The following is a 134,925-nucleotide window of genomic DNA, read 5'->3' on the forward strand; positions in this document are numbered from 1 at the left end:
TAAAATCCCATTCTTTCAGGTTGGATTTCTTTAACAGTCATGTCTTTGGCATCTCTACTAAACCAATCAGTCTGCCCCTCCCTCCCCCTGTCCTGGCCCCGGATTTAACAGCAATGATTGTAGGAGGCCCCTCTTCTCCTCTTGTCTGAAGCTGAACCACTCTCTTATCAGTTCCTGAGGGCCCCGGGGCCTCTAATCACAATCCTCACATCACTGACCACTTGCACACAGCTCAATGACAACCCTTCTCCCCCCCTCACATTGCAGCGGAGTTTGGGTGTCTACACACACACGTAACCAATTCAACTGAATGATGAGAACTGATCTACGATGTTGCAATCAAAAGCTGCATGTTATGCAAAAAAACACATTCTTCAGTATTATTCATGTGCAGCACGACACGTTTTAGGAGGATTGTTGTCTTTCGGCCAATTGGGGGAGAGAGAGAGAGCAGTAAGAAGACAGGAAGTGTTGTGTGACTCGGTGTCGGGCCTGACAGGAAGCAGTGTGTAGTTTGTGGCGTGGCGTCAGTTCACCATTCCCGCTGCGGATGGCATGGCCCAGAGCCTGATAACGTCACACACGGCAGGAGACAGACAGGGCTGTCATTCACTCTTTGTCTATTCTCAAAAAACAATTCCTGCAAAGCGGGAGGCCCACACTGGTCAGACGAGTTGGGCTTGACTCACCTTGGCAGCCCTGCAGATTCCAGGTATTGAGTAGCTTGCTCGGCTGGCTGGGGCGCAGCACAGTAATGACAGCCAGCAGTAGCTTTACAATCACTGGAACTGGCTGAGGAATCGACACACCATTAGGCACATGTCATTCTCTTGCTGCTGTAGACAGTACACCACCTCCTGGGCTTTACTGTAGTGTTAATACCTCTGGGCTTTACTGTAGTGTTAATACCTCTGGGCTTTACTGTAGTGTTAATACCTCTGGGCTTTACTGTAGTGTTAATACCTCTGGGCTTTACTGTAGTGTTAATACCCCTGGGCTTTACTGTAGTGTTAATACCCCTGGGCTTTACTGTAGTGTTAATACCTCTGGGCTTTACTGTAGTGTTAATACCCCTGGGCTTTACTGTAGTGTTAATACCCCTGGGCTTTACTGTAGTGTTAATACCCCTGGGCTTTACTGTTAATACCTCTGGGCTTTAGTGTTAATACTTCTGGGATTTGGTGTTAATACCTCTGGGATTTAGTGTTAATACCTCTGGGCTTTAGTGTTAATACCTCTGGGCTTTAGTGTTAATACCTCTGGGATTTAGTGTTAATACCTCTGGGATTTAGTGTTAATACCTCTGGGATTTAGTGTTAATACCTCTGGGCTTTAGTGTTAATACCTCTGGGATTTAGTGTTAATACCTCTGGGATTTAGTGTTAATACCTCTGGGATTTAGTGTTAATACCTCTGGGATTTCGTGTTAACACCTCTGGGATTTCGTGTTAACACCTCTGGGATTTCGTGTTAACACCTCTGGGATTTAGTGTTAACACCTCTGGGATTCAGTGTTAATACCTCTGGGCTTTAGTGTTAATACCTCTGGGCTTTAGTGTTAATACCTCTGGGCTTTAGTGTTAATACCTCTGGGCTTTAGTGTTAATACCTCTGGGCTTTAGTGTTAATACCTCTGGGCTTTAGTGTTAACACCTCTGGGATTTAGTGTTAATACCTCTGGGATTTAGTGTTAATACCTCTGGGATTTAGTGTTAGTACCTCTGGGATTTAGTGTTAATACCTCTGGGATTTAGTGTTAATACCTCTGTGTGTTGTCAATGTGCAGTGACATGATGCATTATATTAGAGCAGTGATGTAATAGTCACTGCTTACTCTTGCGACACAGGGTTTGATTCCTGAACGGCACCCCCAGAAAGCAGTAATGGTGAAGGGTTGGGCATGGGGATAGTAACCCCAATCGTAAAATCCTTGTGCTCATGAAACATCAACAAATAGAGGTGATGCTACTGATGTGGCTGTATAGTGGGGGTGCTGAGGTAATGAGTTGGAGCTCTTTAGTAGAACAAGTCTGTATGTTTCTGACTGACTGTCCCTTCCTCCCGGATCAATAGTGAGCTCTTAGGCGATCCACTGACTGTGCTCAGAGGGCTGTGCCTGCCTGCCTGTTTCTCAGCTCTGCCACAGAGAGAGAGAGAGGAAGAAAGAGAGAGACGGCTGCTATGGTGACGTCACCTCCAACGGGGAAGCGCACCGCCTCTCTCCTTATCCAAGCCTGGGCGCTCTGGGGTGTTGAGGAGGAGTCTTAACATCCTAATCTACTGTCTGGCACACACACACACACACACACACACACACACACACACACACACACACACACACACACACACACACACACACACACACACACACACACACACACACACACACACACACACACACACACACGATTGTATACGCGTGCACATGCACACATATCCATGCATGCACACACATACATTGTTGCATGCCTGTGCACATGCACGTATGCACACACAAACTTGTATGAATGTGCACTCACACAAGGGGCCACAGAGTGGACTCACTTTTCCTAAAAACCCAAACCCATTTTCCCTCATGTCCTCCCTGTAGACATATTTTCCCCTGGGCAGATAGCCTTCCACCAGCAGAGTAATCTTATTAAGAAATGCTCTTGGATCCGAACACCCCCTCCCCCTCCATCCCCAGTGGGAACAGAGTAGAGTGATCGCTCTGAGACTTTTCATCCCAATCCAGGGGAGTAACATGACAAGCCATGACCTGAATCCTGCCCTTGTTGCCCCAGAGGGAGGGCTGGGGGGGTGGAGGTAGAGGGCGGTGGAGCTCAGGAGGTTGGTGGCATCTTAATTGGGGAGGACGCGCTCATAGTAACATGGTTTCCATGCGTTTGATGCCATTCCATTCGCTCCGTTCCAGACGTTATACGAGCTGTCCTCCCCTCAGCAGCTTCCACTGGAGTGAGGGGGTGGGGGGGGGGGTGGAGGTAGAGTGGTGAGTGGTGAGTGGCGGTAGGGGAGATGGAGGTGGGGATGGAGGTAGTGGGGGTGGAGGTAGGGGGGTAGCTACTACCTCCTCAACCTCTGGTGCCATCTGCCAGTGACTTTGCAAAAATGCAAATCGGCTACCCACAGTGCACAGCAGACGCGAAGCGCGCTCCATCGGAATAGCCTACAAAAATAGGTCAGACGCACCATGAGCCTAGTGTCTTGGGCAGCATGCTTTACTGCTTTGTGTAACGGGGGGTGGGGGAACTTCACAGAGAGAGACAGAGACAGAGACAGAGAGACAGAGACAGACAGAGAGAGAGACAGAGAGAGAGAGAGAGAGAGAGAGAGAGAGAAGGGGTGGATAAAAGTGAAAAGGAGTCGGGGGAACATTTTAAATGAGTGCTGGCAGTGAAACAAAGGCTTCGCTTGACTTTGTCATTTACCAAGCGCTCTGCCAGCCAGCCAGTGAGAGTGGCACAGTGCCTGCAGCTCTTCTCACTGCTCCAAACGCAACGCTGCTCTGTTCTGTCTCTCGTCCCGCCGAACAATCACACAGCAGTAACCATCCAACCAGCCACACACAAGCCCACCAGCAGACCCAGGTTTACTCTAACAGCACCGTCCTCCACAACCCAAATCCCCAGCATTCTTCTCCCCTCCGCAGCCTAACTCTTCATCCAGAACCAATTCTTTCTTATCGGATGCTAAAAAAAGATCAAAGACCCCCAGCTGGGGATGGGTGTGTTAATGAGAGTCAGACAGGCAAGCAGGAAGAGAGGCAGGCAGGCAGAGGCAGGCAGGCAGACAGAGAGGCATGCAGAGGCAGGCAGACAGAGCCGAGGCAGGCAGAGCAGAGGCAGGCAGAGAGGCAGGCAGCTGATGCAACGTTGTGGCAAGGCTAGTGCAATCCAGGCAGCTGACTTCTTTTTCTTGCAGGATGACTCTGATGAATTATGCATCCCCTTGGAGCAAAAAGCTTCCCTTTCGCCCCCCCCCCCCCTCGCCTGCTGCAGTTCTGCTCTGTTCCACCTAGTCTCTGGATGAGCATTAGCATGTCATCTGAGCAGCTTCCATCTCTCTCCTCCTGCCCCTCATGTGAAGCTTGGTGTGGCATGAGGGGTACAGTGACTGATGTACTCTGTGTGCTTAGTCAATGTCTTGCGTTGTGCGACCTGCTGAGTGAAAATGTTACAGGAGATCACACACATACAGTTGAAGTCGGAAGTTTACATACACTTAGGTTGGAGTCATTAAAACTCGTTTTTCAACCACTCCACAAATTTCTTGTTAATTTCTAGTTTTGGGAAGTCAGTTAGGACATCTACTTTGTGCATGACACAAGTAATTTTCCAACAATTGTTTACAGATAATTTCACTTATAATTCACTGTATCACAATTCCAGTGGGTCAGAAGTTTACATACACGAAGTTGACTGTGCCTTTAAACAGCTTGGAAAATTCCAGAAAATGATGTCATGGCTTTAGAAGCTTCTGATAGGCCAATTGACATAATTGAGTCAATTGGAGGTATACCTGTGGATGTATTTCAAGGCATACCTTCAAACTCAGTGCCTCTTTGCTTGACATCATGGGGAAAAAAATAAATAAAATTGTAGACCTCCACAAGTCTGGTTCATCCTTGGGAGAAATTTCCAAACGCCTGAAGGTACCATGTTCATCTGTACAAAATACTATGCAAGTATAAACACCATGGGACCACACAGCCGTCATACCGCTCAGGAAGGAGAAGCGTTCTGTCTCCTAGAGATGAACGTACTTTGGTGAGAAAAGTGCAAATCAATCCCAGAACAACAGCAAAATGACCTTGTGAAGATGCTGGAGGAAACAGGTACAAAAGTATCTATATCCACAGTAAAACGAGTCCTATATCGACATAACCTGAATGGCCGCTCAGCAAAGAAGAAGCCACTGCTCCAAAACCGCCATAAAAAAAGCCAGACTACGGTTTGCAACTGCACATGGGGACAAATATCATACTTTTTGAAGATATGTCCTCTGGTCTGATGAAACAAAAATAGAACTGTTTGGCCATAATGACCATCGTTATGTTTGGAGGAAAAAGGGGAGGCTTGCAAGCCAAAGAACACCATCCCAACCATGAAGCACGGGGGTGACATCATCATGTTGTGGGGGTGCTTTGCTGCATGAGGGACTGGTGCACTTCACAAAATAGATGGCATCATGAGGCAGGAAAATGATATGGATATATTGAAGCAACATCTCAAGACCTCAGGAAGTTAAAGCTTGGTCGCAAATGGATCTTCCAAATGGACAATGACCCCAAGCATACTTCCAAAGTTGTGGCAAAATGGCTTAAGGACAACAAAGTCAAGGTATTGGAGTGGCCATCACAAAGACCTGACCTCAAATCTCTACTAAATGTGTGGGCAGAACTGAAAAAGCGTGTGTGAGCAAGGAGGCCTACAAACCTGACTCAGTTACACCAGCTCTGTCAGGAGGAATGGGCCAAAATTCACCTAATTTACTGTGGGAAGCTTGATGAAGTCTACCTGAAACGTTTGACCCAAGTTAAACAATTTAAAGGCAATGCTACCAAATACTAATTGAGTGTATGTAAACTTCTGAACCACTGGGAATGTGATGAAAGAAATAAAAACTGAAATAAATCATTCTCTCTACTATTATTCTAACATTTCACATTCTTAAAATAAAGTGGTGATCCTAACTGTGGTGATCCTAAATTTTTACTAGGATTAAATGTCAGGAATTGTGAAAAACTGAGTTTAAATGTATTTGGCTAAGGTGTATGTAAACTTCCGACTTCAACTGTAAATAGTATTGTGTGCACATTGCATGCATGCACACACACCTTAGGGCCTTACAATTACACACTGGTGCCAGTTGTGGTAGGTTGGCTTCATATCACACTCCTATTAGAAAGCAGACCGTCCACACCGCAGTAAAACTGCACTTACTGGAAAGGAAAAGCTTCAATTTGATTCTACCACTCTGTTTTTATAGTCACATATCAGTTAACCCTGAGAGAAATGTGCTTGTATCTGACTCTAAATCCCATTATCTGGTTTTAATGTCCATTCCAGAACGCCCTTCCAGCCAATCAGAACCGACTATTCAACAATGCTGTGGTATAATTAAGCAATAGGCCAGGGGGGGGGGGTATATGGCCAATATACCACGGCAAAGGGCTGTTCTTAAGCATGATGCAACGCAGAGTGCCTGAACACAGCCCTTAGCTGTGGTATATTGGCAATATACCACAAACCCCGAGGTGACTTATTGCTATTATAAACTGGTTACCAATGTAATTAGAGCAGTAAAAATAAATGTGTCATAACCGTGGTATACGGCTGTCTGCCAATCAGCATTCAGGGCTCGAACAACTGTTACGTATTGTTCAGTGACAAGTGTTAGATCAAGAAAAACCCTCCAAAAACAGGGCAAACCCTTTGAGAATAGCGAACCTCCCAAGCATGAAGAATACTACCCAAACTCCACAAATACAGCGCATGATGCTGCATCAGTACCCGAACCCCCCCTTCCCGTCTCTCATTTCTTTGGATAGTTTTGGCCTCTTCAAGCCAGTGTGTGAAATCTGTTCAGTGGGATGTTCATAATTCGGCATTCTGGGGTTTCTGTGGCACACTGCGTTGATAGTGGTAGCATGCGAGACGGCATAGCCTAATCACACACAGACCAGTGTGGAGGCAGAGCCTGGTGCCATAGCAGGTGTTACTGCATGGTGCGGGAGAGCGATGAGGGCCCGCCGCTGCACTTTTGCCCATAGACGTGGGAAGTATGGGTGCTGCAGCACCCCCTGATAAATGTTTTATAATAATAATTTAAAAAATAATACCACAAAATCAGTGAACTAGGCCTTTATTACTCCTTTACGAGAGGAGAAACATACTCATCAGCACCCCAACCCAAAACATCTTCCTGCGGCCATGCGCTGTGTGTGTACACACACACACTGTAAAAACACTAAGCACATATACATGTGTGTGCATGTGTATGTAGGCATGTGTGTGTGTGTGTGTTAACCCCGATCTGGGTGCTGCTTGGTGCTGCAGACTAAGTTGAGTGGAGAGGAGAGTGGAGGGCCTACTACTACCCCAGCTGCAGCAGCCCGGGGCCCCGGCCCAAAACGCTGTAATTATGTAGGATTAGTCGGGGGGGGGGGGGGGGCTCTCCCTCTCCAGACCGGCTGCCAAACATTTTGTCCCAGATTACTGCACTGCCACTAAGCAGCTGAACTCAGCCAGCGTCGGGCGGCTGCCCCGGGTGGAATTACACTGCCACGGACGGGGGGTGGCAGGGTCACAGGGCCCTTACCCCAGATCTGCCCTGTGCCCATGGAGGCTAAGTCATGTCAGACAGTCATACCCAGAGTCCTCCGGCTGTACTAATGCCAGGGGTCACACAATGGTGGGTGAGATCTGGTATTACTCAAGCACTACGTAGTGTGCCTACTTTGCCTAATGCATTTAGATGTCATTAAGGGATCTTGATTGCTTTCTAATTGCTTTTTGACTGCCACATCCATTTTGTACGACTTTTCTCTGAGCTCTGTGTGGATTGGTTGCCATACCACCTGCCATCTTCCTGTTTATCAGTGCGAAACGCAAGTGGAGTTAAAGACAAAGTGGGAGATAGTTAGATTTTTTTTTTATTCAAGCTTAATCAAAATGAGGTGTTTAGAGAGAAATCCTGAGTAACAACACAATTACTTACAAGTACAGTTTTTCATTTTGCCTGAACAAGGCAATAGAACAGAATCATTGTACACCTTTTTAAAAGAGCAGGTCAAGGGGTGTGTTAAAGACAACTGTTTTGCATCAAACTACACATGAACACAGCATAGCCTCCTGTTCATCCTCCAGCATATAAACACCAAATGTATTTGGACATTGAATTTTTTACATTTATACTCATTTTGGATTTGAGATTAAATGTTTCATATGAGGTGATACATAAAAAAGGTGACATTTTGTACTGAGGGTAATTTCATACCATGTAACCATTTAGAAATGAAAGCACTTTATGTATCGAGTCCCCCCCATATGAAGAAGTCATAAGGGAAAGGGGGATACCTAGTCAGTTGTACAACTGAATGCATTCAACTGAAATGTGTCTTCCGCATTTAACCCAACCCTTCTGAATCAGAGAGGTACGGGGGGCTGCCATAATCAACATCCACATCTTTGGGCCGCCGGTGGAACAGTGGGTTAACTGCCTTGCTCAGGGGCAGAACGACAGATTTTGACCTTGTCAGCTCGGGGATTCGATCCAGCAACCTTACTGTTACTGGGTTACCGGCCCAACGCTCTAACCACTAGGCTACCTGCTGCCCCTTTAATTCACTTAGTGTATTAAAGTAGTATTTGGTCCCATATTCCTAGCACACATCAAGCTTGTAACTACAAACTCCTTGGTTGCATTTGCAGTCTTATGTTTTGCCCAATAGTAACTGAATGGTGAATGATGACTGGAGTCATTTTCTAAGTGAGTAGATCACATGTTTCTGAACAGTTCTAAATGTATCCTGATATTGCCATGATTATTAAAAATCCTGAATGAATTTATTCATAATGATGAGTGAGAAAGTTACAAAGGCTACAACAAAACATGCAAACACCTCACCATTACCAACAACAGGTTAAGTTTGTTTTTTGGGGGGGGGGGGGGGGGGGGGGGGGGGGCGACCTTTGTGCCTCTAACTTTCTCACTCATCATTATTCACAATTATCCATTCATTATGGCATTCATCCACATTTATAATAAAAGTGACACAAAATTCAGTTCCTATTGGGCAAAACATTATCTGAAACAACCAAAACAAACTGCATATGCATCCAACAAGTTTGTAGTCACAAGCTTGATGTAGTCACTGTGTGCTATGAATATGGGACCAAATACTAAACTTTTGACCACTTTAATACACTGTTAGTGAATTTGTCCGAATACTTATGCCTTCTTCAAATGGGGGTACTAGATACATAAACCGTAAAAACAGATATATATATGAACATTTCCTCCAAAAAAAGGTGACATTTTGTACTGTCGCTCAAATCCAAAAATGCTGGAGTAAAGAGACATTTTAAATTGTAGCTTCACTGTCCAAATACATATGGTGTTGACTGTAGTGTCACACAACATATCAAGTACCTCAATGGATGAAACTGATCTGTTTTAACAGATTCCATCCATTCACAGAGATCGATCATTACTCCCCCCCCATCTCTGTGAATGGATGGAATCTGTAAAACAGATCAGTTTCATGCCACCCTCTCTGGGCTAACATGCTGTACACATAGAACCCCACCACACTATTCTCCCAACCCCAGAAGGCGGCATCAGAGAGAGTGCTTCAGAACGTCAAACACCTTCAGGGCAGACTCGATACAGCCGTCGAAATTGGAATGCGTGAAGCCATCGCCCCCACACACCAACAGAGGCTGGGACAGCAGCGTCATCTGCCCCGGGCAGTCGGCCACCGAGCTCCTCACCTAATTAGTCGAGAAAGAGGGGGGTAGAGAGTGAGGGGGGTGGGGGGGTCCTTCTGATTTTTGCGGTATTTCACGAGACTCTTTGGATAAATTTGAATTATTACCGATATTGACATTTTCAGGAAAATATGAATCTCTACACTACTTGCCACATATCTATTCACACAGATATAGTAGAACGAGAATTGAGAGAATTATTTGTTTGTACTACAATTATCCTGAAATCCCCAAAGTATTTTCTAACAGTCTGTGCTCAGGGTAGGTCTATACATGGTGGGATACAATGGAGGCTGCTGGAGGGGAGAACAATTCATAATAATGTCTGGAACGGCACCAAATACATGGAAACCATGCGCTTGATTTATTTGATACCATTCCACTCCAGTCATTACCACGAGCCCGTCCTCCCAAATTAAAGGTACCACCAACCACCTGTGGTGGGATAGTACAGATCAAGCCAGAAAAATGCACTGTCTTTGGCTAGACGAGCAGATATGAAATCAGCCTCGCAGCCAACGGTCTTCCTCATGTTTCAACCCTGAATGCCGAGAGTTCAGTGTGTTAATGATTTGGGAGTGTAAACACACAAGTCTGTGTACGTGTCATAGCAAGGGCCATTTTTAGAGGCTTCTGCTGGCCTGCACTGAGGTACAGTGCTAAGGGTAAGGAAATAGTATCCATTTCCTGCTGGGGCTTTTAATAGCCTACTACTGTGTGCTGATATCAACTCCCACTCTCCATCTCCCTCCATCCCCACTCCTCCCCAAAAACTAAATATTGTGTTTGCCCATGCATTTCTGAATGGTAATCACCATGTAAATCAATTGATAAGCATTCTTGTTGAAATCTAGCCATGGACAAATTGTTTGGTTTACTCTAGTGGTAAGTTGATACAGCAGGCCTGAGCTCTGCTGTCTCCATATACAGTGTGAGGCTGATTTTCCAGGGGAAAGAGCACGGAGAGTGAAGGAGGAGGGTGGTTTTGGACATTAAGATAAAATGCCCCAATATAAACACGTTTTATAGCAAGGAAAGCATGAGATTCTAGCAGCTGAGAATATGGCTGTTTCATGGCCAGGTCGCAGTTATAAATGAGAACTTGTTCTCAACTGGCCTACCTGGTTAAATAAAAGTGAAATAAATAACATAAGTATCTAAAGAGAGAGCAACCTATAACCTACATCTAAGCAACAGTTAACTACTATAACTTTTAGGATAAATAATTTCCTCAAGTTTAAATATATATTTTTTTACACTTGTCATTTAGCAGTCGCTCTTATCCATTTTTGTACTGGTCCCTTGTGGGAATTGAATCCACAACCCTGGTGTTGCAAGTGCCATGCTCTACCAACTGAGTCACACATGTTCCTCGCTCTCACAATGGTCTTTGCTAGAATGTCTGCTTGTGTATTTGACAGGGAGCTGATGTGTGTATGGTATGAGTGTGTGTGTGTATGAGTGCATGTGTATTACAGTATAAATGTGCATGTGTTCTATCATGGCCCGTCCAGTTCGTGGGCCTTGGCCCATGCTCTGGCACTCCCAGTGATGTGCCTCCCACACAAATGTTCTGTGGCCTCTGACCCCCAGCCCAGTCTCGCTTAGCAGAGTGTGTGTGAGTGTGTTGGAGAGGGAGAGAGAATGATAGAAAGAGCGAGAGAAAGAGCATGAGAGAGAGAGAGAGAAAGCAAGCGAGAGAGAGAAAGAGAATGATAGAGAGAGAGAAAGCGAGCGAGAAAGAGCGAGCGAGCGAAAGATCATGATGGAGAGAGCGAGAAAGAGCGAGAGAATGATAGAGCGAGAGAGAATGAAACCGAGAGAGAGAAAGAGCGAGAGATTGAGAGAAAGAGCGAGCGAGAGCGAAAGAGAAAGAGAGCACGAGAGAGAAAGAGCGAGCGAGAGAAAAAGTACACGAGAGAGAGAATGAAACCGAGAGAAAGAAAGAGGGAGAGAGAGAATGAGAGAGAAAGAGGGAGGGAGAGAGACATGTTCTTGTTCGACTTCAGTAATTAAAGCTATAGTGTCTGGTCCAAGAAGCTCAGAAATTCAGGGAAACATCACAGTAAGTAAACAGGACATTGGAGCTACTTGAAAAATGAACACCGTGTCCAACCAGTCTCCATTCACTATACTCATGTAGTTTATACACAAGCAGAGAAATGTAATGCACTGAAGTTTAATAGGGTTTGATCATGATAGATACAGCATGTCAATCCTCTACGTTGACCTTCTTTCCATGCATCGTGACAGGACTGTGAAGTAGAAACAGTTATTAATGAAGTAATGAAGACAAACCTCTTGACAGTCTACTTTATCTTCTCTCAAAGAAGGAATGCGGTAAAACTCCTGACCGAGTAACCCCACTCACCTGCGAGTATCTCCACTTCTGGCATTTGATGCTGTCGGGCTGTGGCAGGCCGGGCAGCAGCTTGTTCAGCTCCTCCAGGATGAGAGGCTCCACCTGCTCCTTTGCCTCCTCCAGGTGTTTGATACCAAAGGGAACACTGGTGTGAACCACCATGGAGGTACCGCACTCAGGGGATTCTGCACAGAAAGAAAGCACAGCACAGTTCAGAACCAATACCACCATGGATGGACTAACTCTGCTGACTTTGAACAGCACCACACAGGCATAGCTAAGAACACAGTGCAGTTACGTTTACAATGCAGGACAGTAGAAGTATCAATAAAAAATATATAAATATTTTAAGACATTTATGTTTAGGCCATACTGATCATTAGAAACAACTTCTAAGACAGTGAACTCTTAAATCTCACAGCTGAACAGTAAAAAAAAAGAAAGAAATACAAATCCAAAACCCCTACTGAATGTGTCCTCAATAGCGGGTCATGAGACGATTCGTTTTCAGAAAGAACTAAGACCTCAGATTTAAACAGCTGGAGATGGAAATAGCTAAGATGTTGAATAGAACCGAAAATCATCCTTGGCATCAAGATCGGTCCCCTAATCTAACAGCGGAATTCTTTGATAGGATTCTGACTCCAGGAAGAAAAAAAAGCACTTCCTTATCTCTGTCCTGATGTTTAATTAAGAGTTGCATGCCAATACCAAACGGGGGTCAAAACTGTGCACGCCGCCGACAACATACGTCATGGCTTTTTAATGAAACAGACTCCTGGCCCCAGAATCCCCTGTTTCTGCTCAACTAATATGACCAGCTTGATTTGTAATGCAAATGTCTCCCTCAGTCAGAGGTTGTTGTGTGTTGCATGTACAGGTACTGCCAAAAAGGTAACGTCAATGTAAAGTGTCTTGAAGCTGTTCTGGCCACCACGAGCCAGAATAGCTTCAATGCGTCTTTGCATAGATTCTACAAGTGTCTGGAACTCTATTGGAGGGATGCGACGCCATTTTTCCATGAGAAATTCTATCATTGTGTTTTGTTGATGGTGGTGGAAAACACAGTCTCAGGCACCGCTCCAGAATCTCCCATAAGTGTTCAATTGAGTTGAGATCTGGTGACTGAGGCCGCCATGGCGTGTGGTTTACATCGTTTTCATGCTCATCAACCACTCGTACCCTGTGGATGGGGACTTTGACATCCTATGGGAGCATAGCCATGGTATCCAAAATAATGGCCTGCCCAGCATTTTTACACATGACCCTAAGAATCATGGGATGTTAATTGCTTAATTACCTCAGGAATCACACCTTTGTGGAAGCACCTGGTTTCAATAGACTTTGTAATCCTCATTTCCTCAAGTGTTTCCTTTATTTTGGCAGTTACCTACATGTTGTGTTTTTGGTAACTGTACACACAACCGAAAGGCTTGTCTGCTGTGGGTCCGGCTGTGTGATGGTGACATCATGCAGGGAATGGACACAGTAAGGTCCTGTTTCTAATGACTGACAGACAACAGGCACAGACAGACAGGGCTCTGACCCATAAAGGATGCTTTGCGTTGATATATCGCGGCTGTACGTCGTGAAGTCATCTCTCTGATGAAAATGTCTTATAAACATATTTAAACTGATTGCGGAGAATAATAGTTTACCACAGCAAATAAACACGTCCCGCGATTGACTTGCCGGAGCGGGACACAGAGTTACCAGAAGGTCAATAATCTCTTCCTGCTCAGTTCATTTTTTCTTTAAAGCGGCAGACGAGACCATGTCGCGTGACTGAGCGTACACACAAACACAGCCAGCTGTTTTGTTTGGAGCTCAACTGGAGATGCTAAACTGACTTGTGGGAAACTTGGGAGCTGGGGATGCTCACTGTGGGGTCACAGAGACTCTACAGCACACATTCACTGGGGTCCAACTTTTGTCCAGTGGGCCATTCTGGGTTGGCTCATGGGTAAGAGAGACACTCTAACCAGTGTTTGGCATCACTGTGCCCAGGCAAAGGGCCAGCTAGAGAGAGAAAATGAGAGCGGGAGAGAAAGAGGAAGACAAACAAAGAGAAAGACAGAAAGAGGTGCGAAACCCAAACAGCGTATCCTGTGCGGAGGATATTTGTTGTCATGGTGACTGAACCCACAGATGACTGTTTCCCCCTGATCACTTGAGATGTGTCATTCCTGGAAGCATCTGCCGTTCTCCTCCAACAAAAAATTCAGTTCAGATGGATAGGGCAGAAATGGAGATGGAGACCATGTTAATATGACAGGGTTCTCCAACCCTGTTCCTGGAAAGCTACCCTCCTGTAGGTTTTCAATCCAACCCCAGTTATAACTATCAAATACATTTTTATGGTCACAAACATATATAGCAGATGTTATTGCGGGTGTAATGAAATGCTTGTGTTCTTAGCTCCAACAGTGCAGTAGTATTTAACAATACACACATCTAAAAAGTAAAAGAAACGAATTAAGAAATATTAGGACGAGCAATGTCGGAGTCCGGAATGTAATGGGATGTATAGACAATATGGACAGTATATAGAGTAAAAAATTTAGTATATCTGACGAATAGTATATGTACAGCGATTGTTAAATAGGATAGGCCTCGACTAGAATACAGTATAGAAGTATGATGTGGGTGAAACAGTACTGTATGTAAATATTATTAAAGTGACCAATGTTCCATGACTATGTACATAGGCCAGCAGCCTCTAAGGTGCAGGGTGGAATAACCGGGTGGTAGCCGGCTAGTAACAGTGACTAAGTTCAGGGCAGGGTACTGGGCGGAGCCTGGCTAGTGGTGACTATTTAAACAGTCAGATGGCCTGGAGATAGAAGCTGTTTTTCAGTCTCTGTCCCAGCTTTTATGCATCTGTACTGACCTTGCCTTCTAGATGGTAGAGGGGTTAACAGGCCGTGGCTCGGGTGGCTAAGATGCTTGACCTTCTTAGCCTTCCTGTGACACCAGGTGCTGTAGACGTCCTGGAGGGCAGGCAGTGTGCTCCCTGTGATGCGTTGGGCAGACTGCACCACCCTCTGGAGAGCCCTACAGTTGCGGACGTTGCAGTTGCCGTACCAGGCGGTGGTACAGCCCGACAAGATGCTCTCAATGGTGCATCTGTAGAAGTTTGTGAGGGTCTTAGGGGCCAAGCCGAATTCCTTCAGCCTCCTGGAGGTTGGAGGCTGTTGCGCCTTCTTCACCACACTGTCTGTGTGGGTGGACCGTCTCAGATTGGCAGTGATGTGTATGCAGAGGAACTTGAAGCTTTTACCTTCTCCACTGTGGCCCCATCAATGTGGATGGGGGCGTGCTCCCTATTACGGTCTCCTGAAGTCCACGGTCAGCTCCTTCCTACAGGACGGTATCTCTGTAGGAACCTACAGGACGGTATCTCTGTAGGAATGGTGTTAGGCGAGCCCTGTTATAATATGTAGGATATGACACAGAGGAGATGGACAGAGGGCTCTTTTGAAATTCATATCTCGGACTGTGCAAGGCCATGGTATAAAATATTAGATTTTTTTAATGGTATATGGCACCACTAAAAGGTGTTTGAGTAGCTGGTATTTAGAGCTCACAGAATCAGTTATTGGTTGTTTTATACGTAGGTAGGTAGAGGCTGGCACCAACTCTGCTTCCGAGGTAGAAGCAAGAGACTACAACGTTCACCAGGTAGAAAAACAAAGACAGGCTCCACTCAGAGCAAGTTGGCAACCAAGTTATGCAGTGTGCAATTTGCATTGGTTAACTTACTTTTATATGACACAGGGGCCCATTGTCCTGTCCTGTGGACTGACACTTGGTCACAGCAAGCGCCCCGTTTTAGACCACTGCAGAGAGTTGGAGAGACACTCCACAGCTATTCTTACAGCGCCTCTCCTGCTCTCTGCATTCACAAGCTATCAAAGGGCCATTCAGAAATAATCTGAGAGAAGTTTGCTTGCACACTACTACCCTGCTTAATCAGGCGGGAAGTGAGCTGGGAACTGGCGGGTTGATGGTATCAAATCCATTGCCTGCAGTAGTGACCTTGAGCAAGCTCCCCGGACACCCAGTGTGGCAGCCCCCCACAACTCTACAAAAACCCGGATACAGTGAGTTCGGAAAGTATTCAGAAAATTACTTTTTCCACATTTTGTTACGTTACAGCCTTATTCTAAAATAGATTAAATATTTTTTTCCCCTGATCAATCTACACCACACACACAATACCCCATAATGACAAAGCAAACTTTTTACTAATTTATAAAAAAAGAAATACTGAAATATCACATCTACGTAAGTATTCAGACCCTTTACTCAGTACTTTGTTGAAGCACCTTTGGCAGTGATTACAGCTTTGAGTGTCTTGGGCATGACGCTACAAACTTGGCACACCTGTATTTGGGGAGTTTCTCCCATTCTTCTCTGCAGATCCTCTCAAGCTCTGTCAGGTTGGTTGGGGAATGTCGCTGCACAGCTATTTTCTGGTCTCTCCAGAGATGTTCCATTGGGTTCAAGTCCGGGCTCTGGCTGGGCCACTCAAGGACATTCGGAGACTTGTTCCGAAGCCACTCCTACGTTGTCTTGGCTGTGTGCTATGGGTTGTTGTCCTGGTGGAAGGTGAACCTTTGGCCCAGTCTGATGTCCTGAGTGCTCTAGAGTAGGTTTTCATCACGGATCTCTTTTCTTTGCTCCGTTCATCTATCCCTCAATCCTGACTAGTCTCCCAGTCCCTGCTGCTGAAAGACATCCCCACAGCATGATACTGCCACCACCACGCTTCATGGTAGGGATGGTGCCAGGTTTCCTCCAGACGTGATGCTTAGCATTCAGGCCAAAGAGTTGAATCTTGGTTTCATCAGACCAGAGAATCTTGTTTCTCATGGTCAGTCCTTTAGGTGACTTTTGGAAAACTCCAAGCGGGCTGTCGTGTGCCTTTTACTGAGGAGTGGCTTCCGTCTGGCCATGCTACAGTACCATAAAAGCCTGATTGGTGGAGGGCTGCAGAGACGGTTGTCCTTGGGGAAGGTTCTCCCATCTCCACAGAGAAACTCTGGAGCTCTGTCAGAGTGACAATTGGGTTCTTGGTCCCCTACCTGACCAAGGCCCTTTTTCTCCGATTGCTCAGTTTGTCCGGGCGGCCAGCTCTAGGAAGAGTCTTGGTGGTTCCAAACTTCCATTTAAGAATGATGGAGGCCTTGGGGACCTTCAATGCTGCAGAAATGTTTTGGTACCCTTCCCCAGATCTGTGCCTCGACACAATCCTGTCTCGGAGCTCTATGGACAGTTCCTTCAACCTCATGGCTTGGTTTTTGCTCTGACATGCACTCAACTGTGGGACCTTATATAGACGGTTGTGTGCCTTTCCAAATAATGTCCAATCAATTTAATTTAGCACAGGTGGACTCCAATCAATTTGTAGAAACATCTCAAGGATGATCAATGGAAACAGGATGCACCTGAGCTCAATTTAAAGTCTCATAGCAAAGGCTCTGAATACTTATGTAAATAATGTACTTACATATATTTTTTAAATTATTATTATTATAAAAAAAAAAATGTAACCCCCTTTTTCTCCCCAATTTCGTGGTATCCAATTGTTAGTAATTACTATCTTGTCTCATCGCTACAACTCCCATACGGGCTCGGGAGAGACGAAGGTCGAAAGCCATGCATCCTCCGAAACACAACCCAACCAAGCCGCTTCTTAACACAGCGCGCATCCAACCCGGAAGCCAGCCGCACCAATGTGTCGGAGGAAACTCTGTGCACCTGGCAACCTTGGTTAGCGTGCACTGCGCCCGGCCCGCCACAGGAGTCGCTGGTGCGCGATGGGACAAGGATATCCCTACCGGCCAAACCTTCCCTAACCCGGACGACGCTGGGCCAATTGTGCATCGCCCCACGGACCTCCCGGTCGCGGCCGGCTGCGACAGAGCCTGGGCGCGAACCCAGAATCTCTGGTGGCACAGCTAGCGCTGCGATGCAGTGCCCTAGACCACTGTGCCACCCGGGAGGCCCCTGTATTTACATTTTTAATACATTTCTTAAAAATGCAAAAAACGTTTTTCGCTTTGGCATTATGGGGAATTTTGATGTCATTATGGGGTATTGTGTATAGATTGATTAAATACATTGATGAGGACAATTTTAGAATAAGGCTGTAACGTATCAAAAATGTGGAAAAAGTCAAGTATGTATATGTTTGTGTGTCTTTAGGAGGGGTTGTGATAAAAATCGAAATGTACATTTCGGTTGGACCTTGTGGAATTGACCGATGAAGTGATCTTTATCTTAATACCCCCCCCCCGTACTGTGAGACATCCATGTCTTCATCACTAGAAAAGACTAAAGGTTTGATATCATTTAAAAGCTTCAAAACATGGCTGTGAAACAAAGGAAACATTTCTGTAATTTTTTTTATAAAAAAACATTTAACCTTTAACTTCTCTAGGATAGGGGGCAGCATTTTCACTTTGGATGAATAGCGTGCCCAGAGTGAACTGCCTCCTACTCTGTCCCAGATGCTAATATATGCATATTATTATTACTATTGGATATAAAACACTCTGATGTTTCTAAAACTGTTTGAATGATGTCTGTGAGTATAACAGAACTCATATGGCAGGCAAAAACCTGAGAAAAAATCCAAACAGGAAGTGAGAATTCTGAGGCTGGTCGATTTTCAACTCATCGCCTATTGAAATCCCAGTGGGATATGGATATGTTTGCACTTCCTACGCCTTCCACTAGATATCAACAGTCTGTAGAACGTTGAATGAAGCTTCTACTGTGATGTGGGGCCGGATGGGAGCTGTTTGAGTCAGTGGTCTGGCAGAGAGCCAGTTCCTGGTCACGCGCATTCCACATGATATCGACTTGCGTTCCATTACTTCTATAGACACAAAGGAATTCTCCGGTTGGAACGTTATTGAATATTTATGATAACAACATCCTAAAGACTGATTCTCTACTTAGTTTGACAAGTTTATTCGACCTGTAATATAACTTTTTGAAGTTTTCGTCCGACGTTCGCCTGGATCTGCGCGAGCGTTTGGATATGTGTACTATACGTGCTAACAAAAGTAGCTACTTGGACATAAATAATGGACATTATCGAACAAAACAACAATTTATTGTGGAACTAGGATTCCTGGGAGTGCATTCTGATGAAGATCATCAAAGGTAAGGGAATATTTATGATGTCATTTCGTATTTCTGTTGACTCCAACATGGCGGAGAAATGTTGTTTCTATCTGCTTTTTCCATAATTTAAAAAAAAAATCTGACACAGCGGTTGCATTAAGAACAAGTGTATCTTTAATTCTATGTGAAACATATATCTTTCATCAAAGTTTATGTATTTCTGTTATTTGATATGGCTCTGCAATTTCTCCAGATATTTTGGAGGCATTTCTGAACATGGCGCCAATGTAAACTGATATTTTTGGATATAAATATGCACATTATCGAACAAAACATACATGTATTGTGTAACATGATGTCCTATGAGTGTCATCTGATGAAGATCAAAGGTTAGTGATTAATTCTCTCTCTTTCTGCTTTTTGTGACTCCTATCTTTGGCTGGGAAAATGGCTGTGTTTTTCTGTGGCTATGTACTGACCTAACATAATCGTTTGGTGTGCTTTCGCCGTAAATCCTTTTTGAAAGCAGACATGTTGGCTGGATTCACAACAAGTGTAGCTTTAATTTGGTGTCTTTCATGTGTGATTTCATGAAAGTAAGATTTTTATAGTAATTTATTTGAATATGGCGCTCTGCATTTTCTCTGGCTTTTGGCCAAGTGGGACGTTAGCGTCCCACATATCCCAGAGAAGTTAACATCAATTATCTAAAAACACGTAAAAAATGGATTCATTTTTACATAATCTGAGGTGTTTGTGTCGTGCCCACCATCGTTTGAGACACAGCATACTCTTGAATACATGGTGGGTGTCATGTTTTGGCTGATAAAAGAACTCAAATAGGGAATTTATATTTTCAAAATGGTAGCACGAAGATGGTTGGAGGTCCATACATCAGAGAATGTTGGCTTGAATGGGAATATCAGTTTTTTTTAATTATACTGTCAATCTTCCATAGGAAACCTATTGAAATCAAAGACACAGATAATGAAATATACATTCCTATTTAAGTTGGCATTCGCCAGTGGGTGGACCAGAAAGCCACCTTTGTGGTAGTAATTGTGAGATAAAACTTCAATTCAAATAACATTTCAATGATGTACCAACTAAATGATACTGGTCTGAAAGTAGATTTCAAATCTATTAATTCTATTTCTATGATTGAAATGACACCCACACTTTATTCAAGAGTATGCTGTGTCTTAACCGATGGCGGGCACCACAAACACCTCAGATTATGTAAAAAGGGTATAAAAAAATGTAAAAAGGGTATAAACTACATATGTATAATAAAAATAAAATAAATGATATATATATTTTAAATGGCTTATATATATATATATATATATATATAAAGCCATTTAAAATGTTTCTTTTTAAATTGATAAGGATTTAAAAAAAATAAAAAATTATACAAACTTTTTTTCAAGGAATTACAAAATACTTTGACAAAACTGTTTGTAAGGATTTCAATGATATAAAACTCAACCGTTTATATTTTCCAGTGATGAAGACATGGATGTCTCATGGTATGGTAGGGTATGCAACATGGGTCAACATTAAGCACCTTCATCCCCTGAATGTTTTGGCATTCAGGTCAAAAAAGTAACTTTATGAACACTTCTATGATGGGCAAATATGTACGGAAAATGGTAAAATTTGTCTACTATTCTTGTGGGGACTTCTGGTCCCCACAAGTATAGTTAAACATGTCCACACACACAAATACATATATTTCTCTCTCTGAAACACACACACACACAAACCCCTCCAGGTGTGATATAAGAGGATGTTGTTCCTTCTTATAGCAGCCGAGAGGCAGTGGTTTTGTAGCAGAGATCAGAGCTGTTAATGAAGGCTGGTGCATGTGCGTGTTCGCAGAAGCCTGACCTCAGGGTGCTGTGCTCCCCTGCTCAGCGTCTAATGAGTCTCCCTCCTGTGTTCAATCAGTAATGAAGCCTGACTACCAATGGACTGACTGGGCAAGCCCAGCACTCAGGGAGCCAATCGAAAACTTAGGACTATGGAGGGTCTCCCCAGCACCATCAAAAAAAGGTTGAGTTTGAATGAAAACATCACAACTTGTATATTGGGATTTTGAATGCACACAAAATGCAGCTTCATAAAGTCAAGGAAGAATTCGGTGGACTGAAGGCATAAGCTGGCATGGAAAGTTACATGCCTGCTGAACAGTGGTACTCAATTAGAGAGAAATTCTGACGCATGCCTTCCAGAGAGGGAGAAAGAGAAGCAGAAAATCAAACAGAAAGAGAGAGAGTGAGTCAGACAGAGAGAAAAAGAGAGTGAGTCAGACAGACAGGAGAAAGAGAGTGGGAGTCAGACAGACAGACAAAGAGAGACAGACAGAAAGAGAGTGGTAGCACTGACCTAAATTGGCTTATCGCCAATGGCGATGAAGCAAAAAAATATATTTTTTAATTGATTAGGTAAAAAAAAAAAAATAGATTAATGCATAGCGGGGTAGGGTGAGATGAGGCGGCGGAGGGGTGGGGAGAGAACGAGAGAGCGAGAGAGAGCGAGCAAGAGAGTGAGACAGAGAGAGACACAGGCAGAGAGAGAGAGAGAGACACAGGCAGAGAGAGAGAGAGAGACATGGCAGCAATAAAATGGTAGCACTGACCTAAATTGCGCTTTTTATCATCAATGGCGATGAAGCGAATGCAGGGATTATTGGAGATGTACTTGGCGGCCCAGGGGACGTCGATGTGAGCCTGGGCTTTGTAGAAGAGGCCCAGCGCATAGCGCGACGAATAGCTCACCGCCTCAAGCTGCTGCCGCTGACTCTTCTCTAGCACTGCAGCATAGAGAAACAGAGGGACAATGTCAGGGTCTATACGCCTGTTAACATGCCAGTATCAGGTAGCCTAACCTGGACACACACAACCTACACTTACAATGAATACCACTGAGGTGATGGGACTGTGTACCAAAGTCTAGGTCCCAGTCAAGCTAACATTTACCAGTATCAGGCTTCACTCATTCATTCCCACTGAGCCCTCAACAACGGGGCATTAATGGCTCTACACAGTAGTCTACGAAACGGATCCGACGGAGGTTCGTTTGCGTTGCTCTCTACAAAGTCAGATTGCGTAGACTGTGACACCACTGTGGAGAGCCCTTCAGATGACATAGATTACATTTTCTTAAAGGATTTGATCCAAGCAGGTTTACAGCAGCGACATTAATGCAATCTTGAAAAAATAATTAAAATACTCTGCATGTTAGGCTCCAGTTATGATATGAATTATATTGTAACTTGACCCATATAAAAGCATGTCTAATGAGGTGCTCAGAGTATGATCATTGAGCAAGCATTCAGTCTACTGAGGCAAGATAGCTACCGCCTATCAGACCACATGCATAAGATTGGGTGCAACTAAACGAACATCCATTATTGCAAAGACTGAGTGGAGGGCGAAAAGAGGTTCTCTCCTTAGTTTATTTATAAGTGTTTGGATTTTTTTTATTTTTAAAATGCTGTTTCGTCTGGAACATCTGTTGTTTATTGGCCTCTGAAGCATCAGCTTGGCCGTGCTTTAGTTATTTAGGGCCCCAGAGTGTAGAGCATATACAGGTCAAAGGTCAACGCTGTGGATTCTAATACATATTTCTACGAGACACGTTGGAAAGAAAATCTTCTCATTGAGGCCAACAGTGGGTCCTAAGAAAAAGCAGCAAGTAAACTAACCCTATGGTCGTCTCTGGACGGTCCTAAACAAATACATGACTGAGGCAATTCCAGGAGAGCAGAATCAATATGTGGGTAGAACGATGTCTCACTAAAGTTCACGTATGACCGGTTGTGCGACAACCATTTCTGAATCCGAACAACGACTTACAACAGGTCAATAGAAAATATATTTTTTTAACTGCAAACAAGATTTACCAAGAATGTAAAACAGGGCCAAAAGGGCCAAAGATATAAAAAATGAAGTGAGGCTTACAAAGCCCCCAAAAAAGTCCATGAGCACAAGTCATGTTAACATATTGCATAGTACAAATAACAAGCACCACATCTGTACGCTTAACATCCCAGCGACAAAAGCTATTAAATCAACAGAATGAAAAATGATCCGCCCAGTAGTCCCAATGCTGTAGTTTCACTACTGCACGGAACACTTGCAAATGGTCATCTAATTAGCGCCACACCGAGCTGACGATGGGGGAATATGACAGTGCCAGTCACAAGGTCACATGACTTTCCCAGGATATGGAGCCTTTTATCATTATCTGTGTCATCCAGGAACATCTGGCCCAGATTAGGCCCATGTAAATGTGGCTCTTGGTACGACCGGGCAATCTGCTGCAGCATCGCACAAACACCCGGCCAGCGCGCGCACGCACGCACGCACGCACACAAAAAGGGGATAATGCAAAACCACTATCTGATAGATATATAAAGATATATATCTATCTATGAGGCTTTCTGTTTCTCATGGAAATTAAGCAAGCCCATTGTTAGCTGCTGTTTAAAGATTTCAGACACAGGCAGGGTAGGAACCAATCTAGTCAAAATATACCATTTGAGACAGTAAAGTCCCACACCAACTGTGGATTCAGTACTCTATTCACAAACGCATTACGCTTAACTACAGTCAGACCCTGAGGTAACATTTGGTCATGGAACATACTTGAATGATCTGAATAGAGACAAACCTTTTGAAAGGCTTGTTCTACTGAGCGGTCAGCATTGGGGTCCACCTAAACCTCACTCACGGAGCTGTTTAAGATATAGCCCTAGTAGATCGGAGGGGAAAGAGAATTTCGGCTCAAAATGATCCTGAACAATGCTGCTTGTTCCAATGAGCTGTTCATGGAATCCTCAGACAGTCCTCCAGCCACGTGAAGGCTGCTCCATTCCATCTCATTAACCTTTTTCTACTAAGTCTGACCTGATAAAGGCTCATTGAAGGTTCACTCATCCCGCTTTCTTCAGTGGTGTGGACTCAAGTGTTTTGTTGTGGGTGGCTGTGAGAGATGCCGTCCAATGTGACGATCATCTGGGGGGAGTTATTGTGTCCAGTGCACCAATTCTAGCACAGACGTCCAACAGGTTGTGGTAGGAACACTTCTTGGTATGAACAAATATGGAACGGGTATATGTGTCAAATACCTTGTGTTCAGGCCTGTAAATATACAGTGCATTACAACATTCTGTAAATATCTATCAGTTAAAGTAATCAAAACACTAGGAACCATTCCTTTCCATATCTATTGCTTTACTGACTAGGACACTCAATATTCATTCTGCACAACAAGACGACGACAGATAAATGTGCAAAAGGCTGGGGCCTCTTTGGTCCTCCAAGCAGAAGGGAGGGCCTCTCCAACCCCCTTCATTCACCACGAGACAGCACTACAACACACTCACACGTGCTCACAAACACACACACACACACATGCTTGCACACACACGCCATCCTCACACACACACTTGTCACCACGGAGGCCTCTGGGGTGGGGGTGCCTGCACTCTGTTTGTTCATACATTCCCTCGGGTCCTCTCTGCAGAGACCTGGCCAGCTGCCGTGGCAGGCCTGAGAGAGTGGCTCCCTCCAACCCTGGCAGCTTTGAACAAATGCTTTACAGCTCCTATAAAAACACATTCAGAGCATACGGTTCATCACCAAAAGAATCCATATGAGCCGGCGGCTTTTCTATATGATCACCTGGATGTGTAGCAGCCAGGGATCTCTATGAAGGTCTTTGGTGTGTGTGTGTGTGAGATGAAGATAAAGAAAGAACAAGTATGTGTGTATGTGCACGCACGCGCCGACACAGTTGTGTGAGTGCAGATGAGAAGGTTCACATTTTCCAGCGTGGTTGTGGTGCATTCAGTGTGGCTGCCGCCGCTGTGTGTGTGTGCGCGTGCGCCAGTGGCCGCCCTGATCTTTGATGTAGGAGTGGGCTTGCGTGCACTGCACACACACCGCTGAGACACGTGTTGACAGGAGAACTCTGGAGGCCCATACGTAGTCCTCTGAGATACAGATATGACACGGACACCTGGCAGAGCAACAGCCCCTTCACTCCTAACGGAGGTCCTGGTGCCAGCGATGGGTGGGCAGAGCTACAGCCCCTTCACTCCTAACGGAGGTCCTGGTGCCAGCGATGGGTGGGCAGAGCTACAGCCCCTTCACTCCTAACGGAGGTCCTGGTGCCAGCGATGGGTGGGCAGAGCTACAGCCCCTTCACTCCTAACGGAGGTCCTGGTGCCAATGATGGGTGGGCAGAGCTACAGCCCCTTCACTCCTAACGGAGGTCCTGGTGCCAGCGACGGGTGGGCAGAGCTCTCAGCAGGAGCAGGGTTTCATCCAACCAGAGTCTCTCTGGGCCATAAGGCCCAAAGCTGTAGAGATGCATCTACTATAACACTGCCTTCTGTTCTATTTTCCTAAATGTGCAGATAGTGCATACTCATTGGCTGAATGCACAGCACATATAGTATAGTAGCAAAGGTAAAACGAACAATTCCTTTTAAAAATGCCCCTCAGGTATGCTTTATGGAGGTCTTTAAATCACAATTGGGACTGTCTATGGTCTATACCCCCCTACTTTAAGGATTCATGCCACCAGTCAATTACAATGGACCCTCAGGCTTATTGTCTGATGGCTATCAATGCCTTAATTACAATGCATTTCTTTATGAAAGAGGAAAAGGGAGGAGCTTTGTATAGTGAAGTGAAAGGTGGATGTGGAACTTACAGTATCTATTGTCATCACCACAGTAAGGGCGGGAGGGAGGGGAGGCATACTGGAAAGCGTGAAAGAAAAAAAAGCTTCCACTAACGCGTGCTCAATGTTAAGGTCATGGTCCATGGCAAACAAATAGCACACAGAGCTTCCTTATCTGGTTGTGTGTTATGATACCTAACAACGTCATCCATGGTTGACCACAGAAAGCCTTTAACCCCATTCAAATACATTTGAAAAACTTCTAACCTAATTTCAACATTCACCATGAGGTGTTCAGAAGACACGCAGCGGTTACAATTTGGAAGAAATACATTGCACTTACGTACATTGATGTATGGTCAACTGGGACATGCAGTGAATGATGTATGGTCAACTGGGACATGCAGTGAATGATATATGGTCAACTGGGACATGCAGTGAATGATGTATGGTCAACTGGGACATGCAGTGAATGATATATGGTCAACTGGGACATGCAGTGAATGATGTATGGTCAACTGGGACATGCAGTGAATGCACATCACAAAATTGCACTCGTGAAGGACATCCTATGAAGGATACAACGCATCCTTGGAAAAATGTCAAATTGCATTTCCTCGATTCCTCACATCCTCTCTCCTCGCCTCATCCTCCAAACCCATTGGATGAGAAGGTCAGAGGGGCGGGATCTCTAACCTTCTCATCCAATGGGTTTTGAGAAGGAGGCGAGAAGACGTGAGTAAATCAGGGAAATGCAATTCAGATTCTCCCCTGCTCCCCTCTCCTGTGTCCACCTGTCCTCTAGTCAGGAGACATGCTCCCCTCTCCTGTGTCCACCTGTCCTCTCGTCAGGAGACATGCTCCCCTCTCCTGTGTCCACCTGTCCTCTCGTCAGGAGACCTGCTCCCCTCTCCTCTAGTCAGGAGACATGCTCCCCTCACGTCGCCGTCCCTGGAGGAAACCGCTTCATCCCTCCACGCCGCAATCTCTTTTCACCTAATTGCATTTTTTGTCAAACCTTGTAAAGGATCTGTGCGGGCAGCAGAGCGGCAGCCATGCGGAGTCACGTGTCACTTGCAAGGCCCGGTTACACATCATAAACGGCAATGCCTCTTCCCCATCTGGCAGGGGCAAGGCTGTAAAAGAGAATGTTATTGTGAAACACGCTCGACAGCTCACATCCAATCAATGGGAAGTAAAAGGGAGAGAAAGAGAGCGGAGGAAGAGAAACGTGCAGGCCAGGCATTTTCATATAAAATCCCAAAGTTCAAAAGTTAGAGGCATAAATATCATACCCCCCCCCCCAAAAAACTCTAACCTCTCCTGTCATTGGTAATGGTGGTGTGCTCTTTACGCCTCTGTAAATTTCTCACTCATCATTCATGATTATCCGTAATTATGGTAGCATCCACATTGTGTTTAAAAACATATTCTATTCTTATTTACAATAAAAGTGACTCCAAAATGACAATACATTATTTACCATTAATTTGAGCGCAGCATGATCTGAAACAACCAAAATAAACTGCAAATACATCCATCATGTCTGTAGAGTCACACGCTTGATGTAGTCATTGCGTGCTAGGAATATGAGACCAAATACTAAACTGTTGACTACTTTAATACACAAGTGAATTTGTCCAAATACTTGTCACCTTCAAATGGGGGGACTAGATACATAACATGCTTTCATTTCTAAACGGTAAAACAGGTATGTATGAAAAAACCCTAAAAATTTAAAAAAAAGGGTGACATTCTGTACTTTCGCCTCATACGAAACATTATCTCAATTCCAAAATGCTGGAGAATAGAGACATATTAAAATATTTACGTTCACTGTCCAAATAAATACATAGGGGAGTGTATACAGCATTTTTAACTTACTGCGTCAGGGTGCTAGCCAGCCATGCTACATAAAGCCTGCTCTGGGCCAGATTTATAGGCCCTGCAGCCTGGGCCAAGGAACCAGAGAGAACTGCAGCCCTGCAGTGCTGTTGCTGGACTCCAAATGAATGTGTAGTGTGAGCAGGGTGTGTGTACAGGTAGGCACTGTTAATCACTACAGGTCTATTGAGGAGTCAGGAGGTCTAGTTCCCTAAACATACTACTTCCACACTCAAGGTGGATGTTTCCCCCCTAAAACCACAGGATCAGATGACCCTCCTAAATAGTCCTAACTTTACCAATTAAGGGAATGAAACAACACAGGCCTGGCTTGACTAGTGATTTGGGGGGAGGGATCTCCTCCCTCTCAATATGGTACTGCAGACAGAGCTACCGTCACGGTGCTCTGAGGATCCAAGCTATGTCCATTACTAAGGAGGAGAACCTGACATCCATTCTAGGTGGTGACAGTCACCATGAACATCATATTTGACCAGGTTAGACACCTACTGCTGGCTAATGGGCTGAGATGTGTCACTACACAAGGGGATAGAGAGAAGAGGGGACAGGGAAATGGAGTGTCCTTCATCTATGATGAACATATAGAGGAGAATCTGAGAAGATCCTTGTAAGTCCCTCTCACTATAACAAGGATGTTCTGTCCACCAACACCAACTCTATAATAAAGGGCTGGCAAGAACAAAAGGAAGGCTAACCCATACAGATGTAGGATCTTACATTTCAGACAGTTTGCTACAGCAGGACAATAATCCTGCAGCAACAGGAAATGTGAATTATTACGTGGATTATAATTATTGGAAATGTATAAATTTTTTGTATGGGAAAATCAAGTCTGAAATTTCAAAGTAGAAATTACAAACTTCAGAAGCCTTTTTAAACCTCAAATTCACTACACGTTTTAAATGTTCTGCAACAGGGTGATCAAATTAAGATCCTACATCTGTAGAACAGCATAGTGAGACGACAACACTACAAAAACACTGACCACATCCACCGGCCTGTTAACACATACCTAGGTGTCAAACCATGCAGACTCTTTCCTTCACAGTGTATTATAAAGTGTGACAACAGTTCAGTAACAAAGGTTTGATAGGATGTAAAAAGAAGCGCATCATCTCTGTGGTGTCCACACACTGTGCCATGCTTAATTTATAAAGCAAGATGTGATACGCAAAGAATTAACTGAGCCACAAAAACCAAGTACTCAATGAAAAGAGCTACATTGAGTACTGACACTCTCTCACCTGCAAGAGTGTTTATTTACCAAAGCATCAGAGTCTGCTGATTTGAAAAACAGGGGTGGTAGGAGATTTTTTTTTTCTTCACGTTAGTATAGTTTTTAAAAAATGACATTGCTGCGAGCGAACACAAAAGTTTGAATGGGTCGCAACACTACTCCCATCCATTCTCCATTGTTCCCAGCCAGGACCTGGTCTTTAACCATTTCCCTAGGGGGGCTCGGGTCCGGTACCATGGCAACGCATTGAAAAGTTATTCAGCTCTAGCTGCACCGTTCCCCCAAGTTATGATCTCAGCCCTTTAAAGGTTGATTTAATATTTGCCTGAGAGGTTTTGGACGGCATCCCGTTAGTTAGAAGGAAAGAAAAGGGAGGTTGTTTTGCTAACCTTTAATGCACTTGTACGTGAACTGTGTCCGACAATAAGTACAATATTTATTGGGTAGGGTGAGTCATTGGCGTGCGTAGGGAGGGGGGAGGAGACGGGGCGGTCAGCGGCTCGGCACTGAGTGTCTGTCAGTGGTCAGAAAGCCCCTACACAGGAGCGACCAGGCTCCGTCATTAGCCCCGTTTCCTAATGGATCCCATTTGAGCCCTAATTTGTTGGAATAACAATGTCGTAGAGGATATATTTTAGGAAGGGGGCCAAATTACGTTTCCAACTGCAGCACGCATCTAGACACGGGTCAGTTTAGTGAAGTTCTACAGAGAGAATGAGGTAGTGTGTTGGCCAGACAGAGGAGACATGTCTGTGCTGGATGAAGTAGCCCATTAGAATAGGTCAGAATCTCTCATTCAATCATTATTTATCATCTCGGACTGTTTGGCTTGCTTCTGTTTGTGTCTTTTTCATTATTAAAAAGACAATTCCCAGACAAAGGTCTCTGAGCCAAGCCAGTAATTGACTCTGCTGCTACTCACCACAACAAAGATCCACGTTCAGCGACCACCTTCTTTTCCCGAGCCACAGAGTCAGACTAGAGACCTGAGCGGCCAACATATCGACCGCTCTGGACATTCATACATCCGCTCTCTCTCGGTAGTGTGCATCTTGCTTCAGCAAATCTGTAAATTAAAACTTCAGGCCTCTTTACCTCTGGGGTGATGCATGGAGGACGGTGAGGAAAAGCAGATCAGATTTTCACTGACTCCACAGCTGCAGTCTACTTTTAAAGCACACGTTTTCAGGGATGTTTATTAATGCATTTGCTGGAGGGGCTTTTGTCTCTTGCTGCAAACAAGCAACCCCCTTTGTGAAGCCAGGCAAATGAAGATGGCTTGCTCGGATGTCACAGATTTTTTTTATTTTATGGGATGAATAGAGCAGTGCAGGGCAAAAGCGGCTGGGTTTATTTCAGAGATAGCGTGTGTTTAATTCTGTCCCAAACAGAAACATTTAGAGTGACAACCTGCAGGCTCCAGGACTGACGTCAAGCCAGAGTGGTTATTTTAAGCAGGGAGGGAGTAAAAATGTGCCAGTTCCACTGTATTTTTATAGGGGGAGCTTCACTTGTCCTGACCAGCCAAACCTATACATACTGCCCAAGCTACTCATATGGTTATTGCATCATCCAAACAGAAATAAAGCTACCTTTCTGTTTCAGACTTTGAACTGGGCTGATGGATAGCTACCAAGTACATTCATAACGGTTGCAGTAGTTCCTTTAGATGACTCATATTTAGTAGGCTATCTGTGGAACTCCCTCTCCCCTCTGTAGAAGCCACTGCTGCAGAGTCAGAGTGCTGCAGAACAGAATAACAACAGAACAGGAAATCAATATGCCCCATTTCAAAATACACAACAGTTCCTCTACGAATGAAAGCCGTTGGCACAACTGGGGGAGTAAAAAATAATCTACTTAGTCAAATTCAGCCAGTGAGTTGGGAAATGGAGAATTGCATACCACCCATTTAGTACAGAGCTTTGGCATCTATACAACCCCTAAAATGGATGTGTTTGGTGCTTTTCTATTGATGACATCTGTGCACACTGGCAGGCTTGTGAAACCACTAGCTGTCATATTACCAAGTCACCATGCTCTGCACAGCAGAGTCCTGTGAGATATCTGTGGCCATAGCTTCTATTTTGAATAAAAGCGCTGGTAGGTAGAAGTCAGTGGAGGCTGCTGAGGAGACAATGGCTCACATTTGATACCACTCCACTAATTCCACTCGTCATTACCACGAGCCCGTTCTCCCCAATTAAGGTGCCACCAACCTCCTGTGGTAGAAGGCTGTGGCCATATTTTGTGGGACTTACGGGTGAGCGAGAGTATGCAAGTTGGGTTGACACGTTGAGTGGGTGTGAAATGTTTCAACCCAGGTGATAACATTTACATTTAAGTCATTTAGCAGACGCTCTTATCGAGAGCGACTTACAAATTGGAGACGTGGAAACCTGTGGTGATGCACCTCCGCTACACCTGTAAAATGTCTTCATCAGTGAGAAACCACTAAACCATTCAATTCTACTCATTTCATTACCCTTAATAAGCAACAGCAAGTCCATTCTATATTTTCACATGCACTTGCAATGCAGCAAGACAAAGCTGTGAAAATAGGGTTGCTACTGGAAACAATCTGCGGGTGTGATTTAAAATTATGTGCATGCATGCACACACACACACACACACACACACACACACACACGCAAACGCAAACGTTCAAAAGTTTGGGGTCACTTAGAAATGTCCTTGTTTTCGAAAAGAAAACTTTTTTTGTCCATTAAAATAACATCAATTTGATCAGAAATACAGTATAGATTTGATTTCTTTCAAGGACATCTCTAAGTGACCCCAAACTTTTGAACGGTAGTGTACATGCATACAGAAAATATACTGTAGCCTACACCCTAGCACCATCAAGTCCTCACCATATATTCTGACACATATTGCACATCTGTCCCCTCTATGGTGTGCATTTGTAAGATGACATAGAGCAGGCAGGAAATAAGCAATGTGTCTCTGACAGTAATCAGAGAGAAAGATTGCATCATTTCGTACACGTCAGACTGTCGCGCTGCTGTAGCTGCCCAGGGCCGACCTACACTCGGGCTGTGTTTCAAACTCAAAGTAGACAACCATCGACCCTAAACCCTCAGCCCTTGAATGACGTTTTACATCGTCACATCCGAGTGTACCTTAAATGTCCCTTGCCCAAGCGAGGGAGTGTGATGGTCGGAGAGGCAACATCCTTGGAGGAAGTCTTGAAGTTGAGCTTAACAACAACCAACCTAAAGCTAATAATGTACCTAGTAAGCTAACATATCTAGCTAGCACTCCTGTCAGATAGCTGGCTAGCTATTTTTATAGTTTGGTCATTTATTCCAATACATTTCAGAATTGAAAAAAATATGTTAAAAAAATATATTATGAATCTAGCAACATTTTATAGGCTCCTCATACGAGACTAAGACAATTTGCCAACGCTTATATATATTTTTTTAGCAAGCTAGCTTCATACTTTTTTCTGACATGCTGGAAAAACAACATGGTTGATTAAATTTGACACTTCACGGCTACCAGAGTTTGACATGTGACTACAGTTCATTGAATTGTGTGTCATGTCAACCCCGCAAGTGACCATGGTTGTTTACTCGCTCCGTTGAGCTAAATCGAGGGCCGAGGGGGCAACGTTAGTAAATTGGACCTCCACTTAAGATGGCTATCAAACTGCATCCAGTTTCGACGGGGATCCCCCTGAGGGAAAGTGCCTAGCGCAATGGCTGAGGCGGTAATAATAATGTGTTTGGACTGCAACGTCGGCCTTAGGTCTACACAAGAGTACAGTCAAACTATAAAGACGTACCTGTTCAACGCATACAACTGTATAAATAACTAAGGGTATGATTGTTTCAACTTTGAATAAACTAAAATGTGCAATATGGCTGTTCACTAATGAATTTGATAAACAGTGTGGGGGGTCCATCAGTGTGAATACTATTAATCTCAAACTATCAAAGCCACAAATCAAACCCGGCTGCCAAAAAGACAAATTACCACACAAGCGAGGCGAGCCTGCCAAGAAGAGTTTGTAATTTCATAAGATCTTAACAAGAATGATGTTTGTCAATATCAGCCTGGTGTGGGAGCCAAATAAGAGAAGTGGACGTGAGGGTTAAAATAATGGGAAGTGAGTGACTGCCTGCCCTGCTTTCTCCATAATGCTCCCCCCTCTGCTCTATGCTGCAGTCCTAGTTCTATTCTGCTGTAATTATCTGTGGCTATCTACAGCTCAGGGAACTCAAAGCAGTGGCCTAAAGCCTCTCAGCACAGTGCTGCGCAACAGGAGTCACCAGACAGAACAGGACAGATGATGTCATCGGAGAAAGGAGAGGAGACTGCTGGGATCCATAGGAAGTGTAGTCCAGCCAGAGGGACAGATGATGGCGGGATGAACGGAGGGTGGGAGATCAGTTCAAGTCCCCCCCCCCCCAATGACACAGCCTATGGGTAATAATAGCCACCCGTCTGTTGAGAAAATCTGACGCGGTAGTTTAGGGAGAGCGGAGGTGAAAATGCTGTGAACCTGCAAGGATGTCATAAAGTACATTTGAGTGGCTTATGATTCACAGCTTGGTGGAGGCATGCTATAATTTCTCTGCAAAAATAGTTGGGCCTTGGCTTAGAGGGAGCTGGAGAGGACCAAGTGCACTTTGATCTCGTGGATCTGTGGCTAATTGGTTTGACAGACGATAACACCAGTGCAAAGGGAGTGGCTACACACTGAAACTTTGATATAAATTCTGTAGAAGCAATGAGCGGTTCTACAGATGCACCATTGAGAGCATCCTTTCGGGCTGCATCACCGCCTGGTACGGCAATTGCACCATCCGCTACAGCAGGGCTCTCCAAAGGGTGGTGCGGTCAGCCCAACGTATCACTGGGGAACACTGGCTGCCCTCCAGGACATCTACAGCACCCAGTGTCACAGGAAGGCCAACAAGATCAAGGACTTCAGACATCCAAAACTGCACCTTTATCTCGGTTCTTTGATAAGGTCAGAAAATAAACTACCAGTTAGTCTCACGCCTACTCACTACATGGCCAAAAGTATGTTGACACCTCTTCAAATTAGTGGACTCGGCTATTTGACGCACACCCGTTGCTTTATACACCGACAGGGGTATAAAATCGAGCACTCCATAGACAAACATTGGCAATCTCCATAGACAAACATTGGCAGAATAAGGGGCCATCATAGGATGCCACCTTTCCAACAAGTCAGTTCATCAAGTTTCCGCCCTGCTAGAACTGCCCCGGTCAAATGTACGTGCTGTTATTGTGAAGTGGAAATGTATAGGAGCAATAACGTCTCAGCCGTGAAGTGGTAGACCACACAAGCTCACAGAACAGGACCGCCGAGTGTGAAAGCATATAAAAAGTGTCTGTCCTCGGTTGCCACACTCACTAGCGAGTTCCAAACTTCCTCTGGAAGCAACATCAGCACAATAACTGTTCGTTGGGAGCTTCATGAAATGGGTTTACATAGCCAAGTAGCCGCACACAAACCTAAGATCACCATGCGCAATGCCAAGCGTCGGCTGGAGTGGTGTAAAGCTCGCCACCATTGGACTCTGGATTAGTGGAAACATGTTCTCTGCAGTGATGAATCACACTTCACTCTCTGGAAGTCCGACGGACTAATCTGGGTTTGGCTGATGCAAGGAAAACGCTACCTGCCACAATGCATAGTGCCAACTGTAAAGTTTGGTGGAGGAGGAATAATGGTCTGGGGCTGGTTTTCATGGTTCGGCCTAGTTCCAGTGAAGAGAAATCTTAACACTACAGCATATAATGACATTTTAGACGATTCTGTGCTTCCAACTTTGTGGCAACAGTTCGGGGAAGGCCCTTTCCTGTTTCAGCATGACAATGCTCCTGTGCACAAAGCGAGGTCCATACAGACAGTTTGCGAGCCAGGCCTAATCGCCCAACATCAGTGGCAGACCTCACTAATGCTCTTGTGGCTGAATGGAAGCAAGTCCCCGCAGCAAAAGGGGACCAACTTCATATTAATGCCCATGATTTTGGAATGAGGTGTTCGATGAGATGTCCATATACTTTTGGCCATGTAGTGTACTTTTAACGCTTCCTAAAATCAGAATGGATCATGGCAAAAAGTGTTTTAGTTCCGTGGTCTTGGAATTCTCTCCAGACCAGCTTGAAACACCAGGGTCTTGTTTCCTTGGAGGAGTTTAAAAGTTTGGTTGACTCACATTACTGAGGAATGTGATCGTCATTAGGACTTGATGCGGTGGTACATATGATTGATTTTCTATATAGGACGCTTGTATGGTTCTGCATTTGGAAAGTATTCAGACCCCTTGACTTTTTCCACATTGTGACGTTACAGCCTTATTCTAAAATGGATTTAAAAATATAAAAAAAATCTACACACAATACCCCATAATGACAAAGCGAAAACAGGTTAAGGAATTCTTGCAAATGTATAATTTTTTTTTACAGAAATACCTTAGAAGTATTCAGAACCTATGCTATAAGACTCCAAATTGAGCTCAGGTTAATCCAGTTTCCATTGATCAGCCTTGATGTTTCTATAACTTGATTTGTCATCTATGCATAGTCACTTTAATTAACTCTACCTCAACAAACAGGTGCCCCTGCACATTGACTCTGTACCGGCAACCTGTATATATTGTTATTTTTTACTGCTGCTTTAATTACTTGTTATTTTTCTCTTATTCTTATCCTTATTTTTGAAACTGCACTGTCGGTTAGGGGCTCGTAAGTAAGCATTTCACTGTAAGGTCTACACCTGTTGTATTCAGCGCATGTGACTAATACAATTTGATTTGAGTCCACCTGTGGTAAATTCAATTGACTGGACATGATTTGGAAAGGCACACACCTGTCTATACAAGGTCCCACAGTTGACAGTGAATGTCAGAGCAAAAACCAAGCCATGAGGTCGAATGACTTGTCCGTAGAGCTCCGAGACAGGATTGTGTCGAGGCACAGATCTGTGGAAGGGTACCAAAAAATGTCTGCAGCATTGAAGGTCCCGAACACCACAGTGGCCTGCATCATTCTTAAATGAAGTTTGGAACCACCAAGACTCGTCCTAGAGCTGGGTGCCCGGCCAAATTGAGCAATCGGAGAAGGGCCTTGACCAGGGAGGTGACCAAGAACCCGATGATCACTCTAACAGAGCTTCAGAGTTCCTCTGTGGAGATGGCAGAACCTTCCAGAAGGACAACCATCTCTGCAGCACTCCACCAATCAGGCCTTTATGGTAGAGTGGCCAGACGGATGCCATTCCTCAGTAAAAGGCACATGACAGCCCGCTTGGAGTTTTCCAAAAGGCACCTAAAAGGACTGACCATGAGAAACAAGATTATCTGGTCTGATGAAACAAAGCCTGAATGCCAAGCTTCACATCTGGAGGAAACCTGGCACCATCCCTACGGTGAAGCATGGTGGAGGCAGCATCATGCTGTGGAGATGTTTTTCAGCGGCAGGGACTGGTAGACTAGTCAGGATCAAGTGAAAGATGAAAAGGGGTAAAGTACAGAGAGATCCTTGATGAAAACCTGCTCCAGAGCGCTCAGGACCTCAGACTGGGTCGAAGGTTCACCTTCCAACAGGACAACGACCCTGAGCACACAGCCAAGACAACTCAGTAATGGTTTCGGGACAAGTCTCTGAATGTTCTTGAGTGGCCCAGCCAGAGCCCGGACTTCAACCCGATCGAACATCTCTGGAGAGACCTGGAAATAGCTGTGCAACGACACACCCCATCCAACCTGACAGAGCCTGAGAGGATCTGCACAGGAGAATGGGAGAAACTCCCCAAATACAGGTGTGCCAAGCTTGTAGCGTCAGACCTAAGAAGACGTGAGGCTGTTATAGCAGCCAAATGTGCTTCAACAAAGTACTGAGTAAAGGGTCTGAATACTGTGTAAATGTCATATTTAAATGTCATATGTAAATGTCATATTTGCGTTTTTTTATTTTAAATAAATGTGTCACGTGTAGATTGATGAGGGGAAAAAACAATGGAATCAATTTTAGAATAAGGCAGTAGCGTAACAAAATGTGGAAAAAGTCAAGGGGTGTGAATACTTTCCAAATGCACTGTATTTGTCTGTCCCCAAATTGTTATGGTGTGTCGATGTCTGTCAGTTGTTACAGAACGTCTGATATTTGTCTCAAACATTGTTCCCCCCAGCTGCTGTCTTGGTTGGACCTGGTCTCTCTTGAAAAAGAGATTCTCAAATGAGACTAACCTGGATAAATAAAGCTTTAATAACAAAAAGTAACACAGGTCAATTTAATATTTACATATGGTTTACCCACTTCATATGTTTATACTGTATTCTAGTCAAGGCTCATCCTATAAATCTACTGTACACACATTTTATATTCATATACTGTCCATAATGTCTAAACACACCATCATATATAAATATATTTATATTCTGGCATTGCGCGCTCACATTTCTTAATTTCTTTCTTTCAATTTTGGGGATTTGTGTGTATTGTTTTGTATAGTTAGGTATTACTGCACTGTTGGCGCTAGAAACAAACATTTCGCAAAAAATGTGTACGAGACCAATAAAATTGGATTTGACTTTCACCTCTAAAAAATGTAACACGTAAGCTTTGACTACGAAAGCGATCACACTCAGATCCACAGATAACATGGAAGATATCTACATTAGTTCAGACAGTAAGACTGCCTTTCACTAAGGCAATACATGTAATATATTGTAAATCAGTAAACCTCTACCCAGGGGCGCAACTTTGGTTTTAGAAGTGTCCCCCCTTCCCCAGTGAATGTTGCACCCCTTCCTCAACCTATTTAGAGGACAGGGAAAACCATTACACTGTACATACTATACAAAATCATTATTTCCATAAAAAAACACCACTCTTTTCAATGGGTAAGTAATGTTTTTATAAGCAGAAAGTGAACAAACTTCCGCTTTTGTCCCATTCTTCCTTTACCCACAAGAACAGAAACAGTTCCCCTGATGCTATAACAGTATGTGCCAAAGTGGAAGTGAGTTTATATGACATTCTAATTTTAAAATGGCCTTACTCAGCCCTTCTGCATTGTTCCAGGACTGGGTTAACCACCTGTTAGCAATTACAACCTCTGATGTAAAATATACCAATAGTGCTCCACTTCTGGCCTAGATTCAGATGAATTCGAGGAAAGTGTGGGCAAGAGAAGGGTTGTATAATGTTTCATGGACGGTTTCCAATGTGAGTACTGGGCGTGTGTGTGTGGGTTGCGGCTGGCTGTAGGGAACACACCGCACCAACAGGTGTCCCTGTGAATACTGCAGAAGACACACTGGCCCTCAGAAACCATTCAAAAATCTTATGTCATTCAGAGAACTCTGCCAGCTCTTGCAAAACCAAACATTCCTGCCTCTGTTGTTAATTTCTGGCAGTTGGCTTACGTTGTCAATGAAATCAGATATATTGCCAGAGTAAAGGGGGAAAAGAGGAGACATTCTGCAAAAGCTCCCAACATTAAGACAGGGAATTCACTTCCCTGAACTAAAAGAAAATAATTGTCCGTAAAGCAATTGGCTGGGGTAGAATGCATTAGGGCTCTGGCACAGAGGTTGGCAAGCCACCCTGGATGAAAGGACACCTCTGCCCCTAAAACTAGTGCTCCAGGAACCCTGTCAAACCGCTGACCCAAAATCCTCTGCGATATATTATGGGAAACAAATAAGCCAGGAGACCGCAGAGATTTATATCAGGCGTGCCATGGCCCGCCAGTGCTCCCTGAGTTCATTCATCTTTTGCAAACGTTACATGGTCCTATTTCCCTGCGCTGTGAGGGCCTTGACAAGCCACGCAACGCCTCAGACGCTGTGCCCGAGTATTCTGCTGGATACCAACCATAAAATCCAAACATTTCGGACGAGACAACATGAACTATATGTTGAGTACTTGCCCACTGTACATTTGACAGCATGGATATGTGGTTATTTGAAACCAAGGGTTTGATTTCTGTTGGTTGCAGTTCTAAATTGTAGCTCTAAAGTAACTAAGGCAATACGACCGAGAGAATCTGAATAACATGCACATAAACAGTCCAATCATCTTCAATCTAATAAAACAACTATGCATATGTACTCGTGTACACTAGATCTATACAGCCTGTCAGTAAACAGTTCGAGGAACAGATGCAGACAAGTCTTCACAATACTCCTAACTTCAGTTTGTTCAAAGCAAGTAATACTATGAGGGATACAGTACCACTTTTTGCAAATAGAGCCATGCCATATTGAAACCTTAAGAATAGACCCATATCTCAACTATCATTTGTATGTTAACCACACTTAACAAAAAAAAGACTCAAGACTAACAGCATTACAAAGAGCTAGAACTTTCAGATGCTTAAAAAAACATTGATCACTGCGGAGGCTCAGACAAGGTGATTCTGGGGGGGGGGGGGGGGGCCAAAAACCTTGTTAATTTCAAAAAGGGTCTGCAGAGAATAGATAAATCCACATTGTTTGGTGAGATCAAAAGATGATTATATGACCCACTATTCTGTGAACGGTTAGACCGTGTGTGTGTGTATATATATATATATATATACACATACATACATACATACATACACACACACACACAATTTGTATATATTTTTTTTAAATTTAGTTTTGCAAAGCAAATAATGTATGTGAATTATTAATTTATAGTAGGGACAGATCAGCAGCAAATACAAAAAGACTGCTGAACAATTAATCAACTGGCCACCCAGACTATTTACATTGTTTTTATACTGCTGCTACTCGCTGTTCATTATCCATGCATAGTCACTTTACCCCTACCTACATGTACACATTACCTCAACTAACCTGTACACCCACACACTGACTCGGTACCAACCCCCTGTATAGAGCCTAGTTATTGTTACTTTTTTTTTTTTACTTTAGTTTATTTTGTAAATATTTTCTTAACTATTTCTAGAACTGCATTGTTGGTTAAGGACTTGTAAGTAAGCATTTCACAGTAAGGTCTACACCCGTTGTATTCGGCGCATGTGACAAATACTATTTCATTTGAAACATCTAAAGAATAAGCTACTAGCAAAACAAGCGAGTAAGAATTGTACTTAAACTCCCCCCTCATACTCATCTGGAGGTTGAGCATTTTTTCATCTCCATGTAAAAAATGTTTTTATATATTTTTTATAAAAAAATAATAAATAAAAATCGGGACCACAATGGAAATAAGTCCAACTTTATTGTGCAATACCGGTCACTTAAAAAAAAGAAAAAAAGAATTGTGTATATGTATTTTTTTTAACTAACAAATCAATAAATCTTAACTGTGCAGCGGCCAATTGATGAACTGAAAGAGACATCTGTTACAAAACGCCAAAAAGTTTAATGACATTCAGAGACTGTCAAGCCAAGCCTTCGATACTGGGTAGGCCTACAAGGGAGGGAGGAATGTATTTTCTGTTTGTCGCAAACTATGATATTGAAGTGTCCTAAGTCAGTAGGCTTTGTTTATTGGTTGTGTGGTGCATTGGCACAGAAACCTTAGTGGAAAATGTGTTGCATATATTTTATATAATTCTAAATATGGCATCAAAATGTTGAAACTCAGATTGCCCTCTAGTTGATGATTGTCTGCAGCTGGCTCTGATTGTAGTGTAATGAAACAGGCAGGGAGAGGGAGCTCATTCGTGGTTGTCGGTGAACCGTTTATAAACACAGAGTCACTACAGTTATTGTTATTTGTGGTCGTAAACATTATTTTGAGTTAATTCTACAGTTTATTTTACAGTACAAGGGGAGGGTCATGTGAAAATATTTTTAACGTTGGGGTAGAGGGCGCATTTTTTTATGACACCTTGAGTTGGACCAGCCCCCCAACCCGTCAATTTCGATCTGTTCCTAAGAAGTGTGGCTTGAGCATGATCTACTATAGGCTTGGTGTAAAAGTCAGAGTTGATTCCTGCAAATTATCCGTGTGATTTTTCTATTCTACATAACGACAACACATTTCTCTGCGTCTCATATTTTCAGAATTTTGAGCAACCAGGACCGAGAAGGAAGTGTGAAGCAAGGGTTATTTTGGAGCTTGATTCTGTTTAAAATTACTTCCAGATTGCATCCTCATGGGGCAGGGACTGGCCCCAGCTCACCTGTTACTGCCCCCCTCTGTCCAGTTCCTCACACTGCATCACTATCAATGACGTCTTCAAATAATTCAGGACCTTTTTACACAATATGCCTCATAATGAATGAATCTGACAATAAAGCCAGTCCTACCACCGACATTTAGGAAGTGTATCTACTGTATATTATATAATCTGTATCTAATATATAAAGACAAACCAATGTGTGGTGGTCCTCCAGAAATGTTATATCAATATACTGTATATTCAGCTTTGGCTTGTATGAGCCTGAAGGCTGTAAAAGTACATCCCCTGAACAGGACGCTGTCTATTGCAAGGCCTGAGTATATTCGTACAGTACCAAACAAACTTTTCCTTTCCAAGAGGTTGATTGTTGGATCTAGAATGATCTACACATTCTAGAACATTTGCTGTTACTTAAAAACACACCCCATGAATACGTACTTACAATCAATCCATGATGAGTTAGACACACTCTATATGGAGACGGATGGTTCGGTTGGACCAGATTTAATTTGACCGAAATACTATAACGAGAACAAAAATATCCAAGTGTCAGAAGTTGTGTGTATAAATGAAACAACAAAGGAGACGGGCCTCTGAAGAATGCTCCCAAATGACTCTGTTTCTGTAAAGCAGGGCCATTTGTATGGATAGAGTTTCTCCAAAAGGCACAGAGCACATTTCTCAAACGAATCCACAAATCCATTTCTAAGTCAAGGGGGCTTTGAAGTCATTTTCTATGGCTTTGAATGAAAGCAGTCAAACTGGGCTGACTTACATGCTTCTATTAAGTGAACTCTAGCAGCTCATCATGCCCATCCCCAACTGAGAGAAAGAGTCAAACATTTCCTCCAGACAACTCTGAAAATATTTTAGGGACAGGTAATTCAGTGTGCAATACTTTCAGAGGCTCGGTCTTAATTGAAAGAAAACTATTCCCCACTGAGATTTCAGTGAATCTTGACATGGACTGACATTTCCTGTATGCACCAGTCCCAGTCATACGGTGTATAGTAACTTAGGGGACACCACTACTTCAGTCAGACTATGGTTCCTTTCACGTGTACCTCTCAGCTGTCACTCAGTGCAGCACACTTCCAGAAGATAATGCTTCACCAACTCCTGCTCTAACTCCATACTTCGACCATCCTCAACCTTCTGTGTGTGATGCCACACGAGTCATTCAGCATCTCAGACCATCTCTTCAACCTAATAGCAATAGGCACCGATTCCTCCACCCTTTTCACTCGTCTGGTTCCCTTGTTCCGTCCAGCGGCTAATTTGGAATGCAACCATTTTTTTGAAAGCAGCGACTTCTGCTCGCGCTCTGCATTATTCAGCATTTCCATGAAACTCTAGGCACCCTGGAGGACTATGCCTTCCTCTCTCATTTCCATATTTGTCCTGTAGGACTCTACACTACGCCGCGTTAGGGTTTAGAAATCTTACTCGGAGAATACCAATTTGTGGATGAATGTGAGCCCCTCGCAGCCAGAGAGACACCTGGAGACCAATTTAACAAGCAACTGGAGGGATCCGGTCAGCGGTTGGCAGCTAAGGACAGGCTCTGTGTCTGTCTGTCTGTCTACTGGTGTGGCCGTGACCCCACTCTCCGAGTGTGTCTCAGGGGGAGGTGGGATATGCAAAAACCACATTTCCAATTCACACATGCATATAATACACACTTTTACATGTGTGAAATAGGACAAATATGAGTACCCACCAAATTGTTATTATTAATATTATTATAGTCACCCACCGACCAGCCAGTCAGCTGTCTGTCTGTAATGAGAGGCCAGAGTGATACCTTCATATATATATGCATTGGAGTGAGGAGCACCCAATTTTTCCAAGTCAGAGGAACGATGTTGCGCTTATTCATGAAAACAAATTAAGTAGAAGCAGCTTGTTACACAGGTAACTTCCCAAATAAAGGAAACACCTAAATAAAGTGTCTTAAATGGGCGTTGGGTCACCATGAGCCGCCAGAACAGATTCAATGTGCAGTGCTTTCCCTAAGCTACGGCCGTCGACTAAACAGACGATAACAGACTTATTGTCAGCCGGCTACTTTTTCCACTTCATAAGGTAACTAGGATTATTTTCATTGAAAAGTTTCAATTCGCTAGTCAGAAATGTTTGTATAGCCTTCTCGCTCTAGAATGAACAACATGCATCTTCTAGCGATCAATTGATAGGAAAGGCGCATGTCAGTCACAAAGCAAGCAATGACAGAGAAACACTGCTGGTTTGTCAGTCTGCTGTCTATCCAGCCTCTCTGTACCAGTGTTATTTTTGTGCGATGTGGTTGGCTGCAGTTTAATTTCTCTTCACGGAGGAGGGAAAACATGATGCTTCTTCATCGTCTCCTGTGAGTGAATTTAATGAGAAGTTGAAATCCACTTAATTATTGTTTTGTTGCACATTAATTTATTTTCTTCCGCGTGTTACATATGAACTATATGCATCTAGCCAGACATGGAGTTGGGAGCATGGGCTATTGATGACAGAATAGCAAGTGTTGACTAGTTCATAAAAGGTGTCGAACTGACTGAATAAAGTAGATATCCTATATCCCTTTGCTATTCATAAATCATACAATGTAGTTACACTTAGTGTACGAAACATTAGAAACACCTTCCCAATATTGAGTTGCTCCCCCTTTTGCCCTCAGAACAGCCTCGATAATTTATTGGGCATGGACTCTACAAGGTGTCGAAAGCATTCCAAAGGGATGCTGGCCCATGTTGACTCCAATGCCTCCCACGGTTGTGTCAAGTTGGCTGGATATCCTTAGGGTGGTGGATCATTCTTGATACACATGGGAAACTTTTGAGCGTGAAAAACCCAGCAGCTTTGCAGTTCTTGACACAAACCGGTGCACCTGGTACCTACTACCATACCCCGTTCAAAGGCACTTAAATGTTTTGTCTTGCCCATTTACCATCTGAATGGCACACATACACAATCCATGTCTCAAGGATTAAAAAGCTTTCTTTAACTTGTCTACTCCCCTTAATTTACACTGATTGAAGTGGATTTAACAAGTTAAATCAATAAGGGATAATAGCTTTACCTGAATAGTCATTTTCATGGAAAGAGCAGGTGTTCCTAAAGCTTTGTATATCGCATCGGGACAATGGTATTTTATTAGGATCCCCATTAGCTGTTTGTAAAACATGAAACATTACATAATACAGAACATTAATAGACAAGAACATATGAAGGACAGAACTACATCAATTTAAAAAAGGCACACGTAGCCTACATATCAATACATGTATACAAACTATCTAGGTCAAATAGGGGAGAGGCGTTGCGCCGTGAGGTGTTGCTATATCGACTATGAAAAGACCCCTGGTGGCATGTCTGGTGGGTTAAGTGTGTATTTTCCTAGGATTCGAAGCCCATGTCGAGACTTGCCAGTGACCGCTAAAGTGAATTGCTAGTGTAGCCTAGTGATGGGTTCATTCGGCTCCCTAATTTGCATACTGGTAGGCTACTACTACTTTTTTGGCAGTTATCTGCAGATAAATTATGAAAACATTTGATAAAGATGTTGAATCCTCACTGCAGGAACAATAGGAAGTGGAGAGAGCCTCAATCTGGTCCAAAATATGATAAAAGAAAACATTTTGAAGGTTATAAAAGCTAATGATAGTATTTCAGATATTTATATAGGCCTACTGAGTTGATTAAAGTGTCAACAATGGAGTAGTCAACTGCTGCTTTCTGTGTAGCAAAGCCCATGTTTAACACCTGCTTCATTCTTCAATCATACCTGGAGGTCTATTCGTGGTTACCTGACTTTGTCACGCTGATTCGGTGAGCGGGTTTATTAGCAAGTGCATCGGCGATGTCGTACACACAGCGTCTATTAAAACATTCCCAAACCAGAAACCGTGGATTGATGGCAGCATTCGCGCAAAACTGAAAGCGCGAACCACTGCTTTTAAATCAGGGCAAGGTGACCGGAAACATGACCAAATACAAACAGTGTAGTTATTCCCTCCGCAAGGCAATCAAACAAGCTAATTTGTTTAGTATAGAGACAGTATAGAGACAAAGTAGAGTCACAATTCAACGGCTCAAACACGAGAGGTATGTTGCAGGGTCTACAGTCAATCACGGACTATAAAAGGAAAACCAGCCACGTCGCTGACCAGGATGTCTTGCTCCCAGACAGACTAAACAAATTCTTTGCTCGCTTTGAGGACACTACAGTGCCACAGCCCGCTACCAAAACCTGCGGGCTCTCCTTCACTGCAGGCCCAGACGGCATCCCCAGCCGCGTCCTCAGAGCATGCGCAGACCAGCTGGCTGGTGTGTTTACAGACATATTCAATCAATCCTTATCCCAGTCTGCTGTCCCCACATGCTTCAAGAGGGCCACCACTGTTCCTGTTCCCAAGAAAGCGAAGGTAACTGAGCTAAATGACTATTGCCCCGTAGCACTCACTTCCGTAATCATGAAGTGCTTTGAGAGACTAGTCAAGGACCATATCACCTCCACCCTACCTGACACCCTAGACCCACTCCAATTTGCTTTCCGCCCCAACAGGTCCACAGACGACACAATCGCAATCACACTGCCCTAACCCATCTGGACAAGAGGAAAACCTATGTGAGAACGCTGTTCATCGACTACAGCTCAGCATTTAACACCATAGCACCCTCCAAACTCTTCATCAAGCTCGAGACCCAAGGTCTCAACCCCACCCTGTGCAACTGGGTCCTGGACTTCCTGACGGGCCGCCCCCAGGTGGTGAGGGTAGGTAACAACATCTCCACCCCGCTGATCCTCAACACTGGGGCCCCACAAGGGTGCGTTCTCAGCCCTCTCCTGTACTCCCTTTTCACCCATGACTGCGTCGCAATGCACGCCTCCAACTCAATCATCAAGTTTGCAGACGACACTACAGTGGTAGGCTTGATTACCAACAACGATGAGACGGCCTACAGGGAGGAGGTGAGGGCCCTCGGAGTGTGGTGTCAGAAAAATAACCTCACACTCAACGTCAACAAAACAAAGGAGATGATTGTGGACTTCAGGAAACAGCAGAGGGAGCACCCCCCTATCCACATCAACGGGACAGTAGGGGAGAGGGTCGAAAGTTTTAAGTTCCTCGGCGTACACATCACGTACAAACTGAAATGGTCCACCCACACAGACACCGTGGTGAAGAAGGCGCAGCAGCGCCTCTTCAACCTCAGGAGGCTGAAGAAATTCGGCTTGTCACCAAAAACACTCAAACTTTTACAGATGCACAATTGAGAGCGTCCTGTCGGGCTGTATCACCGCCTGGTACGGCAACTGCTCCGCCCATAACCGTAAGGCTCTCCAGAGGGTAGTGAGGTCTGCACAACACATCACCGGGGGCAAACTACCTGCCCTCCAGGTCACCTACACCACCCGATATCACAGGAAGGCCAAAAAGATCATCAAGGACAACAACCACCTGAGCCACTGCCTGTTCACCCCGCTATCATACAGAAGGCGAGGTTAGTACAGGTGCATCAAAGCAGGGACCGAGACTGAAAAACAGCTTCTATCTCAAGGCCATCAGACTGTTAAACAGCCATCACTAACATTGAGTGGCTGCTGCCAACATACTGACTCAATCTCTAGCCACTTTAATAATTAAAAATTGGATGTAATAAATGTATGACTAGCCACTTTAAACAATGCCACTTTATATAATGTTTACATACCCTACATTACTCATCTCATATGTATATACTGTACTCTATACCATCCTCTGCATCTTGCCTACGCCGTTCTATACCATCACTCATTTATATATTTTTTTATGTACATATTCTTATTCATTCCTTTACACTTGTGTGTATAAGGTAGTTGTGAAATTGTTAGGTTACTCGTTGGATATTACTGCATTGTCGGAACTAGAAGCACAAGCATTTCACTACACTCGCATTAACATCTGCTAACCATGTGTATGTGACAAATAAAATTTGATTTGACCTCGGATGTTTTTCCCCCCCATGGCTCCTAATTGATAAAAAGATAGGATGAAATAGGAGCAGCATACATTGGCCCTCAAATCTGAAGCTGTGTAACTCTGGTAGAAGTATCATGATAAACCATGCATACAGTATGTGTGTTTCGGTGATGGTAGGTAGATCAGTACTCACAGGAGCCCACGTCTCCTTGCAGCTGTAGGATCTGCGGTACTGGCATAGTGAGGACCACGGCGTCAAACTGCTCCGGGGCCCCGCCCTTCCGACACACCTCCCAGATGGCGCCCTTCTGGTAGATGTGGGTAACGTGGTGGTCAAAGAACACCTCTGCCCCTGCTTGGGTGCAGAGACACAGAGTTGGCATTGTTGCAGTGAAAGACAGGGACAGATGGAGGAAGAAAAGGAAAGAAAGAGTCGGTTAGGAAGAAATCCAGAGAGGATGTCAAATATAGAGGAGACTGTTTGATTGTGCACCACTGGGGAAATGATTAAAACTTTGTGGTTAATAATACATACATCTTGGATATGGTTACATACACTCTCTGGCGCACATGGTGGTGTCAAGAGAGTTCTAGAAAGGCATGCTACCTCACTTCATTCCGTTCCCAAATTACAGATAATGAGGAGAAAAATGCAGGAAGAGATTGTGAATTAGAGAAAAGATGCACAACTCCTCTCCCTGAGGATGCCGAGTTGTACATTCCAGAATTAGACTACAGTATAAAGAAACAATTTTTCTCTTTAAAGATCAAGAACAAGGTTAGGAGCGTCGTAGAGGTCCAGAAAAAAATATATAGATAGAACCCTCAACCTTTTTTTTGTGGAGACCAGAGATAAAATAACAGTTGTTGCTTGAGGGTTGTTATTTGATCTGCTAATAGTGTACCATTAGGTTTTGTTCTATTAGTTGATTACTCTACTGATTAATCAGATGTGGAGGTAGTATATCAGGCCTCTATTCATCATTCATAACTCATTCTAAAAGGCCTGGAGTGGGTAATACTGTAGATATCCCTACTTTGTTTGGCCTGCTAACAACTTGTGACCCACGAACTCTTATAACATTCCATGGCTTTGACCTAGCGTGACACTCTGCCATCTTTGAATTTCAATGACATTATTTGTTATCACTTTTTTGATCTTGTATGACATTCACCTTGATTTACTGAAATAGACACTTCAGTAGGGGTGAAGCCGGGTTAATGACCTAATCATTACTGACCAAGTTAAAGGCAATATTTTGGATTAACTGATTCATCTTTTTTCAGAACTTGCTGTCAACTAAAGCATTAGTTGATCAATCAGTTTGATTAATGGATTCATCTTTACAGCCCTAGTTTTGAAGTCAAAGCAACATCCTGCAATGTCCCTGCTTGATATCTAGTTGGGCTAGGCCTTCATTATCTGGACTCAGTAAGGTTTAGACAATATAAATCACCCTATGAAATCTGGCCTTATTCACTCCTCGCCCTCTAGGAACTTGGACAAATAAATGAAAGCTGGATGAGTGGGAGGACATGAACCTCAGGACATGAGCTTCTTGCAAAAATATTTGTTTAATTAAGAACAGAAGGAAAACATCTGTGAAATACTCAACAGAAAACGACGCAAGTAAATCATTTCTCCAACAAGGTCCTTGTCGAAGATATGAGACTGACATAACGTGTGCTCCTCAAATACAAGGTAAAAGGGTAGGAGACAGGGCTACCTGACTGCTTAAGGAAATGTTTGACGATGGCGGACACTCCTGTTGGACTGACATAGTTTTTATGGCCTCCATCCTTCATCACCTCCCCTTCCACAGAGGAAACCAGGGGCTTCAGAACACCATGGGCCAGCAGCTCTTCATAGAAGCTGAAACACAATGGGATGAAGATGAGAACCATCTTGGAACACAAAGAATAACTTGCTCAAAGTTAAAAAACAAACAGACACCAATGGATGGACACATTTGTTGTGTCCCCTAACAAGTATCATTGGTCTTTTTTTTTTTTTTTTACTGATTATGCTAGTAACATACTGCCATAATAGTTATGGTGCTGTGGGTAATAGGTAGACCCTACAACAACAGATTTTTAGAAGTTTGGGACATGATATGCATTGATCGTGGAATACAGTACTTTTGATGCATTTTGGCATAGTATGTCGTGGCAGTAATGTACTGTGCACCAAGATCAACTATACAGGAGGCATCAGACGGACTTCTGCTGGTGGACATCCTTCCTCCTGCAACACAGAAACATTATGTATAAACAAAAACATTGAAATTATATTTTCTCAAATTACATATCAATAGACTGACTGGAAAAATAGACAAATTATAATTGTTTACTGATGAGATTTCATGAGTTTTGTTGACAACATTCACGTCAACTCAAACAAAACATCTGCATGTGGGCCTATGACTGTCACAGGAAGGTCGACAGCAGCAAACATAGATAGATCACTTTATTGGTCAATTGTGCACAAGGTCCAACTGAAATTTGACTTCTGCTTTTAACCCAAAGCCTCCGACACACACACACACAGGTGACAGGTGCGGGGGGGCTGCCACACTGGATGCCCAGGGAGCTGTTGTTGCGGGGGGTTAAGTGCCTTGCTCAAAGGAAACAACAGCAGGCAATGGCAACCCCCCGGTTGCTGACTAGCCTCTCTAATCGCTATGCTACCTGTCGTTTAGGGTTATGTAACCTATACATTAGGGTTAAATATGATATATTTCTAAAAACCAACATGCTCCGATACAGCTTTAAGCCCCAAGCCATCAGATTGCTAAATAGTAAATTAATGGTTTTATTTGTATTTTATAGTGCATATCAGTTAAGAACAAATTCTTATTTACAATGACGGCCTACAATGGTACCCAAACTATCTGCACTCACTAGACTGTATATACAAACCATATACACACACTCACTAGACTGTATACAAACCATATACACACACACACACTCACGCAAAACACTACATTGACAATCCCACACACATTTACTACATATGCACACACACACACACACACACACACACACACACACACACACACACACACACACACACACATAATTTGCTGCTGCTACTCTGTTCTTTATTTTACTCTTATTATCTATCCTGATGCCTAGTCACTTTACCCTGCGTTCATGTATATATCTACGTTAAATACCTCGTACCTCTGCACATTGTTGATTTTGACATTTTATTTTTAGAGACAAAAATATGTTTTAAACTCCATCAGTGGCTTGTCAACGCGGTCACTGATGGCTAACCCTTAAGGTCTTCTTTTTGGTATCTGTACATTACTTTAGTATTTTTATTTTGGACTTTTACTTCACTACATTCCTAAATAAAATAATGTACTTTTTGCGCTACGCCACTGAATTTGACCCTCTCATTTTTACGGTTCTCTATAGAATAAGCACGCAGCCGACATTGTAATTATATAATTTTGTATGGCAACTTGCATCTGGCCAACGTAATGTACATTCTGTGCATTGCAACATTGTGACACTCATTATTGCCTCGTATAGCGGTATGCTACGCTTCTGCTTCGGAAACATTGTATCTAAATAAGTCAAAATGTAAGAACTTTGTCGGCAACTGACACAAACTTACCTGCTCCTCGCGATTTATCCCAGACAACAATAACTTTGTTTGGCATTTCTCTTCGCAGAAGACAAGCGCATAAACTGCCTGTCAAACCTGCACCAACTATAAGAACTCGAGACATTATCACCTGAAATATAAACTATTTTCTTTGACAATGTTTGACCGCACCAAGCTTCTTTGGGCGTGTTTGGTAACGCTGCAGATTTAACCTCTATCCTATAATTGTAAACATGAATGGCTGTTGAATGGCTGTTGGCCGACCAAAATGTTCCCTTGGTTGTATGCATGGAGAAACAGTTTATTGTAGCAAAATAAACAAACCACTTAGTTTCCATTACAAAATCGCACTGAAAACGTTATTGTTACATCTATATGACTGACTAATTAGGCTACTAATCACCCATTGTGGTTGATACAAGCCTTTCACCCAATCGGCAATAAAACCAGCAGGATGTGTAATCATTACTCCGAACACATGCCAAACGCAACGAAAACTAGCGTTTATATTGGACAGGTTCAGGAAATAGGGCGGGACCTAACCGAAACTGTCCAATGGAAACGCTGGTTTTCGTTGCGAAACAGAACGTTTTGTAACTTGAGTAATGATTACATCCCACTGGTGCCTCTGACGTTTTATCACGCTGCTGCTCTTGTGACTTATTCCTCTTTCGTCGGCCAACCAAGAATAATACAGTATTCTAATTCTACATAGAAGTTGTCCGGGTAAGTGTTTGGACATGGACACATTGTAGCTATCGTAAATTATATTTTTGGGGATATTGGCTATTTGATAGCTGATTTTTTGTTGTTGTTGCGTTTTCCATATATCACCAACGTGATATGTGGCAATAGTTTAGAAGTTGTCAGTGACTCAGTGCAGAGCACAGTGTGAAGAGCTACGTTTGGGAATACTTTTGGGAATAGAGTAGATATAGCACCAGGATTTTCATGAGTAAGTGAAAGTTTAAATCTCTAGCCTTTAAAATAGAAAATGTTAATTAAAAGACCTAACCTACAGCATGCGTTGAATAGGAAGGCTTAGCAAGGCTTCCGGATCGCTCCGGCCAAACTAGCGTTTCTTGTCCATGATTAATGAATGGAGCGATCATAGAGCAGCGGAATGAAATTCAGGATGAGTAGTCAGACAAAGGCTTCATTGTACTCATTAAAATGCCCTTTTTGCTCTATTGACTGCAAAGGCAACCTTATAATCAAGTTTGTTGTTCTCTAACTAATCGGCTATGAGACTCAATCATTTGTATTTATTATTTTACCTTTATTTAACTAGGCAAGTCAGCTAAGAACAAATAATTATTTTCAATGACGGCCTAGGAACAGTGGGTTAACTGCCTTGTTCAGGGGCAGAACGACAGATTTTTACCTTGTCAACTCGTGGATTCGATTTTGCAACCTTTCGGGTTACTAGTCCAACGCTCTAACCACTAGGCTACCTGCTGCCCCAAATAGCTCAATGTCAAAATCTGGACCCACTCAATAGCAATATTTATAGCATTGATCTATTTAGTGATAATTCTTGCCACAATCCCAAAATATTTTGATATTACACAAACATATGGCTAACTTTGAACTTGTATCAAATGCAAAAACACTATCAAGCCATATCTCATGGCAAAGAGAAGAAAAGGCAGCTGTGAAATCCAAAGAGTAGCAAGTAGAGACAGCAACATTTGGATTGCAATAATCTCGCTTAACCCAGAACTAAAATCTTGCGTTATTATTATGTTCGACGAGAGATTAGGATCGCAATGATACGTTTAATGTATTAAGTGCCCTTTGACCATATTTATATGTCCAGGTGTGTGCTGCTGCATAGGTCTTGACCTAATGTGGTCAGAAAATGTATTATTATAATTTTTTAGGTTTATAACACATGTATTATGTGTTTCAGAGTGAAGATGGTGTGGGTTCTACTGTTAGTGGCTTTCCTGAACACTGGAGCGGTCCAGTGTCAGAGATCCTCGCTGAAAGACAGTAAAAGACTGGACCCAGAGGTCAACATGAACATTGTGAGTTAGATCAAATCAATAACCGAAGCTGTGTTCTCGTAAACAAAGTGGCCAAATACTGACAAATTGTATTTATCCAAACTGTTTTTTTTCAGACAGGCTTCAAATACACTACTGGACTTCATGGTTCATAGAGCTCATTAACAATTCATAGAACTAGGCAATCTTCTGGGCCTCACAAACAAATAGTCATGGTGGTTACCTCATGTGGGGAGTACTGTTTTAGCCCATGTTCTGCCCTTTGTACCCCATATATCCCATTAGTTATTTCAAGGAATGTCATAACATGTGATAGTGGGGCTGTTGCAGTGACTGTTTTACCTGCAATCAGTAGTCATGACCACAGTCAAATGAGTAACTAGGCTTCTCCAAAACTGCACTCTGATGTCGCTGATGGTGTTTAGTAGCCTACCAGACTTGCTAATGGCCTGGTACTCAGCGCTCTATTTAAGCAATAAGGCATGGGGGGGGGTGTGGTATATGGCGTCGTGCCTGGACACAGAACTTAGATGTGGTATATTGGCCATATACCACAAACCCCGAGGTGCCTTATTGCTATTTGAAAAAAGACTAAAAAAGGCTAAAAGACTATTTGAATCCCATTGTTGGATACAATAAGGTGTAAAATGCAGTATGTTCATTTAACATGATGAACAGGAATTACATTTATGCTCACGGGTGGCCAATAAGATCTGCCTTAAAGCCACACCCCTAATAAGTCACGCCTCCTGAAAACAGGATTTCATCAAAAAAGACCCAGCTGCTAGGTCAACCAAGCATGAGAGTAAAAAATATCCAATTGATGGTTAAATTAACCCATGTTTGGGTAATCACAACCACCCAACATGTTGGGTTATTCACGCAACACAACTGGCTGGGTCAAAATAACCCAACATGTGTTCTGTTCACTATTTAACCGGCGCTAGGTTACCAAATAACCCAAATTTGGTTGTTTTTAGCCCATCATTTTTTAGAGTGTGGCATATTTAGAACATAACCGCTGGAAGCACGTCCTCCATTCGCTTATTTGAGTGCAAGCTACGGATTACATGTTTTTTATTTATTTATTTATTTCACCTTTTATTTAACCAGGTTGGCTAGTTGAGAACAAGTTCTCATTTACAACTGCGACCTGGCCAAGATAAAACAAAGCAGTGCGACACAAACAACAACACAGAGTTACACATGGAATAAACAAACATGCAGTCAATAATACAATAGAAAATGTCTATATACAGTGTGTGCAAATGAGATAGGATAAGGGAGGTAAGGCAATAAATAGGCCATAGTAGGCCATGGGGTGCGAAGGAGCAAAATAAATAACAGTATGGGGGATAAGGTAGTTGGGTGGGCTATTTACAGATGGGCTATGTACAGGTGCAGTGATCTGTGAGCTGCTCTTGACAGCTGGTGCTTAAAGTTAGTGAGGGAGATATGAGTCTCCAGCTTGAGTGATTTTATTTTCTCAGTTCGTTCCAGTCATTGGCAGCAGAGAACTGGAAGGAAAGGCGGCCAAAGGAGGAATTGGCTTTGGGGGTGACCAGTGAGATATACCTGCTGGAGCGCGTGCTACTGGTGGGTACTGCAATGGTGACCAGTGAGCTGAGATAAGGCAGGGCTTTACCTAGCAAAGACTTATAGATGACCTGGAGCCAGTGGGTTTGGCGATGAGTATGAAGCGAGGGCCAGCCAACGAGAGCATACAGGTCGCAGTGGTGGGTAGTATATGGGGCTTTGGTGACAAAACAGATGGCAGTGTGATAGACTGCTTCCAATTTGCTGAGAATTGGAGGCTATTTTGCAAATGACATCGCCGAAGTCAAGGATCGGTAGGATAGTCAGTTTTACGAGAGTATGTTTGGCAGCATGAGTGAAGGATGCTTTGTTGTGAAATAGGAAGCCGATTCTAGATTTAATTTTGGATTGTAGATGCTTAATGTGAGTCTGGAAGGAGAGTTTACAGTCTACCCAGACACCTAGGTATTTGTAGTTGTCCACATATTCTAAGTCAGAACCGTCCAGAGTAGTGATGCTGGACGGGTGGGCATGTGTGGGCAGCGATCGGTTGAAGAGCATGCATTTAGTTTTACTTGTATTTAAGAGCAGTTGGAGGCAATGGAAGGAGAGTTGTATGGCATTGAAGCTCGTCTGGAGGTTAGTTAACACAGTGTCCAAAGAAGGGCCAGAAGTATACAAAATGGTGTCGTCTGCGTAGAGGTGGATCAGAGAATCACCAGCAGCAAGAGCGACATCATTGATGTATACAGAGAAAAGAGTCGGCCTGAGAATTTAACCCTGTGGCACCCCCATAGAGACTGCAAGAGGTCCGGACAACAGGCCCTCCGATTTGACACACTGAACTCTGTCTGAGAAGTAGTTGATGAACCAGGCAAGGCAGTCATTTGAGAAACCAAGGCTGTTGAGTCTGCCGATAAGAATGTGGTGATTGACAGTCTAAAGCCTTGGCCAGGTCGATGAATACAGCTGCACAGTATTGTCTCTTATCGATGGCGGTTATGATATCGTTTAGGACCTTGAGCGTGGCTGAGGTGCACCCATGACCAGCTCGGAAACCAGATTGCATAGCGGAGAAGGTACGGTGGGATTCGAAATGGTCGGTGATCTGTTTGTTAACTTGGCTTTCGAAGACCTTAGAAAGGCAGGGTAGGATAGATATAGGTCTGTAGCAATTTAGGTCTGGAGTGTCTCCCCCTTTGAAGAGGGGGATGACCGCGGCAGCTTTCCAATCTTTGGGGATCTCAGACGATACGAAAGAGAGGTTGAACAGGCTAGTAATAGGGGTTGCAACAATTTCGGCGGATCATTTTAGAAAGAGAGGGTCCAGATTGTCGAGCCCGGCTGATTTGTAGGGGTCCAGATATGGGGGGGTGCATTCTAAACCAAATATAATTCCACACATATATTAGTAGGCTCTATTTAAAGACTATATTAAATTGAGAATAGTCTTATGGGTGAGATTATTCTAATGTGCTTGACAAATTGTGAATGAGAGAATGTGTGTATGCAGCCTGTGCAAAAAATCTGAGCAGAGCACATGCCTTTCATGCGATCTTTTATTTATTTTTCGAATCATCATTAGAGCCACATAAATGATGTGGCATCATGCAGCCTTGGAATGTATTAGAAATGAAAACATTTAGCCTAAGGTTTGTATCACAACTAAAGTTTCATGAAAGCCCAGAGATGCTGATCGTGTTTACGTTAATTAACGGCCAATTACTGTGAGACCGGTAGTTATTTGCATGGGAGTTACCGGCTGACAAAATGTCATGGGAAGTCCCTCTGTCATGTGTTGAACTTCAGCATAGATGTATCTCTAGATTGGACAATATCACAGCCCCATGATATACCTAAAACCTTCAGTCTAAGATCTGTCCTAATGAAACTATATAAAAACGTGTAAATTGCAGTAGAATATATTTGTCTGTATCCTCTTGCTCCAGTGTTTCTATATAATAATGATAATGCATATCATTATTATCATTTAATAATAATAATAATTATTATTATTAAGGTGTAATAACCCTTGAATTGATCTTGGGTTGTTTGTTGTAAGCTAAAAGAGTTTTGATAGATCCATTCTTGAAAAGTGAATGAATGCCTAAGGGACAAATGGTGATTCTGTGTGCTTAGTGATATCAGTATCATTTGTGCTCCAGGAGCACACACAGGCATACAGTAGTTGAAATATTTGACATGGCAATCAATCAAATGCGTTCACCACAATTTGTCAGAAAATATACAATGTATGTTTATTCATATCTGAGGTATGCCAATGGTAAAATAAACGTGTGGATTTGGCGCCTGGTGCATGTCAGTGGTTATCCTTAAATATTTGATAAGCACAGTAACACAATATCATGATCCTGAATCTAGTGTCTAGTTAGTATACAGTATTTGTCATTGGAAACTACACCGTCTCAGTGTTATAATCCTAATACAATTCCCAGTAGTAATGGTTCTCACATGCTAATGTTTCTTTCTCCCATTGTAGGCCTGCAAGCACATACCCTCTCAATAGCTCTCCTCCCCACACGCAGGTCACGTGACATGAAATTATTTTCAATACTCCCATTTCCCTATGTAAAACCAGACCCAAATGAGACAGAGCAGAACACCGATTCTCCCCTCCACCCCTGGGCCTCTGATACCTCCTCAGTGTGTGTTGAGCATGCAGAAGGTTTATCACAGTCCCACAGTCAGTAGAATATGTAGACTTGCAGCATAGAGGGAGGCAGGAAATGGTGGTGGGTATTAATTATGCATGGCTAGATTGCATGGCAGGCCTGGCCGGAACCAACAGGCTCACACGCTTTCTTTTGAAGGTCCAGATTAGCGTATATAATATCTGGGAATGGGCGTGTGGGAGGGAATGCAACAGGGGAAGAATGGAATTTTTTTGTGACATGCTGACTAGTAGAGGCAGCGGAAATAATGTTGTCTGCTTGAATTTTACTGTAATTTCACAGTGAGTAAAGTATGGTAATAGGGCTGTAAAATAAAGTGTTACCATAGAAACCCTTTCTGTCAGAATTCCGAATATATTTGACTGTTTGTTTGTTTTTGTCTTCTCTCTCTCCCACACAGAGTGAGATCATCAGGCATTGGGGCTACCCGACAGAGGAGCACGACGTCGTCACAGAGGACGGCTACATCCTGAGTGTCAACCGGATCCCACACGGTCTGAAGAATGGTGACGGTGTGTATAAAAGGGTTCATGGCCGTAGCATGGGGTTAATTCATATGGTCAGTGGCCTTAATTCTTTTAAACACAGAGTAGAGGTCTGCATTGACGTGCACTTTGGAAAGCCAGGGCCTCAAGCCCTGTAATCAGATCCACATATCAAAGACCAACACACACACACAAACACCGTGACTAACATCTGAAGTGCTGATATTTCCCACATTGTCAAACATTAGTACTGAGTCAAGATCGAAAATTGAAGTGGTCTTCAGCATTAGTCACTCTTGACAAGAGCGGAGGAGGACTCCATTTCTATGTTTTGCGATTGCACCGCCCAGCCTACGCCTGACCTTTTGTTGTCAGAAGGTGGCTTGTCCTGTCATCACGAGCTATAATATCACATGCATCCAGTGAGGCTGTCTAGCTGCAAATAGTTTACCTCTATGCTTCAATCATTTTGAGCCCAGACTACGATTGAATTGAATTTCTGTGGCATTTTTATTTGTTTGGTATTCCTCATAATCCGTCCCTAGCTTGAGCTGTTTCAAATGTAGCTCGGATCATTTTCAACCATCTCATTTATTAGGCTGTTGTTCAAATGTATTTACAGTGTATTTTCAATATGTGATGGGAAAAGTAATAGTTACAGTAATAAGGAAGAAATGTTTTGATTTAGTGTGTTGGGAATGCATAATGGTATTCAAAGTTTTACATTTCTTCTTAAGAGCAGTTGTTGTCTTACAAGTTTAGGCGAAAATACCGTGATCCACTGCTTCTGTCAGACGGAGCTACACTCGCTCTCCGGTTCCTACGAATCAGTATTCAGTTTCTCTTGCCTGTGTTGCCGCTATATTTCATTAATAAGCAAAGTGATTGCTGAGCCTCACACTAATCTCATTGGGTGAAACCATTCGAGTGCAAAACACATTCAGATGCTATAAACTATGCTTTTTCCTGAACACAGTGTCTCATATCATTCTGAACAAGAACTCATGTTCTCGACACAGATCTCTCTGTAGGTGAATTTAAGTGCCTTGAGTATTAAACACTGGCCTTGGCTCCGGTCTTGTTTTTACTCCATTCGATTACTTTCCAAAACATGAATTAGTAAATGAACTACTTCAGTTGACCCTCTCCAATGATTTAAAATGCAAATTCAGTTTAGTGTTAATATTGACATTGGTTTGTCATTAGAAATGCTTCATAAACTAGCCAGGGGTTCCACTTGAAAGATACCCCCCAATACGATGTGATATGCCAGGGTTGAGCTAGTCTGGGGAGTTAAAAATCTCAATAATATATTCTGATATCCTCTAAATAAGTAAGGAGCCATCATGTTGTTTGTATCTCTTGATGCTTCGCGCTCCCTGCTCTGTAGTATGTGGCAGCAGCAGCACATCCAGTCAGGGAGGCAGCAGGGCTCTGTGATAGGCTGGAGATGCATCTCATTTCCTGCTGTCCCACTTCCCTTGCTCACACGGGAGAGCGTATTGAGGACTCCAAAGGAACACAGCAGAGCTGGAATTATTTCAGCCCCCAGATGGGGTTTTGTTCTGAAAATCGTGCTAGTTAGAAGAGCTAATGTTGGAAATCTTTAATGTTCAATCTAGGAGAGATACTGTAGATTTGGTCTTCTTGCACACAGCTGCATTGTGGCGAAGTGGTTGAGACATATCATTCATAATGTATAACATTTGAACAGATAACACTGTGTTCATGTCTTTGACTATACATTAGACTATTGTTAAAACAAAATCCCTCTTTGTCCCTTTAACTCCTTAGCTATTGTAACAGTGAATGGCAGTCTTTTAATACTAAAATATAACATAGATACTTAATAAACACACACACACCCATTTCACTGTAAGACAACAGTCAGGACTTCCCATCAGCACCCACTACAAAGCATTATGTGTGTCTCTTGGGATCACCTGGGAATTATGTTAAATCTAAAAAATCTCTCCAGCAGCATGCTGGAAATTCAAGTAAAGGCAGTCTCAGCAACAGGGTAGGCTAGGGGTCCATTCCCTATATCAATGTTCATTGATCACGTACACAGATTTGCAAGTGTTCTAGCAGGTGCAGTGAAATGCTCTGACAGTGCAATAGAGGGATAGTACCCAATCCTATCATCTAATGGTCTGTTTATGCCACAGATCCTGTTTCTGACAGATTTCTGGGATTTTTAAAGCTCCCAAAAATGAACTGGGAGAGTGCTGAGCCACAAGGAGAAAGGCTGCCCTGCAGCTGGGATGTACTGTAGCTTGGACAGACACGCCCTCTGGTGGTGACAGTCAACACAACACTTGAATTATGAATTGACCAGTTAGTTATTAAATCCACTTTCAGTTGATGTATTTTTGGTCATGTTGGAATATGAATGTATTCTTCAGCCATGTTTGAGAAGAATGGATAAATATTACATAACCACTATGTTATGCCTATGATCCTTGCTTTACTTTGCTACAATATTCACCCTATAGCATTATGCTCAATTAAGTCAATTTCTCATCCTCCTAGATCCCAAGCCTGCAGTGTACCTCCAGCATGGTCTCCTGGCTGCGGGGAGTAACTGGGTGACCAACCTGCCCAACACCAGCCTGGCTTACCTGCTAGCAGACGCTGGCTATGACGTCTGGATCGGCAACAGCAGGGGAAACACCTGGTCCAGGAGACACCTCACACTCAGCCCTGACCACAACGAGTTCTGGCAGTTCAGGTAGCTTCAAAGATTCATTCCACTTATACTGATCCTTGCTTGCGCTTCACGTCATGGCTATGCACCTAGGCCTGGATATACACTCAGTGGCCAGTGTACCAGTTAGGTACACAAAAATGGTTAGCTCCTACAGAGAGTCACGAGGCTGTGGCGCAGTACAACAGCGGAGCGCAGAACGGCATCTCGGAACGCACAACTTGTCTGTCCTTGTCACAGATGGGCTATTACAGCAGACGACCACACCGGGTTCCACTCCTATCAGCTAAAAATAAGAAGAAGCGGCTCCAGCAGGCACGCGATCACCAACACTGGACAATTGAGGAGTGGAAAAACATTGCCTGATCTGACAAATCCCGTTTCCTGTTGCGTCATGCTGATGGCAGATTCAGAATTTGGTGTAAGCAGCACAAGTCCATGGCCCCATCCTGCCTAGTGTCAACAGTACAAGATGGTGGTGTAATGGTGTAGGGAATGTTTTCCCGGCACACGTTTGGTACCTCGAAACCAATTGAACAAGGTTTCCACGCCCCGAAGCATTCAGGCTATTCTGGAGGCAAAGTTGGGTCCGACTCGGTACTAGACCTAATAAACTGACCATATGAGTGTATATCCCCTGTGCTCACCAACATAATCACAAGAGGTTCCAGTAGAAACAAATGATATTGTATCAAATGTCTATTTAAATAGTCTTATTATGGCATTTAATGAGTTTCTTCTGTTCTTATTCTTCAGTTATGATGAGATGGCAAAGAAGGACCTGCCAGCAGTGGTCAACCACATTCTGAAGACCACAGGCCAGGAGCAGATCTACTATATCGGCCACTCTCAGGGAACCACTATTGGTGAGATGGCTTGATTGTTGGTTATGTGTCATATTACATGAAGCAGAATATGGTTCACCTGTAGTTTGGCACTGCTATCTATTCTACACTGTGGTTTACCGTTTTAAACCATGAAATGTTTTTCTGACTGCTTGTCTCTGTCCCCGTAGCGTTTGTTGCATTCTCTTCCATGCCTGAGCTGGCAAGCAAAATCAAGATGTTCTTCGGCCTGGCTCCAGTGGCCACTGTGGCTTTCACTGCCAGCCCCATGAGCAAGCTCTCCATCTTCCCTGATTTCCTTATTTGGGTGAGTAGAAAATTACTTTTTCTTACACTGTATTATGTCACAATTTATTCATACAATACGTCTAACCTGTGGCTTACCTATCTTTGGCGGAAGTTTTTTTTATTTGAACAATCGGTCAGAATCTTTGATTATTTCAATACTGACTAATGCTAATCCATTGTTTGGTTTCTGTATGCTAGGATGTGTTTGGGAAGAAGGACTTCATGCCTCAGAGTGCTCTCATTAAGTGGTTCGCCACCAACGTCTGCAGTAAGAAACCTCTTAGTGAGCTGTGTGGAAACCTCTTCTTCGTCCTCTGTGGCTTCGATGAGCTGAACCTCAACATGGTGCGTCTCCACAGCGCTCACATTTTGGTTATCGCTTATTTTTTTATTGTACAGTATTACTGTTGTAGACTTCCTTAAATCTACTTTCCTCAAGCCAATTCTATAGGTATGAATGAAGATGGGGAAGATGTTGATTTCTATATTTATTTGTTTTTGTCCAGACTCGCACACCTGTGTACACCTCCCACTGCCCAGCAGGGACCTCAGTCCAGAACATGATTCACTGGTCTCAGGTAAGAACATACCTGATGAGAGCCTATCAAAATACCCAGGATCCAATATGATTCACCTCACTTCTTCAAACCTATACATCCCGCCCCAACCCCTGTTTGTTAAAACTGTCATGTAGGCCTACCCTAGATGGCAACCTATATATCCAGGAAGGCTGGAGTGCAGGCAGCACAGTCTGAATCGAGAATGAGTTTGCTCTTCTTAAACCACGCAGTTCTAATAGCTCCTATACTGTACGAGCCTCCATTTCCCGAGCACTAGCCGTGGAAGTAAGACGTCCAGTCAAAGACCAGAGGGATCAGAGCAGACACAGCTTTGGATTAAGTTCACAGCTGCAGTCAGATGTACTCCCCGACTGACTGAGTCTCCCGGGCAGACTTTACTCACAACACCCTGCTCTGATCCCCCTGTCTGGGTGCCTTTGATGTTCCTTTCCCTTTTACAAGTCTCATATCCTCCCTTACCAATCCCTCTATTCCCCCCATCCTCTCCCCTCCAACCCCCAAGCCTCCGCTCCGTCCTCACTAGGGTTGCTTGGCTACAGGTAATTTACCAAAGTTACTTGAATCTATGGTATCTTTGGTAATTTATACTTGAATAACTTATTTTTTTTTAATGTTATATATATATATATATTATTCATTTTCATATATACTCGTTTTCATATATATGTGTCCATGAGTTTCTAGTGGATAGACTACGGTTCCAGAGAAAATAGCCCAAATAATTTAAAAAAAGCATCTAATCAACAATAGCATTATTTTTTATTAACTATGCAAATATTCAAACTACAGTTTGGTTCCAAAACATTTACAACAGAGACATATTGACATAGTAAAATAAGTACAATTATATAAAAATGTGCCTCTTTTTCATTTTAAAATCATCTTATTTTATTATTTTATATATTGTACATGTGATAAGGTCAAACGGAGCGCCTGAGATAATTACAGACGTGATAATCGGAAGTACCCAAAAATACCTTGAAAGTTACAAAAATGTTGGTTGTTCACTGGTTTCCAGTTATATACAGTGCATTTGGGAAAGTATTCAGACCCCTTGACTTTTTCCCCATTTTGTTATGTAACAGACTTATTCTAAAATTGAATAAATGTTTTTTTTCCATCATCAAATGACACACAATACCCCATAATGACAAAGCAAGAACAGGATTTTATTTTGTTTTTTTTGTTGCTAATTCATAAAATTTTTTAAACGGATCACATTTACATAGGTATTCAGACCCTTTACTCAGTACTTTGTTGAAGCACCTTTGGCAGCGAGGTATGACGCTACAAGCTTGGCACACCTATATTTGGGGAGTTTCTCCCATTCTTCTCTGCAGATCCTCTCAAGCTCTGCCAGGTTGAATGGGGAGCGTCGCTGCATAGCTATTTTTAGGTCTCTCCAGAGATGTTTGATCGGGTTCAAGTCCGGGCTCTGGCTGGGCCACTTAAGGACATTCAGAGACTTATCCCTAAGCCACTCCTGCGTGGTCTTGGCTGTGTGCTTAGCGTTGTTTTCCTGTTGGATGTTGGAAGGTGAACCTTCACCCCAGTCTGTCCTGAGCGCTCTGGAGCAGGTTTTCATCAAGGATCTCTGTATTGCTCCATTCATCCTTCCCTCAATCCTGACTAGTCTCCCAGTCCCTGCTGCTGAAAAACATCCCCACAGCATGATGCTGCCACCACCATGTATCACCGTAGGGATGGTGCCAGGTTTCCTCCAGATGTGACAAGTGGCATTCAGGCCAAAGAGTTTAATCTTTGTTTCATCAGACCAGAGAATCTTGTTTCTCATGGTCTGAGAATCTTTAGGTGCCTTTTGGCAAACTTCAAGCAGCCTGTCATGTGCCTTTTACAGAGCAGTGGCTTCCATCTGGCCACTCTATCATAAAGGCCTGATTGGTGGAGTGCTGCAGAGATGGTTGTCCTTCTGGAAGGTTCTCCCATCTCCACAGAGACCTCATGGCTTGGTTTTTGCTCTGACATGCACTGTCAACTGTGGGACCTTACATAGACTTTTTATTTATTTTATTTAACCTTTATTTAACTAGGCAAGTCAGTTGAGAACAAATTCTTATTTACAATGACGGCCTACCCGGCCAAACCTTAACCCAGACGACGCTGGGCCAATTGTGCGCCGCCCTATGGTACTCCCAATCATGGCCGGTTGTGATACAGCCTGGAATCACTCCTCTAGCACTGAGATGCAGTGCCTTAGACCGCTGCGCCACTCGGTAGCCCAGGTGTGTGCCTTTCCAAATCATGTCCAGTCAATTGAATTTATCACAGGTGGACTCCAATCAAGTTGTAGAAACATCTCAAGGATGATCAATGGAAAAGGGTCTGAATACTAACGTAAATAAGGTATTTCTCTTTTTTATTTGCAAACATTCCTAAAAACATGTTTTCGCTTTGTCATGATGGGGTATTGTGTGTACATTGATGAGGGGAAAAAATCATTTAAATTTTTGGAATAAGGCTGTAACGTAACAAAATGTGGAAAAAGGGAAGGGGTCCGAATACTTTCCGAATGCACTGTACCTTCCCTTCACAACCCTAGTCCTCATCCATTCAGGATGCATGGCTCGTCTGTTCATTGCTTGCAACAGAGGCTTTCATGGAAACCGTTACATTATGAAGGGGGATATGTCAGAGGAGATTTTCACTTTTATTTTCATGTTTGCAAATGTAATGTCCCAGATACTTTTTGATGCAGGGGAGTTATTATTTATGTCAAACCGACACTGATTTCACAAGCAACTGAGCAAAAACAGACACTCAGGACATAAATAGATGATCTCAAAGACATCGATAAATTATTTCTCAATGTTTCTGTGTCATAAATTATTACTTCACCCTGTTTATGACACAGTTTCACACCCAAGTCAACTATCATCGACATTCCGCTGTGTGAAAAGGAGCGGCAGACATTCCTGATACGCCCAGACTTATTGACTTAAACACGCCCATTTTCCCCACTCAACGATTCAGTGTTGTAGAAATGAATGAACCTTGAGTAAAGGTCAATCCCAGATTTACCAAAGACAACTTTAACCTTACTGAAGTTGACCTATTGTTGGACTTGGTGCACATAGTACTCTCCCATGGGCAGATTCTGCTTGTAGACTGAAGGATCTGCCGGGACTGAATAGGATCCGTGAGATGATGAGCAGCATTAGTTACATTTTAGTTTTTTTTGTCACTGGTTATTTGGACGAATCAGGATTGGGTGAAGGTGGTGCTTGAACTGCTTGGCACATGTGTCTTTTGCGAGGGTGGAGATTTTGTCAATTTCTAACATGTATGAACACAGAAGTTGATCACGCAGCGGACCAAATTTCGTAAGATTTTACTTCTGGGTTGAGATTCTACCTTTACATCCAGGACCACCACGTGTTCAGCTACCTAGAGTCCAAGTATTTGTGATGTGTATTCTTTTTACAGGCAGTGCATAGTGGAAAGCTGATGGCCTATGACTACGGGAGAGCAGGGAACATGGCTCACTATAACCAGGTAAGGCCAGCTCAGAGCTCATTAGTCTGTCAAAATACACACACACCACTTCACACTGAAGTTGTTTTCCAAAGCTCTCAGAAGCTCCCACCTCTTTCTGAAAGTACCTTCTCTTTACTGCTCCGTATCCACTGTGCCCTTATGGTCAATCTATGCCTTTAGCTGACATCTTGTCCCCCTCCAGTCGACCCCCCCGCTGTACAACATCCAGGACATGAAGGTGCCTACGGCCCTGTGGTCCGGAGGTCACGACACCCTGGCTGACCCTAAGGACGTTGCCATGCTGCTCAACCAGGTCCCCAACCTGGTGTACCACCGCCACATTGAGCACTGGGAACATCTGGACTTCATCTGGGGTCTGGACGCCCCCCAGGAGATGTACAGTGAGATAATCAAACTGATGAGTCAGCAGGACTTGGTGTGAACAGTGGATTGACAGGGAGAAATATGGACAGTTTTAGCCTCAGCTCTCAGCACACTAGCTGAAGCGATTTTAATATTGTATCTGAAACATATTGGGAGACATATCGCAGTGCCTGGCTGCGAGTGTGTACACACGTTTGAGCACTTTGTGACTATAAGCATGTGTAAAAGCGAGTATTCGCGTAAGTCATGCTCTCAAGGAGCAATAATCATGTACCTCTAAATTGGGATGGTGAGGAAAACAAGCTGTGAGTTTAGGATTCAGTGTTGTGAGGAATCCTCTATTTTGTGATTTTACTACCACAGTCAGAACACTTGAATGGATTTTAGATGTCTTTAAAACAAAATAATTTTACCTTTTAACTAGGCAAGTCAGTTAAGAACTAATTCTTATTTACAATGACGGCCTACTGGGGAACAGTGGTTTAACTGCCTTGTTCAGGGGCAGAACGACAGATTTTTACCTTGTCAGCTCGGGAATTAGATCCAGCAACCTTTCGCTGACTGGCCCAACTCTCTAACCACTAGGCTACCTGCCGCATTTAAGAATGTCCCAGGTCCGTGAAGATATACTAGTAACAAACATTCCAGGTTATAATCCTACATGAGATGCAGGTTATGAATGTAGCTTAAGTCATTGGTACATTCTCATGAGAAATGTCCAGGGTCCAGTTCAACATACAGTACTTCTCTACAGAACTTGCACTTTTCAAACTGTCATCACCAGGACTTTATTGCGGTGTTGTGTTGGTTAATGTTGCTGTGCCTTTTTTAATCAAACACATTCAATTTGTGTTTACCTGTCCCTACTGATACTTGTCATTTTGTGACAGAGATTAAGTATTTTTATTGGATCTTAGGTAAGGAAGGGTGCCGACCAATGAATGACTGACACGTTTGTTCATTCATTTTCTACTTCCGTTGTGTTACAATAAAAAGCAGCATACATAAATATTCTATCCAACTACTCAATAAAAATTCATTAAATCTGTTGTACAATTCAATTTATTGACAAGTGCTTAAGAAACTGAGTATCTACTCATAGAATGCTTTAATCTGTAACAATGTTTAAATTCACTTACTCCTATGTACAATATCAAAACCAGGAACTCATCCGTTTCTAATTTACATATATTATACAATATACAAATATTTTGAGACGCATAGTATGAATTCAATTAATGTCATATTTCAAGGAGGTTCAACCATGAGACTAAAAACAATTTCTTGGCCATTTATATTGGTATGAACTTTAACGAATGGTTGCCAGACAGCTGAGGCCAAAGTGTCGAGTATGAACCATAGATTGTATACATATGAACAGAGATCATTCCTCAGTCGGACAAAAGATGCCTGACGAGAAGGTGATGTTGCCATGGTGAAAAATTCCCCATCGTCTGCAATCCCCCCCCTCCCCCCCTCCCTTCAGTCAGGCTTTTTCAGCATTGTAACAATATTCTTGAACTGCAGTCTCCTTGCTATATCGAGTGGGGTCTCATCATCCTAAAGGACAGGGTAATACATTATATTACCACCAAAGCTTAGTGAAATAGTAACATAAAATGTCCTCTTATGCTTTATCAGAGGCGTCGAGCAGGTTAGAGAAGAGATGAATAACCATAATGCAATTTGCAAAAGTGACCTCATACCTACTTTGTTTTTAATAGAAACGTCTGCCTTTTTCTCCAGTAACAGTGGAACGAGTCTGTGACTCTTCATCTGACAGACATAGTGAAGACCAGTGTTTCCCTGCTGAAATACACAGTGAACACAAAAGGTCAAATAAGTCACACAGAATGATCATTAGCTCATCATTCTAATACTACAACTATATACTTCATCTCAGTACTCACATAGTCCACAGCGTCAACCTCCACTTTAGTGCTCAAAACCAGATTCATTAGTTTCACATTCTTCCTTTGCTTGTCTTCCTGTTGAAAGGAGGAAGGTTTATACCACAGTGACCAACAACAACACTTTCCTATTGCTCTTGCAGTGTGGCTGGTCTGGGTAGCCATGACTGATGAGAGACTTAAGACTTTGCCCCACTGTATTCCAAGGTCAGCGTTTCAAAGTATATCCTACCAGAATGAAGTATCCAATCAACAGAATTGGCATGAGGATAGTGATCATCAGGTAATCCAAGAAGGAGAAGGTCCTCTTTGCAGCATAGTGCAAACATGTCCTCTGTTTCTACAGGCAGACAGGGAGAGAGAGCATGGATCAGTGCCACACATTTCACAAGACGCCCAGTGTTGGCAGGCTCCTCATTGAGAACACTAACATATTCCTGTATTGTTTATTCAATTGCATCACCTAATTGAGGAACATTCTCATTTCCACTGTAGATTCCTACAAACATTGAAGTAAATTTCACACTTGGTCTGATAGTATCCTTTTTTACCTAATATTTACATATAAATGACATAGTGACATAGTAAATAATAACTACTGTTTGTGTATTTGGTAGTCATAGAAACAAGCATAAATAAAAGTTACACAACTACTGTCCAAATGTCTCAGAACTCCATTTCCACTACCTTGTTCCTTATAACTACATCTGCCTTCAGGTCCAAAAGGTACTTGACCACTCTGATGTTTCCACATCTGCAGGCAGCTATGATTGGTGTATCGCCAGATTCCTCATCTTGAACATTTAAAGTCTTGGCATCCTCTTTTAGAATGTGGTACACCTTTTGAAGGTCGTTATCGTAGGCAGCTTGGCAAATGGGCTGCGGAAATAAGCAAATGGTAGCATGTAAAGTAACTTCATAAACCAGTTCATGCATTTGTAGGCTACGTATGGTAAATCAATGCATGTTGATTCGTCTTGACTTCACACCTGGGTCAAGGGTTTATTGAAGGATAAACAAACCAACAATGAAACAATGCCAACATCAGATACGGTAAGTGAGCCTACTGCTGCACTGAGAAGGCGCCCTTCTGTAGCCAGCGGCAGATAAGATGAGCAGCAAAACAGGTCATTCCTGTCTCACTTCAGTTATAACCGTGAGACAACCAGCAAGCCCCTCCTTAGGTCACATTCTTTATAAAACACAGATGACACCTGAGAGCGGTCAAATACAGGTCACCTCCGGTTTCTGTCAGATGGCTAGTGAAATATCATAGCTTATATGGGTATGGCCAACATTGCCCTTTAACAAGACAATACATCTGTGGGAGACCCCAAGTCACAGAGGTGCAACTTTCACATGACCCTCCCAAATAGTGAAATTGCATTTTTGTCCCCCCCAGTTTTATCATTGCACTGTGACACAAAAAGCGTCATCAGTGTGCTTTAGGACCATGCGGACGCCTCAGAGCGGCCGGCTAGGCTGTTTGGTGGTTTCAGCCAACTAGATTTAGGGCCGCGTGGACACCACAGAGCGTGCCAACAGAGGCAGCTGTTATCTATGTGTGTTATGCTTTTTCTCTGAGTTGTAAAAGCAAGTAGAACAGAAAATGAGTACTTTTTATTTAACTGATGTAGCTGGCAAGGTAACTGCTGTTTGACTAACAGAAAAAATAAGAAAAACAATTCCAGTGCTGAGCTAGTAGTGTAACTGACATGTAACATTAGCTAATGTTTGATCCCCTCTCGACTCAAGTTATATCTTAAGTGAATGAACAAGCTAGCTAGCTAGTAACTAGCTACCACAGCCAGTTCAGCTCTAGCCTCTAGCTATCTGTCAGGTAGCAGTATCTAACAGTTGTTGTGTGTATGGAAATGTTTTGTAGCTTTTGTTTTGTACCGTTTCAACAGAAGTAAATTAACTTGGCACGTTTTCGCCAGTTGATGTACCATAGAGCTAGCCAAAAGTTGGCTGACGTTATATATTATTTTTTATCCTCAATCACAGTCAGTATAGCAATGTAACGTAATTGGTCTGTCAGTTTTCCTACATAATTCCCTACTTTTCACACTGACACGGTATTAACAGCTCTACAGGCTTCAGTGTCATGGTGGACACTCAGTAGAAAACACTATGCTCATCATGTCTTAGCACGATTAGATGGTGACAGCAGGGTCTGACAGCCAGGGAAGACCAGTCTACGGAGCTCAGGTGAATTTTACAGATGCAACACTTTATTCTCTTGGTGCAGCAAACACTGGACAAGACAGAAGCTTCAAAGATTGAAATTATTTTAAGGCCGTCTGACAAACCTCAAGTTGATTTACAAACTGTAGCAAGGGTTGATAGAGGCTTTTCCTGATGACACTAAACATGTAAAACAAAAATACGAGGAAGACCTGGGAGACACTATGGATGATGATGAATGGATACAGATATGTTTGAATGCCCAGTCATGTTCATATAATCTCAGACATAAATTACTGCAGTTTAAGGCTATCCATAGAACATACTATATGTCAGTGAAACTGAATATCATGCATTCAGAAATGCAATACCTCTGCTGGAGGTGTAAAACACAAAAGGGGCCATATTTCAATATGTTGTGAAGGCTGGCTGAATTCTGGCAAAGAGTATGTACTTTATCTCAGCATGTCTACAAACTCTCCTTTCTCCCTGTTTTTCTTTGCTATGAAATGTTGATATGGGAGACTTGTCAGAAGAAACTGTGTAACCTACCATTTATAGTGGCTAAGAAATGCATTGCCATTAATTCGAAGGTTGGTTATCCTCCCACAATGTCACAATGGTTGAGACAGTAATGTCAAGTTATGCATCAATAGATTTGATTTATTTCCAGATTAAGGGTATACTGTGCAACTTTCATACAGTTTGGATGTCTTATATTGAATACTGTGTGACAAAAGGAGTCTGTATTGAAAACATGCCCACGTCATGGGAGATACCTATTTAGGCAATCCCTGCTGGGCTGCTCAGTCCTGGCAATGGGGGTCTATTGGTTGTCACTCTGGCCTAACACACCTGGAACCAATAATGAATGTTTCACTAAGATCCTAAAGCTGAGTGGAGTCTGTTGGGTTGGGGCGCTGTAGGGCGGTGGACCCATAGGGACAGGACGGAGCTCTACAGTACCACTAGGCCTATGATATGAATTACAGTGCCCTCCGTAATTATTGAGACAGTGAAGCATTTTTTATTCTTATGGCGCTATACTCCAAAAGTTTGGATTTTAAATCAAACAATGACTATGAAGTTACAGTGCAGACTGTCAGCTTCCACTTGAGTGTAATTTCATCCATAATCGGGTGATCCGTTTAGAAATTACAGCACTTTTTGTACATAGTCCCCCATTTTAGGGGCGCAAACGTATTGGGACAAATTCACTTGTATGTGTATTAGTAGTAGTAGTAGTAGTAAAAAGTTAAGTATTTGGTCTCACATTCATAGCATGCAATGACGACATCAAGGTTGTGACTCTACAAATTTGTTGGAAGCATTTGCTGTTTGTTTTGGTTGTTTCAGATTATTTTGTGCCCAAATGAAAATAATGGTAAATAATGTATTGTGTCATTTTGGAGTAACTTTTATTGTAAATAAGAATATACACTGCTCAAAAAAATAAAGGGAACACTAAAATAACACATCCTAGATCTGAATGAATAAAATATTCTTATTAAATACTTTTTTCTTTACATAGTTGAATGTGCTGACAACAAAATGTAAATCAAATTTATCAACCCATGGAGGTCTGGATTTGGAGTCACACTCAAAATTAAAGTGGAAAACCACACTACAGGCTGATCCAACTTTGATGTAATGTCCTTAAAACAAGTCAAAATGAGGCTCAGTAGTGTGTGTGGCCTCCACGTGCCTGTATGACCTCCCTACAACGCCTGGGCATGCTCCTGATGAGGTGGCGGATGGTCTCCTGAGGGATCTCCTCCCAGACCTGGACTAAAGCATCCGCCAACTCCTGGACAGTCTGTGGTGCAACGTGACGTTGGTGGATGGAGCGAGACATGTTGTCCCAGATGTGCTCAATTGGATTCAGGTCTGGGGAACGGGCGGGCCAGTCCATAGCATCAATGCCTTCCTCTTGCAGGAACTGCTGACACACTCCAGCCACATGAGGTCTAGCATTGTCTTGCATTAGGAGGAACCCAGGGCCAACCGCACCAGCATATGGTCTCACAAGGGGTCTGAGGATCTCATCTCGGTACCTAATAGCAGTCAGGCTACCTCTGGCGAGCACATGGAAGGCTGTGCGGCCCCCCAAAGAAATGCCACCCCACACCATGACTGACCCACCGCCAAACCGGTCATGCTGGAGGATGTTGCAGGCAGCAGAACGTTCTCCACGGTCTGTCACATGTGCGTGTGAACCTGCTTTCATCTGTGAAGAGCACAGGGCGCCAGTGGCGAATTTGCCAATCTTGGTGTTCTCTGGCAAATGCCAAACGTCCTGCACGGTGTTGGGCTGTAAGCACAACCCCCACCTGTGGACGTCGGGCCCTCATACCACCCTCATGGAGTCTGTTTCTGACCCTTTGAGCAGACACATGCACATTTGTGGACTGCTGGAGGTCATTTTGCAGTGCTCCTCCTGCACCTCCTTGCACAAAGGCGGAGGTAGCGGTCCTGCTGCTGGGTTGTTGCCCTCCTACGGCCTCCTCCACGTCTCCTGATGTACTGATGTACTGTCTCCTGGTAGCGCCTCCATGCTCTGGACACTACGCTGACAGACACAGCAAACCTTCTTGCCACAGCTCGCATTGATGTGCCATCCTGGATGAGCTGCACTACCTGAGCCACTTGTGTGGGTTGTAGACTCCGTCTCATGCTACCACTAGAGTGAAAGCACCGCCAGCATTCAAAAGTGACCAAAACATCAGCCAGGAAGCATAGGAACTGAGAAGTGGTCTGTGGTCACCACCTGCAGAATCACTCCTTTATTGGGGGTGTCTTGCTAATTGCCTATAATTTCCACCTGTTGTCTATTCCATTTGCACAACAGCATGTGAAATTTATTGTCAATCAGTGTTGCTTCCTAAGTGGACAGTTTGATTTCACAGAAGTGTGATTGACTTGGAGTTACATTGTGTTGTTTAAGTGATCCCTTTATTTTTTTGAGCAGTGTAATATGTTTCTAAATACTTTTACATTAATGTGGATGCTAACATGATTACAGCTAATCCTAAATGAACTGTGAAAAATTATGAGTGAGAAAGTTACAGATGCACAAACATCCTAACCCCAAGACATGCTAACATCGCACCACTACACTAATAAAATAGCTTAGCATTTTTCAAGGGGTATGATATTTGTGTGTCTATAATTTTCTCACTCATCATTATTTACAATTCCCTCAGGATTATCCATAATCATGGCAGCATCCACATTCATGTAGAAGTGTTTAGAAATAGATATTCTTATTTACAATAATAGTGAATGCAGGAAATGATGAAAGTCTTTCTGGTATTATGAAAAGTGTTTGACTTATTTCCTTTTCCTTCCTCTCCAATAGTTTTGTAAGTGTAGGCTGCTATCTATCATGTTCTACATACAATTTATTATGTAAGTACATGATGTGTTATGTTAATTAATTATAATTTAGCAGTGAATTTATTAAGTAAACCAGGTTTGTCGGCTATATGACTCGACGACTGCACCCATCTTCGATTCCCGACGTCTGCTTTTCACTGGAATGTGGTTTGCACGAAATTAACTGTTTTGTGATTTTCTTTCACCCTTTTACTCGAGACACCGATAAAGTTTCCCGAATAGTCCTTTAAATATCGTAAAGGCTAGGATGATGGCTCTCCAACCCTGTTCCTGGAGCGCTACCATCATGTAGGTTTTCATTCCAACCCCAATTCTAGCGCACCCGATTCTAATAATTAGCTGGTTTACAAAATGGGGTTGGAGTGAAACCCTACAGGAGGGTAGAGCTCCAGGAACAGGGTTGGAGAACCCTGGGCTACAGGTAGTGCTACTCAGCTGCGAGAAATTGCGTCTACCTGGCTACACCTAGCAATCCACATGCTGCACTGCGGAGGGACTATATTGAGGGGCATCCTACTAAAACTTTCTCAGAGACTAAACAACTACACACAGACTAAAAAACGTTCCCATTAAACGCGTTTAAATGACAGCTCACCTCTGAGTACACTATCCCCATGTCGCCTCTTCTTCAGTGACAAAATACTTCCCCCGCTAAAATAAAACACTTGACTTTTATTTTTAGAAGCCAGTCAAGTAAAATTTCTTCAGAGGTAGGCTAATATTTCCACAGCCGATGTATTAATTTTTCAGTTACGCACCTATCAGATTCATCATCTGGTTCCCCATGCTAGTAACGCATCTACTGTAGGGTGTGGCTTGTTTGAGACATTACCATAGAACGTCACCTTTTTTTTTTAGGTGTGTTCTAAGGGCCTTTTCACGAAGATACGTTTGCCTACACAAACCGTATTAGGCTACAGTTGAAAGCTATTGCGATGCTAATTTTAACAAGAACAGGCAACTGTGGGTAAGCACTTTGTGTAAAGGCCTAACTGCAGTCTACTGTGGTATTTTGGACCCAGTAATTGTAGAATAACTTGTGTAGGCCTACTACTGCAGTTATACTGCACTGTAACTCCAATTACACGGCAAAATTACTGCAGTAAAAACAACTTATTTTAGAAGCAGTATTTGCAGAAAACTGCAGTTATACTGCACTCTGCAATCTTTTTTCGTAAGGGATGGCGCAACAACACGGGTGTGACAGGGGAGGGGTTTATCATTGTGCCACATGTTCACTAGAATAGAGCTATCTAATAAATCTGCCCAGCATTTTTACACATGATCCTAAGCATGTTTGGATGTTAATTGCTTAATTAACTGAGGAACCACTCCTGTGTGGAAGCACCTGTTTTCAATATACTGTATCCCACATTCACTCAACTGGTTCCATTATTTTGGCATTTAGGATTTTCATTTGTAACATTATGTGGTGATTTCCATCTATCCACGTTGCAGAGATCAGCACAGCAGGGCTGCAGGAAAACGTGTGGCAAGCAGGAATTTGCCCCCAGCACCTTTGGTTCAGTTGAAGAAAAAATATTGACACAGAAGTGTTGAAAAGGAGGGACAAAGTACTGTTGTTTAGACTCCTTTGCCTCATGCTTTGTCAACTCGTGCACAATTAATCTGATCAGCTATAGCCTACCGATAACAACCACAGCTGCAGGTAGCCTAGAGAAACCCTATGCGCTCTGACCCACTCTGGCCAGGGGAAACGAAGCGGTAACGTCATGTATTCATAGCCTAAGCTATGTACTGCATTTATAGCCTAAAATAGGCCTATTTATTTGTGTTAAGAGACCATGTGAATGTGATGAAATGTTGTTTATGTTCAAAACTTCGGGTGGCTAGGCTGTCTAGACCTTATCAATCCAAAATTATTGACTGGAATTATTACATCAACACAATAGTGATGACATACTGTAGGAGTAACTTTTTAATTACAGATGCAAAGGCCTACACAGATGATATACATACGTCTATATACATAATATATATCTAGCTAGTTTTTCTATGCGTCAAACCTCTCATCGGGGACCCCTAGATGTTTTACAATTTTGTTTTAGCCCTGAACTAGTTCACCTGATTCACCTTATCAAGGGCTTGGTCAGTGGCGCCCACATTTAAAAAATAAAAAATAAAATGCATGTTATTTTGGCATTAATGTGTCACATATCAGTTTGCAAACAATATAAAAAAATAATAATATAGAATTGAGTTAATAAAGCCGCATACAAACATGGTCTCTTTTTTGTTTTCTTGAGTAACATGCTGACCAGACCGGACACGTCACGTGCGCGAGCGTCGCAAAATAAATTTAGAAATCCATGTTATTCAATTATTGCACCCACACTGCTTGCGGGCGCCAACGAGTGGCTGCGACACCAAGGGCTAAAATAGATGTCTTTCCTATTTCTGACGCAGATCGCGCTCCAAGTCCTGCCTCTCCCATCTCCTCATTGGTTTATAGAAGCAGGTACCCACGTGCCATCTCCTCATTGGTTTATAGAAGCACGTACCCACGTGCCATCTCCTCATTGGTTATACCCACGTGGGTGATAGAAAGACAAACTGTTTTGCCGGTAGTCGTGGTAATACAATGAAAGTTTAGATGCGATCACCATATAATATAAACAATGAAAAAGCCTGGAAGGAGGGGAAATGACTAGAAACGATTCGGTTGGCCGTTTTATGTGTGGATTAATTGTCGGAGTAGAGATCCTTGTGCATTTCAGGTAAAATAACAACTCAATGTTTATATCCCAGGACAAATTAGCTAGCAACAGCAAGCTAGCTAAATAGGACAAATTAACGTTAGCTAGCAAGTGCAAGCTAACTAGCTAAATTACCATACATGTTTAATGCTTTTCGACCTGTCCCCAAATTAATGTCATTGGTTCAGAATTTGTTTTGATATTTTAACCTGCGTGTCGTGATCGCGTTTGGTGTGGGGGGGCAAAATACATTTATGCACGATAGCGCACGATGGCGCACGCGCGCAGCCGGTTTGGGCAAGGTGTAAGGCAGCTCCAAAATGCAGGTGTTTCAGCCTAGCTCTGTGCTTTCTGTGGTGGTGGGGCAAGCCAGCAGAAAATATGGAGCGGTGCGCCGTGATTGGCTCAGTGTTCTGTCACTCATGGGGACACTACGTCACCGCCAAGTCTAAGAGTAGAGCTAGAAAATTCAAGCCTCTTGGGTACTGCCATAGAGTTATATTAGAAGTGCCCATCCAAGAAGGCTCAAGGTCATTGGCCACAGATAAAACAACTTCAAATCATGTTTTATCTACAGCAGCTTTGATTGGGCTGATCATGTTAACATCATACTTTCAAGATCTTAGCTTGCAGTCATCATCATGAATCGAATCGACAATCTACTGACAAATCCTTTTTATCCTTGTCATGTGAAGGGAAATAATGACGAGAAAGTGTCGATAAAACATATGGGTGCTCATCGGCTATTGGACATAAACATTACACAACAACTTGGACATCGCAAATTCAACAATGAGTGGTTTGGAAGGAATCAGTGGCTAACTGCAAGATTTGCAAAGCAATCAGCCTGCTATTCAGTGGAGTGGCTGTGTGGTTCCAAGTCTAAGATTAAGGGTCTCTTTTCCTAGTTTAAAATTATAAACATTGGCCATGCTGTCAATTAAGCTCAAAACAACCGTTAACTCGGAACTGCAAAATCGGACTTTAGTGAATTCAAGACAGCTGGGACCTCGGGAAAAACGAGCTACGACTGGGAAAATACGTTTTGAACTTTCATCCAACTCAGAATTGTAAATCCGGAAGTCGAACCTCTTTCTAGAGCTACGGCCTGAATATCACTGACGTCATCATGATTCAACCTTTCCCCCCCCAAGTTACCAGTTGTCTTGAAAGCACCATAAATCCAGAGAATGGCAGACTTTGATGACAGTTTGATGACAACATTTTCCCACAAAGGACTGCCGCGCCACCTTCCTGTTCAAGTGAGCACAGCACAAAAAGGTGAATCCAAAAATGTATGCTTCTGCATAAATTATGTAATATACCAGGGAGATATGTTTTATTTATTTAACCTTCATTTAACTATTTTCAATGACGGCCTAGGAACGACAGATTTCTACCTTGTCAGCTCAGGGATTCGAACTTGCAACCTTTCGGTTACTAGTCCAACGCTCTAACCGCTAGGCTACCGCCCCAATGTATACTGAAAGTAATACTAAGTGTACATTGTGTAGTGAGCTGTTAGTAGCCCATGTGAAACACCCTAATAATTTGGTCTATTTTCACCTCTTAATTTTGCCTACTGTTCTGACTTGGTGGTGCACATGTAGCCTATAACCTGTTTTTGAGAAATGTAATGATCGAATATTGTAAGAGGTTTCATTGTCTGCTTATATGCCCCCTTTATTTATCCTACGGTTCTGACTTGGTGTACAGGGAGAACACTAAGAACGGCCCATATTATGAATTCTGTCGCTGTACATTTCAAAAGTGCTGAACAAATAGTTATACGTTCGTCCTAGCTCGCTCATTAATGTCTTAATCGAAATTACGGATTGCCTCTTATCCGCATGTCGTCCCCTTATGCCATAGTTTGTACATCTCAATTGTCATTAGAAACCACATTTGCTTAAGCAAGTAAGCCATAACAGCTATGTTTTTTTTGAAAGGCAGTAAATGAGGGTGAATGAACTGTTTCGCTGCCAGACATGGCTCCGCTGATAGCCAGGTGTAGCAGTGGTCACCCCCCCCCCACACACACACATATCTCAACATTTAGACTTAGTATCACGAAATGTTAAGAGTGCATCTCGAACATTTTTAAAAAGCTTCCACATTCAAATAAATGTCGGTAGCTGAATGGGCTTCCATAGAAATATCTTCTTGTTGGGCAGCCGTTAGATTTTTTTATTTCAAATTTTCCCCACTTTAACACGCAATGTGTCAAGCCAAACGCTTCTTCATGAACAATCTTCTTAAAAGTTACAGGATGCATGAATATTCTTCTTGTAAATTACAGGATGCAAATGATGCCGCATGTGCCGCAACTGTAGGGCATTTTCTCTTTTGTCCACCAGAGTGGTGGACTGGATTCTCCTCCCCACACATCACTTCATAGAGACCGCCGCTGCTGCCACCACCACCAACACCACATCGCCGATGTTATAATAGGTGGACTGGATAACAATCTCTCTCGCCTTATTGGACATTGGATTTGAAAGACAGCTTTCAGCCATTTTATCGCTGGTAAACTGTCGCTCTTTCTATCCTTTTTCATTTTGAACAATGACTTCATGAAGTAGGTTACTGTACAAAAGCTAAATCGGCGAGGTTTGGATAAGAGAACAGTGATTTATTGACGCCTGTTTTCGTACTCAATTCTAGCATGTGCCACGTGACGACAGGGACACACGAGTATGGGCATTAGACGCGGGTAAATACACTGGTAAGCGTTTTCACCTATTTACATGGTTGATCAGTTTACTGCACGTTAAGCTGTTTAAATCAAATAGCTTCTATTATTTTCCTGGATTTACACGCAGTAGTCTGATTAAGTTAGTCTCATTCCTAAGCCCCCTCTTAAATCTCCTGATGTTGCAAAGCTGTTAAATGTCCAGGAATTTATTTTAAATCACAAACATGAGGTCCAATGAAAGGTCCTATTGCTATATCGAATCTGAAATTACAAATTCACTGTAGCCCAAGGGATGGTCGACGTCATTGTACAGATACAATGTTGTTGATGAGACACGTTCCTATCGTTGACATGTAGGGTGTGATTTTTTAAATCTTTATGTTGATACACATGGCTATCAAAAGAGGACGATGTACTACTGTAACAGCTAGTGACAGGTGCATCAGTTTACCAAAGAATACAGGAAACACAGTCAAGCCTGTCTGAGAGAGCAGAAGTTACACTGTACATTCAACTGTTTTATTTTGTTTCAGAGGATACTTACATACGTTCTATGTCTATAAATTCACTGACGTTCGTTATTAAAATAATTTAAGATAATGTTATAATGGATATTAGATACTGGTATAATGGACAATTTATCCAAATGATAGTACTGTGACTCAAATACAGTAGACTGCCTACAATGCAACCACATAAAACATTTTTAGGGGGTTCCTGAATCTGCACTGTTTGCAAGTCATATCTTAAAATTGCCTACTATTTTTGAATGATGCGTTTAGTGTGCAAATTCAATTGAAGGAAAGACTCATGATTGCGATGTCCCTTAGTAGGGCAATGTTAATAGGGCAATGTTAATAGGGCAATGTTAATAGGGAATTTCAATCAAATGTGTTCAGTAGTTCCCTGGAATATTGACTTGTCATTTTAGGTATGTTTTAAAATAACTTTTAGCTTTCTATGCCTTTCCACTCTCAAGCAACACTTCATTATGTTGGTTTGTTGTCCTTACTGTACCATACCACAGAAAACAGTACTGAAATTACTGTCAAAAATAGCACTAAGAGTAGTACACCGTAGTTTCCTGATTGGGTTTGTAGTTCTAAAGCCTAATCAATATCATGCTGTATTCATAATCTGCTAGCAGGGTTGAATGGCGGGAACATGATTACTGGGATTTACCACCTAAAACCACTCCCTTTTCCCGGGATAAATAACTGAGAAACCGGTAAATTATAATAAATTATTTATATAAACAGCATGGAGTGAAATGGAACTGTTAAATTACATGCAATGTCTAAATGTGGCTTCTCTATGGCCTCTGCATGATGAATCACCAACGCTCAGGGTGGGGACAGACCATATCAGATTGGAGCGTAGTTCACAATGCATGTCGATCTATCTCATCATGTGAACTTTTTTTCCTTTTCTTGTGACAGGTAGGTCTACATTTCCTACATCTAACTTTCAGGGGTCACCTTATTTTTTCTAAAAGATAAAGATATATAAAGATATCTTTTTGTAAAGATATAAAACATTTAAAAAATTGCAGCTGCAGAGTTTTAAAACATTTCTCGAATATTGTTGCTTTAAATCAGTGCACGCCGAGCAGTCTCTCGCAGTCTTTCTCTCTCTTCATCAATTCCATTGAAATTGCATCCAAAATTGATAATCCTGTTCTAGATTGCTATACAGATGTTCTAGCCTACCTTTCAGGGAATGCAGTCAATGCAGTATTAGCCTTATATTTATCTAATTAATGGTGGGAATGCAGTAGCGGTGTGTGGGTAAAATCACTGGGGAAGCCAAAGAAAAGCCATATTACAACCTTTGTGTTGTGATAGTTACGTTGTTTGCTCTATAACCTTTTAAATGATATCCCTTGCGACCGTGATTTATAGGCCTAAAGGCACAGACAATAAGACACAATGGCAGAATACATTCAACCACACCTTTTGGTTTTATCACAAAACTAGATAGCAACCTCTGTCCAGCGAAGTCCACAAAGCATATTGCATGTACAGTAACAGACAGTTACATGACTTACAGCATGGTCAAGCAAGTTCATGTTTCCATTTTTGGACCACTAAACAACTATTGATTTAGAACGACAAAGAGTTACCGCAAGTCACAAAAATATATAGAACTGTCATCAAGGCAAAGGGTGGCTACTTTGAAGAATCTCAAATATATTTTGATTTGTTTAACAATTTTTGTTTACAATATGATTCCACGTGTGTATTTCATAGTTTTGATGTCTTCACTATTATTCTACAATGTAGAAAATAGTCAAAATAAAGAAACCCTTGAACGAGTAGGTGTGTCCAAACTGTTGACTGGTACTGTATGTGTATTGGATAACGACACAATCATTTGGCCTTTTTTGGGCTCATTACAAGTCTAATGTACAACCCTAATGTAGGGCTCATAAAATGTATGTAATGTATGGCTCATTAGGCACAGGTAGCATCAGACTTGAATTTTCAATCAAAGCTCTAATCAAATCCAGACAAAGGCCTATTTACAGTATATGCTTTTGAATGGCTCTTCCAGTTTTACTGGATTACCTGGGAGAAAAGTGATTTATTCTAGGGATGGAACATTCGTAAAATACTGGGAAAATATTCAACCCTATCTGCTAGTGACTGAAGCCTGTCAAGTCTCCTGTAATTCTATTTGGTAAAAAAATCCTATTTGAATCAGTGAATGTTGTTCCCATCTGCTTGAGCATTCATTACTGCTTCTTGCAGAGAAAGTAGGAATCCAAAGCTTGGCGAACACTCCACACATGAATGATGAGTACTCAAGTGCTTATGACAGGATAGACAAAAGGATACAAGAGAGATTTTGATCAGACTAGCCAGATCTCTCTGGAGTCTGGACCTCAACTAAACTATTTATTTTCAGTACAGAGGTCAATGTTTCTATTTGGGGCACACTTTGGATTATAAAGGACTTGTTTGCCTTTTCTTTTCACATTTCTTTGTTGGCGTGAAAATGAATTAGAGGAATAATTCAGAATTCTAATCAAAGTTTTGTATTAAATACATGTATTAACTGCAGAAATATACACATTTTACAGGAACTGACTTGAAGTCTTTTTTTCACATTGCAGTCAGCCTTGGGCAGTGTTAATTACACCTAGATTTCACACTATGCTGCTATTGTGTACTGTACGTGATGGGTTTCCATGGCAGCATCAACCAGAATGTCACTGACAAATAGAAAGGGTTTGGATGTATTGCAACATCTTGCTTTCAATTCGGTTGCAGTATCAAATAGTAGTTTTGGGATTGAAGAGTAGAGGGACCCTGGAGGATTAAAGGCACTGTTCAAATCTGCTCATTGACCAAGCTTAGTGATAGATAAAGGATTTCATCTCAGCAGAATATGTCCATGAATCACCCTATTTTGCTCCTTGGTTACAAGCTGTCATAGCAACAGTATGCCACCTTTTCTTGGAGGCCGTTAAAGCATGTTACTCTATTTTAAAGAACCTGTAAGAATTTGATTGAGCGGCTGCTTTTGGAGACTCGTGCTATGAAACAACAGAAATCCTTGTTGGCTGAAAATACTACATACTGTAATGCAAGTCAAGTTCTAAGTCAAGAACTTGATCAATTTATATGACTCCTACCGAGGGTAAGCTGTCTCTGTGGACAACATTAATGTCTCGATCTCTGTGAGAGGGAACTTTATCGACCACACGGCCATCATTACACAACAGAGTCATGGCCATTAGCCGAGCTAAGATTTCTCTCCTCTCGTCTCCAGTGGGCTTTCATCTTAGAAGATGACAGGTGGACACATTTGGGAAGATTGGAGCCTGTGATCCTGCAGTCTAAAGACACCATGGAGCAAGGCTTCAGCTTCAGCACACTGGTGAGTCTTGTTAGTCGGGGGTAAAGGCGTCTGTTTGCTTCCCATCCTAAACAGTTCGTGCATATATTATGATGACATTTTGTGACGTTTTTGTTCCCTTTGGTCTTCAGCAAGGTTTTTTTTTGGCTGTTCATGCTCACAATTTTTTTTGTTTTGTTGTTGAGGCAACCCGAAGTGTGGTGATTGGTCAACAGTAGGGATTCTTCAAATAAGTGTTTGTTGTCATTCAATGAGAGACGACTCGCTTTCATGCACATTTTTTCCACTGTGAAATACTGCAACAAACATCTTAGCTGTAAAATTACTACAACTTCTTCGGAACGAACGTCAATTAATTACAGATTTTTTTTGAGTACATTTTTGAGGAAGTGTTAATTGGCTATGGCATCTCAAGAGGGACAAACGGTACTATTGCCGCGCTTTTCAAATTTTTCAAGCGACTGTCCTTTAAGGGAGTATGCGAGGCACATACGTTCACTTCATCTAGCTGAGTTCTGCTAGGAGCAAACTGAACCTAGTGTGCACGCCTTAAGGGGTTAGAGGTGAAGTGGGGAGTGATGGGCTGTGTGTGGAGTGGGATAGGTGGGAGGTGACGGGCGGAGTAATGGGCTGTGTGTGGAGTGGGATAGGTGGGAGGTGACGGGGGGAGTGATGGGCTGTGTGTGGAGGGGGGTAGGTGGGAGGTGACGGGGGGAGTGATGGGCTGTGTGTGGAGGGGGGTAGGTGGGAGGTGATGGGCTGTGTGTGGAGTGGGATAGGTGGGAGGTGACGGGGGGAGTGATGGGCTGTGTGTGGAGTGGGATAGGTGGGAGGTGACGGGGGGAGTGATGGGCTGTGTGTGGAGTGGGATAGGTGGGAGGTGACGGGCGGAGTGATGGGCTGTGTGTGGAGTGGGATAGGTGGGAGGTGACGGGGGGAGTGATGGGCTGTGTGTGGAGGGGGGTAGGTGGGAGGTGACGGGGGGAGTGATGGGCTGTGTGTGGAGGGGGGTAGATGGGAGGTGATGGGCTGTGTGTGGGGTGGGATAGGTGGGAGGTGACGGGGGGAGTGATGGGCTGTGTGTGGAGTGGGATAGGTGGGAGGTGACGGGGGGAGTGATGGGCTGTGTGTGGAGGGGGGTAGGTGGGAGGTGATGGGCTGTGTGTGGAGTGGGATAGGTGGGAGGTGACGGGGGGAGTGATGGGCTGTGTGTGGAGTGGGATAGGTGGGAGGTGACTGGGGGAGTGATGGGCTGTGTGTGGAGTGGGGTAGGTGGGAGGTGACGGGCGGAGTGATGGGCTGTGTGTGGAGTGGGGTAGGTGGGAGGTGACTGGGGGAGTGATGGGCTGTGTGTGGAGTGGGGTAGGTGGGAGGTGATGGGCTGTGTGTGGAGTGGGATAGGTGGGAGGTGACGGTGGGAGTGATGGGCTGTGTGTGGAGTGGGATAGGTGGGAGGTGACTGGGGGAGTGATGGGCTGTGTGTGGAGTGGGGTAGGTGGGAGGTGACGGGCGGAGTGATGGGCTGTGTGTGGAGTGGGATAGGTGGGAGGTGACGGGGGGAGTGATGGGCTGTGTGTGGAGTGGGATAGGTGGGAGGTGACGGGCGGAGTGATGGGCTGTGTGTGGAGTGGGATAGGTGGGAGGTGATGGGCTGTGTGTGGAGTGGGATAGGTGGGAGGTGACGGGGGGAGTGATGGGCTGTGTGTGGAGTGGGATAGGTGGGAGGTGACGGGGGGAGTGATGGGCTGTGTGTGGAGTGGGATAGGTGGGAGGTGACGGGGGGAGTGATGGGCTGTGTGTGGAGTGGGATAGGTGGGAGGTGACGGGCGGAGTGATGGGCTGTGTGTGGAGTGGGATAGGTGGGAGGTGACGGGGGGAGTGATGGGCTGTGTGTGGAGTGGGATAGGTGGGAGGTGATGGGCTGTGTGTGGAGTGGGAGAGGTGGGAGGTGACGGGGGGAGTGATGGCCTGTGTGTGGAGTGGGATAGGTGGGAGGTGACGGGGGGAGTGATGGGCTGTGTGTGGAGTGGGATAGGTGGGAGGTGATGGGCTGTGTGTGGAGTGGGGTAGGTGGGAGGTGACGGGGGGAGTGATGGGCTGTGTGTGGGGTAGGTGGGAGGTGAGTAAGGTTGATGGACTGTGTGGGAGAGGTGGGAGGTGATGGGGAGAGTGATGGGCTGTGTGTGGAGTGGGGTAGGTGGGAGGTGAGTAAGGTTGATGGACTGTGTGTGGAGTGGGAGAGGTGGGAGGTGACGGGGGGAGTGATGGGCTGTGTGTGGAGTGGGGTAGGTGGGAGGTGACGGAGGGAGTGATGGGCTGTGGGATAGGTGGGAGGTGACGGGGGGAGTGATGGCCTGTGTGTGGAGTGGGAGAGGTGGGAGGTGACGGGGGGAGTGATGGACTGTGTGGAGTGGGAGAGGTGGGAGGTGACGGGGGGAGTGATGGACTGTGTGGAGTGGGAGAGGTGGGAGGTGACGGGGGGAGTGATGGGCTGTGTGTGGAGTGGGAGAGGTGGGAGGTGACGTGGGGAGTGATGGGCTGTGTGTGGAGTGGGATAGGTGGGAGGTGACGGGGGGAGTGATGGGCTGTGTGTGGAGTGGGATAGGTGGGAGGTAACGGGGGGAGTGATGGGCTGTGTGTGGAGTGGGGTAGGTGGGAGGTGACGTGGGGAGTGATGGGCTGTGTGTGGGGTAGGTGGGAGGTGACGGGGGGAGTGATGGGCTGTGTGTGGAGTGGGATAGGTGGGAGGTGAGTAAGGTTGATGGGCTGTGTGTGGAGTGGGAGAGGTGGGAGGTGAGTAAGGTTGATGGGCTGTGTGTAGAGTGGGAGAGTTGGGAGGTGAGTAAGGTTGATGGGCTGTGTGTGGAGTGGGAGAGTTGGGAGGTGAGTAAGGTTGATGGGCTGTGTGTGGAGTGGGAGAGGTGGGAGGTGAGTAAGGTTGATGGGCTGTGTGTGGAGTGGGAGAGGTGGGAGGTGAGTAAGGTTGATGGGCTGTGTGTGGAGTGGGAGAGGTGGGAGGTGAGTAAGGTTGATGGGCTGTGTGGAGTGGGAGAGGTGGGAGGTGAGTAAGGTTGATGGGCTGTGTGGAGTGGGAGAGGTGGGAGGTGAGTAAGGTTGATGGGCTGTGTGTGGAGTGGGAGAGGTGGGAGGTGAGGTGAGTTGAGTTCACTTGTCTTTGGGAAATGTAGGAATCAAGGTGAGTATAGGAAGGTGGGTGGAAAGCTGGAGTGAATGGGTGTCCTCTGTGTAGAAGCAGGTGATGTGGGTGGGCTGCATTGATTTCTTCGTAGAGTGGGAATGGGTTAGTGGGCTGGGGATCCATGCCAACGGTTTCCCCTGACTCACTCCCATTAGTATTCAGCTGCTCTGTCAGACTCATCCCTCCATCCTGGGGTGGGAGAAAGGGATAGAGCGGATGTTTGCCTCTTTACACTTCCTCTGCTCATGAATAGATGATTAGACAAAGGAGATGCTATCATCGAGCCCTCCAACGAGAGAAAACTCCTGCCTGCTTCAACTGTCGCTGCCGAAAGGATGTCTTAATCTGATCCTTCATCGAGAGTACAATCATTTCCCCCGCAGTCTTCATCACTACCCCCTGCAGAGTCCAGTGGAGTCTTGATAAGACTCCCACGTCAATAGTAACCTCAAAGAACTCTGAGGCAGCAGTGTCCCGTGTGTACTGTGCTGTTTTCATTAGTGTGGTGCAGGACTGATCAGGCTAGTGTGTACTAGCATAGCGTCGTCCGTTCTACCTATGAATGCTTCCGATCAGCCCCCCCCCCCCCCGCCTGTTTTGGCCGACCTGACCTAGTGAGGGATGACAGTGGTGATGTTGTCTGGTCACGTGACCGCCTGGGGAGGGCTGGGAGGCTGCTGAGGGAGACGGCTCATGCTGATCCTAGCCGTTGCTATTTCAGTTGATGCTACAGTAGTACTGCTGCTAGGGTGATAGTGTTGCTGTGTCAGGCTGTTAGCCTTAGGGTTTTTCTGCCCATGTAGACACAGGTTCTGATGCAATGTTAGTGATAAATGTGTTGTTTTGGTCCCTGAGGTGTAGGAAGAGGTGTGCTAGTGCTGACAGGGCTGTCCTCTCCATGCTTAGTCAAATCCTAACCTTATCCATTGGAAGGAAAATGCTAAACTACCACATCTACAGTGGGGCAAAAAAGTATTTAGTCAGCCACCAATTGTGCAAGTTCTCCCACTTAAAAAGATGAGAGAGGCCTGTAATTTTCATCATAGGTACACTTCAACTATGACAGACAAAATTAGAAAAAAAATTCCAGAAAATCACATTGTAGGATTTTTTATGAATTTATTTGCAAATTATGGTGGAAAATAAGTATTTGGTCACCTACAAACAAGCAAGATTTCTGGCTCTCACAGACCTGTAACTTCTTCTGTCAAAGAGCTGTCAAAGGACACCAGAAACAAAATTGTAGACCTGCACCAGGCTGGGAAGACTGAATCTGCAATAGGTAAGCAGCTTGGTTTGAAGAAATCAACTGTGGGAGCAATTATTAGGAAATGGAAGACATACAAGACCACTGATAATCTCCCTCGATCTGGGGCTCCACGCAAGATCTCACCCCGTGGGGTCAAAATGATCACAAGAACGGTGAGCAAAAATCCCAGAACCACACGGGGGGACCTAGTGAATGACCTGCAGAGAGCTTGGACCAAAGTAACAAAGCCTACCATCAGTAACACACTACGCCGCCAGGGACTCAAATCCTGCAGTGCCAGACGTGTCCCCCTGCTTAAGCCAGTACATCTCCAGGCCCGTCTGAAGTTTGCTAGAGAGCATTTGGATGATCCAGAAGAAGATTGGGAGAATGTCAGATGAAACCAAAATATAACTTTTTTGTAAAAACTCAACTCGTCGTGTTTGGAGGACAAAGAATGCTGAGTTGCATCCAAAGAACACCATACCTACTGTGAAGCATGGGGGTGGAAACATCATGCTTTGGGGCTGTTTTTCTGCAAAGGGACCAGGACGACTGATCCGTGTAAAGGAAAGAATGAATGGGGCCATGTATCGTGAGATTTTGAGTGAAAACCTCCTTCCATCAGCAAGGGCATTGAAGATGAAACGTGGCTGGGTCTTTCAGCATGACAATGATCCCAAACACACCGCCCGGGCAACGAAGGAGTGGCTTCGTAAGAAGCATTTCAAGGTCCTGGAGTGGCCTAGCCAGTCTCCAGATCTCAACCCCATAGAAAATCTTTGGAGGGAGTTGAAAATCCGTGTTGCCCAGCAACAGCCCCTAAACATCATTGCTCTAGAGGAGATCTGCATGGAGGAATGGGCCAAAATACCAGCAACAGTGTGTGAAAACCTTGGGAAGACTTACAGAAAACGTTTGACCTCTGTCATTGCCAACAAAGGGTATATAACAAAGTATTGAGAAACTTTTGTTATTGACCAAATACTTATTTTCCACCATAATTTGCAAATAAATTCATAAAAAATCCTACAATGTGATTTTCTGGATTTTTTTTCTTCTCATTTTGTCTGTCATAGTTGAAGTGTACCTATGATGAAAATTACAGGCCTCTCTCATCTTTTTAAGTGGGAGAACTTGCACAATTGGTGGCTGACTAAATACTTGTTTGCCCCACTGTATTATGCTCTTCTATACTCCGATGCGTGGGGTTACATTGACTGCTAAGTTGACCTCTGTTACACTTTGAACTCTGACCCTGGTGACCTTTGACCCCCAACAGAAGAAGCTGGCGGCCGAGCCGGACCACACCGACGTGAGCTTGACGGCGGCGGAGCGCGTGCTGGCCCTCAGCAAGATGGGCTGCAGCGTGGAGATCAACGAGGAGATCACGCCACGCCGCTACTTCCGCTCCGGCGTGGAGATGGAGCGCATGGCCGCCGTGTACCTGGAGGAGGGCAGCTTGGAGAACGCCTACGTCCTATACAACAAGTTCATCACGTGAGGAGAGAGCGTACCCACTGGGCACAAACTGGTTGAATCAACGTTGTTTCCACGTCATTTCAATTAAATGACATTGAACCAACGTGGAATAGATGTTGAATTGACAATTGTTGCAGACTAGTTTAGGGCCTGTGATAGTGGAATACTAACATACCTATGTCCAATGTACTAATGGCAGTTCAAGTACTTGATTGATGAATAATACAAATACAAATGTTTTCGTCACATGCGCTGAATACAACCGGTGTAGACTTTACTGTGAAATGCTTACTTACGAGCCCTTTCCCAACGATGCAATAATATTAATAATGGTAACACAAGGAATAAAATACACAAGAAGGAAGCTATATACAGACAGTAGCAGTACCATATCAATGTGTGGGGGTACGAGGTAATTGAGGTCGATATGTACCTAATAGGCAGGGGTTAAGTGACTAGGGTACAGGATTAATAATAGTAGCAGCAGTAGTAGCAGTAAAAATAATTCTTCATAAACTATAATCTGTCTAACCATCTCTCTGTTGTGTCAGTCTGTTTGTAGAGAAACTCCCCAGCCATCGAGACTACCGGGAGTGCAGCGTGCCAGAGAAGCAGGTGATAATGAAGGTAAACCCTGGGCCTGCTGTGTTGGGGGGACCCCCGTGGTGCTAAACCCTTGGTCTGCTGTGTTGGGGGGACCCCGTGGTGCTAAACACTTGGTCTGCTGTGTTGGGGGGACCCCGTGGTGCTAAACCCTGGGTCTGCTGTGTTGGGGGGACCCCCGTGGTGCTAAACCCTTGGTCTGCTGTGTTGGGGGGACCCCCGTGGTGCTAAACCCTTGGTCTGCTGTGTTGGGGGGACCCTGTGGTGCTAAACCCTTGGTCTGCTGTGTTGGGGGGACCCCTGTGGTGCTAAACCCTGGGCCTGCTGTGTTGGGGTCCCCCGTGGTGCTAAACCCTTGGCCTGCTGTGTTGGGGGGACCCCGTGGTGCTAAACCCTTGGTCTGCTGTGTTGGGGGGACCCCGTGGTGCTAAACCCTTGGCCTGCTGTGTTGGGGGACCCCCGTGGTGCTAAACCCTTGGCCTGCTGTGTTGGGGGGACCCCGTGGTGCTAAACCCTTGGCCTGCTGTGTTGGGGGGACCCCCGTGGTGCTAAACCCTTGGTCTGCTGTGTTGGGGGGACCCCCGTGGTGCTAAACCCTTGGTCTGCTGTGTTGGGGGGACCCCGTGGTGCTAAACCCTGGGCCTGCTGTGTTGGGGGGACCCCCGTGGTGCTAAACCCTTGGTCTGCTGTGTTGGGGGGACCCCCGTGGTGCTAAACCCTTGGTCTGCTGTGTTGGGGGGACCCCCGTGGTGCTAAACCCTTGGTCTGCTGTGTTGGGGGGACCCCCGTGGTGCTAAACCCTTGGTCTGCTGTGTTGGGGGGACCCCCGTGGTGCTAAACCCTTGGTCTGCTGTGTTGGGGGGACCCCCGTGGTGCTAAACCCTTGGTCTGCTGTGTTGGGGGGACCCCCGTGGTGCTAAACCCTGGGCCTGCTGTGTTGGGGGGACCCCCGTGGTGCTAAACCCTTGGTCTGCTGTGTTGGGGGGACCCCGTGGTGCTAAACCCTTGGTCTGCTGTGTTGGGGGCCCCCGTGGTGCTAAACCCTGGGCCTGCTGTGTTGGGGGGACCCCGTGGTGCTAAACCCTTGGTCTGCTGTGTTGGGGGGACCCCGTGGTGCTAAACCCTTGGCCTGCTGTGTTGGGGGGTCCCCCGTGGTGCTAAACGCTTGGTCTGCTGTGTTGGGGGGACCCTGTGGTGCTAAACCCTTGGCCTGCTGTGTTGGGGGGTCCCCCGTGGTGCTAAACGCTTGGTCTGCTGTGTTGGGGGTCCCCCGTGGTGCTAAACGCTTGGTCTGCTGTGTTGGGGGGACCCCGTGGTGCTAAACGCTTGGCCTGCTGTGTTGGGGGGTCCCCCGTGGTGCTCAGACCTGCAGAGAGCTCATTAACCTAGCTGGAGGGATGGAGAGAGGGGTAGAGGGATGGAGAGAGGGAGGGATGGGGTGGAGGGATGGAGAGAGGGGTGGTAGGGATGGAGAGAGAGAGGGATGGAGAGAGGGGTGAAGGGATGGAGAGAGGGAGGGATGGAGAGAGGGGTGAAGGGATGAAGGGATGGAGAGAGGGCCCTGTCTGCCTGAGTGATAGGCTACTTAGTGGTCTGCTTTGATTTAAGTGAGGTATGTTTATGGTAAGCGAAGCAAGGTCAGCTCAGGGACAGCACCAGTCTAGAAAAGGCGATAGATGACCTTCTGGTGACTAACAGTAGAAACGACACTATAATCTATTAAGAGCTTTGAAATGGTAGGTTAATGGCTTGTCATTTTTCTTTTCTCAAAGTAGTGATTCAGCCCACTTGGACTGACCGTTTAAGCTGCAAATTCCCACTGCTAATGGAAGAAAGTGTTTCCCTGCCTGCACTCACAGATTACCTTGTCCCGTTTATCTGTTGGATGTTATTCTCAGAAATTGCAAGATGTCGCATTTCCGCGCAAAGATCAATTGAGGAAGCTCCTCCATGAGAAGTTCAACAAGGAACATGCAGCATATCTAATGAGTCAGGTAAGGTTTAGCACCCAAACCTTTCATTACATTCAAACAGATTATTTTGGAAGCTGGCTGGATACCCTGTTCGTGCTAGTGTGCAACACCTGTTCATATTATTTGGATCCCTTTTTGACGAATGGGAATACTTCATTGCAGCAAGTTTATAGTTGTATTGATGAGAAGTGGTTTGGAGAAAGATCACCTATATCAACAAATGGTACGAACATTGAAATGTCACAGATTGTGTGTGTGTGTGTGCGTGCGCACAGAGCCAGGCTGTGGTGGTGGATGGCTGTGGCCAGCAGCTGCAGAGGACGTCTCTGGTAGAGCAGGAGAGACTGAGGGTGGCTCAGCTGCGCAGGATGCAGATGGAGGCGGAGCAGTTCCGCTACTTCGAGGACCAACTGCGCAGACAGGAGCTGGCCAATCGCAGAGACGAGGCGGTCGCCAAAGTGCCTGAACAAACGGACGGGTCCTGCCTGTCCCACTCCTCCAAGAACCATGTTCGTCTCGACCCAAACCGCAATCAACCTTCTCTCCCCAGCAGCAAGCCAGCAGCTACACTGGCTGGCATACATAGTGAGTGTCCTGCTTCCATTACGATTGAACATCTAGGCTCTATATTTTAGATTGAATGATTGTTACTCAAACAATCCATTAGTTAGGTAATATGGGGAAGTCAACAATGAGTTACATTAATAGTTACTGTGTATATTTTAGCTGGCTAGTATAATAACTGTTGATGTATTTGTAGTCTGTATATGTGCTGCATGAGTCACATGGTTGGACATCCTGTTATTGTAGTTCAACAGTGTGTGTGTGTGTGTGTGTGTGTGTGTGTGTGTGTGTGTGTGTGTGTGTGTGTGTGTGTGTGTGTGTGTCCGCGCGTCTGTACAGCTCAACTGGTTGAGGGCCTGAGGCGGGTCGTCATTCCGAGAGACCTGACCTACAAGTTCTTGCTGCTAGCCGACAGCAACACAGCCAGGGGCATAGAGACATGTGGGGTCCTCTGTGGAAAACTGGTAAGACATGCTCTTCCATCAAATATACTGTACGCAAACATTTATCTCTAAACTGCCAGTTTATTGGGGAAAGTCAAACATCCCAGAACACTATGTCTAACCGTACAACAGGAGTCACCATTTGTAATCATGTCATCTGCAAACGATAGTTCTGTGAACGAGGAGGAGGGAGGTTGCCAATGTAAGGTGTTCAAAGTTCAAGAATAGTATTTGAAGTTGCTTGTACTCCCTACATTATTTGCTATCTTATGATGTAAGTGCCTGCTCCAGATTGCTGTGTGTAGGTGGGTGTGCCAAATCCTGCACAATAGCAATAACAGTACTTCAGTGTCACCAGACTTATGAACCATTATTAGCAACTGTTGTGCATTTGTAATGAATTAGCTCATAAGCTGTTATAAATGCACTTCTAATGCCGTCTGAGGGTATTCATGGGAAGTGTTACCTTTTGTCTCTTCCAGACTCAAAATGAGTTTCTGCTGACCCATGTGGTGGTTCCCAAGCAGTCAGCTGGCCCAGACTACTGTGATATGGAGAATGTAGAGGAGCTCTTCAGTTTCCAGGACCACCACAGTCTGCTGACTCTGGGCTGGATCCATGTGAGTGTACATCACCCCCCCCCCCCCCCCCATCTTATATTTATAGAGCCCTTTTTACAACAGCAGTTGTCATAAAGTGCCTATATAGAAACCCAGCCTTAAACCCCAGAGAGAAAGCAATGCAGATGTAGAGGCATGTTGGCTAGGAAAAACTCCTTAGAAAGGCAGGAACCTAGGAAGAAACCTAGAGAGGAACCAGGCTCTGAGGGGTGGCCAGTCCTCTTCTGGCTGTGCTGGGGAGAGATTAGCATTATTTGCATAATATCACCATAGAAACCAGGCCCTCTGGATCAGATGTCACAGTTATTCATAGCCCTACCAGTCACCTTCAGAGAATGCATTGTAGATTCTGTACCCCTTCAATATTAACCTTGGATTTATGGTTTACAATCCTACACAGTGAAATGTACAGATGTAGGATTTTAATTTGAGCCAGTTTGCTACAGCAGGAAAATTATCCTGCAGCAACCGGAAATATGCATAATTACGTGGATTATAATTAATGAAAATGGTTGCATTTAGCATTTTTTGTTATGGCAAATCAAGTGTAAATTACAAACTTTAGAAGCCTTTTAAAAACTCAAATACACTACAAGTTTACATTTCCTGCTGTGCAGTAACAAAAGAGTGATCAAATTAAGACCCTGTAGTTCCACTGATTTTTGGGGAATAAACCTATTCTGTAAATATCAAATGTAATTCACCTAACAGAAAATGAGCTTTTTGACGCAGTTCCATTATCTCTTCTGCTGGTTGCTCTCTTCTCCTCTGCCCTTAGACCCACCCCACCCAGACGGCCTTCCTGTCCAGTGTAGACCTGCATACACACGGCTCCTACCAGCTCATGCTGCCTGAAGCCATCGCCATCGTCTGCTCGCCCAAACACAACGAGTGAGTCTCTGTCCGCTAGAATGAGTAGGCCTGCTGATGCTAACGCTAAAGAAAACCAATCCACTAAGACATGCAATGTGGACGGTATTCAAATAGTTTATTCAGTAACGAGCAATGTTCCAGGGAGTTAGAAATGCGTGATGTAGAACCGACATGATGATTCTCTGTGACGTGGAACAATGAGTCGTGTCAGTTCTATACTCAACGTCTCTATCTGGTTCTCTAAATGTTCCAACCCACTGAACGAGCCTCGGGTGTAAGCTCAGCTCTCAGATGACTAACCTATGTTGGCTTTAAGGTTGCTTAGCTGGAAGACTATTTACTTTTACTAGACAGACTTTCTTTGGCCATGAGAGCGTCGTGTAGACGAGGCCTGTGACTGTGATATGTATTTTGCAGTACGGGGGTGTTCAGACTCACCAGCTCTGGCATGGGGGAGGTAGCCCGCTGCAGACTGAAGGGCTTTCACCCACACTCCAAGGACCCGCCGCTCTTCAGCGTAAGTCATACACACAGACATCCTCTCAGCACTGTCACGAATAGAGCTTGTATGTGTTCACATTTCCTTCTATTGTTAGTTGTGCTTCTCCACGGTGAGTTGACCTGAACAGTTAAACGAGGCTTTTCTAATTTCAGATCTGTAGGCATGTTGTTATAAAGGACTTGAAAACTACTGTGCTGGACCTCAGGTGACAGAGAGGGGAAGGGAAGACACTCACCCCCCCTCCTCCTCCTCACCATCACAAACTGGATCTCCTATTTATATCTTTGTTTACAATGAAGGCTTTTGTATTTATTTTTTAAAAAGGACGTACTGTCAATTGAAACTGCTTTGCAACACATGGTGATGAATTGTTCTAATGGTGTCGTTTTATCAACCCTTTATCCTAAAGTATGTTTTTTTGATAGCTTAACATGTCAATTTGGCAGAGTGGATGTTTTTGAGCCAGATTTGATGTGGAATTCTCCAGAGAGAACTACTTTAGCATGCAGGCCTGCTGTAAATGGCCTGAGGTGTTTCAGTTTGTGAACTGGCTAAAGTGTGTGCACTTATGTGTTATGTGAATGATAGTCTCCCATGAAGGTATCCTTACCATGTAACTTTCCTGGAACAGGACACTATGGAAAAGACTTGTAAAACACGATTATACAGCATTTGCACAATTGATTACATAGAGATTTGACGAACAAATAAAAAGAGATTGATTTCTTAAATATAAAATGGACTGGATTTAATTGTGATGGCTCTGTGGTTTAGGAAGTTGTTTTGTTGTCTTTTTAGTCTTAGTTATAATTAATTACTTTTGGCCAGTTGGATGTTAGCCTTGACATTTTTGCGTTATTTGTGAGTCTTGATTTATTTTGAAGTGTTGACCAAAAAACAGAAAATAGAACCATAACTTAAATATTCCTAAAAGTAGCCTGTCGAGGTGGCATGTCTTATGTGGGGAGGAACAAACCAAAGTGCTCAGAGAATTTGGAAGCAAAGAAACCTTAGGCGCCTTAAAGTAACAGTAGCTTTTTGCCATTCAAGGGCCTTGACTACACAGAGCTCAGGTAGCAGCTCACTTTCCACGCCCATGAAGCATTTAAGTAGCCTGGTTCCAGACCTGTTTGTGCTCTCATCATTGTTTGGCTTGCCAATGACCATTTGAAGTTAACGAAACACCACAAACATATCTGGGACCAGGCTAGCCTTTAAGCACACCTCCCTGTAGAAAATTGAGCTCTCCTTCTTTCACCTTTGGCAGAAGTGGGCGTGAGGGGAAAAGAGCTTGTCACACCCCCTCACAGCAGTCCTGATAATGGCTTTGTCTTTCATTTGACTTTATATCAGTACTACAGTGTGTTGTTGGACTGTTGCTACAGTGTGATTAGCTGTCCCAGTGGCGCTGTAGGAACATGCTCTGTTGTAGTGGCTTTGTGTTAAGAAATGGGAAAGACAACCAGTCAATGCAGTGACTCTACCACACTTTTCCACTGTCATTTTGGTAATAAAACACATACTGCTTTATCTTCTTGTCTGAGTTGTTGTTTAACTGCGCGGCGTGTCTTTCCAGATGTAGTTGTTCTGCTTTCCCCTCCCCAAATTAACAGAACCATGTCAATGGAAAAGAATGGAGTGAAAACGTACACGGGTTGACGTTTACTGTTATGAGCCTTGTCCTGGAGGCAGAACAGTGATTTTCCCCTTAGACAAGCTAGCTGCAAAGTCTAAACTTTTTTATATTGTAAAAGTTCATGAAAATAAACATTTGCTTTTTGGTCTTCATTTAAGGTTAAGGTTAGGCATTAGGGTTAGCAGTGTGCTTAAGGTTAGGTTGAAAATCTGATTTTTATGACTGGCTGTGCCAGCTTGTGACCACTCTGAAGAGCTGCCTCCAGAATAAGATTCATGACATTAAACGCTAACCCGCTGAAAATGTGGCTAGATGCGACAGTAGTCATAGTAATTATATTCTAAACACTTGTAATATAAATGTATGAGCCAGACAGAGTTCCTTGTATGAGAGCTTTATTCCTTCCTTGGGTGTTCGTTCATGTTTACATGGATCTTAACAAACCGTCAGATTGTTAAAGCTTTCAGCAGTGATCTGAGCCATGCGAGAGACCTGGCCACATCCAGGGATGATGTACTGAACAAAGTGAACACAAGAGGGAGAATGCGAGCTCTGTGGAACAGATTCAGCTTCTTTGCTTCTATAGCCATCGCTGGAATCTACATACATACATACATACATTGCCCTAGGAATGTCCCCAAAGTTTTACACCAGCTGCACGTTCAAGCTTTTTTCTTTGAAAGGTACATGACCAACCACATAACATTCACGCAGGGGTGGGCAGTGCAAAGACAGAAACACACAAGGTTAAATGGGGTACACATTCACAGTTTACAGGCAATAGAATGAGAGCAGAGTTTGGGGCAGGAGGGACGGAGTGGGCTGGGGTGGGTGGTTCTGGGCCTTGTTTAGAAGCACTTGCGATGCACAATGGAAGGGCCGGCCTCGTCGTACTCCTGCTTGCTGATCCACATCTGCTGGAAGGTGGAGAGGGAGGCCAGGATGGAGCCGCCGATCCAGACCGAGTACTTCCTCTCAGGTGGGGCGATAATCTGGTAACACAAGATATCATTTAATATACTGAGTGAGGAAATCCCATATGTGTAGTAAATAGATACAGTACACCAAAGCTTCGTGAGACAATATCAGTGACATTCAGCTTCAGATTGGGCCTCAACAACTTGCATGACATTTTGAAACACTTATCAAGACAATGATTTCTATTCATAGAAACCAGGTCAAAACTGGAAAGGATAATTGCGTCAATGTTGAAATGGGACAATATCATTACTGGCGGTGAATGGAAAAAATATACCATTACAGTTATGAGGACTACCATATTGAATAAATTCAAATCACTGTATAGCATCTCACTATGACATGCAAGTTAACTCTGTTAGTAGCATCTCACAGCGACGTGCAAGTTAACTCTATGTTAGTAGCATCAACACACCTTGATCTTCATGGTACTGGGGGCCAGGGCTGTGATCTCCTTCTGCATTCTGTCTGCGATGCCAGGGTACATGGTGGTACCTCCTGACAGGACGTTGTTGGCGTACAGGTCCTTACGAATGTCAATGTCACACTTCATGATGCTGTTGTAAGTGGTTTCATGTATACCGGCAGACTCCATACCTGGAGAGAAATCAGAGGAAATCATGCTGAGTCACAAGGGACAGTGGGGAGAATAGATATTTATTTCAAACTGTTGAGAGAAAGGCAAACGGAGAGAGTGGAAAGAGGTAAAGAAGGAGCGAGGGATTACCGATGAAGGAGGGCTGGAAGAGGGTTTCCGGGCAGCGGAACCTCTCGTTGCCGATGGTGATGACCTGACCGTCGGGCAGCTCATAGCTCTTCTCCAGAGAGGAGGAGGTGGCAGCGGTGGCCATCTCATTCTCAAAGTCCAGAGCGACGTAGCACAACTTTTCTTTGATGTCACGAACAATTTCTCTCTCAGCTAGAGAGAGGAGAATAAGGGTGAGGTCAGAACAAGAACTTAGATTGATTTGTAGCTTGGCAGAACAACACTTCTGTGTCTGCATAGGCCTCTGGTTTATAGCATCCCATAGTTTCTACTGACCTGTGGTGACGAATGAGTAGCCCCGCTCGGTCAGAATCTTCATGAGGTAGTCAGTGAGATCACGGCCAGCCAGGTCCAGGCGCATGATGGCGTGAGGCAGGGCATAACCCTCATATATGGGGACATTGTGGGTGACACCATCACCAGAGTCAAGGACAATACCTGTGGAGGTTTAGGAGAACACAGGTTTAGGAGGACACAGGTTTGGGAGGACACAGGTTTGGGAGGACACAGGTTTGGGAGGACACAGGTTTGAGAGGACACAAGTTTGAGAGGACACAAGTTTGAGAGGACACAGGTTTGGGTGGTATAGGAGGACACCATTTTGGGATGACACAGGTTAGGGAGGACAGGCTTGGGAGAACAACGTTTTGGGAGGACAGTTTTGGGAGTAAACAAGTTTGGGCTCAGTGGGACTGAATGGTCAGTGTAAAATGAGGCTGGTTTTGACTAGTGTCCTATACTGACCTGTTGTGCGCCCAGAGGCATAAAGTGACAGCACGGCCTGGATAGCTACGTACATGGCTGGAACGTTGAAGGTCTCGAACATAATCTAGAGCAGGAGGATTTGTTTAGGTTACAGTGTTATTTTCCACACTAACATTTTGACAGTGAGCATATCATTCTAATTGCACCAATCATACACTCAGCATCATGTAACAAATTCCTACTGTTTATATTAGGTGTATTACACAGTCTTGAAAGGCTGGGTTGAAGATATACATTGGAACAAGTCCTAGTTGTGGTGTATGTAGTCATCACTTTCTTGATGTCTACAGTAGAATAGTTCTTGATGTCTATAGTATTCACTCTGGTATGCAATCTGGTTTCCGCTCAGGTTATGGATGTGTTAATGCAACCTTAAAGGTCCTCAATGATGTCACCATTGCCCTTGATTCTAAGCAATGTTGTGCTGCTATTTTTATTGACTTGGCCAAAGATTTTGATACAGTAGACCATTCCATTCTTGTGGGCCGGCTAAGGAGTATTGGTCTCTGAGGGGTCTTTGGCCTGGTTTGCTAACTATCTCTCTCAAAGAGTGCAGTGTATAAAGTCAGAAAATCTGCTGTCTCAGCCACTGCCTGTCACCAAGGGAGTACCCCAAGGCTCGATCCTAGGCCCCACGCTCTTCTCAATTTACATCTACAACGTAGCTCAGGCAGTAGGAAGCTCTCTCATCCATTTATATGCAGATGATACGGTCTTATACTCAGCTGGCCCCTCCCCGGATTTTGTGTTAAATGCTCTACAACAAAGTTTTCTTAGTGTCCAACAAGCTTTCTCTACACTTGACCTTTGTTTTGGAGGTGTTCAGAACAAGGTTATGTGGTTTGGTAAGAAAAATTCCCCTCTCCCCGCAGGTGTGATTACTACCTCTGAGGGTTTAGAGCTTGAGGTAGTCACATCATACAAGTACTTGGGAGCATGGCTAGACGGTACACTGTCCTTCTCTCAGCACATATCAAAGCTGCAGGCTAAAGTTAAATCTAGACTTGGTTTCCTCTCGTAATCACTCCTCTTTCACCCCAGCTGCCAAACTAACCCTGATTCAGATTACCTTCCCACCCATGCTAGATTACGGAGACAATTCATAGATTGGCAGATAAGGGTGCTCTCGAGCAGATACATGTTCTTTACCATTCGGCCATCAGATTTGCCACCAATGCTCCTTATAGGACACATCACTGCACTCTATACTCCTCTGTCAACTGGTCATCTCTGTATACCCGTCACAAGACCCACTGGTTGATGCTTATTTATAAAACCCTCTTAGGCCTCACTCGCCCCTATCTGAGATATCTACTGCAGCCCTCAACCTCCACATACAACACCCGTTCTGCCAGTCACATTCTGTTAAAGGTCCCCAAAGCACACACATCCCTGGGTCGCTCCTCTTTTCAGTTCGCTGCAGCTAGAGACTGGAACGAGCTGCAACAAACACTCAAACTGGACAGTTTTATCTCAATCTCTTAACTCAAAGACTCAGTCATGGACACTCTTAATGACAGCTGTGGCTGCTTCGCGTGATGTATTGTTGTCTCTACCTTCTTTCCCTTTGTGCTGTTGTCTATGCCCAATAATGTTGTACCATGTTTTGTGCCGCAACCATGTTGTGTTGCTACCATGTTGTTGTCATGTTGTGTTGCTACCATGTTGTTGTCACGTTGTGTTGCTACCATGTTGTCATGTTGTGTTGCTACCATGTTGTTGTCATGTTGTGTTGCTACCATGTTGTTGTCATGTTGTGTTGCTACCATGTTGTTGTCACGTTGTGTTGCTACCATGTTGTTGTCATGTTGTGTTGCTACCATGTTGTCATGTTGTGTTGCTACCATGTTGTTGTCATGTTGTGTTGCTACCATGTTGTTGTCACGTTGTGTTGCTACCATGTTGTTGTCATGTTGTGTTGCTACCATGTTGTTGTCATGTTGTGTTGCTACCATGTTGTTGTCATGTTGTGTTGCTACCATGTTGTTGTCACGTTGTGTTGCTACCATGTTGTTGTCATGTTGTGTTGCTACCATGTTGTTGTCATGTTGTGTTGCTACCATGTTGTTGTCATGTTGTGTTGCTACCATGTTGTTGTCACGTTGTGTTGCTACCATGTTGTTGTCATGTTGTGTTGCTACCATGTTGTTGTCATGTTGTGTTGCTACCATGTTGTTGTCATGTTGTGTTGCTACCATGTTGTTGTCACGTTGTGTTGCTACCATGTTGTTGTCATGTTGTGTTGCTACCATGTTGTTGTCATGTTGTGTTGCTACCATGTTGTTGTCATGTTGTGTTGCTACCATGCTGTGCTGTCATGTGTTTCTGCCTTACTATGTTGTTGTCTTAGGTCTCTCTTTATGTAGTGTTGTGTTGTCTGTCTTGTCATGATGTGTCTTTTGTCCTATATTTATATGTTATTTATTTATTAATCCCAGCCCCCGTCTCTGCAGGAAGCCTTTTGGTAGGTCGTCATTGTAAATAAAAATGTGTTCTTAACTGACTTGCCTAGTTAAATAAAGGTTAAATAAAAAAATAAAAAAATCACCTGCGTCATCTTCTCCCTGTTGGCTTTGGGATTGAGGGGGGCCTCTGTCAGCAGGGTGGGGTGTTCCTCAGGAGCTACACGGAGCTCGTTGTAGAAGGAGTGATGCCAGATCTGCCAATCATCGACAATAATTAGCATAACATCGCTGAACATGTCTGGGGTCTCTTTAGCTAAATCCTCGTTCTGTTATCATGTAACAGTTCTGAGAATAGATCCGGGATCTAAATGCCCCTGGATAAATCCCAAAGTGCCACCCGGGGAGTTGTGTTGGCTGAGGCTACTTTTGAGTGCCATGATGGAAAATCACAAAGTACATCAAATTCCATGTTAGAGTGTGTCACTGTTTTCCAATTATATTGTTTTAAAATCGTCTGAATCCTGAGTCTGTGTCATTGTTGGGTAGGGTGTGGTAGGATGGGGTAGGGTAGGGTAGTGTAGTAGGGTGTGGTAGGGTAGTGTGTGGTAGGGTAGGGTAGTGAGGTAGGGTGGGGTGGTGTAGCGTGTGGCAGAGTAGGGTGTGGTAGGGTAGGATGGGGTGAGGTGAGGTAGGGTGGGATGAGGTAAGGTGTGGTGGGGTAGGGTGGGGTGGGGTGAGGTAGGGTGTGATAGGGTATGGTAGGGTGGGATGAGGTAAGGTAGGGTAGGGTAGTGTGGTAGAGTGGGGTGGTGTAGCGTGTGGCAGGGTAGGGTTGGGTGTGGTAGGGTGGGGTGAGGTAGGGTAGGGTGGGGTGAGGTAGGGTCTGGTGTGGTAGGGTGTGGTAGGGTGGGGTGGGATGAGGTAAGGTGTGGTAGGGTAGGGTGGGGTGAGGTAGGGTGTAGTAGGGTGTGGTAGGGTAGGGTGGGGTAGGGTGAGGTAGGTTAGGGTGAGGTAGGGTGTGGTAGGGTAGGGTGGGGTAAGGTGGGGTGGGGTAGGGTGGGGTAGGTTAGGGTGGGGTGGGGTGAGGTAGGGTGTGGTAGGGTATGGTAGGGTGTGGTAGGGTAGGGTAAGGTAGAGTGCGGTAGGGTGTGGTAGGGTGGGGTGAGGTAGGGTGTGGTAGGGTATGGTAGGGTAGGGTAGGGTGGGGTGAGGTGAGGTAGGGTGTGGTAGGCTTACTTTTTCCATGTCATCCCAGTTTGTGATGATGCCGTGTTCGATGGGGTACTTCAGGGTCAGAATACCTCTTTTGCTCTGCGCCTCGTCACCCACATAACTGTCTTTCTGTCCCATGCCCACCATCACACCCTGGGGAGAGAAACCGGCTGCTCAGAAGCACACTCACCACACTGTAAAGTGGATGCCATTGCTAGCACTGAAATTCAACAAATAGGCCTTGCTGTGTTGAGTCTTAAACCATGATGGGTATAAAATCAAAGAATTATGCTTTAAATTAAGAATATACCAAGGACCATGAAAGAATACGGACAAAAAAGTGGATGCATTCTCATCACCCAATCAGAAGTTACATCCAGCCTGTCTTTTAATGAACGAATGGTGGCTCACCTGATGTCTGGGACGGCCCACGATGGAGGGGAATACTGCTCTCGGGGCGTCGTCCCCGGCAAAGCCTGCCTTGCACAGACCGGAGCCATTGTCACACACAAGGGCGGTGCTCTCTTCATCGTCACACATTGTCAATTCTTTGCTTTACGTTCCTTACTCCGACTGGAGACAATCACTGCAGGGGCAACAGAGAGGAAAGTGTGTTAACATCTTCAGAGTGATAGATTTGTGTGTGTGTGTGTGTGTGTGTGTGTGTGTGTGTGTGTGTGTGTGTGTGTGTGTGTGTGTGTGTGTGTGTGTGTGAGAGAGAGAGAGTAGGTCTATCCCTCTAAAGTAGTGTGTGACCACACCCTTCTGAGGTGAATTCATAAAAAACGTAAACCATAAAATGTTTAAACTGGTGTGGCAAGTATTTACGTTAATTCATTCAGGAATACATGGCTCAGGCAAATCCACTGGACTACCAAAGTGTGAAGAAAGGATGAGGCTATTCCTATTGAAAGTGAAAAAGTCAATTTGGAAAGTTGACCTGTGCTTAGAGTATAATATAAATACAGTCCACCAACATCCTATGAAGCACATTGTTATATAATGTTATAATACTGTAAACATTTAACATTAATAGCAAAGCATATATGCTTAAGATCAAAACTCCCCATAGGAGTTATCCTAAAACACTCTTTAGTTAAGGTTAGGGTTGAACTCCAGTCTCTAATGAATGGATGCAGCACCCTGGGAAAACTTCCTAATTAGGAAATGATGCAGAGTCATGTCTGTCTTTGGACTGGACTGTGCAAACCTCACTCCCTCTCTCTCTGGCCCTGCCTATCTACAATCGTTTACAAAAAAGGATAGAAAAAAAGACGGGGATGGGAGGGAGAGAGGGGGGGAGAGAGAGAGAGGGGGAGAGAGGGAGAGAGAGAGGGCAGTAGATTCCAGCAGAACCATATTTAGTCATAAACCTTCAGAATAAAGGATTTCCTAAGCTTTCCAGCAGAGGGTACCATGAGCAGCTATGATGGAGTTCAGTGCTGAAAGTTGACCAGTGTTGAACTCTCCAATAACATGACAGAGGCCCCTGTATGCATCCAGCCATTATTCCCTTTGCACATTTCAAAACCTTTACTCATTTCAAAACGGTGTACGATGTTTTCAAAAACTGACTGAGTTCCCAAGAGACCTTACAACCTATCAACCTGACTTTCCCCAAGAGACCTTACAACCTATCAACCTGACTTTCCCCAAGAGACCTTACAACCTATCAAACTGACTTTCCCCAAGAGACCTTACAACCTATCAACCTGACTTTCCCCAAGAGACCTTACAACCTATCAACCTGACTTTCCCCAAGAGACCTTACAAGAATTTGAGACTATGTTTCTATTGCATTATGGGACTTATGGCAACAGATGTCTAATATCATAATCAACCAGCTGAAAAAATTATGCATAATAGGTAGCTTAGCATATACCAGAATATCAACAAGACAGTTCTAGCATTTACTACTGTGACATTCTACCACACTGTTTCAAGCAAGTTACAGCATTAGCAGCAACACTAACTTCTTCAACCACAAGTTCTTAATAAACCACAACACCACCAGGCTTAGGATCTCATCTACTGTGACACTTAATACCCACAACAGACCCCAGTGACTTAGCTGTGAGATGTCTAAACACCTGTCTTTCATTAACATGCGCCTGTGAGATCAGCCAAAGCTCATCAAGCCTAATGAGCCTGGTTTAAATTGATTGAGAAGCAGTCTGCACTGTAAGGTGCTGACCCCTGCGGTTGACTCAGACTAGCAGATTAGCAGCCGACAATTTAGCAGTTGTTGACTTGAGGCAGTCGGGCAGACAGGAAGGCAGGAGTAGAGGAGAGCAGAGGAGAGAAGTGGAGATCAAAGGAGAGCAGAGGAGAGCAGAACAGAACGGAGAAGAGGAGAACCGAGCGGAGGAGATGAGAGCAGAGGAGAATGTGCAGAGGAGAGGAGAGGATAAAAGAGGGTACACTTAAGAAAAAAGGTTATATCTAGAACCTGAAAGGGTTCTTCAGCTGTCCCCATAGGATAGCCCTTTGAAGAACCCTTTTTGGTTCCAGATATAACCCTTTTGGCTCAAGGTAGAACCCCTTTGAATTCCATGTAGAACCCTTTACACAGAGGGTTATACTGCGATGCCAAAATAATTCTATCTGGAACCAAAAAGGGTTCTCCTATGGGGACAGCCAAAGAACCCTTTTGGAACCTTTTTTCTAAGCGTGTAGGAGAGGAGTAGGCAGGAGAGAGGACAACGAGGGGATGAGAGGAGGAACAGGGAAGAGAGAGGAGGACAGGAGAGGTGAGGTGGTGGTCCACTTACCCTGACAGTGCTTGGCCGGGGTTTGCCGCTCAGGGATGGTGTGCCCTCTCACTGGCCTGGGGAGACTTTATGTAGCTCCCAGCCAGCCCCCATCCTGCACTTACCCCTCCCACATCCCAAACATGGAGCCGGGGCCGCACTCTCCCTGTCTGCCTCACTCAGCCAGAGCCTTATAGGGATGGCCGGGGAAAAACAGTCCAATCCAATTGCTTCTGCGGAGGGCCCAGTCACATCATTCAGGGCATTCCAGGGGCCTTTTTTTCTGTGAAAGGCAGGAGATCTCACCATGCTGGAACATAAACACACAGCACAGAGCTTGCAGGACTGCCCCCTGTGACAAACAAGCCCTCACACACACAGACAGTGGCATTCCCGTGTAGCAATCCCTCACACACACAGAGGCATTCCCGTGTAGCAATCCCTCACACACACAGACAGTGGCATTCCCGTGTAGCAAGCCCTAACACACACAGACAGTGGCATTCCCGTGTAGCAAGCCCTCACACACACAGACAGTGGCATTCCTGTGTAGCAAGCCCTCACACACACAGACAGTGGCATTCCCGTGTAGCAAGCCTTCACACACAGACAGTGGCATTCCCGGGTAGCAAGCCCTCACACAGACAGTGGCATTCCCGTGTAGCATTCCCTCACACACAGACAGTGGCATTCCCGTGTAGCAAGCCTTCACACACACACAGACAGTGGCATTCCCATGTAGCAAACCTTCACACACACAGACAGTGGCATTCCCGTGTAGCAAGCCCTCACACACACACAGACAGTGGCGTTCCCGGGTAGCAAGCCCTCACACAGACAGTGGCATTCCCGTGTAGCAATCCCTCACACACACAGACAGTGGCATTCCCGTGTAGCAAGCCTTCACACACACAGACAGTGGCATTCCCGTGTAGCAAGCCCTCACAAACACAGTGGCATTCCCGTGTAGCAAGCCTTCACACACAGACAGTGGCGTTCCCGGGTAGCAAGCCCTCACACACACAGACAGTGGCATTCCCGTGTAGTAAGAATGACACGAGTCAGGTCACAAATACAGCATCTAGGTGCTGCTTGAATTGGCATCAGTTAGATGTTGAAACATTCAAACAGTGTGAGGGTATATTCTTACTTGTCAGTTGGTGTTGAGGAAAAGGTCAGTTGAATTCTCTAACTATGGAATATCCTAACCTTTCAAAATGCCAGATTGTCATGCTACACAATTTTTCTCAGTGTGTCCTTGAAATTACCTTGCAACCCAACTTGTAACAGTCTGTGACAACCCACTACGGAATGAAAATGCTACCGTTTGTGAGCGGCTGCTCAGTGGATGGGCCTCGAGACCACAGCAGGGAACAGTGAAGTTGAGGCTTTACAGAACTAAAGAAAGGTGCCAAAAGAACCTGTCACCAACTGCACATTGTCACAGCACTGAGACCCACAGTGAACGGCCTGTTAAGTCGCTGGCTCTTAGTATGGCAAAGCCCACATCACCCTCCTCTAACAGTCAAGGGGTCAGTGTCTTCCAGCAGCGTTTATATGAAAGGAGCACTTCACCAATTTTTCACATGTTCATTGTCTCCAACACCAAACCACTGTCCAGCCTACATACGTGAAAACATAAATGTTTCATTCTACAGTCAAAAGCTAAAGTGGCCCTTTAAGTTTAAACTAGGTGTAGTTATTATTGAACTGTAAGAGGAGTCATAAGCTGGGAACGGGACAGCAGTCATCTGCGCTGGTGGGACCACATACTGTAAACATCAGACGGATTGACCGGGTGTTGCCTCATGTCCCAGCAGACTCCCTGCAGTCTCTCTCTCTGTCTGATGAGGTATGCTACGCTACGACAACGCACGGACAATGGCCAGCACAAAGCCATATCAGGATGGAGAGAGTAGGGGAGAGAGGGAGATGGAGGAGAGCAGGGTGGGGAGAAAGGGGGGTGGTGGTGGGCGGGGAAAGATAGAGAGAGAGAATAAGGAAGTAAGAGAGAAAGAATATTATCAGCATGACTGGTGGACTATTGGGTTTGTGATTGAACTAACTGAACATACTGTAATTGAGGCAGGCTATTGTAAGTGAATATGAATTGTCCTGCAAATGGTATACCATTCCCTCTGAAACAGTTCAAATTGTCAGGAATCGCCACCAAATGACTGTAGTTGTCATCCAATAATCAACAGCTTTCAAGTTACAGCAAATTGAGATGTTCTTTTTTTTTCTCACAGAATTTGTCTTTCTCTGGCATAAATCTTGATATAACTCTTCTATCATGATCATGTTCTGCTGTCATGACGATTACAGTTTACTGAGCTTGCTTCTTACTTTGTGGGTCCGAGGGGATTCTCAGTCCTGTTGTATTAAAGGATTCGTCATGTCCAATAGTACAGGGCCTGAAACTGTTTAATGGAAACAATGCTTGGAATGTAAGATCTGCTATCAAAAATAAATGTGTCTTGTTGTTGTCTAGACTCCATTCTAGACTCCATTCTAGGCTGATGGTGCTCTTCATTTTGTTCATATTTCTAATACTTGAAATTAATAACAAGATGCCGTACAGCTGGATGGCCAAATGTAACATGGTATCACACTTTTCATTCATTGTCAAACAAAGCCTAAATGATTCAACAGTACACAGTTCTCCTCATATTGTCTAGCTAGTCAGACACTTGTCTATCAAAGCACAGGGAGCCCCAGTAAAGATACATGATATTTGCAACACTAGCATGACTAGTGTTTATCACTGTCTTTCAGAGTGAAATCACTCAAATTGGAGGTCAGCTTTACACATTGAAGGAAAGCTACTGGTGTGCCTCCCACTCAGCTACAGTAACAGCGTACAGCAGAGTTTGATGCAGCACCAAAAAAGGAGCTGTTCAGTAAGTAAGGAGACTTGGCAGACCACGCTCCCCGCAAGGCATGTAGGGAAGAAATCATCCCACTGTAGGTGTGGTCTGGTAAAAGAAAAACATTATACCCTCAATCTATCGCTTGTGTGAGTGTCTGCGTCTACGCATTACTGCAGGTGAAAAAACATCCTGCATGTTCAACTAAAGATAACCTTTGAACCCTGTCAGTCAGTGTTTAGCTGCACTATATACTTCCTGTCCGCTCCTGCAGGGACTTTTATTCTTTATTATGAGACCTCCTCTCATTATTCCCCTCATTGAAGACATATGTGTGCCTAAATTATAGTAACTACAGTAACTAATTCAGTAAGCCTTGTTTTGAAAGACCTTTCAGAAGACCATGGGTACAGTATACAGCATTACGCAACTATACCAAGTACAGACGACAAGTTGTTGTCTATTTGAGAGGTTCTAACAGGAAGATGTGAGTCGTCACTATACCCTTGTGCCACATGACTTTACAGTCATCTCTCTCTCACTATCGTCCACTCATGCCTCGTTCATTGAATTGAGTCTGCGGCATTTATGGGGAAAGTGAGTCTAGACCAGAGGTGTCAAACTCATTCCATGGAGGGCCTTATGTCTCCAGGTTTTTCTTTTTTCTTTCAATTAACACCTAGACAACCAGGTGTGTGGAGTTCTTTACCAGTTACTGACCTTCATTTATCAATCAAGGACAACGGAGAAGCGAAAACCCGCAGGCACTCGGCCCTCCGTGGAATGAGCTGGACACGTGTTCTAAGGCCATTACATCTCCCTCAACACAGCTACTGTTGCTATGGTTCCAACTATCAACACTGATAATACCCCTCTCCACATTAAACCCCATCTGACATCAGTCCATAACAGCAGACATCAACAGGGCAGTGCGTGCAGAAGGGCCCTGCTCCATTGGCATGTGCTTTGACCCAAAATGGCAAAGCAGCTGTGCTCTTAAAGGATGTCCCAGGCATCTGCTCACAACCAGCTCTGGAATGTCTTATGGCGACTCCTCGCAAGCAAGTCCTGAGCCCGAGCCCATTTTGTGAGAGAGAGAGAGAGCGAGAGAGAGAGCGAGAGAGAGAGCGAGGCTACTTACTGTATGCTGCATTCTAGTGGGCTACTGTATTCTAAAATTCCTAGTGTCAATATGTCTGGGACAAATTGTGTTAGTTAACTCGTGTATAGATGCAGTACCTCAGTACAAATTCTGAGGTAGTACATCAGTACAATGCAGTACCTCAGTACAAAATAGACAAATTCAGTTCCTGAATTATATTATCTGATGTTATCAGTAGGGTTAACCTATGGATATTATCTGGTGTTATCTGTAGGGTAAACCTATGGATATTATCTGGTGTTATCTATAGGGTAAACCTATGGATATTATATGGTGTTATCTGTAGGGTAAACCTATGGATATTATATGGTGTTATCTATAGGGTAAACCTATGGATATTATCTGACGTTATCAGTAGAGTAAACCTATGGATGTTATCAGCTGTTATCAGTAGGGGTAACCTATGGATATTATCTGGTGTTATCTTTAGGGTAAACCTATGGATATTATATGCCATTACCTGTAGGGTAAACCAATAGATATTATCTGCTGTTATCTGTAGGGTAAACCTATGGATATTATATGCCATTATCTGTAGGGTAAACCTTTAGATATTATCTGCCGTTATCTGTCTTTTTATTTTTTTATTTCACCTTTATTTAACCAGGTATGCCAGTTGAGAACAAGTTCTCATTTACAACTGCAACCTGGCCAAGATAAAGCAAAGCAGTGCGACAAAAACAACACAGAGTTACACATAAACAAACGTACATGTCTCTGTTGGTTTCCTCTTCTTCTACTGTTGTATTCAGCCTCACCTGACCTCTGCCCTCTGGCCTACTGCCCTCTCTTGTCTGCGGTCTGAGAGCACTGGAACTCTTTGGAACTTTCTGGAACTCTGTACTCGATGTGCCTTTTCCTCTCTCTCCCCCTAGTGGCATAATAATAACCTTGTTGTTTCTCAGCAAAACAGCATTTCGGTAGGAGTTAATATATAGAGATAGTAAATTTAACCCAACTGCTTAAATAGAGTGTTCTATGAAGTACATAGACTACCGTTCAAATGTTTGGGGTCACTTACAATGTCCTTGTTTTTGAAAGAAAAGCACATTTTTTGTCCATTAAAATTACAAAATTGATCAGAAATACAGTGTAGACATTGTTAATGTTGTAAATGACTATTGTAGCTGGATATGGCTGATTTTTTATGGAATATCTACATAGGCGTACAGAGGCTGTCACGTTCGTTGAAATGAGCGGACCAAGATGCAGCGTGGTATGTTTCCATCCTTTTATTTGGAATAGAAAACTTAAAGAACAAAAACAATAACGCGAACAAACGAAACGTGAAGCTTAGAGTAGTGCTCACAGGCAACTATACCTAGACATGGTCCCACAAAGCACAATGGGGAAATGGCTACCTAAATATGATCCCCAATCAGAGACAACGCTAAACAGCTGCCTCTGATTGGGAACCACACCAGGCCAATAGACATACAATTCCCCTAGATAACCCACCCTTAATCACACCCCGAACTAACCAACATAGAGAATAAACAGCTCTCTATGGTCAGGGCGTGACAGAGGCCCATTATCAGCAACCATCACTCCTGTGCTCCAATGGCACGTTGTGATAGCTAATCCAAGTTTATCATTTTAAAAGACTAATTGATCATTAGAAAACCATTTTGCAATTATATTAGCACACCTGAAAACTGTTATGCTGATTAAGGAAGCAATAAAGCTGTCCTTCTTTAGATTAGTTGAGTATCTGGAGCATCAGCATTTGTGGGTTCGATTACAGGCTCAAAATGGCCAGAAACAAAGCACTTTCTTCTGAAACTCTTCAGTCTATTCTTGTTCTGAGAAATGAAGGCTATTTCTCGTACAACGCTGTGTACTACTCCCTTCACAGAACAGAGCAAACTGGCTCTAACCAGAATAGAAAGAGGAGTGGGAGGCCCCGGTGCACAACTGAGCAAGAGGACAAGTACATTAGTGTCTACTTTGAGAAAGACACCTCACAAGTCCTCAACAGGCAGCTTCATTAAATAGTACCCACAAAACACCAGTCTCAACATCAAAAGTGAAGAGGCGACTCCGGGATGCTGGCCTGGTGTCACGACTTCCGCCGAAGTCGGGTCCTCTCCTTGTTCGGGCGGCGCTCGGCGTCGCCGGTCTTCTAGCCATCATCGATCCACTTTTAATTTTCCATGTGCTTTGTCTCGTTTTTCCTCACACCTGGTTTCAAATCCCTCAATTACTTGTTGTGTATTTAACCCTCTGTTCCCCCCATGTCTTTGTGTGGGATTGTTTATGGTAGTGCTTGCGCACGTTCCCCGTGAGCGCACGACAGGTTATTTTTGTGCCTATTTATCTTGTTGTTCTGGATCCCGTTGGTTTTGCTTAATAAATCTCCGGTTATCACCCAGTTCTGCTGTCCTGTGCCTGACTTCTCTGCCGCCAATTACGCACCCCGCTACACCTGGGTTCTTTTGCAAATCTTAATCTTTTATTTTTATTGGCTAGTCTGAGATATGACTTTTTCTTTGCAGCTCTGCCTAGAAGGCCAGCATCCCGGAGTCACCTCTTCACAGTTGACGTTGAGACAGGTGTTTTGCGGGTACTGTTTAATGAAACTGCCTGTTGAGGACTTGTCTGTTTTCTAATGATTAGCCTTTGTAAAATGATAAACCTGGATTAGCTATCGCAACGTGCCATTGGAACACAGAAGTGATGGTTGCTGATAATGGGCCTTTGTACACCTATGTAGATATTCCAATCAGTCGTTTCCAGCTATAACAGTCATTTACAACATTTACAATGTCTACACTGTATTTCTGATCAATTTGATGTTATTTTAAAACTTCTTATGGCTGCAGGGGCAGTATTGAGTAGCTTGGATGAAAGGTGCCCATTTCAAACGGCCTGCTCCTCAGTCATAGTTCCTAATATTTGCATATTATTATTGGATAGAAAACACTCCAAAGTTTCTAAAACTGTTTGAATGATGTCTGTGAGATATTCATACTCATATTGGCAGGCAAAATCCTGAGTTGAAATCAAAACAGGAAGTCAGAAATCTGAGCTTGTCTGTATTCACCAGAGTCCCTTAAGAAATCCAATTGAGTTATGACTGATGTTGCACTGCCTAGGGGTTCCACTAGATGTCAGCAATCAATAGAAATTCCAATGAGACTTCTATGATGTTGTGGGAGAGAATGAGAGCAGAATCAGTCAGGTGTCCATCAAGCAGCCATGCCCTGATCATGCCTTTTCTTCATGCAAGGCACTGACGTTCTTCCATTGCTCACGCAGACAAGGAATACTCCGGTTGGAACTTTATTGAAGCTATATGTTAAAAACATCCTAATGATTGATTCAGTACTTAGTTTGAATTGTTTCTTCAACCGGTAATATCACATTTTGAACTTTTTGTCCGATATAACGCCGACCAGAATTAGCGTTTGGATATGTAAACCAGACGCGCTAACAAAAGAAGGTATTTGGACATAAATAACGGATTTTTTCAAACAAAACAAACATTTATTGTGGACCAGGGATTCCTGGTGTGCTTTCTGATCTAGATCAAAGGTAATGGAATACTTATCATGTATTTTATTGTTTATAGTGACGCCATCTTTGCAGCTGTGGTATGCTATTATTGAGCGCCGTCTCAGATTATAGCGTGCAATTATCTTTCCGTAAAGTTTTTTTGAAATCTGACATAGCGGTTGCATTAAGGAGAGGTATATCTATAATTCAATGTGTATAACTTGTATTATCATCTATATTTATGATGAGTATTCATGTTGAAACGATGGGCTATGCAAAGTCACTTGATGTTTTTGCATTTAGTGAATCTTGTAGCCTCAATGTAAACTCAGATTTTTTGATATAAATATGAATTTAATCAAACAAAACATGCATGTATTGTGTAACATGAAGTCCTATGAGTGTCATCTGATGAAAATAATCGAAGGTTAGTGATTCATTTTATCTCTATTCTGGTTTTTGTGAAGCTATCTTTAGCTGGGAAAATAGGCTGTGATTATTTTTGGTTTTGTGGTGACCTAACAATCGTTTGTAGTGCTTTTGCTGAAAAGCCTATTTGAAATTGGACACTTTGGTGGGATTAACAACAAGATTACCTTTAAAATGATATAAGACACATGAATGTCTGAGGAATTTTAATTATGAGATTTCTGGTTTTTGAATTTGGCGCCCTGCACTTGGACTGGCAGTTGTCATATCGGTCCTGATATCGGGACTGCAGCCATAAAAGGTTATTAATGGACAAGAAATGTGGTTTCTCTTTCAAAAACAAGGAAATGTCTAAGTGACCGAAAACTTTTGAATGGTAGTGTATGTATAACACTTCATGATGTTCTTTATAATCCATTATAACACTAACATAAGCGTCCATAATAATTCACAAGCGGTTATAACATTTTGTGTTATGTTTTATAGATAATGAACTATAATGACTTAATAGACTATAGAGCATAATGTATTATAGCAATACTGGTTTGAAAACAGACAAGATATATTTCCACAATGGAAATAAAAATACATAACACAGAGTTAGCTACCCTGGTAACATGAATTCTTTTTTTGACACAGTGTCAGAATGATATAGCCATTTGTAAGCGAAGCTGTTCGTTATTTCAATACATAAAAAAACATCACATTTAGTTGTTTTGTTACAAACTTAGTGCATAGAAAGTGTCTAATTGGCAAGGTAGTTACATGCATCACACATTCCCTTCCACATCCTCATGTTTGTAGCATTCTACTGCTGCCAGGTAGCTCAGTTCTAACTCTGTTAGAAAGTCTTGTCACTAGTGTCACAAGCCGGCTCATAGCCTGTGACAAAAATGAGGGGACACGAACAACAGGTATAGGCCAATTAAAAATGTTCTTTATTATAAACCAAACTATTAACTTTAAACTAAGAAAAAGGAATGAGGTGTGGAAGTATCATAATGTAAGGTGCATGGATGTGTGAATCTGTGTGTGTGAATATGACTGAGTGAAAACTATGCAAAACTACAAAGGAACAAACAAAACAGGATCATACCTGGAGGAGCAGAGAGAGAGAGAGAGAGATTAGTGAAGCAGCAGTTTAAATACCCTGAGCCCAGGTGACTCCAATCACTAACGACCCTCCTCTGCCTGCAGGAGGAACCGCCCCCTGCACTGCAGAGGGGTCGTGACACTAGCTAGCTACCTAGCCATTCACACCCGTGTTTTTCTGTGTTTTCAAACCAGTATTGCTATAATACATTATGTTCTATAGTCTTATAATTCATTATAGTTAATTATCTCTAAAACATAATACAGAATTGTATAACTGTTTATGAGTTATTATAGTCAGTGTTATAACGCGTTATAAAGGATGTTATAAGTATGTTCTTCATAGATAGGGATACCGAGTGTTAGAGCATCAATCAATGAAACTAGTTTCCTCACTGTTGTCGATCAGAGCGATAATAATGCATACATCAACATACTTCTAAAAACCATGTTTGCCCCTACCTAAATATTCCTAACATAAAGGTGTCACTGTATTGCATCATGCTATCAACGGGAGGAGGCGGACAAGGAGGGGTGAGTTGCGCATTGATGTTTTGCCAGGAGCAAACAATGTGGTGAGTGCTGCTGGAGGTCTAATCTACTGACTGATAGAGACTTTACCACTCTTACCATAGAGCTGTGACCATCTGATGACTCAACTTGTCTGGTGGAATTACTGAGAGCTGAGAGCTATGCATGGTGCCTATGCAACCGGCAGGTGGTGCTGTTGATTGCTTTCTATGTCCATTCTACTTGGTTGCTTTCTACACACATTCCAATGTGTGACGAAATGAACTTTCCGTTCCTTATGGTACGTTCAACACAACTGGGAACTCAGACAAAAATGAGGTCAAATCATGTCAGTGATCTTCAGGCCAGAAAGTCAGAGCTCTAGAAATATGCCCGAGGTTCCGACTTGGAATTCCAAATTTTTCCCAGTCGGAGCTAGTTTTTTCCAGTTCCCAGGAGTCTTGAAAGCACTGAAGTCGGATGTCAGAGATTTACGAGTTCCGAGTTCCCAGTTGTTTTAAATGCGGCATAGGGTGGTCTCCCTGAATGTACTACCGCACATCCTGTAAGGCAGAGTGTCAGAGATCAAACAGAAAAAACTCCCATTCCTAACTCCCATTCCTGATGTTCAGCGGTCTGCCTTGTTATTTAGAGAGAATAGCTGCACAGCAAATTGTCCAGTGTGCTGTCGTGTGTGAACATTAACTATGCCGTTGATATGACGAGTTTCTGTGGAACACGCTTGTATTTGTATTATAATGTGATTCATAAGTTAGATTGTAGGTTAGATTGATAGAATTTTAATTGCAGATGAGGATGGACTTTAGCCCCTAACTAACCCCTTGTTAGTTATTCAACATGCAGTTTACAGAAAGTACTTTATTGGCATTCCTCATAGTGTAAACAAAATGCTGTAATTACTGTAGTTCTGTTAACAGATGTCCTAACAAGCCCTACACTTTGATAAACATCTATTAGTCATCATGGTCTATTATCCACACAGCAAATTCTCCAGTGTTAAAAACAAAACAAATTAAAACTGAGAGTGTTAAATCAACACTGAAAGTGTAGCGTCTTTGGACCCATATAAACACCAGGGACAGTGTTAAATTAACACTGCTTAGTGTAAGGCCTTATTCAAATATCTCCCAGAGTACCTTTCGAGTAAATTGAATTGTCGCTTTACCACCAATCAATGTATTTATTAGTGACAGAGACATGGTTGTTGCATTCATCCATTTTCGGTCCTACAGACTTCACCAAGTGAGATCCTAAACGAATATGTTATCATTAAAATACACTGAACAAAAATATAAACACAACATGTAATGTGTGTGTCACATGTTTCATGAGCTGAAATATCCCAGAGATGTTCCATATGCACAAAAAGCTTATTTCTGTCAAATGTTGTGCACAAATTTGTTTGCAACCCTGTTAGTGAGCATTTATCTGTTGGCAAGATAATCCATCCACCTGACAGGTGTGGCATATCAAGAAGCTCATTACACAGGTGCACCTTGTGCTGGGGGAAATAAAAGGCCACTAAAAATGTGCAGTTTTGTCACACAACACAATGAAACACATTTCTCAACTTTGAGGGAGTGTGCAATTGGCATGCTGACTGCAGGAATGTCCAGCAGAGTTGTTGCCAGAGATTTGAATTTTCATTTCTCTACAATAAGCCGCATCCAACGTCATTTTAGAAAATGTGGCTTCACAACCGCAGACCCTGTTTATGGCGTTGTGTGGTCGAGGGGTTTTCTGATGTCAACGTTGTGAACAGAGTGCCCCATGGTGGCGGTGGGGTTATGGTATGAGCTATGGACAATGAACACAATTTTATTTTATCGATGGCAATTTGAATGCACAAAAATGCTGTGATGAGATCCTGAGGCTCATTGTGAGGCCAATTTGTTTAAGGTATCTGTGACTAACAGATACATATCTGTATTCCCAGTAATGTGAAATCCATAGATTAGGGCCTAACAAATGTATTATAATTGACTGATTTCCTCATATGAACTGTAACTCAGTAAAATCTTAGAAATTGTTGCATGTTGGGTTTTCTATTTTTGTTCAGAATATACTGTATATACAGTGCATTGCAAAAGTATTCATACCCCTTCCGTTTTCCACATTTGTTACCTTACAGCCTTATTCTAAAATGCATTAAATCTTTTTTTCTCAAATCTACACACAGTACCCCATAATGACAAAGCGAAAACAGGTTTTAAGAAAAATAAATAAATAGAAATACCTTATTTACATAAGTATTCAAACCCTTTGCTATGAGACTCAAAATTGAGCTCAGGTGCATCCTGTTTCCATTGATCATTCTTGAGATGCTTCTACAACTTGATTGGAATCCACTTGTGGTAAATTCAATTGATTGGACATGATTTGGAAAGGCACACACCTGTCTATATAAAGGTCCCACAGTTGACAGTGCATATCAGAGCAAAAACCAAGCCGATAAGGTTGAAGAAATTGTCCGTAGAGCTCCGAGACAGGATTGTGTCGAGACACAGATCTGAGGAAGGGTACCAAAAAATGTCTGCAGCATTGAAGTTCCCCAAGAACACAGTGGCCTCCATCATTCTTAAATCGAAGAAATTTGGAACCACCAAGACTCTTCCTAGAGCTGGCCGCCCAGCCAAACTGAGCAATTGGGGAACAAAGGCCTTGGTCAGGGAGGTAACCAAGAACCCGATGGTCACTCTGACAGAGCTCCAGAGTGCCTCTGTGGAGATGGGTGTCACGTTCTTTCAAAATCGAACCCAGAAGCAGACCAGGACAAGGAGAGTAGGAAGAAGGTGAGTATTTATTTACAAGTGAATGTGAATGGGTAGATATATCCAGGTGGCGTAGCGGGCAGCGGTGGTGAGTTGATGGGAGTAAATAGGTGGATCCAATGGGGTAGCAGAATCCTCCGACGACCAGGCGGGAATGGGGTAAATGATCCGGGTGAGTAACTGAAGACAAAACAAACGGAGGTAAGTTTAAGGCAAGCAATACGTAAAAAACAACAAAACAAATTCTATCCAACTTGAGGCTGATACTATGGCACAACATACTGTTCATGGCTAACGATCCGGCAGGGAATGGATGTCAGGTCCGGGCTTATGAAGAGGAGAGATGATGATCAGGACCAGGTGTGCAGATAGCTGATGGGATACAGGTGCGGGTAATCAGAACTCCCAACTGGCTACATTGCCCGGCAACCAGACAGGGTGCGTTCCAGGACGCCGGAAAAAACACTCCAGGACAGAACACAGGCAAAAAACCGACTCAGGAAACGGGATTCGTGACAATGGGAGAATTCCAGAAGGACAACCATCTCTGCAGCACTCCACCAATCAGGCCTTGGCCTTTATGGTAGGGTGGCTAGACAGAATCCACTCCTCAGTAAAAGGCACATGACAGCCTGTTTGGAGTTTGCCAAAAGGCACCTAAAGGACTCTCAGACCATGAGAAACAAGATTCTCTGGTCTGATGAAACCAAGATTGAACTCTTTAGCCTGAATGCAAAGCGTCACATCTGTAGTAAACCTGGCACCATCTCCACGGTGAAGCATCATGATGTGGGGTTGTTTTTCAGCGGCATCGGCCCAGAGACTAGTCAGGATCGAGGGAAAGATGAACAGAGCAACGAACAGAGAGATCCTTGATGAAAACCTGCTCCAGAGCACTCAGGACCTCAGACAGGGGCGAAGGTTCTCCTTCCAACAGCACAATGACCCTAAGCACACAGCCAACACAGGAGTGGCTTCGGGACAAGTCTCTGAATGTCTTTGTGACCCAGCCAGACCCCGGACATTGAACCCGATCGAACATCTCAGAGAGACCTGAAAATAACTATGCATCAACGCTCCCTATCAAACCTGACAGAGCTTGAGAGGATCTGCAGAGAAGAATGGGAGAAACTCCCTAAATACAGGTTTGTCAAGCTTGTAGAGTCATACCCAAGAAGACTCAATGCTGTAATCGCTGCCAAAGGTGCTTCAACAAAGTATTGAGTAAAGGGTCTGAATACTTATGTAAATGTAATATTTCATTTTTATATATATATATATATTAGCAAACATTTCTAAAAACCTGTTTTTGCTCTGTCATTATGGGGTATTGTGTGTAGTTTGATGAGGAAAAACTAAATGTAATACATTTTAGAATAAAGCTTAACCTAACAAAATTAGGAAAACGTCAAGGGGTCTGAATAATTTCGAAGGCACTGTAGGACTGAAAATGGATGAATGCAACGAACATGTCTCTGTCACTAACAAATACGGTCATGGCTGGTAACGCTACAATTAATTTAACACTGTTCTAGTGTCTGTATGGGTCCATAGACTCAACACTTTCAGGTTTGATATAACAGTTTGTGTAAAAAAAATTATAGTAACACTGGAGAATTTGCTGTGTGGATAACAGACCATGATGACTAATAGACTTTTGATAAACATTTGTTAACAGAACTACAGTAATTACAGCATTTTGTTTGCACTATGAGAAATGCCAATAGAGTACTTTCTGTAAACTGCATGTTGAATAACTAACAAGGGGTTAGTTAGGGGCTAAAGTCCATCCTCATCTGCAATTAAAATTCTATCAATCTAACCTACAATTTAACTTATGAATCACATTATAATACAAATACAAGCGTGTTCCACAGAAACTCGTCATATCAACAGCATAGTTAATGTTCACACACGACAGCCCAAAGGAGAGCGTGGAAGTGAGTCAGGTGTTGACTCTTCCTTTCTGATGTAAGATAAGGAGAGTTCAGACTTGTCTGGGGCGGTCCTTTGGAGTCAGGTTACAAACTGTTACAAACCCTCCTATTCCCGTAAAATCCTAGGAAGTACTTTCCGAGCTTAGTTGCATTGCCAAACCCCAATTCTGCCACCAGCTGTAGCAGTGTTGCCTGGATCTGTGGGATTATTTGAGCTCCACACTCTGTCCTACTATCTGTCCACACACTGCCCTTAATGAGGCACTTTCCATTGATCATGTTACAAAGATGATGATCTACAGCACAAGAGGAGAGATATAAACTACCGTTCAAAAGTTTGGGGTCACTTAGAAATGTCCTTGTTTTTGAAAGAAAGCACATTTTTGGTCCATTAAAATAACATTAAATTGATCAGAAATAGAGTGTAGATATTGTTAATGTTGTAAATGACTGTTGTAGCTGGAAACGGCAGATTTTTTATGGAATATCTACATAAGTGTACAGAGGCCCATTATCAGCAACCATTACTTCTGTGTTTCAATGGCACGTTGTGATAGCTAATCCAAGTTTATAATTTTAAAAGGCTAATTGATCATTAGAAAACCCTTTTGCAATTATGTTAGTACAACTGAAAACTGTTATCCTGATTAAAGAAGCAATAAAACTGTCCTTCTTTAGACTAGTTGAGTATTAGGAGCATCAGCATTTGTGGGTTCGATTACAGGCTCAAAATGACCAGAAACAAAGAACTTTCTTCTGAAACTCATCAGTCTATTCTTGTTCTGATAAATGGAAGCTATTTCATGCGAGAAATTGCCAAGAAACTGTATTGACTATATTGTGATAAATTGCAGGCCACACTACTTGCCTAGAGAGTTTAGCTATACTTTTCGTGGCTGTTTATTTACCACCACAGACAGATGCTGGCACTAAGTCCGCACTCCGTCAGCTGTATAAGGAAATAAGCAAACAGGAAACCACTCACCCAGAGGTGGCGCTCCTAGTGGCCGGAGACTTTAATGCAGGGAAACTGCATCAGCTCTACCAAATTTCCATCAAAATGTTAAAAGTGCAACCAGAGGAAAATAAATTCTAGATCACCTGTACTCCACACACAGAGGCGCGTACGAAGCTCTCCCTCGCCCTCCACTTGGTAAATCCGACCACAACTCTATCCTACTGATTCCTGCTTACAAACAAAAATTAAAGCAGGAAGCACCAGTGACTCGGTCTATAAAAAAGTGGTCAGATGAAGCAGATGCTAAACTACAGGACTGTTTTGCTATCACAGACTGGAACATGTTCCGGGATTCTTCCGATGTCTTTGAGGAGTACACCACATCAGTCACTGGCTTTATCAATAAGTGCATCGAGGACGTCGTCCCCACAGTGACTGTACGTACATACCCCAACCAGAAGCCATGGATTACAGGCAACATTCGCACTGAGCTAAAGGGTAGAGCTGCTGCTTTCAAGGTGTGGGACTCTAATCCGGAAGCTTACAAGAAATCCTGCTATGCCCTGCGACGAACCATCAAACAGGCAAAGCGTCAATACAGGGCTAAGATTGAATCATACTACACCGGCTCTGGCGCTCGTCTTATGTGCCAGGGCTTGCAAACTATTACAGACTACAAAGGGAAGCATAGCCGCGAGCTGCCCAGAGACACAAGCCTACCAGACGAGCTAAATCACTTCTATGCTCGCTTCGAGGCAAGCAACACTGAGGCACATGAGAGAATCAGATGTTCCGGACGACTGTGTGATCACGCTCTCTGTAGCCGACATGAGTAAGAGATTTAAACAGGTCAACATATACAAGGCTGCGGGGCCAGATGGATTACCAGGACGTGTGCTCTGGGCATGTGCTGACCAACTGGCAGGTGTCTTCACAGAAATGTTCAACATGTCCCTGATTGAGTCTGTAATACCAACATGTTTCAAGCAGACCACCATAGTCCCTGTGCCCAAGAACACAAAGGCAACCTGCCTAAATGACTACAGACCCGTAGCACTCACGTCCGTAGCCATGAAGTGCTTTGAAAGGTTGGTAATGGCTCACATTTACACCATTATCCCAGAAACCCTAAACCCACTCCAATTTGCATACCGCCCAAACAGATCGACAGATGATGCAATCTCTATTGCACTCCACACTGCCCTTTCCCACCTGAACAAAAGGAACACTTATGTGAGAATGCTATTCATTGACTACAGCTCAGCATTCAACACCATAGTACCCTCAAAGCTCATCACTAAGCTAAGGATCCTGGGACAAAAAACCTACCTCTGCAACTGGATCCTGGACTTCCTGACGGGCCGCCCCCAGGTGGTGAGGGTAGGTAGCAACACATCTGCCACGCTGCTCCTCAACACTGGAGCTCTACAGGGGTGCGTGCTCAGTCCCCTCCTGTACTCCCTGTTCACCCACGACTGCATGGCCAGGCACGACTCCAACGCCATCATTAAGTTTGCAGACGACACAACAGTGGTAGGCCTGATCACAGACAACGACGAGACAGCATGTAGGGAGGAGGTCAGAGACCTGGCGGTGCCAGAATAACAACCTATTCCTCAACATAACCAAGACTAAGGAGATGATTGTGGACTACAGGAAAAGGAGGACCGAGCACGACCCCATTCTCATCGACGGTGCTGTAGTGGAGCAGGTTGAGAGCTTCAAGTTCCTTGGTGTCCACATCAACAACAAACTAGAATGGTCCAAAAACACCAAGACAGTCGTGAAGAGGGCACGACAAAGCCTATTCCCCCTCAGGAAACTAAAAAGACTTGGCATGGGTCCTGAGATTCTCAAAAGGTTCTACAGCTGCAACATCGAGAGCATCCTGACTGGTTGCATCACTGCCTGGTACGGCAATTGCTCGGCCTCTGACCGTAAGGCACTACAGAGGGTAGTGCGTACGGCCCAGTACATCATTGGGGCTAAGCTGCCTGCCATCCAGGACCTCTACACCAGGCGGTGTCAGAGGAGGGCCCTAAAAATTGTAAAAGACCCCAGCCACCCCAGTCATAGACTGTTCTCTCTACTACCGCATGGCAAGCGGTACCGGAGTGCCAAGTCTAGGACAAAAAGGCTTTTCAACAGTTTTTACCCCCAAGCCATAAGACTCCTGAACAGGTAATAAAATGGCTACCCGGACTATTTACATTGTGTGCCCCCCCAACCCCTCTTTTTACGCTGCTGCTACTCTGTTTATTATATATGCATAGTCACTTTAACTATACATTCATGTACATACTACCTCAATTGGGCCGACCAACCAGTGCTCCCGCACATTGGCTAACCAGGCTATCTGCATTGTGTCCCACCCACCACCCGCCAACCCCTCTTTTACGCTACTGCTACTCTCTGTTCATCATATATGCATAGTCACTTTAACCATATCTACATGTACATACTACCTCAATCAGCCTGACTAACCGGTGTCTGTATGTAGCCTCGCTACTTTTATAGCCTTTTCTACTGTATATAGCCTGTCTTTTTACTGTTGTTTTATTTCTTTACCTACCTATTATTCAGCTAATACCTTTTTTGCACTATTGGTTACAGCCTGTAAGTAAGCATTTCACTGTAAGGTCTACCTACACCTGTTGTATTCAGCGCACGTGACAAATAAACTTTGATTTGATATTCCATAAAAAATCTGCCATTTCCAGCTACAATAGTTATTTACAGCATTAACCTCATTAACCTCCCTTATCTCACCTCACTTGCTCACATTGTATATAGACTTATTTTTTCACTGTATTATTGACTGTATGTTTGTTCTACTCCATGTGTAACTATGTGTTGTTGTATGTATCGAACTGCTTTGCTTTATCTTGGCCAGGTCGCAATTGTAAATGAGAACGTGTTCTCAATTTGCCTACCTGGTTAAATAAAGGTGAAATAAAAAAATAAAATAAATTAACAATGTCTACACTGTATTTCTGATCAATTTTATGTTATTTTAATGGACAATTTAAAAAAAATGTTCTTTAAAAAACAAGGACATTTCTAAGTGACCCCAAACTTTTGAACGGTAGTGTATGTACATTAATATATCACTAGAGAAGACTAACCACACAGTGCTCAAACTTTTCTTGTCGAATTTAAGAATTCAAAAGGCAAGCCTCTGTCTTATGGGTCTTTTCTCTTTTCCCAATGTCTGCAGGAAGATAACCCAGAACACTTGAACTGGAGATTACAACTATAAATAGACATCCTTGCATCTCACAGTCTTGACAATCTATTGCAAGGAACACTAATAGAAGAGGTATCAATGTTTAGGGCATAATTTAACTTTTGTTTCCGTGTGAAACAATATTTTCTAGAAATGTGTTTAATAATCGATACCTCTTTCTCTTCTTTTAAAGGTTTCTTGAGGAGTACTTATTTGTCTCTGGTTACCCCAGGAAGGATGAACCGCGCACACATGCAGATTTACTATAAATACTGTAACATTTACAGGACATTGTTTTACATTGTATAGTATCAACTGCTTCCAGATAATGTTACAGTCTTCAAATTCAAACCTGAACCAATTATTTTCTCTGTGTGAAATGTGAAATATAAAAAGAGCTCTTTCCATTGACGTAAGACACACCAACCCACACACACTACAGTCCAAAAGGGTTCTTCGTAAGACACATGTCAAACTCGTTCTACAGAGGGCAGATTGCCTGTGGGTTTCCGCTCCTCCCTTGTACTTGACTGATGAATTAAGGTCATTAGTAAAGAACTCCCCTAACCTGGCTGTCTAAAACCAGCGGACACTGGGCCCTCCATGGAATGAGTTTGACACCCCTATTGTAAGGCAAAGGGTTCTACCTAGAACCTCTAACATCCGAAGAACCGTTTTTGGAAGAAATGGTTCATTGATGATTCTTTGGAAGGCAAGAAGTATTCTTTGGAAGACAAGAAGGGTTCTACATAGAACCATATATAATATTTCCCAGCATGCTCTATTGCAGGGAGATTTTCAGAATTGTTTGTTTTACTGTAATATGTGTTTTTGCATGTACATTGATTGGTTGATACATTTTATGCTACACAAAGATAAATAACACAGTTTTCTAAATGAATCCATCTGTTATTAATTGGATTTGTTGCACCAGTTACTGAGATCGTTGTTCCAGTTTAGATGATCTTTTATATCCTGACAGTCATGCTGAATGCAGGTTTGTGGGTGAGTAACAAGTCGACTTGTTGGGTATCCTAACTGGATTCCAATAGGAATTACACATCACGTTGCAAATCAGCATAATGTGACCAGGAGATTCCTAACTCCACTGTGTTAAGGTATAACTAGACCCTCAAAGGCCTTGTGATATATGTACTGTATTGTCGTAAAAAAATACATTTTAAGGCTAATTAGACTGGTTGAACTGTTGATAGAGGGTTCTAGGAAGAACCTTCCAAAGATAAAAGGGTTCTCGGTAGAACCCTCCATAGATGGTTCTAGGAAGAACCTTTAGATGATTAAATGGTTATTGGTAGAACCCTTAGAGGGTTCTAGGCAGAACCATATACACGGGGGTTCTTTGAACAACCCTACATAGTGGATTCTAGATAGAACCTCCAGTACCAAAAAGGGTTCCCCTATGAGGACAAACGGTATGGTTCTACTTAGCACCTTTTTTTCCTAAGAGTGTATAATGAATCAGAGCAGTAGTAAATTGTTAATCACACCATTTACTATCATTCATACCATCTGTCTACTACTTTCACAACAATATTGTATGTTGTATTGCATTGTAATGATGTTATTGTAATGATGTTATTGTAATGCTGTTATTGTAATGATGTTATTGTAATGCTGAGAGCAATTCCGAAGCTCAAAAAACCCAGATGACCCAGACCCTTTCAAACCTTTTCTAATTTAAACCTTTTGACCCAGTACCCAACACATTATGCACATTCACCCACAGCTATTTGCATCTGTATGTAAAACTAGTTGAAACACATGACTTACACTAGACACACATTGTTTAATTGCATGTTTATATAATACTGCATTTTTCCTCTACTCAGCATGTTCTCTGTGTCTTTTGTCCATGAAGCCTTCCTTTAGAAATGAACGATTTTTATGTCAACGATAAAGAGAAGAGTTATTGCTCAATGGCAAGGTTGTTATGTAAAATTGAGTTTTTGCAAAGGCATGACGTCAGAGAAATAGGTTTGGGCACGATGATCAGTGCTATCCTTTTGAAGTGCCTCAGGGCAAAAGAAAAAGAGAGAGGTTGATTGCAACACAGCTTTGAAGTGAAATGATGCACCTACAATTTGTTTTGGGTCAATGGGTAAAGGAACATTGTGGTCTTGCGTGAATTTGATACTATCACTGTAAAAAGTCAGATTTAGATTATTCATTTTCTAGAATATTGTCAAAACTAGTATTTAATGTGTGTTTTCATTGCTGAAGGGAAAATACAGGAGAAAATGTGCTACAAAAAAGGGAAGTCAAAATCAACCCACCATTTGATGAATCACCTGGCTTTACTTATGCAACATGGAACAAATGTCATTCACCATTCAAAATGGCCATCAATTTCCTTTTTGTCAATGTATTACTGTACCATGATAACCTCTTGACCATACAAGACAAGTGTTTTACTTATCAGCCCCCAGAGATAGCTTGAGGACTATATGACAATTACAGTATTCTGCTTTGTCACGTTTGTGGACCTTCACACTGACTTGCAATACAACATTATTTCCATTATGAGATTAGTGGAAAACTAGAAATGCAACACAGGACCGGCCCATGTCAGAACCTGTCACGATCGTCTTCGGGTGAAAGAGAGGACCAAGGCGCAGCGTGATATAGATACATTACGTATTTATTTAAGAAAGACGAAGAACACTAACACAACCTAAACAAAACAAACCGACGATCGTGAAGCTATACAAAACAAATAAGTGCAGACACTGGCAACTTACACATGGACAATTACCCACAACCTACCTAATGACTATGGCTGCCTAAATATGGCTCCCAATCAGAGACAACGATAGACAGCTGTCTCTAATTGAGAACCAATCTAGGCAACCATAGACTTACATAAACACCTACACTGAACACAACCCCATGAACTCTACAAAAAAAACCTAGACAATACAAACATCCTATACGAGACAAAAACACACAAACATCCCCCATGTCACACCCTGACCTAACTAAAATAATAAAGAAAACAAAGATAACTAAGGCCAGGGCGTGACAGTATCCCCCCCCCTCCCAAAGGTGCGGACTCCGGCCGCAAAACCTGACACAGAAGGGGAGGGTCCGTGTGGTCCTTCCTACGGCGGTGGCTCGGGTGTGGGACGTGGACCCCACTCCACCATAGTCAATACCCGCTTAGGTAGCCTCCCAGGAACGAGGACCCTTGCAGCGAGTCCCGGACTGAAGACCATCGTAGAGGGCGCCACTGGACGGAGGGGCGGCTCCGGACTGAGGGGTGGCTCATGACTGGAGGGTGGCTCATGACTGGAGGGTGGCTCATGACTGGAGGGTGGCTCATGACTGGAGGGCGGCTCATGACTGGAGGGCGGCTCATGACTGGAGGGCGGCTCTGACGGCTCGGGACAGACGGGCGGCTCTGACGGCTCGGGACAGACGGGCGGCTCTGACGGCTCGGGACAGACGGGCGGCTCTGACGGCTCGGGACAGACGGGCGGCTCTGACGGCTCGGGACAGACGGGCGGCTCTGACGGCTCGGGACAGACGGGCGGCTCAGATGGCGCTGGGTAGGCAGACAGCTCAGATGGCGCTGGGCAGGCAGGCAGGCAACTCAGATGGCGAACCGGGGACACCATGCGTAAGGCTGGTGCCATGTATGCCGGCCCGAGGAGACGTACTGGAGGCCAGATATGTTGAGCCGGCTTCATGGCACCTGGCTCGATGCCCACTCTAGCCCGGCCGATACGTGGAGCTGGAATGTACCGCACCGGGCTAAGCACACGTACAGGAGACACCGTGCTCTCTTCTGCATAACACGGTGTCTGCCCGTACTCTCGCTCTCCACGGTAAGCACGGGGAGTTGGCGCAGGTCTCCTACCTGACTTCGCCACACTCCCTTTTAGCCACCCCCCAAGAAATTTTTGGGGCTGCTTCACAGGCTTCCGTGCTAGCCGCGTACCTTGATAACGTCTCCGTTCCTCCATTCTCCTGTATCCCTCCTCGCACTGTTCCAACGAATCCCAGGCAGGCTCCGGCACTCTCTCTGGATCGATCGACCAGTGCTCTATTTCCTCCCAGGTTGTATAGCCCAGAGCCTTCTCCCAAGTCCTGCGTAATGGACCGCTGCTGCTGCTGTCGCTGCTGCCCATTACCACGATGCTTGGTCCAATTATGGTGGGTAATTCTGTCACGATCGTCTTCGGGTGAAAGAGAGGACCAAGGCGCAGCGTGATATAAATACATTACGTATTTATTTAAGAAAGACGAAGAACACTAACACAACCTAAACAAAACAACAAACCGACGATCGTGAAGCTATACAAAACAAATAAGTGCAGACACTGGCAACTTACACATAGACAATTACCCACAACCTACCTAATGACTATGGCTGCCTAAATATGGCTCCCAATCAGAGACAACGATAGACAGCTGTCTCTAATTGAGAACCAATCTAGGCAACCATAGACTTACATAAACACCTACACTGAACACAACCCCATGAACTCTACAAAAAAAACCTAGACAATACAAACACCCTATACGAGAGAAAAACACACAAACATCCCCCATGTCACACCCTGACCTAACTAAAATAAAGAAAACAAAGATAACTAAGGCCAGGGCGTGACAGAACCCAACCTACAAAACAGAAGACAAACAAAAACGTGTGCGTGGGTGTGTGTGTGTGCAATTACTCTACTGTATGATTAAAAAAAAGATCTTTCCCGTCACTATCAGAGGAAATAGATCTTCTCTTTCTGTTTGGAAGGATCAGCGACAGTAGATGTAAGATGTTACATTTCACCACAGTGGAGATAATTAACTACACTTTCCTCCAACAAAAATGGTCTGCTAAGATGTGCGTTTGTGTTAATTGTTTGACTGCTACTATTGGCAACGTGTCTAATCTACAAACTTTTGTTGACAAACTTTTCCCATTTAATGAGTTTGAGCTTTTTTCATGACACAATGTTCCTGTAAGTTCCAGGAGATGTTACATAGCTATGGATGTCTGGAAGACAAGCATCAGTTTTATTTTTTTTAAGATGAAACAACACCAAAACAATGGCAAAAGTCTATATCACCATCTGTGTCCAATCTAAGTGTTTGCTTGAAGATATCATTCCAAGATATACAATTCAGTATATTTGTATTCAGAATTGAGGGGAAATGAGGAAATCTAGAATTCATTATTCAAACGTGTGTTGACGTTTGCGGTCTCATGGTAAAAGGGGACGAATGAGTCTGGGATTGGCCAGTGGCCACTTGTGTATGGGAAGAGACTGAGTCTGGGATTGGCCAGTGGCCACTTGTGTATGGGAAGAGACTGAGTCTGGGATTGGCCAGTGGCCACTTGTGTATGGGAAGAGACTGAGTAAGACAATTGAAAACAGGAACGCAGTCAACTTCAGACATCTTTAAACTTGTGGTCAATATTAACGCAATCAGCTTTCCATTCTGCACGAAGTGTCATTTTTATTCAGACATTTGGAACAACACCAATAAATAATCAGAACATTTAAAACTATATAAATCTAAAAGTACACTGCTCAAAAAAATAAAGGGAACACTTAAACAACACAATATAACTCCAAGTCAATCACACTTCTGTGAAATCAAACTGTCCACTTAGGAAGCAACACTGATTGACAATAAATTTCACATGCTGTTGTGCAAATGGAATAGACAAAAGGTGGAAATTATAAGCAATTAGCAAGACACCCCCCAATAAAGGAGTGGTTCTGCAGGTGGTGACCACAGACCACTTCTCATTTCCTATGCTTCCTGGCTGATGTTTTGGTCACTTTTGAATGCTGGCGGTGCTCTCACTCTGGTGGTAGCATGAGACGGAGTCTACAACCCACACAAGTGGCCCATGTAGTGCAGCTCATCCAGGATGGCACATCAATGCGAGCTGTGGCAAGAAGGTTTGCTGTGTCTGTCAGCGTAGTGTCCAGAGCATGGAGGTGCTACCAGGAGACAGGCCAGTACATCAGGAGACGTGGAGGAGGCCGTAGGAGGGCAACAACCCAGCAGCAGGACCGCTACCTCCGCCTTTGTGCAAGGAGGGGCACTGCCAGAGCCCTGCAAAATGACCTCCAGCAGGCCACAAATGTGCAAATTTCACTAATTGCATTAGTATTGTACAAAGCTGTAGGTGCGCTATTTGATAGATTCCACCGCTCCTCCTACTTCGGGCTTCCAGTGGGGAGACCTGAGGTCAACCTACCCCCGCCCCCTCCCCATCTTGTACTTCTGAGTGGGAGACCTTCCCAGGCAGTAGCCTGCCTAGCTCACAAACTAGAATCAGGGCGCCCACTCCGACAAGGCTAATTTACCCACAGTCCCACACGGTGACATGATATCATTGACGTGACGTGCAAATGAGCGATAGAAAACCAATTGCGTAAATGTCCTCATTCCCCCCAAAATTGTGCAGGCGCCCATTTTTATTTTACCTTAATTTAACTAGGCAAGCCAGTTAAGAACAAATTCTTATTTTCAATGACGGCCTGGGAACAGTGGGTTAACTTCCTTGTTCAGGGGCAGAACGACAGATTTTTACTTTGTCAGCTCAGGGATTCAATCTTGCAACCTTTAGATAACTAGTCCAATACGCTAACCACTAGGCTACCTGCCACCCCATGTCACCTATACCTAAATCCGCCACTGAGGCTTTCACAATATTCCGAAATAAACTTTGGCTTTCACGTTGTCCTCTTGCTCAGTTGTACACCAGGGCCTCCCACTCCTCTTTCTATTCTGGTTAGGGCCAGTTTGCGCTGTTCTGTGAAGGGAGTAGTACACAGCGTTGTACGAGATCTTCAATTTCTTGGCAATTTCTCACATGGAATAGCCAACAGTTTTCAGCTGTGCTAACATAATTGCAAAAAACTTTCTAATGATCAATTAGCCTTTTAAAATTATAAACTTGGATTAGCTAACACAACGTGCCATTGGAACACAGGAGTGATGGTTGCTGATAATGGGCCTCTGTACGCCTATGTAGATATTCCATAAAATAGTAATTTAGAACATTAAAAATGTCTACACTGTATTTCTGATCAATTTGATGTTATTTTAATGGACAATTTTTTTTTTCAAAAACAAGGACATTTCTAAGTGACCCCAAACTTTTGAACGGTAGTGTACATTTACAAATTACCCGGACTAACCTGTACCCCCACACATTGACTTGGTACGGTGTGGATATTACCCTGAGGATGATGGTGTTTAGACTCTGCTATGAGGGTGCAGGCAGAAACAATATTTTCATGGTGGTTCTTTCCATCAGGCTATGTGTGAATAGCTACTCCTGTGAGTCGTATCCTACAGTACTTTACCAACCGCGTTGCTCAATGTCACTTCCTGTTCTCATCAATGATCTTCTACTACTGTACATCTCGCAGTTGAAACCTGATAGTGTACCTCTGGCCCCTCAGCTTTCAGGTGTTCTGGTGTTTGTTTGACTCCTAATTTGATGGATGTTCCACCAACCATGTCAATGTTTAACGCTTCACTTTAAGATGGTGCTGATATCTATCTAAAACTAATAATTATTCAGAGTGATGTGAGGGCTGAAACCTCTGAAGTAACACATCAAATCAATCAAACTTTATTAGTCACATGCACCGAATACAACAGGTGTAGACCTTACTGTGAAATGCTTACTCACAAGCCCTTAACCAACAGTGCAGTTCAGGAAAGAGTTAAGAAAATATTGACCAAATAAACTAAAGTAAAAAATTATAAAAAGTAACACAATAAAATAACAATATCGAGGCAATATACAGGGAGTACCACACAGTACGACTCACAGGAGTAGCTATTCACACATAGCCTGCTGGAAAGAAACACCATGAAAATATTGTTTCTGCCTGCACCCTCATAGCAGAGTCTAAACACCATCATCCTCAGGGTAATATCCACATAGCAATTTGGTTCAAATTTGGTTTGAGAAGAGACAGAGGACCATGACACTTGTTTGTAAAAGTACATTATCTTATTGTCATTTAACAGATATTCTTATCCAGAGCAATCAGGGTTAAGTTTGTTGTTCAAGGGGACATCAACAGATTTTTTACCTAGTTATTTCAGGGATTTGAACCAGCAACCTTTTGGTTACTGGCCTAACACTCTCAACCACTATTCTACCTGCCGCAACAGGGAATAGTAGACTTGGAAGATTACTATTCTCAGTATGGGTGATATAGCGCCAAATAGTGGTTCCCCGCCTTAAGTTCACCCTTGACTCACCGGGCTTTGTTCAATCACTGAGTTCAAGGTCAAGTTTTAATTTATACTTGGTTGAGTTGTCAACTAATGTGAATTCAATGTAAAATCAACCAAAAATGTCACCATGTCATTGAATTTAGGTTAAACGTTTTTGCAAATCCAATTAGTTTTCCACATTGATTCATCATCACATTGATTTTGTTGGTTGAAATGACATGGAAACAACGTTAATTCAACCAGTTTTTGCCCAGTGGGCATTGCCTCCTATTAACACAATCCAGACTTGACCACATCACAGATTTGATCACAACCCATGGACCTGTGATGACCCAGTATAGGCCGTAAACCACTATCTGGAAAACACTGCTCTAAAGGCTATAATAACATTCACAGCGAATCCTACAGATGTAGGATCTTAATTTGAGGCAGTTTGCTACAGCAGGAAAATGTGAATATAATTCATGGGCATTTTTTGTAGGGTTTGATACATTTTTCTTTAGGGCAAATCAAGTTTGAAATTGCAAACTTTAGAAGCCTCTTTAAACCTTGAATTCACTACAAGTTTGCATTTCCTGCTATGCAGGAAAATTCCCATCAACAAAAATTTGTGATCAAATTAAGATCCTACATCTGTACATTCACAAATATATAATCATACAATATTATAATGTGTTTGCATAGGCCAGCAAATCTTCAATTATTTATGGGAAATTCCCCATTGTCAATCTCAGAAAGTTGTCCTTTCCCTTTTTAGATGAGGCATCGGTGACTTCATACGTATTTTGATATTCGGAGGGTGAAAGGGTTGATTACAGCTTCTTTGTAAGTAGTGGACTTCATTCTGCATTTCCCCTCATAAAGAGAGGTCAGGAAATGTCTGCATCCGTGTCAACAGGGACTTTTGGCTCTTTCATCTGATTTCAGTAACATTGGAAAGGGCCTAATTAACATGGATACTATTGTCCATATAAAGTAAGAAAGTAAACTGTTTGTTAGAAACAATAAAATGAGTATGTGCTACTGTATACATTCTTGTTTCCTGGTCAGGTCACATGGCGGACGAACAACTCCTGGATGTAGCAATGTGTATCAACCTCTATTGCTCACAATGATATCACCTGATCATGAGGGACAGAATAGCACATGGCTTGGTTCCCAGAGAGAGGGACTTTCCAATGCATCGAGACATTGGTAAGAATAAAAACTTTCCACTTGGAGAACATGATTCATGAGTCATCAGACTTATATAAGCCCTAATGGACCACTAGTAGAATCTAAATTTGATTGCTAGAAAAAAAAGGTGCTAGGTAGAACCCTTTGCAGATGGTTCTACCTAGAACACGATGTAGGGTTCTTCAAAGAACACCCCGTATATGGTTCTACCTAGAACTCTGTGTAGAGTTCTGCCAAAAACCATTTTATTATCTAAAGGTTCTTCCTAGAACCCTCTATGAAGGGTTCTACCAAGAACCCTTTTATTTTTGGAGGGTTCTTCCTAGAAGCCTCAATGAACAGTTCCACCAGCTTTAATGTCCTTTAAAATGTAATTGAGAAGTATATATATCATAATGCCTTTCTTTTAGGGCCTAGTTATATCCTAACAGTGGTGTTGGGAAACTCCTGGATTACAAGTCACATTATGCTGGTTTGCAATGTGATGTTTAATTCCTATTAGAATCCGGCCAGAGTTAGGCTATCCAACAAGTGGAATTTCTCATCACCTTCTTTCAGAATGACTGCTAGGGTAGGGAAGATTGACTCAATCATCTAAGCTGCAACATCCATCTCAGTAACTGTGCAATAAGTGAAAGTACTAACAGATTGGATTAGTTTAGAAAAATGTATGCTGTTTATCTTTGTGTAGCATACAATTAATCAACCAATCAATGTACATGCAAAAACTGTAAAATATCTGTAAAGTACCTCTCGACTTATTCCACATTTTGTTGTGTTACAGCCTGAATTCAAAATGGATTTAAAAAAAATCTTACGTGTCTTCATCCTTGCAAAGTGAAAAATGTTTTTAGAAATGTTTGCAAATATATTGAAATAATACCTAATTTACATAAATATTCACACCCCTGAGTCAATACTTTGTAGAAGCACCTTTTGCAGCAATTACAGCTGTGAGTCTTTCTGGGTACGTCTCTAAGAGCTTTCCCCACCTGGATTGTGCAACATTTGTCCATTATTATTTTCAACCATTCCCATATATTTCCAAGTAGATTTAAGTCAAAACTGTAACTCGGTCACTCAGGAACATTCACTGTCTTCTTGGTAAGCAACTCCAGTGTAGATTTGGCCTTGTGTTTTAGGTTATTGTCCTGCTGAAAGGTGAATTCATCTCCCAGTGTCTGGTGGAACGCAGACTGAACCAGGTTTTCCTCTAGGATTTTCCCTGTATTAGCTCTATTCTGTTTCTTTTTTGATCTTTTTTTAAAGGCACGGGGACGAAGCACAAACAAACACGTATACAAACACACAGGGATGTAACCCAAACAAAAGAGCGAGGTAAAACCTCTAATAAATATACGGGACCCGTAACAACAATACATGGGACCAGACCCGTAATAACAAGTGCACAACACTATACGGGATGTGACCCGTAATAACGAGTACACACAACACAACACACAACACGAAAGCTGAAACAACAAACCACAGGTACTCACAAGACCAACAGACATGGGAACAATTACTGACCAAGACAATGGTGAACAGACAGCACATATATACAATTACTAATCAGGGGAAATGGGAACCAGGTGTGTGTAATGAGAAACTTCAGTGACGCCTAGAGGTCGGTGACGTAGACCTTCAGAACTGGTGCAGCGGGGGGGATCCGTGACACATATCCATAACATGATGAAGCCACCACTATGCTTGAAAATATGGAGAGTTGTTATGAACAATGAGGAAAATTGTGAGGAGTCAGGCGCAGAGAGCAAAGATATGGGGAAAAACCACTCTTTAATGTCCAACCAGAAGAACAACTGGTAACGTCAAAACATTGGCGTAATAATCCACTTGAATAAAGTACACACTGGAAAAATAATCCAGACTGTGGAAAACCCCAAATGAAACGAACAACCTCATACAAAACAGAAAGACAAGCCCGCACAAACAGAAGCGGGCTAAACGAACTTAAATAGCACCACCCTAACAACCAAACAATAAACAGGTGAAAACAATTAGTCAAAACCAAACGAAAAGGAAAAAGGGATCGGTGGCAGCTAGTAGACCGGCGACGACGACCGCCTAGCGCCACTCGAACAGGAAGGGAAGCCACCTTCGGTAATACTCGTTACAGTACCCCCCTCCTGACACGCAGCTCCCGCAGCGCGCCGACGCCGGCCTCGAGAACGACCCGGGGGCCGAGGCGCAGGGCGATCCGGATGGAGGCGATGGAACTCTCTCAGCATAGATGGATCCAATATATCCCCCACCGGGACCCAGCACCTCTCCTCCGGACCGTACCCCTCCCAGTCCACGAGGTACTGCAGGCCCCTCACCCGGCGTCTGGAATCCAGAATGGACCGTATCCTGTACGCCGGGGACCCCTCTATGTCCAGAGGGGGCGGAGGGACCTCCGGAACCTCACCTTCCTGCATGGGACCAGCTACCACCGGCCTGAGGAGAGACACATGAAACGAGGGGTTAATACGATAATACGAAGGAAGTAACAATCGGTAACACACCTCGTTTATTCTCCTCAGGACTTTAAATGGCCCTACACACTGCGGACCCAGCTTCCGGCAGGGCAGGCGGAGGGGCAGGTTTCGGGTCGAGAGCCAGACCCTATCCCCCGGTGCAAACACGGGGGCCTCACTGCGGTGACGGTCAGCGCTCTTCTTCTGC

The 134,925-nt window shown here is 43.7% G+C and overlaps 5 protein-coding genes across 7 annotated transcripts; 2 read left to right on the forward strand and 3 right to left on the reverse strand.

Moving 5' to 3' along the window:
• Positions 1 to 8,661: 8,661 nt before the first annotated feature.
• On the reverse strand, positions 8,662 to 51,011 carry rnls (renalase, FAD-dependent amine oxidase). Of its 2 annotated transcripts, none has more exons than XM_038991136.1 (7): positions 50,562 to 51,011; positions 49,073 to 49,178; positions 48,661 to 48,806; positions 47,127 to 47,288; positions 21,632 to 21,805; positions 11,863 to 12,038; positions 8,662 to 9,494 (listed from the first exon to the last, which is right to left on the reverse strand). In XM_038991136.1, exons 1-7 carry the CDS (start codon positions 50,674 to 50,676, stop codon positions 9,342 to 9,344), a joined length of 1,032 nt encoding a protein of 343 aa, XP_038847064.1. In that variant the 5' UTR covers positions 50,677 to 51,011; the 3' UTR covers positions 8,662 to 9,341. The 2 variants fall into 2 exon arrangements, with proteins under 2 accessions (XP_038847064.1, XP_038847065.1); XM_038991137.1 differs by having other exon boundaries at positions 47,127 to 47,285; positions 50,562 to 51,009.
• A 166-nt stretch (positions 51,012 to 51,177) lies between these two features.
• lipf (lipase, gastric) lies at positions 51,178 to 66,071 on the forward strand. 2 transcript variants are annotated; one of them, XM_038991139.1, is made up of 10 exons: positions 51,178 to 51,278; positions 52,465 to 52,582; positions 57,191 to 57,302; positions 59,808 to 60,006; positions 60,739 to 60,848; positions 60,998 to 61,134; positions 61,314 to 61,460; positions 61,622 to 61,693; positions 65,141 to 65,209; positions 65,394 to 66,071. In XM_038991139.1, the coding sequence occupies exons 2-10, from the start codon at positions 52,472 to 52,474 to the stop codon at positions 65,631 to 65,633; spliced, it is 1,197 nt and encodes a 398-aa protein (XP_038847067.1). In that variant the 5' UTR covers positions 51,178 to 51,278; positions 52,465 to 52,471; the 3' UTR covers positions 65,634 to 66,071. The 2 variants fall into 2 exon arrangements, with proteins under 2 accessions (XP_038847067.1, XP_038847068.1); XM_038991140.1 differs by lacking the exon at positions 51,178 to 51,278 and adding an exon at positions 51,383 to 51,507.
• A 986-nt stretch (positions 66,072 to 67,057) lies between these two features.
• ankrd22 (ankyrin repeat domain 22) lies at positions 67,058 to 73,684 on the reverse strand. The gene is made up of 6 exons (XM_038991141.1): positions 73,664 to 73,684; positions 68,173 to 68,364; positions 67,718 to 67,825; positions 67,486 to 67,563; positions 67,286 to 67,384; positions 67,058 to 67,135 (listed from the first exon to the last, which is right to left on the reverse strand). Exons 1-6 carry the CDS (start codon positions 73,682 to 73,684, stop codon positions 67,058 to 67,060), a joined length of 576 nt encoding a protein of 191 aa, XP_038847069.1.
• A 4,538-nt stretch (positions 73,685 to 78,222) lies between these two features.
• stambpl1 (STAM binding protein-like 1) lies at positions 78,223 to 95,379 on the forward strand. Its single transcript, XM_038991142.1, has 12 exons — positions 78,223 to 78,311; positions 78,450 to 78,510; positions 82,255 to 82,362; positions 88,072 to 88,289; positions 88,823 to 88,898; positions 90,773 to 90,868; positions 91,123 to 91,432; positions 91,751 to 91,875; positions 92,337 to 92,474; positions 93,253 to 93,365; positions 93,765 to 93,864; positions 94,002 to 95,379. The coding sequence occupies exons 3-12, from the start codon at positions 82,333 to 82,335 to the stop codon at positions 94,056 to 94,058; spliced, it is 1,263 nt and encodes a 420-aa protein (XP_038847070.1). The 5' UTR covers positions 78,223 to 78,311; positions 78,450 to 78,510; positions 82,255 to 82,332; the 3' UTR covers positions 94,059 to 95,379.
• Positions 95,380 to 95,863: 484 nt separating this feature from the next.
• acta2 (actin alpha 2, smooth muscle) lies at positions 95,864 to 104,489 on the reverse strand. The gene is made up of 9 exons (XM_038991143.1): positions 104,383 to 104,489; positions 102,023 to 102,197; positions 101,636 to 101,764; positions 100,543 to 100,653; positions 97,974 to 98,058; positions 97,506 to 97,667; positions 97,191 to 97,382; positions 96,879 to 97,060; positions 95,864 to 96,477 (listed from the first exon to the last, which is right to left on the reverse strand). The coding sequence occupies exons 2-9, from the start codon at positions 102,149 to 102,151 to the stop codon at positions 96,334 to 96,336; spliced, it is 1,134 nt and encodes a 377-aa protein (XP_038847071.1). The 5' UTR covers positions 102,152 to 102,197; positions 104,383 to 104,489; the 3' UTR covers positions 95,864 to 96,333.
• Positions 104,490 to 134,925: the final 30,436 nt, after the last annotated feature.

The sequence above is a fragment of the Salvelinus namaycush genome, chromosome 4 (genome assembly GCF_016432855.1).
Source record: "Salvelinus namaycush isolate Seneca chromosome 4, SaNama_1.0, whole genome shotgun sequence".
Classification (NCBI taxonomy): domain Eukaryota; kingdom Metazoa; phylum Chordata; class Actinopteri; order Salmoniformes; family Salmonidae; genus Salvelinus; species Salvelinus namaycush.

What these genes read in the sequence shown, in the direction of transcription:
- stambpl1 (XM_038991142.1), top strand. Translation starts at nt 82,333, where the DNA reads ATGGAGCAAGGCTTCAGCTTCAGCACACTG. An exon ending in GCTTCAGCTTCAGCACACTG is followed by an intron (nt 82,363 to 88,071) that starts GTGAGTCTTGTT and finishes GACCCCCAACAG; the next exon opens with AAGAAGCTGGCGGCCGAGCC. An exon ending in CTATACAACAAGTTCATCAC is followed by an intron (nt 88,290 to 88,822) that starts GTGAGGAGAGAG and finishes CTGTTGTGTCAG; the next exon opens with TCTGTTTGTAGAGAAACTCC.
- lipf (XM_038991139.1), top strand. Translation starts at nt 52,472, where the DNA reads ATGGTGTGGGTTCTACTGTTAGTGGCTTTCCTGAACACTGGAGCGGTC. An exon ending in CAGAGGTCAACATGAACATT is followed by an intron (nt 52,583 to 57,190) that starts GTGAGTTAGATC and finishes TCTCCCACACAG; the next exon opens with AGTGAGATCATCAGGCATTG. An exon ending in CGGTCTGAAGAATGGTGACG is followed by an intron (nt 57,303 to 59,807) that starts GTGTGTATAAAA and finishes TCATCCTCCTAG; the next exon opens with ATCCCAAGCCTGCAGTGTAC.
- ankrd22 (XM_038991141.1), bottom strand. Translation starts at nt 73,684, where the DNA reads ATGGGGATAGTGTACTCAGAG. An exon ending in TGGGGATAGTGTACTCAGAG is followed by an intron (nt 68,365 to 73,663) that starts GTGAGCTGTCAT and finishes TTATTTCCGCAG; the next exon opens with CCCATTTGCCAAGCTGCCTA. An exon ending in ATGTAGTTATAAGGAACAAG is followed by an intron (nt 67,826 to 68,172) that starts GTAGTGGAAATG and finishes GTCTGCCTGTAG; the next exon opens with AAACAGAGGACATGTTTGCA.
- acta2 (XM_038991143.1), bottom strand. Translation starts at nt 102,151, where the DNA reads ATGTGTGACGATGAAGAGAGCACCGCCCTTGTGTGTGACAATGGCTCC. An exon ending in ACAGGGAGAAGATGACGCAG is followed by an intron (nt 98,059 to 100,542) that starts GTGATTTTTTTA and finishes CTCCTGCTCTAG; the next exon opens with ATTATGTTCGAGACCTTCAA. An exon ending in TGCCTCTGGGCGCACAACAG is followed by an intron (nt 97,668 to 97,973) that starts GTCAGTATAGGA and finishes AAACCTCCACAG; the next exon opens with GTATTGTCCTTGACTCTGGT.
- rnls (XM_038991136.1), bottom strand. Translation starts at nt 50,676, where the DNA reads ATGTCTCGAGTTCTTATAGTTGGTGCAGGTTTGACAGGCAGTTTATGC. An exon ending in GCAAGGAGACGTGGGCTCCT is followed by an intron (nt 21,806 to 47,126) that starts GTGAGTACTGAT and finishes TCTATGCTGCAG; the next exon opens with TGCTAGAGAAGAGTCAGCGG. An exon ending in AGAAGTGGAGATACTCGCAG is followed by an intron (nt 9,495 to 11,862) that starts GTGAGTGGGGTT and finishes TCGACTAATTAG; the next exon opens with GTGAGGAGCTCGGTGGCCGA.